This window comes from Helianthus annuus, chromosome 9, assembly GCF_002127325.2.
Source record: "Helianthus annuus cultivar XRQ/B chromosome 9, HanXRQr2.0-SUNRISE, whole genome shotgun sequence".
NCBI classification, from domain to species: Eukaryota; Viridiplantae; Streptophyta; class Magnoliopsida; order Asterales; family Asteraceae; genus Helianthus; species Helianthus annuus.
The window spans coordinates 156,735,455-156,857,350 of NC_035441.2; the positions used below are offsets into that span (position 1 = coordinate 156,735,455).

Here is a 121,896-nt window from a genome sequence, read left to right on the forward strand (position 1 = left end):
GGCATCCGCTTTGACGAAGGGTGACTTCTACCGAGTCAAACCAATGAAACAGAGCCGTAGGGCCATCTTCACCGGTAAACTCTTTTGGCCCACATGCCTTGAATTGTTTGAAGCTAAAAGTAGCTTTGTTGGAGTCTTTGGGCGTGAGGGTTCGGGATTCCTCAGATGACTTGCTTGCGTTCTCGAACACATCACTGACGGCTTTTGCCACAGACCTTGAGATGATCGCGGCGAGACGTCGATCTCTCTTTTCCTGACGGGTAAGAGGTTGGCGAGGCCTTGATGATGACGACATGGTCTGCAATAGACATCGCCATAGGGCTCAACACAACGAATTCGAATCTCACACGTCTTAGTTTACTAAAGCTTAGAGTCACGTCGCATCTCACGTCACGTAACACATATAATCACATAAGCACATAATCATAGAGGCACATAAGCACAGAAGCAATTAGAGCACGTAAGCAATTAAGCAAATAGAGCACTTAATTTCCTAAACACGTACGCAATTTTATCACAGAGGTAGTCAGAAAACAGAAACCTATAGCCACAAATCGTGTGTCGTTCGTTTTGCATATCGGATAGCATCACATTGTATCGTCTAACTTAGTCGTATAGCGTAGCATAGCACACTGGTTTCGCTTAGATCACATCAACAGGGATTTGAATCGAGATAAGATAGCAACAAAGGTCACGCAGATTGATAACAAATGGAGTAATCAGCAAATCTTAAAACACGTAAACAGGTAAATCATATAAAATCAACAAAGCAACACTCAAAATCGGGAAATGGATTGTCTGCGGCTACTAGACTTTGACTAACCATGGCAATTTAACTATTCACAGTTGACTTGTCGTCACTTTCGACTCTAGGGGACATGTTTCTGCCTCGATTCTTGGGCATTATGCATGCGCATTCTAGGCCATACTCGTGAGTTCAGGTCGTTGGAGTCCGTCAATTGCCTTGGCGAGATGAAATAAAGTTGGAATAACTGTCAAGGTTAGGGTTTCACCCCTAGCTCAGCAATTTCTTCCTTGTTTTAAGAAAATTTAGAGGAAAGTTTTCATCAAATTACGGGTTTCAGCCCTAATTTGGTATAATTCTCCCCCGTTTGTTGATAGAAATATCGCATAAATAGTGGGCAAATATTCGTAATTTAGGCAGGAATTTGCGGGTTTCACTCCTAATCCCGTCCAAATTACAAAATTTGGCTCGGAGTTCGGATGTAATGATAGAATAGAAGGAAACAACATAAAATAAACACATAAACTTGGTCTCTTGGTTCCTAACTATAGTCTAGGTCTCTAAGACAGCGATCCAGACTAGATCGTGTCTAACCTAATTCCCTATAGTTATGGCTCTGATACCAATCTGTCACACCCCAACCGATGGCGGAATCATCGGGGCGCGGCACTGAGCGAAACAGATTGTTCAGGAGTTTCCACAACAACTATCATACAATTCAGTTATATAACACGTCCCATACCGTGTCCCAAATAATAACAAGTTATCATAGAAATCAACTAAACAATATGGGAACTGTTCCGACAACTCAAATTCTTAATTATTACAGACCGAAAGTAAATATTGTTTTAAGACTTCTAGACGGCTAACTATAGATCTCACTGACTACAGGTGCCAGTACAAGATCTACAGATAATTATGGCCCTGGAGCAGGTATATGGACACTGTCCTAAGGTCACAGGCTCCTAGAAGCTTATTATTGCCTCGCTTCCCTAGCACGCTAGTAGCTTAAACACCTGTCACATACGTTAAAATAAAAGTCAATACATATAATGTAAAGGTGAGTACACAAGTTTGATATAGCATATAGAGTTCGAATAGTTTACGCATAACCAAGCACGTACACAAGGGCAAACGATGCATGTAAATTATCAACATGGGACCATCGATACCAATGACTTCGAGTTGACTGTCCGAGACAGTTCGCAATACATGATTACCACTGTAATCCATGCAGGTAATTGTCCTTGGCAACCTCCGTGTGAACGGGTGCTGAGTCCAAACTATAGTACTACGTTGCTAAAGCAGGTAGATAGCACTCCACGTGTAAACATAATAAACAGCAATCATTTAGACAAGTAATACATGCAGTAGGTTAGCGTTCAAATAGTTTGTGTTGTTTGTGAATTTGATAGATTACGTATGTAACACCCAAAAGTGCTGAAAGCAAAGAGGGATCGAGTATACTCACAGTGATTGATTGTGGATTGAAGGGAGCACTGAGAATAGGTTAGCCTGAATAGTTCGATAACACAACGATGAGTAACGCGGAAAAAGTAAACAATGTACTTGGATCGAGTAGGCCATTCGATCGGACAGCAGTTCGATCGAGTGGGCTGTTCGATTGGTTTGAAAGTCCGTTCGAACATCCATTCGATCGGCTGGCTGGCTCGATCGGCTGGTTCCTTCAAGTGGATTGTTTCTTCCTTTGATGAGAAGGATGTGTTTGTGTATGATGGTTTGTACTACCTTTCAAGTTGGCCGATCGAACAGCTGTTCGATCGGTTAGCCCAACCGATCGGCTAGCACTTCATTGTTCTCAAGTATGTCACTCGATCGGTTGGCATGTTCGATCGGGTGACATTCCAATGTTTCGAAAAGTCTAAGTGTTGAAGTATAGTATCTCATGATTCGAGCAGTAATGATTTCAATCGAGTGGCGTAGTCGATCGAACAGTACCTCGTCAATACTACACTTCATGAGTTTGTGGGACTAAGTGCCAGTCGATCGGTTAGCCTAGTCGATCGGCTGGCATAGTCGTTCGGTTGGGCTGTTCGATCGAACAGCCTAGCCGTTCGGCCAGCTTCTCGATTCGGTTAACCTATCACTTAACACTTGGTTATTCCCGTTAATTGTTGACGTTTTAGAGATATTTTGACTACGAGTTGAACCACAAGGCTGAAGTCCCTACTTAGTCTACTGACTCGAGCAGGAATCACCCAAATTCGGTCAGAGACGGTTTGGAACCCAAGTTTAACGTTTAACCCGAAATCGGTATATCTCTCGGTAGAACCCGAATCTTGAACCATGTGTTTGTTTAGAATGGTTTATAAATCGGTTCAAGTCTCGTTTTCACCTTTTTGAGTGTAAAAGAGTTGAAAGATAGATGAAAACCCATCTTCCAATCCTTTTCCACCGTGAAATGTTAAGATCTTTGGAAGATTTTAGGTTATTTATGTGGAAATCGGTTAGATCTAGCTTATTCATGGTTGAATGAAGCCAAGAACATGAAGTTCTTGATGAACACCAAGAACACCATGATGACATCACTCAAGAACACCTAGATCTTGGTGATTTCATGGTTGAAATTCAAGTTTTGAAAGATAGAAAGATGGAGAATCGATTAATGAACAAAAACGTACAAGGATTAGAGCGAAATACTTACCGGTTTGAGAGAAATCTGAGATTTAGTGAGAAGAAGAGGCTGGTCGGTCAGAGCTTTTCCAAAAGTGGAAAGTTTGACAAGGACAGCCCTATTTATAGGCTTCCAAAGAGGAAAGGGTCAGCTGATCGAACAGCATCCCTGATCGAGCAGCTGTCCGATCGAACAGCCTGTTCGATCGGCTAGCCTGTTCGATCAGGTTGCCCTGTTCGATCGGCTAGCCTGTTCGATCAGGTTGCCCTGTTCGATCGGCTTGCCTGGTTTTGAGTGTTTCGCGACGATTTTTGATATTTCGACTTAGAACGATGATTTGAGAATGATAGAATTCCTAATCAAATTACTTTTAGTAGTAGTCGAGACTATGTTTAACATACAAGCATCCTTACAACCATTTCGAGTTCGATTTCCATTGAGTTTGATTCACCTTTGAGTCTTGATTGATTTGATTGATTCACCACACACTTTAACATAAAAGTAAACATGCACAGGTAACACATAAGGCACACACACACGTATAAAAAGTACTAAAATCCCCACACTTGAGTTCGATGATTGATTTGATTAGCTTGATTATTGATTGATTAGCTTTATTGCATTGTTACTTCCTATCATTCACAGTCGATCGTTGATTCACAGTTCGATTATCGGTCGATTAGTTTGATTATACAACACTTACTCCAAATAACATGAAAATCAAAATGAAACTAAAATGAAATTAATCTTTATTAATCTTTAATTTCAATAACAGTCAACACTTGACTTTGACTTTGACTTTTGGAAAACACGGGGTGTTACAAGTACAAATTCAAACCCTTAGTTACAAAAATTAGTAAGAGATCCATTGAAAATTCCTTGCGAGTTTTGTTCATCAAAAGTCGATGTTAAAATTTGTAACTTGCAGTAGCAAAAACATGATCATAGTGGACGACAAATACATCATCCACTTCCAGGACGTCTATTTTCAAAGGATACGATTTCACAGAAATCTATAATACACCTTTCGGTAAGGACAAAATGTGGATTAGTCTAGACAAAAATATATAAAATTAATGTTAAGGGGGTGACAAAGAAACCTTTCGAGAAGGACAAAACATGGATTAGTCTAGACAAAAATATATAATCAATGTTAGGGTTTGACAAAGTGATAAACACAAGAGTTCCTCTTCAAATAGTTTTAAAAATCTGATGGAGTAAAATTCACGGATGCTCCCTGTAGTTTGGTAAAATTTCACCTTTAGTCCTCAACTTTTAAAAATTACACTCTTGCTTCCTGTGGTTTGCTCGATTGTTACTCGGATGACCGCTAGTTTATGGTGTTAAGTTCCATCCTTAATGTTTAAAACTTGCTAAAAACATCTTTTAAGTTTATTTTTGTTGCTGGTTTAATCCTTTACAACTAACCACGTTACTTAAATCAGTTAAATTACCTCACATGCATAACATGTGAGGGTAAACTCATCATTTTAGTTGATCTTCTTTTTTAAACCACAAAAAACACTCAGAATTAAAAACCCAAACACACCTGAACCCCCCCCCCCCAATCCCTTCATCTTTCATACATAACAAGGCTTTCCCCATACTGATCTAAGATAACTCATATCATTGACGAACCTGGCCACTATGTTTGCGGATCCATCGTCTCCACAAAACTAACTTCTTTTATCAATTCCGATTCACTAAGCAGTTGCTCACACAACTGCTTTTCCCCAAACAGAAGAACATTAACTACCTGAATCCATTTCTTATCTTCTCATCCAAAACCTTGTACTCAATCCTCTGCACTTCCTCAACGCTAACCTTCTCAACCCCAAGAATCGACAAACACTCGTCCAACACATCTCGCCGAACATTACAATACATTTGACAACACTCTTTCTCATAGCCAGACCTAATCATCCTATCAGCAATCCCTTTCAGCTCCTTAATCGCATCTGCATAAACCAAATCAACATAAACATTACTTCGAAGCTCATACTCTTTCATAACAATAACCACTACCTCCACAATCATCTTCTCCATAACTACTATCTAAATCATCTTCAATTTCAGTCTTGTTAACCGCAAGCAAACCCGAACCCTTACGGATCGATCCGTACAACCGATCTACATCTAACAGAACAGTATTAGCATGATAAAACTCATCTTCAAGCTCGATCTACTACCTCCCTGTTACAATTGGATTGAATATTTAAGTTTTCTATCAATTTGATAATTGTATCAACAACTTAAATGTGTGTTAGGGTTTTTAATTCAAGTTGATGAAAAGGAAAATGGTTTTGAGTGTTTTTTGTGGGTTTTATGAGAAGATCAACTAAAATGACGAGTTTACCCTCACATGTTAAGCATGTGAGGGAATTTAACTAATTCAATTAACATGGTTAGTTGTAAAGGATTGAACCAACAACAAAAATAAACTTAAAGGATGTTTTTAGCAAGTTTTAAACATTAAGGATGGAACCTGCAAGTTTGATGAAAGATAAAGGACGTTTTGTGCAATTTACTCATCAATTAAAACAAAACACTACCATACTTTTGCTAAAAAAAACTAGAACGATGAAAAAACTACCGCTTGACACGAATAAAAATTACATCAAGCCAACCAATTAAAACAAAACACTACTTTAGTTTTGTAAAAAAAAAACACTAAAACGAAATTTACACTGGGGCCAAATCGTAATTTGACAAGGAAAAAAAACACAAACAATGGCAAAGGTATAAATCTGAGCTGAGGGCAAAATCGCAATTTAGTTAGGAGAAGAAAAAAAACCAATATCAAAGTCAAAACTGTAAATTTAAACATGGCAAAATTGTAATTTGGCTGGACCAATAGGGAAGGATCAGGTAGCTGGCTGACACTAATCTCCTTCATCTGAAAAAAAAAAGAAAAAAAAAAAAAACTTTGTTTAGTGGTTGACATGTAACATACACCAATTGGACCGCCACCCAATTCCACCAATTATTTTCGTTCACTATTTCCGCCATCTTCATCATAGACATAGGCAATGAATGTGAGTTAAATGTAATGTTATTTTATTTTTGGTTTTCATCCAACTAAGAAGCGCCTCATATCATATGTGGTCCTAGTAATCTATAAAAATGCGAAACCTTTTTCGAACCCATCCTACAAACCTCAAATAGGTTCAAAGGTTATCCCATTTTTAACAAACCTGACCAAATTGACAACGATGGGAACTATTGGGATGAAATAGGTGAATATGATATGGGCTCAAACTAATAGTTTTCAGGCTAAGGAGGTCACAAGTTTAAAAATGTTGTCATCCAGTTCAACTAAAAAACATAATCGAGTTATCATTTGAAAATCGATAACCGAAACAGAAGGGTTATGATTCTCTAATACCCGAAATATTCAATGAAGGTACATTTAACTAAACCATCTTCACCTAAGGCCTTGGGGTGTACTCTAACTTAATTAGTGTTAAAGATGACATGGCAAGCCAACATGTCTTTCAAACCACTCCCTCCTCATGTTAAGGGGTGTTAAAACCTCCCTTGGTTAACATGTTAACATAGGCAAAAATGAATATGAAATTAATGTCATTTATTATAATTGTTTATTTTAGCTAAGAAGTTAATGAAATGGTATTATTATTATTTATTTTGTAGTTAATTTAAATATTTAATATTAAAATAGTTAACAAGGTTAAACCATTTCTTTCGGATGAGATGGAGTAAAAGGTGAACAAACTGGTGATATGACGCTTATATGGAGTTAAGAATGGTTAAAGTATACCTCATGGCCTAATATAAGTTGTGCATGCTTATTTCTTGGTTTAAATTATTATACCCACTAACTTAATGGTGGTGTATGCATAAATATATATGTAGTAAGTTAATAAATGACCTCTCTTGTATATAGTAAATAAACACTCGTATAATTTAAACAATCAAACAAAAAATAAAAGGTATCTATCATTATCTATATACTATATATAAGCATTTCCTATGTCTAAAAATGTAATTTTCATCTTTTTTTTAAGATGGCATACCAAAAGCTAGAACAAATTCCTATATTTTTACATTTTTCTTCCTTTTCTACCCTTATTTTACCACAAATACAAGTTTTAAAGCAACATTTACAAGACATTTGGCTTTATCATTATAGCCACCTCTTCATTTTCTCTCTTTATGGCAATAAGTGCGATGGTGGTGGTTACACAGTTCATTTCTCATCTTCCTACTCAATCTATCTTTTCTAATCCAAACTGAAATGATGCGGTTGCTTTGGCCAGGATTCAAACCACTACCCGAAACGTCGGATTCCAGGAATTGAAAATGTCGAAATGACTTGATCAAAGCAATGGCGGTCAGAGGTTCAGAGGTTCATATAGTTCAAAAGTTTCTAAACCGTTTAAATTATGCATACTTTATCTTCCTACTCAATCTATCTTTTCTAATCCAAACTGAAATGATGCGGTTGCTTTGGCCAGGATTCAAACCACTACCCGAAACGTCGGATTCCAGGAATTGAAAATGTCGAAATGACTTGATCAAAGCAATGGCGGTCAGAGGTTCAGAGGTTCATATAGTTCAAAAGTTTCTAAACCGTTTAAATTATGCATACTTTATGGGTGCCCAAATGGTAAAAGTGTTTCATATGTTTGCTTTTATTATTGCAGGTTGTTTTTATTCTTGCAAGAAAGGGGCGATGTGAGCGGGCGTCGATTGATGAGGTTGTTTCGTATAAACCGCCTGTCATTTCGACATTTCAATTCATGACCTGGGAACCAAAATCAAATGGGTGTTCAAAGGCTTCAATTTCATCTCACATATCTTTGGTACCTCTCTTGCTGTATCTATTTTTAAAGTCAAAAATTAGGGTTCTTTCTCTTCAAAATTTACAATTTTGATGTGTGTGGATTTTATCTATAATACAAGCGCTGGTTCTTTCTATTATGAACAGAGATGGTGGTTGTATGCCTTTAGGGTGTATAAACTGTTTGTTATTCTATAATACAAGCGCTGGTCTGAAGATCTCGATTTCAAAATTGAGGTATGTTCTTATGGATTTCTATTTTTTTATGGTTATGTTTCTTAAAGACAATGTTTAGATCATCTATTACCTTGCTGTATTTGGTTGATTTCCAGTGTATTGATCATGAGTAGTAACAACTGAACAGGGGTGTATAAAACAAGCATAGATCTTGAGTAAGTAAATGCCACAGACTCATACATAGTGTCCAGGCAATGCAGACCCAGCTGCACTTATAAAGAAGCTTAACAAGTTTGGTAAACATCCCGACCTATGGGGCCCACAAAAAGGCTTGGATGTTCTTACATAGATTGCTTTAGTTTCGTCAAAGTAGTGTCTGATTAAACGTTATATTAGAAATTATATGTACATACATATATAATTTTGTGAATTGCCGGTCTAATTTAGTAAACGGCGGTTGAGCGGGTGGGTAAAGATCGTACGATTGCACTTGATCAGGTGATTATTTTTGAATTTGGGTTGTCGAAGTTAATGCGGAGTTAAATTATCTGTGAGTTTTGACGTATGCGTATGCAAATTTGATCAATTACGAGTTCAATTATTTTATTCATGTGTTTTCTTAAGAGAATATTGTATAAGATCATATTGGAGAGACTTTGCTTCTCTTTGATTAGGATGATTATCAGAGAATTGGATGTTTATATTCGTGTAATGGCAGACTTAACCTGATTTACTAAATTGATGGTGATATGGTAGTCAAAAGTCAGGGTTTATAACTATAAACGTGATTTAGTTCCATTGGTTGGGATTGTTTTGGTGCTATTGTTGCAGTTATTCAGGTGTGCATAACTGATTTTTGGTGTATTTGTTTCTTCTGTAGAAGAGAGAGCTGTTTCCAGATTTGGCTCCATTGGTACTATTGCAGCCCTCTTACAGGTTTGTTTTTATGCTATTGAAACGGCACTTCACTTTTCCTTTATGTGCGGTGACAAGTTACAAAGAGATTGCCTACCAATGCCTACATCTTGAACGAGAAAAAAGACCGACAACAAGAGAAGTTTTGGTAGAACTTAAGAAGGCATTGGAATTTCAAGTAAGTTAATGATCATAGTTATTATGTAATCTGGCCATGTTTGTTTAATACATAATCCAAAGCTCTAACTTCTGTTCATTTAATACAATAGAAATTATGTCTGGTAACTTTTTATTCTTGTTGATTATTGTTTAACTACTGGATGCAAACACAATGTTAGTGAAGAATATTATTGTTTAACTACAGGTGATGCTCATTATGCTCATTAGCCTGTTAACTTTGATATTTTTTTTATTATTGCCGGTGATCCTCATTAGCTTGTTAACTTTGGTTTTTTTTATTGCAAAGCCTGTTAACTTTGATTTTTTTTTATTGCAACTGCTGCATTTGTGATCTTGTTTTCCAGCCCGTGTCAAGCTATAATACCTTGGTTTGGAAAGGCGAGCTTGAAGCATGAAGTGCCTGAGGCGTTAGGAAAAACGCTAATTTTTTCCCAGAATCGTTATTTAACGTGAAGCGTTTTGAGGAGACACTTTAAACCCGAAGCGCTAGGTAGGTGAAGCAACGCCTCGCGCTTCTCACATGCGTAAAGCGTTTGGAACCAAAATGCTTCGGAGTGACTCGCATTATATTAAACCAACCATCATACCAAACATAACACAAATGTATGATTGTTGTGCGTAACTACATGATCAGACGCCTGGACAACCTATGAAAGCCTTGGTGGTAAGTCGTTCAGACGCAATGGATGCATAACTCTTGTAAAATGAAGATATTATTATACTAGGTTTTTACATCGATTTTTGTTCCATCGTCTCGAATGATATATGATCTTCTGTTATATGATGTTAATATATTTTGTGATTTGATGGTGAGACATTAGGTATATCATATATGAAATTGTGGCATTCTTCTGGTCTGTTTATCTATGGGTAAACCATGCTATTTATAAAAGTGAGAATAAATATGGGTCATCTAAATTTTGAAAAAACTGACGATCACACATCAACCTCTTAATATTCACATGAAGATAACAGCCATACATATATATGTTTCCATTTCTGAATTACATAATGAATAATTGAATTGATATATTAATTAAAATATACAAGTACTTCTGTGCTATTATCTAATCTGCCTCAAGCACTATATCTATGTGCTATTACCCTTACCTTTATTTTAATAAATATACAAGTATTTTAATAAATCTTAGGATGAATATCAATTACGAATCTTTTGTAATTATACATGTAGCAACCATAATGTTTTGTAATTATGATATAAATCCATGTGTGTTGTTAACTAGGCTTGATCCGTCGCAACGTGTGCGGGTTATTATTACTAATAAACAAACGGAAAATCAGAATACCATTGCAAATTTATGACTCCGCCGCAACGCGCGGGTTCCCTACTAGTGTCATTATAAAACCTAACACTATGTAAGATTAAATTGCAAATTCTTCGGCAAAAGTCAGATGACATTAGATTAAACACAAATACTTAAGCATTAGAAGTTTGTATCATATTATGTAACTAAATTAAAACTCCCCGATGGTGAACAAATGAGCCTCGCTCACTTTTAAAACACCAAAATTGCAAGTCCTAAAATAACAGATATCAAGTAAAACACAGATGTTTGACTGAATCAAACAGTTATGCTATCAAGAACAAGATGAAATATGTTGAACTTGCATACGATTAATATGATATTTCACAGAAAATCGTCTGATACAAGAACTTGTTACTAAAACCACTAACAATGTCTAACTATATCTGAAACGACTCTCTATGAACGACTAGCCCTAGACAAATGACATAAACATGTTTATATAGCCTAGCTAAGCATACGACCCACATGGCTTGGCCCAATATCCCTATGACCCAAAACCCCTTTGCCATGAACTAGTTTCACGGTCACACAACACCCATAACGACTAAACATATTTGATACGTCAACTTATCAGATTTAGACCTCTAATCTCCCATTTAGGTATTTAAAAACATGTTACAATTTCCATTGATGGTAGGTTTAACAAAGGTTGTAGAAGAACCAGTTTTCAAATCATCACGTGTAGCATTAGAAGTCTTAAAAGACTTAACATTTTAAACTTTGAATTTTGTAAAGTTTTAGCACAATCAGTCACACAATGTTCTTTACTCTTACAAACAGGGTTCACTGATAAATCAGTTTTAACATCAGAAAATTCTTTTAAAGAAACATCAATAATTGTTTTTTATTTACAGTCAAAAGTTTTATCACTCATCATGTTCACTATTCCAATCCTCAATGTCTACTCTTTCTGCACGTGAAGTAGAAGCATCAGCATTGTTCACATATTCAAAAACAGGATCAATATCTTTTAGTGTCCCAGATCCAATATTTGTTTCAACCTTAGCTCGTTTTTCATAATTCATATAATCATCCTCTGAATCATAACGAGGCATACAAGTATAGTTGTCATTTAACGGTAGTAGCACATGTTTATACCCAACCCCTGGTTTATCATTACTAGTTATTTGTCTAGCTACTATATTTTTTGACCAATTGACTAGACACATAAAATTTATTGAAAGTAAAATCATCATTCTCAAATTTAGTTGTAGCTTGATCTAATTTATTAGTTAGTTCTTGAATATGTTCTATAACATCATCATAAACACAGTTTTTCAGACTTAAGTCATTTTGTAGCTTAGTGATTTCATCCTTTTGTGCTTCAATTTTCTCTTTAAAAATCATATTATTCTTAGAAAGTGTGTAGTTTGAAGTTTTCAAATTCACTATTTCCCTAATCAAGTCAGCATTGTGTTTTCGATATAATGTGACCTTATTATATCGAAATGATCATTTACCCCAGACAAAGAAGTCTCTGAAGATGAAGTTTCAAAAAGGTCAGCCATGAAGGCATGATTGAATTCAGAATCCGAAGCTTGTAGCTGATCCTCACAATCATATACTCAGTTGTCCTCTGACATGTGGATGTAGAAGACGATGTGATTGTATGATTTAGAGCCCTCTGTTTGTTATCCAGATCATATGAGTTAATGATTGAAATTAGATCTACCAGGGTTGTTTTGTATAGGCCCTCTTTCCTCTTGATGACATCAACATTCTTATCCTACTTGCGTGGCGGAGCATTCAAAAGACTCTTGTTTACTTCTCCATTAGACATCTCAATTCCAACATCTTTCATTTCAAAAATGGGCAAACCTGTTGATCTGTGTAACACTCCAGTGTTTCGAAGGTCAAAGTCAACGTCAAGATTGAAGTCAAAGGAGGAAAAGATCGCTAATTGCAATCTGTCTCTCCTTGCTCAATCCATGTTTGACTTCTTTGACTGTAATTAGTCTATTTTATGTTTTTACGTTAGTTGTACTATGTGGAGTAATTAATTACAATCGAAGTAATCGAAGTATATTTCTCAATACGAACCGCTTTACGACTTCGAATAATAGGAAGTAACAATGCGATAAAGTTAACTAAACGAAAATCGAACTAATCTAATCATCATCGCGCTCGCAAACTCGAATATACGCATTTTGGATTACTGTTATACGTGTGTGTGTGCCTTATGTGTTACTTGTGCGTGTTTATTTATGTTATATGTGGTAATCAATCGAATCGCAATCGAACTCAATCGAAATCGAATCATGATAATTAGTGGAGAAAGGATAGTGCTCGATATGAGTAGTTGGGATTAAAAGTAATTTGAATAGGAAACTCTATCACATTCGCAGCAATCGTAGTCGAAATCGAATTATTAAAAATCGTCACACCGAACACTCGAATCAGGCAACTGATCGATCAGGCTACCAGTCGATCGACCAGCCGGCCGATCGGACTGTTGTCCGATCGGACAGGCTGTCCGATCGAGCTGCCTGGCCGATCGGTCGGCAGTTTCCTATTTTGGAACTCTATAAATACCCCTGTCATTGTCATCATTTCCACTTTTGGAAACCTCTGTCCGACCAACACGCTCAGCTCACCTTTTCTTCGATTTCTCTCAATCTCTGTAAGATCTCGTCATAAATCTTGTACTTTCTTGATCTACACGCACTCCTACACCTTTCTATCTTTTAAATCTTAACTTTTAACCGTGAAATCATCAAGATTCAAGGTGTTCTAGGATGATGTCATCATGGTGTTCTTGAAGAACCTCATGTTTTGACCTCAATCCACCAAGAACAACTTAGATCTAACCGATTTCCACATAAACAAACAAAGATCTCTAGTAGATCTAAACATTTTCACCAAAGAAGGGATTGAAAGATGGTTTTCCAACTTTCTTTCAACTCTTTTACACTCAATGCACTCAAAACAGGTGGAATCGGACCTTGTGTCAACACACTACTCATTCTTGTGATTTTGTGGCTCAAGATCCGGATTCTAACCACGAGGTTCACCAATTTCGGGTTAGACATGAAACACCGTCCCGAACCGTTCACTAATCCGATTTGGGTGGTTCCTGTCCGATTAGGGGAACTAAGTAATGACGCGACTTCTGTTGCTTGACTCGTTATCAAAATACCTCGATAAAACGACAAACAATCAAAACAACCAAGTGTTAGACGAACAGGCCGACCAGGACAAGGCACTGTCCGATCGGACTACTGTCCGAACGGACAGCCAGCCGAACGGACAGACAGCCGAACGACTGACAAGCCGATCGGCTAGCACATGGGTCCCACACTTAACCAACCTATCTTGAAGATTGAGTATTGAACGAACTGCTGTCCGATCGGACTGCCATCCGATCGGATTACTCTTCGGATCATGAGATACTTGACTTTAAATACTTAATCGATTTTCAACATGTTCAATGCACGGAAATGCCACCCGATCGAACTACTGTCCGATCGAGTGACCGCTTGCTGAGGACATGTTCTTCACTGAAGTATCAACCGATCGGGTTGCCGACCGATCGAACGATCGTCCGATCGACCGACCTGAAAGGCAAAGATACTTCAAGGTTTTCAAATGCTACAACGAAAACTTCAAAAGACAACCATCATACACAAACACATCCTACTCAAAGGAAGAAACAATCCACTCGAACAGCCATCCGATCGGACTCCCGTCCGACCGGACAACTGTCCGAACGGACTGTCAACCGAACGGTCAGCCGTCAGATCGGACTATCGTCCGATCGACCAGTTGTCCGATCCATCGACACTTGTTTCCGTTTTACGCTTTGCTTATTGTTATACTATCGAACTGTTCAGGCTAACCTTACTCTCAAGCGCTCCCATCAATCCATCAACCACTGTGAGTATACTCGATCCCTTTTTGTTTTATGCACTTATGGGTGTCACATACGTTACTTATACTAAAACACATCGAACACACTACGCAATACTTTTAAACGCTAACCGTTACCGCATGTTATACGTGACTTAATGAATGCTTGTTTGTTATGTTTACACATGGAATGCTGTCTACCTGCCTTAACGACGATAATACTATAGTTTGGACTCAGCACCCGCTCATGCGGGGGTTGTTAAGGACAATTATTTGCATGGATTACAGTGGTGATCATGTATTACGAACTGCCTCGGGCAGTCAACCCGCAGTCATTGGTATCGATAGATCCGTGTCGATAATTAACATGCTTCGTTTTCCTCTGTGTACGTGCTAGTTATGCGTAAACGATTTCGAACTTTATATGCTATTATCAAACTTGTATACTCGCCTTTACACTATGTGTATTGACTTTAATTTTAACGTATGTGACAGGTGTTTAGGATGTTTATCTGCTAGGAAAGCGAGGCTAGAATAAAGCTCTAGAGTCCAATAAATAGTTTTCTGTAGTAATTAAATCAAGGGTCTCTAGAAGCAGATAAACAATTGCTACATTTAAATCTGAGTTGTCGGAACAGAATTAATTGCCTAGATTTTGTCTGTAATAACTTGATTATTGTTTGAGACATGGTATGGGACATGTTACTTTAAATTAAATAGTAATGATAATTGTTATGGAAACTTCTGGACAATCTGTTTCACTCAGTGTCGCGCCCCGATGATTCCACTATCGGTTGGGGTGTGACAGATTGCTATCAGAGCCATAACTATAGGGAATTAGGCAAGACTCGACCTAGTCCGGGTCGATGTTTTAGAGACCTAGACTATAGTAAGGACCCAATAGACCAACTCGTGCATGTCCATTAGGGACTATGTATTAGTGTATTACTATTCTTCGCTATTCTCGCCTACGCTACACTATCACTGCACTCGAGTTTCCAAATAAAGACAAGCGATTAAGTCAAGATTAGGTGGGAAAGCCGCAGATTCTCGACTAAATTGCTTGATCAACCCGTATTTTCACTATTCACCTTGCTCACATCATTGCTGTTTTTGAGAATCATGACATAGTATGACCAGTCGTCTTCACTTGGAACAGATTCTATCAACTTATCAATGATCTCTTCATTATTTTTGACACACCAACTCTCTCCATTTCAAGTTTGAGGTGGCAAAATCTTTCAATCATTTGTGGAACAGTTTCACCTTCATACAAGCAAGCAAATCAAATTCTTTTTCAATAACGAAAGCTTGTTTAACGGGGAGAATTATACCAAACCAGGAGTGAAATCCATATTTTGATGAATAATCTCCTCTATTTTACTACAATCAAGGGGAAGTTGTCAAGCCAGGGGTGAAACCCTAACCTTGACGGCTTGTCCATGGTTTTACCAAAACTCTCACCAAAGTCTCGACGTACTCTAACGACTTGAACTCACAGTAGGACAAGAGGGATGTGCGCCGGATGCCCAAGAATCGAGGCAGGGGCCCAATCCTGAAGGTCAAAATGTGCACGCCAAGTCCTTGAGAATAGTCGAATCGCTTTGGGTAGTCAATGTCTAAACAGCCGCAGACAATCTAATTCTCGATTTTTATGTGTTTCAATTCTGAGCCCGCAACCGCTGACTCTGATGACTCGTTGATTTTATTTGTTTATATGTGTTTAACTATTTATGTGTTTAAAATTTTGAGATTTACTCGATTTTTGCTCACACTTCGATCAACACACACAACCCGCGTTGCTTCTGTATCTCAAAACGCTAACAAATCGTTACTACCACAAGGAAACGCCGTACGCTAAGATGCTCGCTACATTATACGCTTATGCTATACTAATCACTACGCTAAACGCAACCGCTATATTCGAACAATCGCAGACTTTGAATGATAGGTTTCTGTATTCTGACTGCCTCTATGACTAAATACATACGTGCTTTTGTGTTTCTGTGTTTCTGTGCCCTATGTGCTTACGTGCTTATGTGCTTATGTGTTCCTCTGTGATTTCGTGCCTACGTGTTTATGCAATTATGCGACTGTATTCCTAAGCTTTAGTAAGTATTAGACGTGTGAGGTGAGATTCGATTATGATGTGTCTGAGACCTACGACGATGTCTATTGCAGACAATGTCGTCATCAGGACACCGTCACCCACTTTCTCGCCAAGAAAAGAGAGACAAACGTCTTGCTGCTATCATCGCCAAAAAAGTAGCAAAAGCTGTCAGTGATGTCTACGAGAACGTCAGCAAATCATCTGAGGAGTCGAGAACCGAAGCTCCTAAAGCTACTCCCAAAGCCGCCTTCAGTTTCAAGCAGTTTAAAGCTTGTGGGCCAAAAGAATTCACTGGCGAGGAAGGCCCTACAGCGTTGTTCCAATGGTTTGATTCCATTGAGGTTACTCTACGACAGAGCGGTTGCCCCGACAATGTTCGCACTCTCAACGCTACTGGCGTCTTCCAGTCCCGCGCACTAGACTGGTGGACGGCCGAGAGAAACAAGCGAGGAAACGATGCAACTTACGGTCTATCATGGGACGAACTCAAGGAGGTCATGCTGGAAGAATTTTGTCCTGCTCATGAACGCCAGAAGTTGGAAGATGAATTCTGGCACATTAAGCAGAAGGATGGTGAAAACGCTGCTTTAACTGCTCGATTCAAGCAGCTCAGTATCATCTGCCCTAATCAGGTGAAGACTTCTGACATGGCAATCAAGAAGTATATCTGAGCCCTGTCTGACTGTGTTGCAGATTTCGTGCAAGCGGCTAAGACTAAGACGATCAAGGAAACTTACCTACCGGCCGCTGAAATCAACGACAAGCGGGTCAAGGCTAGTGTCTGGGATAAAACCTCGAAGCACATGCATCAAACTACCGCCGCTCCAACTGCCGAAACCGCCGCTGCTCAACCGTCAAAGTGCTCACGCCGAAAGAAGAAGAAGAACAACAGCAACTTCAGCAACAAGAACTGCGTAGTCCCAACCACTGCTGCTCCTCTCCCGGCCGTACCGGCCCGGCAGCAACCCCATCACCGTCCAACTCCAACTACTTATGCACTACCAGCAAAGTGTGCATACACAGGTCCCCACCCGGTTTGCTCAACATGCTCGTATTACCATCCGGTGGGTCTTGCCTGTCGTTTCTGCGCTCACTGCAACATGTACGGCCACTTCACTGCCAACTGCCGTACTGGTCCTCGCAACACCACTGCTCATCAAGCTCTGCTCCCGGCTCCGCAAAGCCATCAAGCAACTCAGGCACCCGCGGTCAACGCTCGAATTTGCTTCGCATGTGGTGACCCCAGCCACTTTGCGAACATGTGCCCCAACAGGGTCGTGAAGCAGGAGCCCCAGCAACACCATCAGCAGCAGCCTCAGCAGCAGCAACAAGCCGCACGCGCCTGAACCTTCAACATCAACGCGCGTCAGGCTCAGACCGAAAACAACGTGGTCAATGGTACGTTCCTTGTGAATGGTATTTATGCATCGTGTTTATTTGATACTGGAGCCGATAATTGCTTTGTGTCGTTCGAATTTGAAAAGCTCCTTAGTCGTAAGCGCTCTTATCTGCCCTCGTCATTCGATGTTGAAGTCGCTACCGGAAGAACTGTCGCCGTCAATTCTGTTCTCCGTGATTGTACTCTTGAGCTCAACAATCACATCTTCCCAATCGACCTTATTCCAATGCAGATCGGAAGTTTCGACGTCATAATAGGCATGGATTTTTTTCGCGAAAATCATGCTGAAGTTGTGTGCTTCGACAAGATGATTCGATTCTCGCTCGCGAATGGTGATCTATTGTGTGTCTATGGTGAAACCCCTTCGAAGTGTCTCAAACTCATGTCATGTGTTCAAGCTAGCAAGTATCTCCGCAAGGAATACAGAGCTTTCTTGGCCAACATTGTAGTAGCGGAGAAGGAAAAGAAAAGGAAGACAGAAGTCAGAGACGTTCCAGTGGTCCGTGAATTTCCTCAACTATTCCCTGATGATCTTCCTGGATTACCGCCAAGTCGTGATATCGACTTCTGTATTGACCCCATTCACGGAGCCAACCCTGTTGCCAAAGCTCCTTACCGACTCGCGCCGTCCGAAATGCGTGAACTCTCGAATAAACTCCAAGAATTACTTGAGAAAGGCTTTATTCGCCCAAGCATCTCTCCTTGGGGCGTGCCAGTCCTCTTCGTTAAAAAGAAGGATGGGTCGTTCAGGATGTGCATCGACTACCGGGAATTGAATAAGCTAACCATCAAGAACCGCTATCCCCTACCTCGCATCGACGATTTGTTTGATCAGCTGCAAGGTGCTACGTGTTTCTTGAAGATCGATCTCCGTTCAGGTTATCACCAGCTACGTATTCAAGAGGAGGATATAGCCAAAACCGCTTTTCGCACCCGCTACGGCCACTACGAGTTCGTTGTTATGCCTTTTGGCTTAACCAACGCACCCGCGGTCTTCGTGGATCTGATGAATCGCGTGTGTAAACCATATCTTGACCGTTTCGTCATCGTGTTCATCGACGATGTCTTGATCTATTCCAAATCGAAAGCTGAACATGCGCAACATCTACGTTTGGTTCTCGAACTACTCCAGGGGAATCAACTCTATGCCAAGTTCTCAAAGTGTGAATTCTGGTTGGAGAAGGTTCAGTTTCTGGGTCACATAGTTAATAGTCAGGGGATCCATATCGATCCTGCGAAGATTGAAGCAGTTAAGAGTTGGATTACGCCAAAGAACCCGTCTGAAGTCCATTCTTTCCTCGGACTAGCGGGCTATTATCGACGATTTATCGAAGGATTCTCAAAGATCGTTGTGCCGCTAACCGCTCTTACGCATAAAGACAGGTCTTTTGTTTGGGGAACTAAACAAGAGTCTGCTTTCCAAACCCTCAAGCATATGCTTTGCAATGCTCCTGTTCTCACATTGCCTGATGGAAACGACGGTTTCATTGTCTATTGTGATGCTTCCAACCTTGGTCTTGGTTGTGTTCTCATGCAACGAGACAAGGTTATAGCTTACGCTTCTCGACAGCTCAAAATCCACGAGAAGAACTATACAACCCATGATCTCAAGCTAGGCGCAGTTGTTTTTGCTTTAAAGATTTGGCGACACTACCTGTATGGTACCAAGTGTACGATCTTCACCGATCATATGAGCCTGCAACATATCTTTGATCAGAAAGAACTTAATATGCGTCAACGCCGATGGGTAGAACTTCTCAATGATTACGACTGTGAGATTCGTTATCACCCAGGCAAAGCAAATGTCGTTGCCGACGTGCTCAGCAGAAGGAGTTATTTGCTCAGCATTCGTAATACCCAAGCCCAATACGATCTCAAAACTCTCATTCGCGAAGCCCAGCACGCCTGTTTTAATGAACGCACCTTGAAGAGGGAGAGAATCTATCACGATGGAGCTCAGCTTGTAAGTAAATCCAATGGGATTTTCCATTTTCTGGACCAAATTTGGATCCCTAAGCGGACCGAACTGCGAAAGATTTTGATGGAAGAAGCCCACAAATCCCGATATTCTATTCATCCTGGTGCCGATAAAATGTACCAGGATCTTCGTTACAAGTACTAGTGGCCGGGAATGAAAAGGGATATCGCTCTCTACATTGGGAAGTGCCTGACTTGTGCAAGGGTCAAGGCTGAATATCAAAGGCCCTCTAGATTACTCGAGAAACCCCCAATCCCTATGTGGAAATGGGAGAGTACAGCTATGGACTTCATAACAAAGCTTCCGCACACGTCATCAGGTCACGACAACATTTGGGTCGTTGTTGATCGTTTAACCAAATCAGCCCACTTTCTGCCAATACGAGAAGACTACAAGGTGGAACGATTAGCCCGAATCTACACCGACGAGATCATTTGTAATCATGGGACGCCTCATGACATCATCTCTGACCGTGATGCTCGGTTCACCTCGCGATTGTGGGAAATGTTTCAAGCTGTTCTTGGTACTACGCTTAACCTGAGTACCGCATTCCATCCTCAAACCGACGGCCAGACTGAGAGAACGATTCGAACTCTTGAAGATATGCTCCGTTCGTGTGTCATAGACTTTGGTGGTAATTGGGACAAATACCTGCCGTTAGTCGAATTCTCGTATAACAAAAGTTATCATACCAGCATCCAAATGGCACCATTCAAGGCTTTATTTGGAAGAAGATGTCGATCGCCTATTGTGTGGCACGAGATCGGTCACTCGCAATTAACCGGCCCTGAGCTATTGCAAGAAACGACTAACAAAGTCCTCCAAATTCGAGACAGCTTGTTGAAAGCTCGGAGTAGACAGAAAAGTTATGCCGATAGACGACGCAAGGCCCTTGAATTTGACGTTGGCGACTATATACTCCTAAAGGTATCACCTTGGAAGGGTGTGGTCAGATTCGGCAAGAAAGGGAAACTAGCGCCTCGATATGTTCGACCTTTTAAGATTCTGGAAAGGATCGGAAAAGTCGCCTACAGACTCGAACTACCGGAGGAACTTAGTAACATCCACCCACTTTCCATGTGTCAAACCTCCGAAAGTGCCTGGCTGAGCATGATTTGATTGTACCGCTCGATGACCTCCAAATAAACGAAACACTGCACTTCGTGGAAAAGCCTGTTGAAATCATGGATCACCAAACCAAGCAGCTCAGATGCTCGCGCATTCCTATTGTGAAAGTCCGATGGGAAGGCAAACGAGGCGCAAAGTTCACTTGGGAACTCGAAAGCGATATGAAGGCGAAGTACCCGCAGTTGTTTGATACGGCTTCTACCTAATTTCGGGACGAAATTCCCTAAACAAGGGGAGGCTGTAACACCCCAATGTTTCGAAGGTCAAAGTCAAAGTCAAGATTGAAGTCAAAGGAGGAAAAGATCGGTAATTGGAATCTGTCTCTCCTTGCTCAATCCCTGTTTGACTTCTTTGACTGTAATTAGTCTATTTTATGTTTTTACGTTAGTTGTATTATGTGGAGTAATTAATTACAATCGAAGTAATCGAAGTATATTTCTCAATACGAACCGCTTTACGACTGTGAATAATAGGAAGTAACAATGCGATAAAGTTAATTAAACGAAAATCGAACTAATCTAATCATCATCGCGCTCGCAAACTCGAATATACGCATTTTGGGTTACTGTTATACGTGTGTGTGTGCCTTATGTGTTACTTGTGTGTGTTTATTTATGTTATATGTGGTAATCAATCGAATCACAATCGAAACTCAATCGCAATCGAACTCAATCGAAATCGAATCATGATAATTAGTGGAGAAAGGATAGTGCCCGATATGAGTAGTTGGGATTAAAAGTAATTTGAATAGGAAACTCTATCGCATTCGCAGCAATCGCAATCGAAATCGAATTATCAAAAATTGTCGCACCGAATACTCGAATCAGGCAACGGATCGATCAGGCTACCAGCCGGCCGATCGAACTGCTGTCCAATCGGACAGGCTGTCCGATCGAGCTGCCTGGCCGATCGATCGGCACTTTCCTCTTTTGGAACTCTATAAATACCCCTGTCATTGTCATTATTTCCACTTTTGGAAACCTCTGTCCGACCAGCACGCTCAGCTCACCTTTTCTTCGATTTCTCTCAATCCCGGTAAGATCTCGTCCTAAATCTTATACTTTCTTGATCTACACGCACTCCTACACCTTTCTATCTTTTAAATCTTAACTTTTAACCGTGAAATCGTCAAGATTCAAGGTGTTCTAGGATGATGTCATCATGGTGTTCTTGAAGAACTTCATGTTTTGACCTCAATCCACCAAGAACAACTTAGATCTAACCGATTTCCACATAAAAAAACAAAGATCTCTAGTAGATCTAAACATTTTCACCAAAGAAGGGATTGAAAGATGGTTTTCCAACTTTCTTTCAACTCTTTTACACTCAATGCACTCAAAACCGGTGGAATCGGACCTTGTGTCAACACACTACTCATTATTGCGATTGTGTGGCTCAAGATCCGGATTCTAACCACGAGGTTCACCGATTTCGGGTTAGACATGAAACACCGTCCTGAACCATTCACTAATCCGATTTGGGTGATTCCTGTCCGATTAGGGGAACTAAGTAATGACGCGACTTCTGTTGCTTCACTCGTTATCAAAATACCTCTATAAAACGACAAACAATCAAAACAACCAAGTGTTAGACGAACATGCCAACCAGGACAAGGCACTGTCCGATCGGACTGCTGTCCAAACGGACAGCCAGCCGAACGGACAGACAGCCGAATGATTGGCCAGCCGATCGGCTAGAACATGGGTTCCACACTTAACCAACCTATCTTGAAGATTGAGAATTGAACGAACTGTTGTCCAATCGGACTGCCATCCGATCGGATTACTCTTCGGATCATGAGATACTTGACTTTAAATACTTAATCGATTTTCAACATGTTCGATGCACGGAAATGCCACCCGATCGAGCTACTGTCCGATCGCGTGACCGCTTGTTGAGGACATGTTCTTCACTGAAGTACCAACCAATCGGGTTGCCGACCGATCGAACGATCATCCGATCGACCGACCTGAAAGGCAAAGATACTTCAAGGTTTTCAAATGCTACAACGAAAACTTCAAAAGACAACCAGGAAGAAACAGTCCACTCGAACAACCATCCGATCGGACTCCCGTCCGACCTGACAACTGTCCGAACGGACTGTCAATCGAATGGTCAGCCGTCCGATCGGACTACCGTCCGATCGACCAGCTGTCCGATCCATCGACACTTGTTTCCGTTTTACGCATTGCTTATCGTTATACTATCGAACTGTTCAGGCTTACCTTACTCTCAAGCACTCCCTTCAATCCATCAACCACTGTGGGTATACTCGATCCCTTTTTGCTTTATGCACTTATGGGTGTCATATACGTTACTTATACTAAAACACATCGAACACACTACGCAATACTTTTAAACGCTAACTGTTACCGCATGTTATACGTGACTTAATGAATGCTTGTTTGTTATGTTTACACATGTAATGCTGTGTACCTGCCTTAACGACGATAGTACTATAGTTTGGACTCAGCACCCGCTCATGCGGGGGTTTTTAAGGACAATTATTTGCATGGATTACAGTGGTGATCATGTATTACGAACTGCCTCGGGCAGTCAACCCGCAGTCATTGGTATCGATAGATCCGTGTCGATAATTAACATGCTTCGTTTTCCTCTGTGTACGTGCTGGTTATACGTAAACTATTTCGAACTCTATATGCTATTATCAAACTTGTATACTCGCCTTTACACTATGTGTATTGACTTTTATTTTAACGTATGTGACAGGTGTTTAGGATGCTTATTTGCTAGGAAAGCGAGGCTAGAATAAAGCTCTAGAGTCCAACAAATAGTTGTCTGTAGTAATTAAATCAAGAGTCTCTAGAAGCAGATAAAAAATTGCTACATTTAAATCTGAGTTGTCGGAACAGAATTAATTGCCTAGATTTTGTCTGTAATAATTTGATTACTGTTTGAGACATGGTATGGGACATGTTACTTTAAATTAAATAGTAATGATAATTGTTATGGAAACTTCTGGACAATCTGTTTCGCTCAGTGCCGCGCCCCGATGATTCCGCCATCGGTTGGGGTGTGACAATCTGAGTTTCCAAGATTTCACCCCTAATGTGATGGAATCCATTGAATCTTTGTACAAGCAAATCACTTTAAGAATACATTTTAAACCAAAGATTGTGAATCATAAGCTATCATGAACTATACTTCTTTCTTTCTTACGCAAGTACCAGAATCTCATAACAATTCATTGATGACTAGTGTTGTGAACTTACACATTTGGGAGGATTGTCGAAAACTTGAAACTACAAATAAATTTGAAAATACTGAAATTCAATGACAAATAATGAGTGTAATTTAGTCCAATCAACGATATACGCTTTTTGGAAAGTTCAGAAGATTGTGAAATTTGGAGAAAGTTGTTGTTTGACAAAATTGGAGCCTTTAATGAAGGAATTTTGGGCCTAACAACTCGGACAAACCACTTGTGGTAGTTTGCCACGTGATCTGCCTCGTCAAGACCTTTCTGTCCCCTAGACGTGGACCTTGTAACTCCAAACATAGCTTAAGTTATGCTCGTTTTAAGTTCGAGCCTTTTCTGTCCTGTTTCCCGTAAACAATTTGAACAACCTGTAAAACTTCTAGAACATATTAGTAATCCGAAAACAGATAATACCCTGAAAACACCTAAAAAAACTCGAGAATAGATCATCCCAAAGATCATTTAAACCTCAAAAACACTAAAGAATTTGAAAACACAACTTTCCTACAAATAGTTTCCACCTTGAAAACTCTTTTAAACCCGAAATCTGTTGATCCTCACAAACAGGACTTGGACTTGAAAACACAAATGATCCAGCAAATACTATTTTCAAAACTTTGTGGTCAAAATCTCTTAACAATTGAGAATGTGAAACCCTTTATTGAAAAACTGATGCGTGTGTAGTGTAATATATTTTAGATGTATATTTAAGCCCCTTTTTACACTTTTAGTCAAGTTTTAAATTTATAAAACACGATATTTACAAACACTAAACACACATATGGGCAAGTGCACCCATCGTGGACGTAGTATAGTGTTGGTAAGATACCGAGGTCGTCCAAGGACACAAGAGCTTTTAATACCGGTTTATCTTCAACGTCTAACCAAATCAAAAAGTGAGAAAAATGTTTTAAACTAAGAAAAATAAAAACTAACTAAATGCTGAAAAATAAAATAAAATAAAAACAGATAGACAAGATGAATCACTTGGATCCGACACGTGTATTAGTATGACCTTTGATTATTTTCGCACTTTTGCACTTGTTTAAGAGATTATCTTAGTTATTGTAGTAGGCCCCTCTTTTGAAGGCGACGTTACCCTCAACCCAGTAGTTTGAGTCAGCAAGGATACAATCCTAAAGGGTCGGATTATTGAAAGATAATGAATTAAGTTATTAATGCAAATTGTGGTAGGCCCCGCTTTCGGCGGTGACGTTACCCTCGGCTAAGTAGTCTGAGTCAGCAGAGATACAGTCCTAAATAGCCGGGTTATAGTATTAATAGTAGTTAACTTATGAGGGGGTCAAAGAGTTTGGATCCCCGCCATCCAATACCTATGGGCATTGAAGGAGATCCTACTAAATTTGACCCAGGTCCCAAGCAGGACCTCTAAACGCTGAACAAGGGCAAGACCCTTCCTTAACCCCCGACCAGGTAGCCAACATACCTCCATATAGACCGTGGAGATATGAATGGTGAAAATCTTTTATTTTATATAGACAGTAAAATAACGCCAAGACACCACGGACAAACGATAAGGAAAGATCACCTTCAACATAAGTAACTAGTTATTAAAGTCATTAATACAAAACCAAATAAAAAGTGCAAAAGATTAAAAATAAAAAGTATTATACTAAACACTTGTCTTCACCAAGTGATGTAAGAGACTTAGGCAAACATGGCCTTGATTGTCAAGAACTCTTACGATCAATCTTGGATCCCGAGACGACTCACACACTCTACGATGGACAATGGATGATGGTGGTGGATGATGGTGTTATGGTGGTGGTGGGTGGTGGATGAAGTGTGAGAGAGGTGGTGTGCCAAGGGATGAAATGGAATGAAGCCAAGCACCCCTACTTATAGGCTGAACAGAAGGCTGGGCACGGCCCCGTGTCCGCTGGACACGCCCCCGTGCCCGTCTGACATTCTCTCTCTTCATTAATTGTAATTCGCAATTACAATTAATGCGCCTGCTGTACTTTCACCACGCCCCCGTGCCCGCTGGACACGGCCCCGTGGTGGGCAATGGAAGCTTCTACTGGTTTGTCTTTTCTGCTGCTTCCTGGGCACGCCCCCGTGTTCGCTGGACACGGGGCGTGTTCAGTCTCTGTTTTCTCTTCTTTGCCTTGGGAGGTGCCGTTGAGGGTCCGGGCAGTCTACTTTTGTTCCTTTTCTTGTATTTATGCTAGAATTAGTTGTCTTTTTGCTTCTTTTGTGATTTTGAGCTCATTTCATCCTGAAAATACAAAAGGAAGACAAAAACACTCTTTTTCCAACATTAGTACTTAAAAAGGGTTAGTTTTATGCCTTAATTGATGTGATTTATATGTTGCATTTTACACACATCAAAAACCATGACTTCGTAAACTCTTCCCTTTTAAAATCCTTAGAGATCAAACGGTATCCCAGAAAATTAGGAAACCCAATCTTTTGATAAATCAAAAGATTTTGATCCAAATCTTTTCTAACTAATTATTCGATAAACTTGAAGAATCCCCTAAGAACACGATGGTGATTTTGATGAACACCAAGCAGTTCTTCGATGAACACAAACAAACTTGTAATGTTTTTATTGATTTCTAGTAGATTTTCACACCAATGTAAGTATCTATCCTGCAAAAACAGTCCAAAAGACAAGAAAAACACCTTGAAAACTTTCAAAAAACCCTATCAACTCCCAAACAATCCGATTTTCACAGAGTAAAGATGAAAAATGTGAAATCCTACACTTTTGAACCACTAAAATACGATTAAACAACAAGAACACATCAAAACATCCAAGAACTGAGAACAACTTCACTTCCGAACACCTCAAAATAGTTCTAAACAGCTCAAAATCTTCTAAAACAGATACGAAAATCTGCGAATCCAAGCAATAATCTTGTATTGTTTGAATGATCTTGAATCTTAATATCAAAACTAAGCCCTTGAAAGACCTTAATGGCTCTGATACCAATTGTAAGTCTTAAAATAACATATATCAAATAACACAACTGATTGCCTGAATCATACAGTTATGCTATCAAGAACACGAAGAACTCTTTTGAACTTGCATACGATTAGTATGATATTTCAGAGAAAATCGTCTAATACAAGAACTTGTTACTAAAACCGCTAACAATGTCTAACTATTTTGAAATGACTCTCTGCGAGCGACTAACCCTAGACAAATGACATAAACATGCATATACAACCTAGCTTAGCATACGAACTACATGGCCTAGCCCAATATCCCTACAACCCAAAACCCCTATGTCGTGAACTAATTTCACGGTCACACAACACTCGTAACGACTAATGATATTTGATACATTAGCCTATCGGATATAGACCCTACAAAAATGAAACCAAATAAGAAACTCAAGACAATAGTTATAAGCGTATAGAAACTCTCGATGCGACCGAACACCCCACACCAAAAGCATGTAAACACGACGACGGAACATGTCTAGCTTCAATTGTACACCCCTTATAAAAGATCATAGCTAGTATTAAGCAATAGCTCCGACCATACATTTTTTGTGTGTTTCACTAAAACATGCCCTAAATGCCTTACCTCACACAAAAATCTCTGGTAAGAACCAAAGCGTAGAGAAGAACAAACAGTAACAAGTTCAAGTCCACCTATGTGATAGTAATCCCCCTATGTCTCGCAAACAAGTAGTAAGGGCATACACGTTAGCCAATGATTAATGCCCTAGACTATCAGAGAATACATCAAACCCATAGTAGGTCCCAACAGCGTAGCCTGTAACGCTGCATAACATGCATAGAGGAGATGTTCAATACTCGATCGGATTATGGTTACACGAAGTTTTCCCCCTCCTTGTGACGAGACTAACAGTTGTTAATTATACACTCCAAAAAGCAAAGATTCGATTGGCCAACTCCAAAACTACTATTAAGCTCCACGTCCAGTATAATAGTACCTGGATCTTTCTAGCGATACAACAACATGGAAACCAACTACGAAAATTTCAAACTTGATTAAAAGAAAACACGTAATCCATCTTGATTAAAAGACAACACATAATCCAGTTGGTCGACTTCTACACTATTGACTATACTGAAAGATAATTATTTCATATCTCTCATACTTGAAAAAAAAAAACAATGAATTGGATTTCCATTTATAAATCTGAAATATTCAAATTGGGTAGTTCTCTGAATGTTTAGTTAATGCCCAATCTTCCTATTCTTCCTATACTAATAAATAAAAATCCTTTTTGGACATGTGTCACTTCCTGCTTTCTCACCTTATTTTCCTATTTATCTCTCACCTTATTTTCCTATTTATCTCTTATATAAAATAATAAAGGATAATAATTTTAAACAAAAATTAGATAAGAATAAATATCCGTTTTTCTATAAATAATTTTAAATTTGATTTATTTTGTTTTAATTTCTACTCTTAAGCAAACGAACATTTCTTAATATGTTAATATTAAATTAATTCATTTATCCGAATATAACAAACTCAAAAGCTTTTTATTTGTTAGTTAATTATTAAAAAAGAATTATTATTTATCTCCAAGTTAATTGTTTATCCATCATTATAATAACTTTATAACTAATATAACACATCATTAAGAATTCATAGTACTTTGTTTTGGGTTTGGGAAGTAGACAAAATTCTAAAGAAAAATGTTATAAACATACCAGAGGATCTTCTCATTACTGACCCCTATGATCTTATTTTCTTCTCTTATTGACTTTGTCCATCCTAATATTCTTCAAAATTTCATACAATTTGAATATTATAAAGATAGAGCTATACATACACCTACAAATGATGTTGTACAGGAGTTAATGATCGTTTGCTTACACTATTTCTTGGCGAAGAAAATAAATATCTAAGTTTTAATAGTTTATCAGAGTTAGAGTATCTGCATAATAATTTTGATGCAAATTTATACTCGTCAGAAGTCCTTAATGGACTTAGACTTTTAGGCTTGCCAAAACATAAATCATTACTAAAAGTTGATGTTCCAATAACGTTGTTAAGAAATATTGATAAAAAGATATGGCTTATGCAATGGAACTCGATTACAGGTCCTATGAATGTCGATCATGTTATTGAGGCACAAATCTTATTTGGAAGTAAAATTGGCACTCGAAGGTTTATCCTTATATTTCGATTACTATCGTCTGACAAAATGACTCTGTTTATATGGAAAAGAAGACAACTTCCTCTCCCCGTATGTTTTGCCATTACGATTAGAGGTGTTCAGAATTCGTTTCGAATTCGAAAAATTCAAAATTCGTTTAAATTCGATTCATCAAGAATTCGTTTTGATTATAAGAATTCGAATTCGATTCAATTCGAGTTAGGTAAATCGAATACGAATTTACAATTTCAAATTCAATTCGATTCGAAATTCGAATAAAAATTATACATTTTTATTTATTATTTTTATATATAATACATATATGTCACGGCCCCCGACCCGGTTTTACCCGGTTCAGAAGCCGACAGAAACCCGTGGTATTGGTGTTTAATTAGGCAGCGGAAATTTTAACAGGATCGTTTAATTTGAAAATACCCATTTATTTTATTTCAAACTTCGGGACAAACCCCGTAATTTACAATAAAGGAATTTCACTGGGAAATCACTTGGTTATAAAAACATGTTTATTTATTTACTGAGCCACTTTATCCAAGCTGGTAGTGCTACACGACACTTTTCCTTGTTCACAGTAAATCACCTGAAACATGTTTAAAAAGATTTTTATCAGCGGGGACTTACTGGCGAGTCATTCAATTGGTACAAAACGACACATTGTTATAATTTACATTATTAAGAGCGATTACAATGTTTATATATCAATCAACTACCCAACGGTATTTGTCACTCGACCGTATCTGTGACTATGGTCATATCACCCATTGGCTAACCCGTTGTCCAATGGTGACGGCTATCAAGTAATGTATACAAAACCTCACATACCGACTGTAATTGAAGATTACAAAGACTTAATCCTGTTATTATAACTTTGAAAATAAATAGGTTTTTGGAAATAATTTGGTAAAAAGAGAACGACTCACATTGCAAGTTTACTGGACAAGGTTTGCCTACTGATTAAGCCTGGTAATCTAGTTAAATAATGCAAACGAAACTAAGTTAGTAACTTAATACAACATTTACGATAAATTCACGAAATCAAAACCCTCACGACGAATGACAAAGTATAGCCCGAATTCAGGCAGCACTTAAACATCCATCGGATCGGTTTCAATCGATCGGACATTGTACCGTAGCAGTGATCGAGTTATTACCCTGTAATCGTAGCAGTGTTTCACTACTTTAACTTGTGATTTCGACAGAAAGATGGCACTTTTGATCAAAATTTTCGAGCACAGAAGCCTGGCCATGCAACGTACTATTTATAGCAGAAATTTGGTTCTCTCGCGGCCCGCGTAACCCGAAGGAATATCCTTCGCGGCCTGCGAGGGCCACCCTAGCTACGGCTAGGGTTGCCGTGTCACGGTGTAGGTCTGCCACGTGTCTGACACGTGGCCCTAAAGCTTATCCAGAGATTCAATGGGCTGTCGCGCCCCGCGTAAGCTTTTCTTAATTCTTACGCGGCCCGCGACCCACTACTAAAACTTGATTTTCTTGTTTTATCATGAAATTTAGGGTTTTAGGGGTCTGGGTTTCTACTTAATGAGTGTTTTGGGACATTTTTGTGCAGGTCCTTAAAATATATAACTTTTATTAGGCTATAATACAAATTATTTTCAAAATTTATTCTAAGTATTAAAATTACCTATTACCAAACCAACTACATGGCCCATAACTAAAACCTAAGTAATAAATCTATCAATAGATTTTAACGCTAAAAATATTAACTTGTAATGTGGAGTGGTTACTCCCGACTTCTCGTTTTGAGTTTTAGATTTATGATACTTTATTTGGAACTGTTGATATCGTGCTTTATGGTTGCTTTAAAATTTATGTTTCATTTTGATCGTTTTTTACATGTTTTTAAAGAATCTAAATCAAATCGAATTCGATTCGAATTCGAATTTTTAATCGAATACGAATTGGGTTTTTTATTCGAATACGAATTCCAACCAAATTTGGTAGATTTTAATCAAATTTGAATCGAATACGAATTCAAGGAAAAATAAAAATTATTCGAATAATTCGAAAATTCGATATTCGATTCGATGAACTCCCCTAATTACGATAAAAAAATCAAGGACATTCACTATGTAAGGTTGGTTTGTTTCGAAAAGAGTCGGTCGTTACACATGACCAATTATATGTAGCATTGCCCAAAGTAAAAAAGATTCACTTATGTAAACTTGTGCAGGCATTATTAAAATAATATAATTTCTATCTTTAAACCCGTGTAATACACAGGTCTAATAATCTAGTTTGATTATATACTAAAATCTCAATTTTAAAAAGGTCATAATCACATCATATAAAAAGTCAATCATTGAATCATCCATACAAGATGAAAGAAATCACAGCATATAAAAAATCAATTATTGAATCATGGGGAAATGGATTGTATCACCCTAAACTATGCAAAATTGGCCAATACCACTCTCAACTTTCAAATTGGCTCCCACCACCCTCTACTCGACAACTTGGTGTCACTGTCACCCCTTCGTTAAAAAAACACCAACTGAGTTAGTTTTTTAAGCCTATGTGGCATGCAGATGATGACTTGGAAGCATACGTGGATAGAGCCTCATTAAATACCCCTTTCCCTCTTTAATCAGTTGCATTTCATCACCCACAAAGAGTGTTCACTGCGATGGTTGGCGATCAAACCCTAATACTTTGATCATCGACGATTGCAGTCAAAATTCAGACAACCAAGAGGTAAGGTTTATGTTAGGGTTGATTGCATTGTGATTTTACACACTGATTTAACTTATGGATCGTGTAGATGTTATGCTTTGGTACGGTGGTTCTTTAGATTTCTCTTTTGATCAACCTCAGTATATTGGAGGTAATTCTAAGTTGTTGGTAATGGATTTTGACCATCTCGCATACTTTGAGCTAGTTGATTATGCACTGGAAACTAACCAGTATGAAAGTAGGGATTTTTATATGTATGGGATGGATGCGGATAATGGTGATTTTAAACTGTTTCGTGATGATAAAGATGTGTTGGAACTTGCAATGAAGGCTAAAAATTGGACTGAACCGTTCCTTGAAGTGTTTGTTCAACATAGCCCAATTTTGTCTGAACATAAGACCCACTACTGTTCCCAACCCACTAAACCACAGGCCCAGTCCAGTTCCCAATCCAGTTCCCAACCCATTAAAACAAAACCTAAGTCTAGTTCCCAGCCCATTAAACGACAAGCCCAACCCAAAAAACTAGTACCCAAGCCCAGAAAAAAAAGTAGTACATGTGAAAGTGGGTAGGGCATCTGGTAAAAGTTTTATAACTCCTGAGGTCCCTAGATCTGGATGTACATCAGGTGTAGAACCAAGTGTTAAACAGGTTGAGGAAGAACCAGTATACGAGGCTTCATGGGCATTTGATATAGATAAGGAAGCAAATCTTAAAAAGGTTGTGAAAGAACTAGTAAAAGAGGTTGTACAGGAAGAAGTCTTTGGTCAAAATAGTGATACTGGTGAGAAAGAAGCTGATTTAAATAGACAGGACAGTGAAGACAGTGATTACAATGAAGAGATCAGTTCTGATGATGAGGATGGTTATTCTGATGAGGATGAGGTTCTGGAAGAATTGATTGGCTTAGAAGATACTTGAAGAGTGTATGAAACCTAATGAAAAAGAAGGTAATTTGCATGAATCTAATGATGCAGGTTGTGCACATGTAGAGGGATACAGTAGTTATGAAGAATCAGATGGTGATATTGCCACACCAGGTGATAGTGAAGAAGATGATGTTCGAGGTAAAAAGTTTAAAGAAACTGCTCCTAGTGTAAGTGCACACACTAACTGGAAGAAGTTTGTTTGGAAAGTTGGGACAAGGTTTGCTTCAAGGGATTCCTTTAAGGAGGCAGATAGTAGATATGTTGTGTCTAATGGCAGGAATCGTTTCATAGCAAAGAGTGATAGCAAACAAGAAGGCCGTGTAGTAGTCAAGTGTGTAGCAGGGTGTCCTTTCTATCTATTTTGTTCAATGCACACAGGGAAAGAGTGTTACATGATTAAAAGTGTGAAAAACAATCACACTTGCCAAAGAAACATGATAAAGAATAGGAAACTAACTGCTAAGTTTATAGGTGATGAGTTCCTACCTTTATTTAAGGCCAAACCACACTGGTCTGCTAAGGAAATCATATCTGCTGTCAAACAGAAGTACAAGGTGATTATAACTAAGTGGTTGGCTTATAAGGCTAAGACAAGTGCACATAAGAAGCTTCATGGATCAATGAGAGATAATTACAGTAAGTTCTTATAAGTGCATTTACAGTTTGGTACAAACTTTGTCCAATTTTGATTCAACTTACAGTTTGACAGCAGTTTGGTTTGGTGATTCTACTGTTTCTGCAAGTGTAGTTGCACTTTGGTTCAAACTTTGGCCAATTTTGCACCTAGTTACAGTTTGACAGTAGTTTGGTTTGGTGATTCAGCTGTTTCTGCAAGTGCAGTTGCACTTTAGTTCAAACTTTGGCCAATATTGCACCTAGTTACAGTTTAACAGGAGTTTGGTTAGGTTCAAACTTTTTTGGTACAAACTTTGGCCAATTTTGCTTTACACAATTTGTCAATTTTGGTTCAAACATTGGCCATTTTGGCTTCATATGCAGTTTGAGTCACTTGCAAGTATGGTCAATATGTACATAACTTAGATGTCTAGTTGAGTCAAAGTAACAAAAGCATAACTTAGATGTCCAGTTGCAAATTCCATTTCATAACAAGTGGGCACAAATGGTTACAAACACTAAATACGACAGCAGTTCAATAAATACTAATTCCACAAATACAACAATATTGCAATTGCAATTAAAATTTCTTCGACTTCGTCTTTGTGTCAAATCGCATTGCTTTCAAGTTCTTGTTCTCTTCTATTAATAACATATTGTGAAATTCAAGGTTCTTTATCTTCAGGTCTTTAAACGTCACTAGAGTTGAGGTGTCGTATGAACGTTCAACGAACATCTTATCAACATCTTCTTTCCACAAGAAGAATTTGCAATCCCCTCTCTACAAAACACAACAACTATAAGGAAATTGCAATGGACTATCTACAAAACACCAAATTGAACTGCAAATTGAACTTACAGGCCAGTGAGAACAGCCGTAAAATTCTTCACAATGTCTTTCACTTTTAAGTCCAGCTACTCGAAGAACCGCAACAATGTCGTGATGACAGTACACATTTACATCCAAATCGACCTTGAAGAATTTAGGTTTTCAAATTAGACCAGAGGTAGAAGAAGAGGACATGTTGACTCAATGTTTCAAGGGGCAATTAGGGCAAGAACGACTATGAGGAGGAATTAGGGCAAGAACGGCGATGGGGATTACTTGTGTGCGATTGATCTTCTTCTGCAATTTGGGAGAACATGAGTTTGTTTTGAAATTCGGGTTAAATTGATGTTACAGAGATGATATAACAAGGCTCTGTCCACGTATGCTTCCAAGTCATCATCTGCATGCCACATAGGCTCAAAAAACTAACTCAGTTAGTGTTTTTTTAACGAAGGGGTGACAGTGACACCAAGTTGTCGAGTAGAGGGTGGTGAGAGTCAATTTGAAAGTTGAGAGTGGTATTGACCAGTTTTGCATAATTTAGAGTGATACAGTCCATTTCCCCTTGAATCACCCGTACAAGATGAAAAGAATGTTCTAAAAGTTGAATACTCTAATCATCTATTTTTGGTTTACAATCTTAAAAGATACAACTAGGTTCAAACAAAATAAGTATACATCACCATGATTTTCGTCCATATATCATACTTTCCAAACATAAACTTTTAAAATCATTTTATATAAAAATATTTTTTCCCACATGAACCAAACAATATTATTATTTCTCTTAAATATGCATGATCCCTTAAAGAAAAATTGCATTATTTCCAATTCAAACCACATCACCCCACCCCTCTCTCCTATTTAATCCACCCTCATCACAAAAACAGGGCACCACCACCCACCCTACCCCCGGACCACCACTAAACCATGGCCAAATTACATAATTCTCCCTCATTTCTCATCCTCACCCTCTTGTTTCTTGCTTTTCAAGTCTCCAAAAGTGACAAAACTACCCCTCACAAACACCACCATCATCTTGAAGAGGAAGCTGACCGGATTATTGCACTTCCCGGTCAACCCAACGTCTCATTTAACCAGTTCTCCGGTTATGTCACTGTCAACCAGATGGCCGGCAGAGCCCTCTTTTACTGGCTTACTGAAACACCTAACCACCCTCTCTCTAAACCCCTGGTCATATGGCTCAATGGAGGTTAGCTAGCACTCACACTCATATGTTTTTGTATAATTGTGTGTATACATATACATAATACATGCATGTAGTATATGTTATATTTATTTTAAGTGTTTTTGTTGTTACAGAAAAAAGTTAATGTGGAACTGTTACATTGCTCCATTACATGATTTCAAAAGTACAAAATTTGGAAATTTTGTTTACAATTTTACTTAAATTATATATATCATAATTGTTAATAATGGGATTACAATTTCTTATGACGGACCTAAGATTTTTTTGCTTGTAATGTAGAGAATTAGAGTTACATTTCGTATATTACACGTAAAAACGAGTATCGGATACTAGATAATTACCAAGGGTATGTTTGGTATTGAGCTTTTAGAAGCTTTTATAAGCTTCTAGCTTTAAGCTTTTAAAAAAAACTCCTACTCAATAAAAAATCTTGTTTGGTTGAAGAAGCTTGAAGCTTTTAGATTAGGAACTTAAAGTTTTTGGTTGAACGCTCCTATTAGTAGCGTTTAGAAGAAGCTATAAACTTTTAGAGAAATAATGACTATTTTAACCTCTAAATGACTATTATGTTTTTTTAGGTATGTCTATTTTGGTCATTTTATACATTTTATTAAAAGCTACTACAGTTACTTTGCCAAACACCTAAATATATCTGAAAAGCTACAGCTACCAGCCAACAACTTTCAATCACCAGCCACCAGCTATTTTTGACAAACAGCCTAAATAAGGAGGAAGCATAAAGAGTGAAATTTACATAATTTATTTTTTGTTTTATACTATCATGAATTATTGATTTCAGGAAGTAGGGGTCTTCTTATCTTTTCTTTATTTTTTAAGTATCTTTAATTGATGGTATGCATAAAAGATGGTTAAATATGGTTGTATCTACCATATTAAATGGGTGGGTAGATGTAATAAATATACTTTCTTGAAAAAAGATGGAATCTTGAAAATATTTGGATATCTTTTTAGGGTTACAAATACTTCTCTGTTTGGGTACCTGATAAAACTGTGAAGGGAATTCAGCCCTGTTTTTATTTCTAAACAAGGTTATGACATCACAGGCAACATGCAGACTACCCTAAATACATTTAGATTTTTTTTTTTTTTTTAAATGATGTTTTCTCTTTAAATTCATTATTTTAGAATTAGTTTGTCCTCTTACTATGTTCTCTAATTAGGAAATTGCCATGAAGGGTAGTCTTATAAAATATTATTTAGATTTTTGATTAACAAATAAATACTTTTATTATACTGTATATTAGAATATTATACATAAATATAAGGATGAGGTTCGGTTACAAAGTCCAAGTTTCATAAAACACACCTAAAACCCACAAGTAAGAGAGTGAATATTACAAAAACACCATATTCAAACCATAATAATCCATAAAAACTTCAAATACACAATCGTAGAACTATAAATATAAAACACAAAATGCTAATCAACATAAAACACAATCATGTTTGTCATTCGATAATCAAAGTCTCATCATTCAAAACATAAAACACAACCCACATATATGATGTTTAAGTAATCTTCATTTTGTTATTTGTGTGTTTTATGGTTGATAATTTGGTGTTTTGTGACATTTTACTTTTATTAGAAAATTTGGATTTTGTACCCAATTCCTAGCCTACATATACATGTATTATATAGACTAAAACTATCCATACACTCACCCTTTGCCTCGTATATGCCTCGTATAGGCCTATACGAGGCGTATAGGGTTACATCAAACTCAGTGTCTGACTCATGTCAGTTCTTGTTTGACTGGTCCTATATGCCTCGTATAGGCCTATACGGGGCGTATAGGACCCCTGGTATAGGTCTCATATATGACCCATGCTCCATATATGCTCCATATATGCCACGTATAGGCCTATATGGGGCGTATATAAGGGTTTTTTTTTTAACAAACATTTTATACAATATTAATCGTTTTAGCAAACTTTTATACAAAAACAAGTTTTCTATTTTAAATAAATAAAAATAACAAGTACATGATATGATACAACACCTGTATAGGCCTATACAAGACCTAAACCACACCTATAGTCAAATAATATTACCCCAGTCTAGGCCTAACTCAGGGGTAAAATGGTCTTTTTCGTCTATACGCCCCATATAGGCCTATACGAGGCATATACTAGGCATATAAGACAATATACGACATAATAAGAGATTCTCTTGGAAATTGAAAAAGGTTATACGCGACATATAGACCTATACGAGGGTGTGTAAATATGGACTAGTGTGTGTGAATATCCCATTATATATTATATAGGCAAAAGATCAAATACAAATAATCTTAACATACTAAACATACAAATTGAAGAAAAACTCAAAAAGACAAGGTGACATTTTTTTTTTTTTTTGGGGGGGGGGGGGGGGGTTAGGTGTTTTTTAGGTATATTTGTAGAGTAACTTTGATAGTTATTGATAATTATAAAAATGTCACCTTGTCTTTTTGAGTTTTACTTCAATTTTTATGTTTAGTATGTTAAGATTATTTGTACAAGAACTTTACCCATATTATATATCATTATATTCAAGACTTAACTGTGTCCAATTTCCAAAATCAGTGCCGTAACTTTACAAAGCAACCATGACTACAGTCCATATTTATTGCTATTTCTGTATTGCTTGCCCTAGTCTACATTTTACGCTACTGTTTCTTGTACTCTCTACTATTTTACGCATGGTTTACTTGTACACTGTTCATAAGATTAAATATTATTCCTACTTTTATAATTCCATTCCATCGTAATCAATAGTGTTAACGTACCATTCAAAAAATATATAACTACTTATATTAAATTACTTTTGTAAAAAGCATATCAAATATTCGAAGTTTCAAGTATGGGTGTACAAAAAACCAAATTAACCAAACTATAACCGAATTAACCGATAAAATCGAACCGAAAAAACCGAACCAAATTAAAAACCATTGGGTCGGTTAATGGTTTTTTTAAAACCGAATGTAGCGGGTCGGTTATAGTTATCAATGTTTTTATACCCAACATAATCGAACCGAACCGACATGTAATAAATCTTTGTATGATTTAGGACTTTTCACCAGTTTTTTTTTAATATTTGATGTTTTTTATTAAAGTTTTTTAGTATTTATGCAATAACAATTTTTTCATGTTAAAAAATTAACATATTTTAAGCTAGGCTAAATACACGGTTAACCACCCACATCCGACCCGCTATAACCATCATAATCGATTAACCATAACCGCCATAACCGATCGGTTATGGTTATGGTTTTAGGACAAAACCAACCTATGCACACCCCTAATTTCAAGTCCCCCATTTTAATTTCTTTTAACAAATTGATTATTTGCTTGGTTAGCAGCAATAAAGAAAATAATACTAAAACGGTGATACTAACATCATTTCATGAGCATTTTGGGTGAGATGGTATTGGGCGTCGGTCCATAACACATAGTCTTAACAATTTTAGCTTAACAGGTCCCGGATGCTCATCGGTGGCCTATGGTGCATCTGAAGAAGTGGGTCCATTCAGAATAAACAAAGGGGCCACGGGGTTACACCTCAACAAATTCTCCTGGAACAACGTTGCTAACATTTTGTTTCTCGAAACTCCGGCCGGTGTCGGTTTTTCCTACACCAACCGCTCGTCGGACCTACTTGACACTGGTGATCGTCGCACCGGTAAGAGACACCACACCTCATCTGTACAATTATAAAGGCTAAAAACGGATTTTAACTAACCTTCTGTTTTCTTTGTTTTAGCTGAAGATTCACTTCACTTCGTGATACGATGGATGGAGAGATTTCCACGTTATAAACACCGTGACGTTTATATTGCAGGAGAAAGTTACGCTGGTCACTACGTCCCGCAACTCGCAAGACAGATTCTAAGACACAATTCAAATTCCGGTTCCAATCCCATTAAATTAAAAGGAATCATGGTATCTTGTTTCCTTCCATTAACAACTAACAGAGGACGCTTTTTTCATATCTAATAGAGTTAAATGCCATTTTAGTCCCTGTGGTTTGGGTAATTTTGGCAGTTTAGTCTAAATGTTTCATTTTTCGTCTGTGAGTCCAAAAAGGTTTCACCGTTGCTATTTTAGTCTACTAGGTTAACTTCATCCATTATTTCTGTTAACAAGAAAGGCAATTCGGTCATTTTATATGGCCGAATTGCCTTCTAGTTCACAAAATTACATATAAAATGACCGAGTTGCCCTTTTCGTTAACAGAAAAAAATGGATGAAGTTAACCTAGTAGACTAAAATGGCAACGGTGAAATATTTTTGGACACACAAGCGAAAAATGAAAACTTTGTACTAAACTGACAAAATCACCCAAATCAAACTGAAATAGCATTTAACTGTATCTAATAATACGCTGAGAACTGTGAAAACAATATAAATAGTAAAATAGACTGTTACGTAACCAGTTTACGTGTTACATTTAAACGTACCAATAATAAATATAAGTGTATTATGCGGTAGTTTTGAAAAAAATATTGTTGGGTGGTAGGTAGGAAATGCTGTGACGGATAACTACTACGACAACCTTGGAACGGTGACGTATTGGTGGAGTCATGCAATGATATCTGATAAGACGTATCACCAACTCATAAACACGTGTGATTTTCGGCGCCAAAAGAATTCAAACGAGTGTGAATCATTGTATAGCTATGCTATGGATCAAGAGTTCGGTAATATCGACCAGTACAATATTTATGCACCCCCTTGTAACAACTCTGATGATGGTAGCTATTTGAGTTCCACTCGTCAAACCATGCGGTTGCCCCATCGGCCCCGTCAGGTATTTTGTATGATACATTTTTTCAAATTTTTATATAGATTGTTTTGTTTTTTTTCTATTCATTTTGAGTTGTAAGGATTTTGGTTTTTTACAGACGACAAGACAGATGTCGGGATATGATCCGTGTACCGAAAGGTATGCCGAGGTTTATTACAACAGAGAAGATGTTCAAAAGGCGTTTCATGCTAATACGACCCGAATCCCATACAAATGGACTGCTTGCAGGTGTTTTTTCTATTTGTTTTGTTAATTTTAGCTTAAAAAGGGCAAATCCAGTGCACGAGGTTCCTGCATGCGTGGGGTCTATGTCTTGTTGGGCCAACTTGGGCCTAATGTTAACGTTTTTAATGCAAGAGACTGTTTCTACGACTAAGGATTAAAAAATAAAATTTATGCATTTGTGTTGATTAATGATGTTTTTCTTTTGCAGTGAGACTTTGAATCGGAATTGGAACGACAGTGAAGTGTCGATTCTTCCAATATATCGTGAACTTATTACTGCTGGATTGCGGATTTGGGTCTTCAGGTTTTCTAAATTTGGCTTATTTTTGTATTTTGTGCGTCCCATTTTTATTTAACGGGACCCACAAAATTGCGTAATTATTTATTTTTAACTAATCATTTTGTTTTGTAAAATGCAGTGGAGATGTTGATTCAGTGGTTCCAGTCACAGCTACTAGATATGCACTTGCACAACTCAAGTTGAAAACAAAGGTTCCATGGTACCCTTGGTATGTTAAAAAACAGGTTAGCAGTTTGACTCCCTTTAACCATAACTACAATTCGTTAACGTCAATAGACTTACAACTTGTTAATAATAAGTAACAGGATTAAAATGTACAAGTAAATAACGCGTGTTTTTGTGTGAAGGTGGGAGGATGGACAGAGGTATATGAAGGGCTAACATTTGCAACAGTGAGAGGGGCAGGTCATGAAGTACCACTTTTCAAGCCAAGGGCAGCATTGCAGTTATTGATGTCCTTTTTAAAAGGTCAACCACTTCCCAAAGCTTGACCAAAAAGTCAAAGTTTGACTAAGAGTCATAATTTTGACCTTGATGTTGAATGTAGGATCGGGTCAAAGGCAAAAGATTGCCTTTTGATTTTGATTATTTGGGTAGGAGGAATTAGGATTTCATCAAAGTTTGAGTGTGTGGGGGTTTTACTTGAAAAGAATACGGATTGGTATTAAAAGTTTGACTTCAAATTTTATGGAAATAATTGGAGAGGGGTAAAGGTATTTCATCAAAGATTGTGGCTGTTTGTTGTAACTTTTAACATATTGTCATGTGTCATGTGTGACTCACCAATATTTTATTTCTTTGGAGTTCCGTTTGCATCATTTTAACAAAATCAAAATTTGCAAGAGGAAAAATAGTACTGGATTTTACCTTGTTCACTCGATCGACCTAATCAGGCTATGCCTAGGGTTGATCAGGCTATGTCTACGACCAATTCAATTTTTTTTTAGCATTTGATACGAGTTTATAATTACACTATTCATGTGTATATATTGTATATATTAGAATAGAATAGAATGGATTAGGGTAAATACATACATAGTTGCTTCTTCTTAAAGTAACCCGCCCTCTACGATTGTGTTCTTAGTTTCATGTTATCATGGCGAATATCTTGTCCATCCCACAATCATTAGACTTCACAACTGAAGATGTTTTCACCACATATATGATTGTTGATTGTTTTGTAATTAAAAATTTGAAGTTGCATTTTATATAATGACTTGAAAATATTGTATATCTGGAATTATATACTGAATATTATTTCGGGCTTTAAGAACCAATGAACCATATAGTGAAGGGTGTTGAATTTTTGGGAATGCGTCATCTTTGAGTTGGGTCATGTTTATCTTATATACCTTTTTGTATGATTAATATATTCAAGAAAAAAGACATATTCGATCTACTTAACTCGTCATTTTATTATCATCCAAATTAACAAGACGTTCTATAAGTTTGTATTTAATATATTTCCTTGCACTTTGGCATTTGTCTCGTTTTTACTATAAAAGATTCTTTATTGAAACAAGGACTGATTAGTGATGTAAGGAAACGAGACTTCGTAAGCTACTTGAAATTTGTTCAATGCTTAAATCCAGTCAAGTATGAATTGAGCTCAAACCTAAAATATACCTTGTCTAATATACCAAGGTAATAAGTTGATTTAAATTAACCATGTTTGGATGATGATGTCTATAGTGTAAGATTAAATATATTTATTTTATATTTAATCTAGTAGCTAGAGGTGGCAATCTTGACCCAAAGGCTTTCAAGTGGGTTACTTTGGGTTGCTTTTAAAATTATATGGGTTAGTTTGGGTAAGATATTTTAACTAAACGGGTCACAACGGGTCAATTGAAATTCCATCTTGTCATTTTCGGGTCAAAGCGGGTCGACATCTTTAAAGAAATGGGTCGATGTGGGTTAGCACCTTAAAGAAACGGGTCGGATTTCGGATCAAAATGGGTTTCGGGCCGACACGGGTTTTCGCACGGGACGGGTTTCGGATCGCAACGGGTTTTATGCCGACACGAGTTTCCGCACGGGACGGGTTTTAGGCCGACACGAGTTTCGGGTCGGGACGAGTTTCGTACCATTTCAACCCGTACCGTTTCGACGCGAACCGTTTCGACGCGTACCGTTTCGACGCGAACCGTTTCGAGTAGTACCGTTTCGACCAGTACCGTTTCGAATCAAACCGTTTCGACCAGCCGTTTCGACCAGTACCGTTTCGACCCGTACCGTTTCGACCAGTACCGTTTCGAATCGAACCGTTTCGACCCGCACCGTTTCGACACAAACCGTTTCGACGCGAACCGTTTCGACCAGTACGGTTTCGACCCGTACCGTTTCGACCCGTGCCGTTTCAACGCGTACCGTTTCGACCCGGACCAAAACAACCCTTCTTCAATAATTTATGTTTGGAATTATGTTACGACATTAATTTCTGTTTGGAACCTGCATCAACGACAATGTTACGACACTAATATCTATTTGGAATTATGTTTTGCTAGTTAAGGTTGTTTAAAGGATTACAATCGTACATGGCTTGCTAACATGTATAGCATCAGATTATAACCGTTTCGACCAAGTACCGTTTCGAATTGAACCGTTTTAACACGTACCGTTTCGAATTAGAACCGAGTAATTGTTGCATTTCAATAGACGTTTATTTTCTTAATCTTACTCAATTTTCGACTGTTAATGGCAGCAATTGATCTCTAGTAATAACTGAATATTAATCCTAAATTCCTAATCATATTCTCTATTGATCGATTCAATTCGTACAATAATTGCATATTAATAGTAATCATTGACGAACCCATAGGAACGAGCATGGCGTTCAACATGGACGGTCACTTTTTAAAAAAAATAAAAAATTTTAACCAACCCGACCCGACCCAACCCGAAACCCGTTCTGACCCGAACCCATTCCGACTCGAACCCGTTCCAACCCGAACCCGTTTTGACCCGAACCCCTTTCGACCCGAACCAAAACAACCCTTTTTTTAATTGACCCGTTTCGACCCGAACCCGTTTTGACCCATGACCCGACCCGACCCGGCCCAACCCGTTTGCCAAGTCTAATTACTAGAGATCAATTGCTGCCATTAACAGTCGAAAATTGAGTAAGATTAAGAAAATAAACGTCTATTGAAATGCAACAATTACTCGGTTCTAATTCGAAATGGTACGTGTTAAAACGGTAAACGGTACTTGGTCGAAACGGTTATAATCTGATGCTATACATGTTAGCAAGCCATGTACGATTGTAATCCTTTAAACAACCTTAACTAGCAAAACATAATTCCAAATAGATATTAGTGTCGTAACATTGTCGTTGATGCAGGTTCCAAACAGAAATTAATGTCGTAACATAATTCCAAACATAAATTATTGAAGAAGGGTTGTTTTGGTCCGGGTCGAAACGGTACGCGTTGAAACGGCACGGGTCGAAACGGTTCGATTCGAAACGGTACGGGTCGAAACCGTACTGGTCGAAACGGTTCGCGTCGAAACGGTTTGCGTCGAAACGGTGCGGGTCGAAACGGTTCGATTCGAAACGGTACTGGTCGAAACGGTACGGGTCGAAACGGTACTGGTCGAAACGGCTGGTCGAAACGGTTTGATTCGAAACGGTACGGGTCGAAACGGTACGGGTCGAAACGGTACTACTCGAAACGGTTCGCGTCGAAACGGTACGCGTCGAAACGGTTCGCGTCGAAACGGTACGGGTTGAAATGGTACGAAACTCGTCCCGACCCGAAACTCGTGTCGGCCTAAAACCCGTCCCGTGCGGAAACTCGTGTCGGCATAAAACCCGTTGCGATCCGAAACCCGTCCCGTGCGAAAACCCGTGTCGGCCCGAAACCCATTTTGATCCGAAATCCGACCCGTTTCTTTAAGGTGCTAAACCCACATCGACCCATTTCTTTAAAGATGTCGACCCGCTTTGACCCGAAAATGACAAGATGGAATTTCAATTGACCCGTTGTGACCCGTTTAGTTAAAATATCTTACCCAAACTAACCCATATAATTTTAAAAGCAACCCAAAGTAACCCACTTGAAAGCCTTTGGGTCAAGATTGCCACCTCTACTAGTAATAACTGAATATTAATCCTAAATTCCTAATCATATTCTCTATTGATCGATTCAATTCGTACAATAACTGCATATTAATAGTAATCATTGACGAACCCATAGGAACGAGCATGGCGTTCAACATGGACGGTCACTTTTTAAAAAAAATAAAAAATTTTAACCAACCCGACCCGACCCAACCCGAAACCCGTTCTGACCCGAACCCATTCCGACTCGAACCCGTTCCAACCCGAACCCGTTTTGACCCGAACCCCTTTCGACCCGAACCAAAACAACCCTTTTTTTAATTGACCCGTTTCGACCCGAACCCGTTTTGACCCATGACCCGACCCGACCCGGCCCAACCCGTTTGCCAAGTCTACTAGTAGCCATTATAATCATTTACATTATATGGATCAAAATATATATAACAATCCTATTAAATAATTAGTTGGTAATTGTTGATGGGCCCAATTACCCTTATTAACTAATTAGGGTTTCCTCTTGGGCGCATATATAAGGAGACTTATGTGGAGGTTAAGGGGTTACACAGTTACACAACCAGACACCCTATTAGCCATAACATCATAATATTCGACCTCCCTCTCCTACGGCTGATACCCTTTTCGGTTTTCTTAGTCACCATCATTAGATTGCACCCTAAGGAGGAACCAGACCAAAACTGACAACTATGTCAAACACTATTGCTGCATCTACATCTGGATTCTCTGCTGGCCTGTACTGATGCAATCAAAGGTATGTCTTCCTTCATGTCTAAACAGAACTGAATCAACATGTGGTATCAGAGCATATGTTGATTAGTCAGTTCTGTTTTCGTATCCATAATTCTGGGATTGAAACTTGGAAAACGGATTTTTTTGTAACTTTAAAACGGTGACAACCGGTTTCGAGTCATGAAGATCGACTCGAGATCTCTGTTTTCGGGAAAAAGGATTAATTATATGTTCACTCGATTTCAACTGGGTTATGTTTTGACCGAAATCTGTTTAGAAAAACTATTAAAATTCAGGTTTCGGGTTCCAGAATTTATGTTTTATTTTTTTTTTTATTTTTTAGGGTTCATCATGTGTTCTTAGAAAATTCGAAAATTCCTTTATGTTTTGGAATGTAATTAGGATTATTGAGTGTTTTTCCTGTTTTGATCCAATTTTATCATCCAAGTTTATTCGAAAACTGTTAATTGATAATCAGATAAAATTTTCGAAATATTTTGACAAAATTAGATCATCATTAAAACAGGAAAACATATCTCAAAATCCCTTAGAATTCGATTTTTCAGTTATTATCACTAACAGCTGTAACAGGAAGTTTCGAGATCCCTTTAACGAGCCGAGACCAAGATCTCGACTCGAGACCATAAGGTCTCTACTCGAAATCATAAGTGTTCTCAAATCTTCATAACTCGAGACAACGATTTCGACTCGAGACCACTGAGGTTTCGACTAAGGGCTTAAATTTGTACAACTCGAGACAAAGGTCTCGACTCGAGACCATAAGGTCATAACTCGAGACCATAAGGTTGCGACTCGAGACCATAAAGGTCACAACTCGAGACCATGGTTGCGACTCGAAATCTCATCATGACTCGAGATCTCATAAGATATAGTAGTCGAGACCATGGTTTCGACTCGAGACAACAAGGTTACGACTCGAGACCTCATAACTGACTCGAGATCTCATAACTCAGTCGAGACTTGACTCGAAACCTCATTATTTTAGGCTGTTTAATGTGAACTAAGATTTAGCTCGGGGATCCGCGCTAACGGGTGGTTTGCTACTAAATGATTGGTTTTTGTAATTAATTAGTTAATTAATGAGGATCAAATAATGTTTTACAAAACCAAAATGGCTTAACTTGAATGAGTTTTTGATATATCATTTCTGGCCAAAGCCGACTTGATACATCTACTTATCGTTCAAGTATTACGAAAGCTATGTTAAGTGTGCATCATAAGCATGAATGTTTTAATATCTGGCCAAAGCTGATTTAATTCCTTCATAGATGGCATACTTAACAAGTGCATAACTAAAGTGATTGTCTCAATTTCTGGCCAAAGCTGATTTGTTACAAACACTTTGCACACATACTTAAATGATTGCACTTCTGGCCAAAGCTGTTTTATCTTCGTTTAAGTAGAACTTTAAGTAGTCTATTATTTTGATGTTAGTAATAGACATATCACAACCTCTTCACATAATGATCCTTATATTAATGATCCTCAATTAATTTTTGTGATCATTTTATCTGCCTTATTCTTAGTACCCATAATTTTTACTCACTATAATTTTCTTCTATAAATCTATATCTCATCCACTCTAATTCCTAAGCCTAAAATGTTTTGCTTTATTTAAAGTTTCTATAAGAATTAGCTCTTAAATTAAATCCTTGATTATCTCTTAAGACACGATAACCTTATTGCTCTCTTCTGATAAGGCACTACAGAAGAAAAGTAGAGCATGATGATTAGGATAAATCGAACATGATGTCTCTTATGATAATCAAGAACTCTCTAACATAATTGCTATCACTAAAGTTATTCCAGATTAAGTTTTTCCTAAGACTAATCTATAATTGTTGAATAATCACAAGAACTCCTAAGGCGCATGTCTTCATTTAAAATTATAAATTATAAAGCTAAGTGGTATATGTGAATACATAACAATGTACAATACCATGACCCATAAAGTTAAGGGCTTACACATGGAAATAAGTATATTTTTCCAGTACATTACATACTAAGATTTTCACTTGTACAATTTGATGCCTTATAAATCAACTATAACACTCAAAAATACCAAAGTATAACGAGTGTGTTGATAAGCAACATGTGTACATAGAAATAAATGTTTGAAACTGGAAAGTAAGATGTTATTCACCTTACAACCACTAAAACCTTAAGAGAGGATTGTTCTAAGGTCCATAGACAAATTACAAGTGCTAATCCAAACGTTAAGGTTCTTCAAGGGAAAAAAAAATCTCACTGCATAATTATGTCATTAGACTAGGCATAAGCAACGAGACTATCCATTATTCTAAAGAACAGTTGGATAAATTAATTAGATAGTAACTTACTAATGATATTTAAGTCTGATAATTTTAATATTCCAATTAACACATGATTAGTTGATTCTAGTTCCATACGTTTCCTTACCAGAACTCGACAAATAACTAACGTGAGAGTTAGTGACAAAATTAAATGTTAAGACTATAAGAACCATAATGAACAGTCTTCCAACAACGCTTTTCGATACCTTATATATTCTGAAGATTAATCAGAATATAGTATCATAATTAAGCAATGTTATGAAGGTTGTGAGGTTTGCATGGTCAACATAAAGTCACGCTTATCTTAAACTCTCCTCTTATTTGTTCTAAATATCTGGATAGAAACATTACTAAGATGAAACTAGATGATACCTTACTTTTTCACAACTTTTGTCATCATGCTAATGAGAATTTGACAAAAGGTAAATGAGACTTATAAATTTCATCCAGTAGAACCAAAATTCATGAGAAATCATGACATAGTTAATGAGGATGATTTTTTCATCTAATCTCATTTTAAGTGATTTTAAATCATGACGTTAAAGCCCTAAAATATGACTTGGCTTAAGGAATAAGCATGGGTCCATCATAAGTCATTTATTGACATTCGTGGAACTTATTCCAAATGGAATATTCAGACATAATTCATTTATCATTTAACAGACTATCAACTTGTATCTAAATTTTGTCACATATGGCCCACGGTCTTAGAAGAAATTTATTCATACATATACTTTATAAGATTTCTATTAAATATGTCCCTAAGTTTCTTATGACATCTGGACGTTAAAGAAATCAAATAAAGTCTAACGTATATGTGATAGGTTCCCACATTACGTAGCTCATTGAAACTTCTCTTGTAGCATTCTAGAGATATTAAAGATCAGTGGGAGCATTAAGTGTCTTAATAATAACTTGCAATAGTTGCAAGAGGTGGGGGAGTGAAAATTTTACATTACCTAAATTTGCACCTCTTGTACAAGACACCGCTCCATCATGACACTGTTCCATCAATATTTGTCTCCTTAAAATCTAATGCTACACTTACAAAAGTTTCATTGTTGCTTAATTGTGGGCACACTTAGATTTCTTACCTAAACTAACATAATCCTCAACAAGAGAAATCATGACTAACGTCATTAATTTGTTTTCTCTATTAGAATTTGTTGGTCGTTACACATTGACCCTACGCATGCTGAGTTCCTAAAGATTTCTAAGGTCGGTGGGAGCAGTCAAAGTCTTTATCATGATTTGCAAGGAATACAAGAGGCGGGGGGGAAGAGTGTCATTAAATTTCACTCCGAATTTAACTCCGATTACACCTCTTGTACACCATACTGCACCAACCCTTACAAACTTAGAATGAAACTGATAGCAACCTAACCAAGAGCTAATCCATAAAACTGAAACTTCTAATGAACCCAATAATCAACTCAGGAGGTCATCTAGGTTTAAAAGCCTACTAACTTTGATGATATACCCTCCCTAATTGAAGTTGAAATGGATTTTGGGAATGTTTAATGATCCTATCTCTTAAAATCAAGCCATTATCGTAAATCAATCCTCTGAATGGAATAAAACAGTTTTCTAGTAAAACTGATTTTATGTGTTCTTATAACGTTTGGGATTTGATTGAATTACCTAAGAGTATTCATAACTAAACCAAATCCTGATATAAGCGTTAAGACACTAAGAAGCATGATTGATTGTCAAAGGTTATACTTAGGAAGAGATAAATTATCAAAGATTTCTTTAAGGATCATCACTGTTCTAGTAGCTTATAATGGTTTAAAGCTACATTAGATGAACATTAAAAACAATTTTTCCTAACAAATGGCTGACACATTTACATGTTCATTAGATAACAACCTAAAGTTTCAAACTGAAGGTTAAAGAACACTTTATTTGTAAGCCAATAATATCCATGTATGGGTTAATGCAAACATCATAATGTGATGAAAAGCTAACGTAATTATTTTCATCAAGAATCAAGTGGATTAATGTACCTACCTCAAAATGAGTGGGAGCAACTAAGATAAACTTGTCTATATAGATGACATTCTTTTGACAAGTATAGGTTACATAAGTCAAAGCATTGTTAACACAAACTTTGATATAATAGATCTCAGAGATGTCTCTTATGTAATAGATATCATAACGTACCGAGATAGACCCAATGGGACAATAGTTTCGTTCTATAAGTTTAACGTTAAATGGGTCCTTACATATGTAACAAAATACTGCTCTCCTTTAGAGGATAATAGGATAAATGAGATTATTTCCTTACGCTTCATTAATTGGAAGCCTTATGTAAGTTTAAGTCTATACTCGTTTAGATATTACTCACATTGCAACACACTAGATATGTCTAGATTAATGTGTAGCATCTAATGGAATATTACAATATCTTTAAAAGAAACGAGAGACTATAATTTAAAGAAGAAGTGAGAATTAAAACCGGTTTATTACTCTAACTTTGAGATATTCAAAGATGATAAAATGTAATTTCGGGTATATCTTTATGTCAGCAGACAAAACCTATTTCATGGAGGAGTCGTAATGCACTGATATTAACAACCTGAGTTATAACGACATAATATAGTCACTAAATGTTGTTGGAAATTTATCAGTGGACTCATAAGTTTATTTAACTCCATATAATTAATGTTTTGAAGAATTAGTGTGATAAAGTCAGCTACCATAACTCCTTGAACAGTAACAGTTCAAGAGGTGCTGCATTAAGTTTCGATACACAATTAATTATTCGTTTATGAACGAATTGAGGAAACTAAGTTTTGTATCGAATACATTCATGATATGCTTAAGGATCCTATAACTGAAGGGCTATTACCCATAAGTCTTATTAAGAGAGCTCATAGACGGGTATTAATTAATAGTCGTGCGCAATTGCATATCGTACTATGAATGACTAAATATTAGTTAATTTTCCTCATCAGTTTGATTTTGTATGTCTCTAAGAATATGTCAAGCTAGCATAATGGCATATAGACAAATATAGTTACAAATCAAACAAAGGGCTTACGCGTATTTTGATCATAACGATTAGGTTTTAAATTAAGGCTATAGTGTGATTAATGGGGGTCCTGAGTCGCATAATGATTCAACGGCTGTATTTTTCTGCTATAGTACTTGTTTAAGGCTAAAATGAGTGTTAACTCCTGATCAGGCTTATCTAATACTCATAGTAAATGATTACTCGGCTAAGTGGGAGAATGTAAGATTAAATATATTTATTTTATATTTAATCTAGTAGCCATTATAATCATTTACATTATATGGATCAAAATATATATAACAATCCTATTAAATAATTAGTTGGTAATTGTTGATGGGCCCAATTACCCTTATTAACTAATTAGGGTTTCCTCTTGGGCGCATATATAAGGAGACTTATGTGGAGGTTAAGGGGTTACACAGTTACACAACCAGACACCCTATTAGCCATAACATCATAATGTTCGACCTCCCTCTCCTACGGCCGATACCCTTTTCGGTTTTCTTAGTCACCATCATTAGATTGCACCCTAAGGAGGAACCAGACCAAAACTGACAACTATGTCAAACACTATTGCTGCATCTACATCTGGATTCTCTGCTGGCCTGTACTGATGCAATCAAAGGTATGTCTTCCTTCATGTCTAAACAGAACTGAATCAACATATAGCAATGAGATATGTGAATCCTTGACCGTGTATCTACTTTGCTCGTGTATTATATTGTACTCGCTTCAATTCAAGATATAAAAAAAGGTCTTACATGATACTCCTGCATCATCAACAAATGTACTTTCCGCTTGTCAAAATCAATACACATGCGAGATGGGCTTGCGCGTATTATTCGTTTTTTTTTCACTACTAGAAAAAACACCTTTCTTGACATGCATTGCGTGTCATAAAAGGGTCTTTATGACACACAAATGTGAGTCGTTGATTGAGGAGTCACAATACTCTAGTTTGTTGTTTAAGACATGAAGTTTATATAGTATCCATGGCCGGCCCTGAAGCTTCTCATATTAATCAGGCACGAAATTACTAAGGCGAACACAACTTGCGAAGATTCTCTACTTAGCATAAGATGAAGATGTTTGATCTTCAACAACACGTTTGGCATAAATTTTGTGTCTGCTTGTAAAAGTAGTTAACTTGCAAGTGTAATGACAAGAAGGCTATCTTATGATGACAAGATGTTATGTAGTGTAGTTTCCATATACTTCTATATATGATGTATTATATAGAATCCGTGAAAATAATTATTAACCGATATCATCTCTATTTTACTTTAGCTGTTGCGATCATCAATGATTAAATATATGCCTCCATAACATATATAAATTATATGTATCATTATTGTTAATTTAGTTATCAAGCATGTCAATAAAGACAAACAATATTAGACAGACAACATTACAAAGCTATATTGGGATGGCAACACTATTTTAAGGTGCCCAACAATTCATTTCTATTCAATAATAAGTAATGGATTTTTGTGAGCAATAAATAAAACAAAAGATGCATAACATAATAACGAATATTAAACACAGAAGATAAAGATCTGGTACAAAATGTCCTTAACTTAGGAAGTGTAGGAAACCAGGTCAAACGAACTTCGATTGAGCTCATTCCAGCGGCGTTGACACCGGCTCGTCGAATTGTTTTGTTTTGATCCTACCCCACACAGAAGATATGCATTTCATACGTAGAAAGCATTATTAGATTCAACTATAATATAGAAATTTAGCAGACAAACATATATTTAATAAGATTAAATTAAATACTACTGTTCGTGTTTCTCACCACATGTTGTTATGAACTATGTCATAACACACTACTATTGTGATATTCTAGATTGTTGGAAAATTTAGGTTTGTTTTGTACCCTATTTTTCTATGTTATTCTAGAAACGTCGTTGTTACGAATTACGATCCTACTAAAAACAAACATATCCTACTAAAAACAAACATGTGGTATGCATGTTTGTTTTTATAATATCTTTTATTGATAGAAGCAAATAGTATTTTGATTTCATATATAAAACAGTAATTCCTTGACCATATGGTTTAAAGTTTAAACCTCGACATGTTGATTTTTTTTATGGCTATTTTCGAATTTAAACCAACTAATTTGTTATTTTCTATCAACTATACTATTTTTTATTACAAACTATGATAATATAATTAGTTTATTAATAACTGTACCATCATTTAACGATTTATAAATTAATGTAATTTATCGTTGTCTTTCGTTGTTTTAAATAAGGTAAGATTAATTTTTACTTTTTAAAATTCTACCAAAAATTATAAGACTGTGTGTTATGGGGGTAGCGCCCTATGCCACCTTACCCATAAATGGCATTAAACACCAAAAACGCGATGGTTAAAGTAGGTCGCCAAAGTAAGGAGCATCACCCCCTTAACGAGCGAGTGTAAGGCTGTGGGTTCACCCGCAACAAAATAATCACTTTTTTTTTTCTTTTTTTTAATTCTTAGTTAAACCATACCGTGATGATTAAAAAGATAGGTTAATCAAAGTACATTGTCTACATAACAGTCTTATGTGTTTTTTAGTTAAACCACAACTAGCGTTACAAACAAACCAAATGAACACAAACAAGGTCTTGTTCATGTGCGTTTGTTAAGGAAATAACGTTTTCACGAACGGTTCATAAACACTTACCGAACGAGATTTTATGTCCGTGTTTGTTCAATAAGAAAATGAACGTGTTCACGAACACAAACAGACACTTATAAAATTGGCAGAGGCTAGAGTTGGATTGCGGAGGGAACAACGCTGGTATTCGTCGATGTGAATAATGATAAGGAAAGAAGAATTGTGCATAAACAAGGTGAAAATTAGGTTTCCTAATTTATTCGAATGAAATTATTAAATTACAAAACAAAAAAAAACAAAAAAAAAAGAGTTAAAGAATATAAAGAGTTAGATAAGAACATTCACGAACACATTATCGAACGTTTACGAACACAATTAAATGAACGTGACATGTGTTCGTATTCGTTCATTTAACTAATCCAATAGAATTTCTTGTTTACGTAAACAAACAAACGTAAACAAATTTTTTATCAAACGATTCACGAACTATTCGTTGAATATTCGGTGCATTTGCAATTCTAACAATGATATAGATGGTAAACATGTCACGTGCAAAGATTTTATACCCAATATGAAATTGAAAACCGAAAAGATCGGGGAGTAATACGGTACGACCGACTTCCCGGTCCAACTATCCATTTCTGCAACAGCTGAACACCTTGACCAATAAAAGATCGCCACGTCGACAACCCTCCTGCAATCATTCACACCGGAAACGGCTGCTGTTTGTTCATTTGACTTGACGGTTTGAAAGGTCAAACTTCAAATCCATAGATACATTTCCAAATTATAAAGACATAATAAATTAATAATTTCAAGACAGCCGGCTACAAGAACCAACGAGAAATCGAGAAGGCTCCGATTATATAGAAATAACAACAGTCTTCTTAATCCTTTTCGTCTTCAATATGTCAGTTGTTTCTCTTTCTGTCAGATTATTAAACTCTGAAAAAAGATAATATTACTTTTCACAACAATCATTCAATCATTTCATCAAGTAATCGGTGTGATTGTGAGTTGGGTTTAGGGGAAAGATTTCATCAAGTAATCGGTGTGATTGCGAGTTGGGTTTAGGGAAAGATAGTAAATTTATAGTTTTGATTCTTTTTTTTTTCTCTTGATTTTGATTGTGGTATGATCTTTGTTTAGGGTTTTGCTCAAATCGTTTGGTTTTGACCTTGTTTTGGATTGCACACCAAGTGTTTGGTGAAATTCCTCTGTGAATTTGTATTTTTTGTTTGCATACCAGGTGTTCGATGAAATTCCTCTTTAAGCTGGTCTTGTTTATGGGTTGTGTGTTTTGAGGTGAATTTGTCTTTTTTGGTTTGCATACCAAGTGTTTGATGAAATTCCTCTTTTTGTTGGGGGTTTTCTTGGTGGTTAGTTAAGGAGTTATTGTGTCTTTGGTTGTGTTTTTTGTTTTTTTTTTTTTCTGTACTTTTATGGGAGGGTGTAATCTCATGATGGAAACAATGGAAGAAGAGAATTTGATTGAGGCTGCTAGGCTTATTCTGCGCGCATTGGATTCCAACAAGAAAATGAGTAATGAAGCAAGGAAAATCTTGGTGGAGTTAGGCACGCGATTGACGTCGATGATGAAGGTCAATACAACCGACGATGAAGGTGAAGGTGAAGATGAAGAAGAAGAAGATGGAGAACTTAATGATATTAGAGAACGGGTTAATTCGATTCAGGAAAAGATTATGAATTGGGAAGGTGATGAATCAATGATATGGGATTGTGATCCTGAAGAAGCTAGGGAGTATTTGAAGACGGTTGATGAAGCTCGAAAACTCGCAGAGAGTTTGGAGAGTTTGACTCCAAGTGAAGACGAAAACGAGCTTTTGAGAAAGATTAACGCTGGTATTCAGGCGTCTATGGCTAGGATTGAGGAGGAGTTCCGGCATATGCTTGTTCATAATAGGCAAAACTTCGAGCCGGAACCGTTATCTTTTCGTTCTAGTGAAGATGATGGTCTAGATGAGCACTCAATTGTTTCATTTGGGGATGATTCAGTTGATGATTCGGTTCAAAGAGATAGTGTAAGCCGTGGGTCTGAAGTTTTCATTATGGATTTGTTAAATCCGCAAGTGATTCCTGATCTGAGAAGCATTGCTAATTTGATGTTTGATTCGAATTACGGTAGGGAATGTTCTCAAGCGTTCATCAATGCCCGTAAAGACGCGTTAGATGATTGTCTTTTTATTCTTGAAATTGAGAAACTGAGCATTGAAGATGTTTTGAAAATGGAATGGGTTTCGTTAAACTCAAGAATCAGGAGATGGACAAAGGCGATGAAGGTGTTTGTGCGGATTTATCTCGCGAGTGAAAAGTTCTTATGTGAACAGATTTTCGGTCAAAGTCAAACTGAGCCTGTGAGCTCAATCTGTTTCTCCGAGTCGTCAAAAGCTTCAATGTTGCAGCTTTTAAACTTTGCAGAAGCGATTTCGATCGGTCCTCACCAGCCCGAGAAACTTCTAAGGATTCTCGACATGTATGAAGTATTATCGGATCTTATGCCGGATATCGAGGGTTTGTACTCTGACGAAAACGGGTCCTACATTAGAATCGAGTTCCAGGACGTTCTGACACGTGTCGCCGATTGTGTGAAAGCGACGTTTATCGAGTTTGAGAACGCCGTGGGGTCCAACACGTCAAGTAGCGCGTTCCCAGGTGGCGGGAACCACCATCTCACTCGATACGTTATGAATTACATCAAAACATTAACCGATTACAGCGATTCCTTAAACGCTTGTTTGAAAGACCATGAGCAAGTGGTCAATGATCAAGATTCTTCATCTTCACCCGACACAAGTCCGGGGAATGACAACGATGATACGGAGAACGCAAACTCGTCTTCATCTCCAATGGCATTGCATTTTCGATCGTTAATGTCGATTCTCGAATGCAACCTCGAAGAAAAGTCAAAGCTGTACAAAGACGAAGCTTTGGGTCATCTTTTCATGATGAATAATATTAATTACATGGCGGAAAAGGTTAAAAACTCCGAGCTAAGAGATGTTCTCGGTGACGATTGGATCAGAAAACGTAACTGGAAGTTTCAACAATACGCGATGAGCTATGAACGGGCCACATGGAGCTCGATCCTGAACTATCTTAGAGAAGACGGGATATCAAATTCAGGTAGTTCGGGCTCAACTTTGAGAAATCTGCTTAGGGATAGGCTGCAGGCATTCTACACCGCGTTTGAAGACATTTACAAAAGTCAAACTGGATGGTCAATACCAAATAGTCAACTCCGTGAGGATGTGAGGATCTCGATGTCGCTTAAGGTGATTCAAGCTTATAGAACTTTTGTTGGTAGACATACTAATAATATAAGTGAGAAGTATATCAAGTATACAGCTGATGATCTTGAGAATTATATATTGGATTTGTTTGAGGGAGCTCCAAAATCATTACACAGCTTCCATAGAAGGTGACATCACTAGGTTTTTCATGTGTTGATTGTCTTTGTGGTATGGTGTGTGTTGTGAGCACCTTGTATTTGTGGTTCTGGTTGATAGATCGAGCCCAGGGCTCACTGGTTAACCCGTGGAAGCGTGTCCTATGTCCCACGGGTTTGCATGTATTTTGTACCATATTTTTTTATATTAATATAAGATAAGATATGTTATGTATAACTCTTTATGTTCTTTTTTCCCTACTCTGGGGATTTACAACTTGGAATGGAACAACTTTCTTTTATGATTATGTTAACAGAACTAAAACAGTTGTATATGTAGCTGGAAGGTTATTCATGTCGTCATGTAGCTTTTACATACTAAGACTATGATAGACTCTTCGTTCGTAGTAGACATTGGAAAATTTGAATCGAACAACTATCTACGAAAATGTTCAAGATGAATAAGTGGAAGGATGATAAATAAATATGGTTCACTCGATCTATGTGATCGGGCTATGTCCACAGACTAAAAAGACCGTTTATTGATTTCGGTTTTGGTAAAGCTGTTTAGAATCACATGAAGGTTTTACAAAAGGAACGACTTAAGGGTGAAAATCATGCTCCGATAATACCAATTCTTTTTAACTGTTAGGAAATACAATAAAGATCGCATTTATCTAACTCAACATAACATTACATTACATTTAAAGCATGCTCCGATAAACAAAATTCAATTAATATAAGGTTTTGTGTTGATACAAATGATGTCTATAAAAACGGAAAAATCATTCATCGCATGTCTAACATTCAAAAATACTTGTATAACAGAAAACATAATCCAATAAATAGATTTTGCATTAGAACTTCCCTTTAAAACCTGCAAATACATCGACCAAGACGAAGACCCTCATTTCATCTATGTAACTTTTAGTAACCAGCACTCATCTTTCTGCATTAAATAGTAGAAACATGTATGTCAATTTAAAAGAAATGATGGCAACCATTATAGTTTACAATTATTCAGATGTCGAAAGTATACTATTGAACAGACGAGAGAAGCTGTACAAAATTACCTTCACAGTCATGAGATACAAACTTCAGAAGAAATTCGCAGCTTCGAATCCGCTCCTCCACTTACCACGCTATCTCCGTTCCACCAATCAGCACATAGTACCTGTGGATTTTGAGAAACACCACATTTTTACCGAACTTAACGTATATAAACGCCAACAACTTATGTTTTAAAAAAAGTAAATACCTTATCCTCATGTGAATCAATTATCGCCAATGGCCACTGCAACAGGTAACAGTGATCAGTGATTAAATTGTTGCATTTCACTTTGATTGAAGTCAAAATTATTTTATTGCAAAAATAAAAAAAATGAAAAAAGTAAACAAACTTTTCCCAACAGAACATGATTCTGAACAAAAAAGAATATATCTGATATTTTTGAGAGATTACATATATAGCCCTACAAAAAATATATATGATATTTTGACTTTGGTTTTGGTATATATTTAGCAAGTTTATAGAGATACATATGAAGTTCTCCCTTTGCATTTACATTTTAGCAAATTATTTAAACTAATGAAGTACACAAAAATTACCGCAGTTCTCAAGTCCCATAACATGACTTTCCCATCGTAAGATGAAGAAAGCAAATGAAACCATGACCTGCTATGCCACTTGCATGCTGTTATCCAAGACGTGTGGGATGAGAACTGGAAGCTCGGAGCCAGCGTTCCTGAAACACATTTGTTACAACTACTTTAAGGTTGACTGTGTAAACACATGTCTTAAGTGTGCACACTCGAGTGATATAAAGTACCAGGTTTTCGAGGATCCCAAATCCTAAGAATAGGATCAGAACCACCAGCAGCAATGAGCGCAGAGCTTTCACCACCAACATCTATGCAGTTAATCACTTTCCCACAAAACTGTGCACGTAATAAAACGTTTGCGATCAAAATTTAACTTGAAATATTCATGTAAACTTATGATATAAGCAACTTAATTACGATACTACGTACCATGTTTAGTGTGTCTTTTCCTGTCTCCACATCCCATCTTCTAATGGAGTGATCCCACGATCCAGAATAAATGGTTCCGTGTTCGGGCCAAACAACTGAAGATACGCATTGCGTATGCCCTACAAGCGTAGATACCGCTTCTCCCTGCACATTGTTTACGTTTAAACCACTGGCTGATTCAACGAAATGGTAAAAACAATGCACTTACAGAAGTGTATAAATCAGCAGAATACTTTAGTAATTAAAAAAAAGTAAAATACCATTTTCGTCCCTGAGATTTGGCCATTTTGCGACTTTCATCCAAAGGTTTATTTTTCCCATCTGAATCCAAAAGGTTTGAAATCTTGCTATTTTCATCCGACTTGATTATCCATTTTTCTCCGTTAAGCAGGGGTATTTTCGTCTTTTTGTTAATTTAAAGGGCAATTCCGTTTTTTTCACTTTATGTACAAGCATGTAGCATAATGTACAATTATTGCCCTTTAAGTTCACAAAAAAGACGGAAATAACCCTGACTTAACGGAGAAAAATAGACGGAGTTAACGAGCTGGATGAAAACGACGAAATTTCAAACCTTATGGATCCAGATGCGAAAAAACAAACCTTTGAAGGAAAGTCGCAAAACTGGCCAAACCTCAGGGACGAAAAAATGGCATTTTACTCTTAAAAAATTAACATAATTCCTTGATGCCATGTTAGACACTACTAACAACGTGAAGTTATAAGAATCAAATCTGACCATTTGTCTCCAAACGGTCAATAAAATACCTCTGATTGAGTCTCTTCTTCCTTGCTGCCTTTCTTCCTTTTCTTCGTTGACACAGTATCTTCTCCTTCATTAGACTCTGTCTGCCACAAGTTGATTCTACAATCCCAAGAACCAGAACACACCTGTAAATCAAATAAAAATAATACTTAGAATGTATGTAACGTAGAAATGAAAACTGAAATAGACGAAAAAAAGAGGACCATATTCGCAGTAGGCTGTGCTGCAACGCTTTGCACAGAAGCAGTATGTCCACGAAGAGTTCTATAAGCTGCAATCTTTAGGTTCTCTGCACGTGGCTCTGCGTAAACCTTTAAAGAGAACATTATCTTGAAGTTGTGAATTCCAAAAGTCTGTTATAAGTAAAAAAAAAAAATGTAAAATTAGTAAATTACCTTCCAGAGTTTCACAGTCTTGTCTTTTGAACCAGTGGCAACAACAGTGTTGTCCTCATCTTCTGCATATTCAGCATGCAATAACAAGAAAATAAAAAGCATGACTCATAAAAAAATAACCGTATGTATTCATCAAGTACATGATAACCAAGATGATTATTTTGATAAAAGTATCATACCTATTGTTTTCACAATACCAACTGATGTAACTGCATCATTGTGTCCCTCCAAAACATGCGTACAAACCCCAGCAGATTCCCATATCCTAAATTGTATATTAAAAAAACACATTTTTACGCAACGATAATATAGAGAAAGATAAAATAAAAGACATAAAATCTGTGAAAACATTTTTGGTCTTACCTTCCTAACCCGTCGTAGCAACCAGTCAAAATAAAGCTGTCAATTAAAACAAAAGTTCAGTGAAAACAAACTGACTGCAATGTCAATTTGGAAACTAAGCAGTTAAAGCGGTCCAAAATCGAATAGCGGTCAAGGTCCGCTAAATGATATATAGGTTATAGCGGTGGTATAGCGGTGATATAGCGGTAATTTTTATACCATGCATAATTTATGTATTTTTATATATATTATATACATATACCATTAATTTTATATTTTTTATATATAAATTCACAAGTATGAGGACTAAATATAAACTAATGAAGATGGAGGGGGGTTATATGTTAAAATACCCAAACTTAAATAACCCTAATCATCCCCACTTTCATCATACGCCGTTTTCCCGCTCCCCTTCTCTTCTTCATCAGGCATAGTACCCAGTTATCTCTACAATGGTTCAAAATCATGGAGCAATAACTGATTTTTGTTCGAGTTAAGGTAACAATTCGTTTCACTTAACCGATTTGGTCAAATTTTGACTAATATCTGATCCAGTTTTGACCGATTTGGTCCGATTATAGGCGACTTTTGACCGATTTTTTCAAACTTTGACCTAATTTGACTATGACCGCTATACCGGTTTCCAAATAGCGGCAAATAGCGGGCTATACCGCCGCTAATAGCGGAACCGCTATGAGCCACCGCTATTTGGACCGCTACAAACCCAGACGTCCGCTAACCGCTATAGCACCGCTATAGCGCCGCTATTAACTGCATAGTTTAGAAATACAGAAATAATAAACACCAAAAATAAGACGACTTACCGACTTGAACCATCAACTGCACTGACCCAATCATCATGTAATGAAGGATCTTCTTCCTTGCGTGGAGCTACAGCTCTTATGTATTCAATTTCTAGAGTTATCTCCTGTTGATGAGCACATGTTGCAATCAGGTATCGTTACAAACACACTTAACTTCTTAAAAAATGAATAGAAAATGAAGCCACGCGTTAAAGTAAGATCAGCTGTTTGACGAAAGGTCGAAGTATGTGGAGAAATAGTATACCACTGTGATACCCTTGGCCTTAAGAAAGTCTTCGAGTGACATCCTCACAAACTCACCACCAATAAGAAAATCAAACGGTTCATGTGTCCAGTCATCATTTCCTATAAAAGAAACAGTTAGGTTTCATACAAGCCCACACAAATACATTTTGCCTGTTTTATAACAAACTTGCAAAAAAAACATTATCTTTTTTAGAACTTTGATGCTACGTGAGTTAAGGCTACCCAGTTATGACAACGCGAAGGTTAACTCCATAGTTGTCGATAGCGAATAGTGACAAATAGCGACAAGGCACCTTAACTACGTGGCGAGTAGCGACAAATAGCGACGGCTATTTTATAACTAGCGATTACGCTAGAAAAAGAATTTTGAAAATTTTTATATGTATATTACATGTATATTTAACAAAAACCTATAAATCCAGCTATTTTATAGCTATATCTAATTGCTATTTACATCAAAAAAAAAAAAAAAACAATCGCTATCATCGCTATTTGTCGCTATGACCCATATAGCGACACTACGTCGCATGGCTACATAGCGCGCTATAGCGGTCACTTTAGCCGCTATTAACAACTATGGTTAACTCCAAACTTCACATAATCAGAACTTTTACAAAAACTATCACTATGTGATTTTGTGTTGTTTTCACAGACACGTGCTTCTAAATGTATTTTATTAGTTATATTAGGCTAAAAAAACTAGTAGCACCAACAGACCTAGTAAACATTGTTATGTGAATAGTTGTCTTGTAGATATATGTATGTATGTTAAGCTTGAATTTGTCAATGAAACTAGGCTAAGAAGATTTTTTGAATGACCCGTTCTGAGTCTTCTGAATCTGACCGACTGACCTGTCTCCCTGCCCTACCCAACCCACCTGATTTGCTAGGCATAATTTCCATATAGTTATTGCGAAGACCTTCTTTCAGGTTTGATATCTTTTAGTAATTATTAGTGTATATACTATTAGATATGGAAAGATGGGTGTGCAGAAAGGTTATAAATAAGAGATTAGTAAAAAAAAGTGAGACAGTTTTTAAGGATTTAAATAAATACAGTATGTCAATGTTCTTCTTTTCACCTTTTGTTATCTTTCTACAGGACTACAGGTTATATTAAATATGTTTGCAGGTGTAGTTTTTCAAAGGAAACAGTTACATACATACATACCTAAGACTTTTAGGTTCCAATATGTGTTTTAATTATTTTTTTTTTTTGTTATAATTATAAGAATTAGACTGGGTGTGAATAACTTCATATTAATGTATCAAATTGCGGTTAAAGTTCATACGTTTCTGTTTTTGTGAAAACTTTTTGAAGTTGTGATTTCTGTTGGGTTATTTAATTACGGTTAGTTCTGCTAACTTTTTAGTTTTGTCCCTGTAAAATCTGATCTTGCCAATTTTGTTCATGTTGGTAAAAGAATAAATGTTATTTTGAACATGTTACACAAGATTATCATATAAATTGGGCCCATATTCAATCTGGTGAACTTGGATACTGCACACGTATGTTAATATGCTTTGTACTTTTACTGTGTGTTTGTGTCTTGCCTGTATTGAAACGGAAACAAATGCTACAACTATGCAGAAGAATTCTAGCAAATTTTTAAAGGGTCCTAATAATCCCACACCCTAAAATCTTAATTTCACGCCATGAATACAGGCCGTATAACGTTATACAGCCTGTATAGAATAATTTAACATGACAAATATTTGGCCGTATAATGTTATGTGGCTCGTATAATGTTATACGGCTCGTATACATAGAGAAAATATTAGGCCGTATAACATTCTATACGGGTCGTATAACATTGTACGGGTCGTATAACATTATACGGGTCGTATAACATTATATGAGGTTTGGGTCGTATCACATTATATGAGTCGTATACATAGTTGTTAATGGAGAATAGCGACAAATAGCAATAAGGTACCTATACGCTACATAGCGAAATAGCGATAAATAGTGGGCGGCTATTTTACAAAGAGCGATACACTAGAAAAAAAAAATATATATATATATATATATATGTATATTATATCAAAATACCCTGGTATACATGCTATTTTACATGCATATTTAAAAATAAAATCCAGCTATTTTATAGCTATATTTAATTGCTATTATATTAAAAAAAATTGTCGATATTACCGCTATCTATTGCTACAACCCAAATAGCGAGCCTAGACCTATACGCTACGTAGCGCGCTATAGCGATCACTACGCTCGCTATTGACAACTATGGTCGTATAACATTCTATACGGTCGTATAATGTTATACGGCCCGTATACATGGACAAAAAAACATTCCCTGACATTTTTTTGTGCAACAATCAGTTATACGGCCCCTATAACTCTATACGGGCCGTATACACGTAGGGGTGTGAAAACAAGATTTTACGGGTGTGGGAAGAGTGAGACCCTTTTTAAATCAACCCGTTCTGACCCAAACCCGTCCTAACCGGCTAACCCAAACCAAAATAACCAATTATTATAAACTAGCGACCCTGACAAGAACCCGCCAGACCCAACCCTCTTGTTTAGCCAAGAATACTAGAAATCAATCAATAACCTAGAAAACGCACAAACATAGTGCATAAAAATAACCTGATTCAAGAAGATTATTAACGACAGCAGATAGACCCATCCTGGTGAGATTAGAAGGAAGAGCAATGGAGATTTCAGGAGCTTTGTACGGCGGTTTAAGCTTCGTGACAAACTTCACTTGCACCTTTTTCGACGTATCTTCATCGATATCCATCTTCACAGAAACTTGCACCTTCAAAAACTACTAAAAAATCGGTGCAAGAAAAAAAAAACTATAGTGCTAACACGACACAATTAAGTGATTAACACGGGTATTAAACCGACCCGATTAACACAGTTAACAAATAACAATGCTACACAGACATTATTAAAGAGCAAATTAATGAAACCCAATGAGCATAAAGTTTTCAAATGATCTTGTTTCCAGTTTTCAAGAAACATAAAGTCAATTTTGGTAGTTTTTTCACCTCTCTAAGAGATTGATTCCTAAAGCTTCAACATATATAAATAAATTTAGATGCATATCAAGAACCAAAATTAAGAAAATTGTTATAAAACAAAAATCGATTAAAACCAAATCGGTTAAAGCAAACAGATAGAAGTTACGAACTCGGAGAACAAGAAACAGACGACATACCTAGCTGAAACGGTCGGCGGTGGAGTCAGAAGCTGTCGCCGGAGTGGGCAGTTTGTAGGGTTTAAACAAGGAGGAGGAGATATGAGGGACGTTAGGGTTTTATTTTACGTTTTTAGCTTCTTCTTACCTAAAATTACATTAAACCCCAACCACCCTCGAACCTAAAACATAGAGTAAAATGCCAAAATCCGTATATATGAAGTTTGCACTCAAAATAAGGAATATTTGTAACTTAACATTTACCGGTCATTTTCGTTCAAATTACTAACTCGGTCATCTCCATTAAAATCACTAATTCAGTTAAAAATGTCGTTAACTCAGGGATGATTTTGACAATTTCATTAACTCAAAGACGATATTGACAATTTACCCATTTATTTTTTTCTTTTAAAATTTTTAATTTTCTTTGTTTATCTTTAAATAAAAAACAATGAAAATAATTATACATGTAATATATACATATACACACTTATTTTTTTTAAATTTTCCTTCTACCTTTAAATAATAATAATAAATTAATGATGTTTGGTACATCAAGAGAGACGGGTGATACTGATATTTGGTACGACGGGTCGACGAGAGGAGATGAGGTACGAGTGCCAAGATAGATAGGATGGTTGTGGTAATGGAGGTGAATAAGAGAGAAGGATAGAAAATAGGAAGTGTGTATGTAAAATTATAAATGTGTGTACATGTGTATATATATTATAATTAATTTTATTATTTTTTATTTAAAGGAAAAAAGAAAATTAAAAAAAATAAATGTGTGTATGTATATATATTATAATTATTTTTATTGTTTTTTATTTAAAGATAAAAATTAAAATTAAAAAAAATAAAAACAGAAAAATAAATAGCTTAATTGCCAGGGTTCAGTTACATAAACAATAAAAAAATTAATATAAAAATCTTACTTTGGATGTAACAGGCACAAATGTCCAAACCTCATAGACGATTTTGGTATTTTACTCCTAAAACATATTATTAATTTTCAAAGTTGTCTCTGAGCAGATTTGTCATTTTCATATAATTTTTATTTCTTTTATAACTGGACTTTTGAGGCTTGCTATCTCTTCTTAGTTTCATCCAATAGACTAACCCTGTTTATACTGAACGTTAACTCAAGGGTAGTTTGGTTATATGGTTTTGTTTTATAATTTTTTATTCATTTCTTTTTTTTTTTTTAATTATAGGAGTGATGAATAACAATGCATTACAACCACTTTTGTATATTTGAAACAAGTAAATGAAAAAATGAATGATTTATTTTTTTATAGTTCTCGCAAAAAAAAAAAAAAAAAAAAAAAAAAAAAAAAAAAAAAAAAAAAAAACTGTGGTTTGTTCACAACCCTCCCCAATGCTACAAAGCTGTTTCTCATTCAGGAGTACCTTTGAAAACCTTTGAAAAATGAAATGGTTCAGCTGTCAACAACCATGCCATCCATGGACCCTGCAAATTATGCATGGGCATGTACAGGCGACCCAGTCACTAACCAAATCATCTTCAAAATCATGATTCTTGAAGGTAAGGAAGCAGCAGAAGCATCAAACTACATAAGTTGCAACTCAAATATGGAGCCCGGGGCGTTTACTCTATATCCAAAGATGTTTCCCGTCCGCCCACTATTGTCAACCAACAGATCCACAAAGCAAGCAGGCCACTTTTGGAAGTCAGACTCGACTTGCCTTAAATGGCTCGATCAACAGTCAACGTGCTCGGTCATCTATGTGGCATTTGGGAGCCTTACAGTCTTTGACCAGCACCAGTTTAAAGAGCTGGCGGTTGGGCTCGAACTAACCAACAAGCCATTCTTGGATAGTGTCATTGTTTTTACTTGCAGACATAATTCACTTCTTCAAATTTCATATATTTATGTAAAATAAAGGTAAATAGGGTAATAAATATGTTTTAGAATTGTAGCCTTATTAAAATAAAGAAATATGTACCAATGATGTATACAGAAAGACATAGCGGCAAAAACAAGATGAACAAAAAAGTAAGTAGATTAGTCGAGCATGGTGTCAAAGTGACATTTGTTAATACCGATTTCACTCACAACCTGGTCACTAATGCAGCATCCAACGATGAGAGCGTGAATGATTTAGTAAGTCTTGTTTCACTTCCGGATGGCGTGGAAGCTGCAGAAGACAGGAATGATTTGGGCAAGTTAACAGATGCAATATTTCAAGTCATGCCTGCAAAGCTTGAAGAGCTTGTTGACAAAATTAATGGAAGTGATGGTGATAAAGTTACATGCATTGTTGCTGACCACTGTATGGGTTGGGCCTTTGGAGTCGCGGAGAAGATGAAAATAAGAAGAGCCGCCTTCTGGCCCGCAGCTGCTGTAGTTTTGGCCTCGTTGTTTAGCATCCCCAACTTGCTAGAAGATGGAATCATTAACAGCAACGGTGAGCTTCACTCGAAGGAAAAAATAACTCAAGAAAGTAAAAGATGATCTGAAGTGTATTCTAAGCGTGGCAAAACAGGTGGGTCGGATTGGGTAACAGGTCATACTTGGTTCGGGTCGGGTCAAACCTTCTCAGCAAAATGAGTTGGATCAAAATGGGGTCGCTTTAAAAAGTATTAAATTTGGCGGCGATGAGTAGGTGTGGAGACAATTCAGACAAACAATTTTCGTGAGTGGTGCTGACCCATTTGGACAAGTTTTAAGTTAACAAGTTTTTATAAGAGTGACCGTTTGACCCATGGTATAATTTGAGTTGACCCGAATGAACCCATATATAAGTTCTTGTTGCCTAAATCAACCCATTCTTAGAAGAATGGCTCATAATTGCAACTCCTTATTTATTATGAGCGAGGATTAGGATCAAGATTTTTCAGTATTATTTTATTCTTGAAAAATTAGATTTAAATAATCACAACTATAACATATTGGCGGGCAACAATCCCAACTAATGAAATGTTTTGCGACAATCCCAACTGTTAACCTAGTTTCTCGCAACGAGCTTTTTCTAACTGAGGTCTAACCCAATTAGTTTTTTACTGACGTTGACTGCTTATGTGGCAAAGTTTTGATGACGTGGACTGCTGTTGAAACAATGGTTAACACAAAGGATAACCAAGAGGGTCGTTTCACTTATGGGGTTCAACCTCTTCTCTTGCTCGTATCAAAGGCCCGAGATCTGCAAAACAGTAAACACCGTTAGTCTCGTTAAGAGGGGAAAAGGGGGTTTTCCCTCTTAACCAGGCTCCGGCGTGAGAATAAGTACTGCTCTGAGATGAATAAAACAGTGTGTGTATAAAGTGAGTAAAGAGAGCCAAGATCCTTAACCTGAATGATGAAGGGTTCTATTTATAGCCGGATGGTGAAGAAGGAGGGAGCAGCTGTGCCAGCTGTCCGACCAAGGGGAATATCCTCTTGGTCTGCTCTGTCGCGAAGGGTGTAGTGGTACACGTGGCGTCCTTCTATTTGCTTACGCTGGATACCTCGTACTGGTTGCGTCGGACTTGCTCCCTGGATCGTCGCAGGCCTATGTGGCCTTCTCTTAATGGTGACACGTGTTGTCCTTTATGTTGGGCAAAGCATCTTCGATGCCAGCTATGAACCGCCTAGATGTCTTCTGGAAGCTTCTAGAAGGTCCTGGTGACATGGGTGCCTTGTGTGCACAAAAGTGGTGTGGTCCCTGCCATGTAGGCAGGGAATTGGGACCATACCTCTTCAAGTCCCCCCAGTCCAGTGTGCCTTCTAGTTGAGTTGATCGTCTAGGAGGGATTCTGGACTTATGAGAGTTGTGGCTTCTGTGCATCGCGTTGAAGTTGGTGAATATAAAGTGAGCCAAGTGGACGCGCGCCGTTTGGTTATTGGCTCTTTGAAAAAAGTGAGTCAAATGGACTCATGCCGCATGGGTTTTTGCCTTTTGAAAAAAGTGAGCCAAATGGACGCATGCCGCATGGGTTTTGGCCTTTTGAAAAAAGTGAGCCAAATGGACGCATGCCGCATGGGTTTTGGCCCTTTGAAAAAAGTTAGCCAAATGGTCGCATGCCGCATGGGTTTTGGCCCTTTGAAAAAAGTGAGCCAAATGGACGCATGCCGCATGGGTTTTTGGCCCTTTGAAAAAAGTGAGCCAAATGGACGCATGCCGCATGGGTTTTTGGCCCTTTGAAAAAGGTGAGCCAAATGGACGCATGCCGCATGGGTTTTGGCCCTTTGAAAAAAGTGAGCCAAATGGACGCATGCCGCATGGGTTTTGGCCCTTTGAAAAAAGTGAGCCAAATGGACGCATGCCGCATGGGTTTTGGCCCTTTGAAAAAAGTGAGCCCAATGGACGCATGCCGCATGGGTTTTGGCCCTTTGAAAAAAGTGAGCCAAATGGACGCATGCCGCATGGGTTTTGGCCCTTTGAAAAAAGTGAGCCAAATGGACGCATGCCGCATGGGTTTTGGCCCTTTGAAAAAAGTGAGCCAAATGGACGCATGCCGCATGGGTTTTGGCCCTTTGAAAAAAGTGAGCCAAATGGACGCATGCCGCATGGGTTTTGGCCTTTTGAAAAAAGTGAGCCAAATGGACGCATGCCGCATGGGTTTTGGCCCTTTGAAAAAAGTGAGCCAAATGGACGCATGCCGCATGGGTTTTGGCCCTTTGAAAAAAGTGAGCCAAATGGACGCATGCCGCATGGGTTTTTGGCCCTTTGAAAAAAGTGAGCCAAATGGACGCATGCCGCATGGGTTTTTGGCCCTTTGAAAAAGGTGAGCCAAATGGACGCATGCCGCATGGGTTTTGGCCCTTTAAAAAAAGTGAGCCAAATGGACGCATGCCGCATGGGTTTTGGCCCTTTGAAAAAAGTGAGCCAAATGGACGCATGCCGCATGGGTTTTGGCCCTTTGAAAAAAGTGAGCCCAATGGACGCATGCCGCATGGGTTTTGGCCCTTTGAAAAAAGTGAGCCCAATGGACGCATGCCGCATGGGTTTTGGCCCTTTGAAAAAAGTGAGCCAAATGGACGCATGCCGCATGGGTTTTGGCTCTTTGAAAAAAGTGAGCCAAATGGACGCATGCCGCATGGGTTTTGGCCCTTTGAAAAAAGTGAGCCAAATGGACGCATGCCGCATGGGTTTTGGCTCTCTTGCTTTCTTCTGTTGGAAGTTTGGTGGTTATGGGGAAGCGTTTGGTGTGACCGTCTGACGTCCCTGTCTTTTCGGAGGCGAACAGTTGCTTTTGCAGTGACTTTCTGTCACATCAGCAGACCCTGTCGCCCATGCTTCCCGAAAAATGAGCCGACGTCTTCTCTTTCCTGTGACGTGTCAGTCATCTATTGGGCGCTTTTTCTGTTCCCTGACGGTCCACTACCCATCGCATTAAATGCGATGGGTATAAATATGGGGCGGTTATCTCTTTCTTCCTTCACTTTCAAATTCTACGTGCAATTTCTCTCTACCTTCTTCCCCTTTGTTCTATCTTTCACCTTTTCAAGTCGTCTTCTTCTTGATTTTTATCATGGCTGATAAGAATCCTACTCAAAAGAAAAGGAAAAATAGGAGTAGAGCGCCTCCTGGTCCTGACCAGGCTGTGATTAACTGGAAGGAGGATGAATTCCAGATGCTTGTGAGGGGACATAATTTTCGTCCTGAGTGGGGGGCTCGTTATCCTCCCTCTGGATCCACAGCATTGGACGCCCCTCGGGGTTTTATCACGCTGTATGCTGCTTATTTCCGGGAAGGCAATTTTAGGTTGCCGATTACGAAGTTCACTGCTGATGTTTTGAGGGGTTATGGGCTTCACATTTCTCAGATAAATGCGATTGGGCTCCCTCGGATTACTCATTTCGAGTTTGTCTGCAGGTCGTACCGTGTTGAGCCTACGTTTGAGATGTTCAACACTATCTACAGTGTTTCGTATTCCAGTGGGTTCTACTCTTTCCAGGCTAGGATGGGAGTTGCTCAGGTGTGTTCGGTGCCGATAAAGGGCATTCATGATTGGAAACAAAAGTTTTTTTACATTCGTCGTGGTGTGATTCCGACGGATATGTCGTATAGGCAGGTGGGACAAGGGGTCCCCAGGGTGGATGTTCCTCCCAACTATGGTGATCAAGACTGGTTTAAGAAGATAACTGCGAAGCCGACGGCTATTTCTCAACTGGATGAGATGGCTTTGGTTGGTGCAGGGATGAGTTTGTTGTGGGTTCCCAAACATCCGCTGGGTCAGCCTGCGTATAGCCATAAGGGCAAATGTATTGTTCTTTCATGTCTCATCACTTGATTATTTCCCTTTATGCTTATTATGTGTCCTTATTTTTGTTTCCACTTTGCAGTTGGTTATAGTTTGTTGAATGCCTTGGACCCGAAATCAGCGGGTGCCATGGTTGAAGCTATCCAGGCTGATGGGAATCCAACGTGGTTGGAGCAAATACATGACCGTTTTCTGCATCCTACCGATGCTAGTTTGAGTGGATACGCCAATGAAGTTCTTGGTGAGGATGATGAGGACGACTTGGTCGACTCTGGTCGAGAGGAAGTCGTTATCCTTTCTAGTGGAAGTTCCGACCAGGATGTTGAAGATCTAATATCTCATTCCGCGCGTGCAGGTACCGTGCCTGGTGGTGTTGCTGAGGCGGTACATGGGTTTGCTGAGGATGATTACGATGCGGAGGCATCTGTTGATCCGTCTGCCCAGTTGGAGACGAGGAAAAGGGCAAGGACGGAGAAATCTGTAAGAAGGGAAGAGAAGAAGGAGGGCGGAGCTGCTGGATCTTCTCGTAAGCAACCTTCTACTCTTCCTTATCTAGATTATGTGGTAGTGTCTGATACGTTGTCTGGCCTAGGCCCTGGGGAGGTGCGTCAAGGGTCAGATTCTGATGATAAAGCCACTTTAACTGAGCATATGAAGAAGAAGGCTCTTGATGATCATAAGCGTCATCTTGATGAACAAGCTGCTGCCCTTCTTGCGGCCAAGAGGGCCAAGCTTCAAAAGGATGCCCCCCCAGCCCCTTCTGAATCTGAGGTTGATTTGGGTGTGTTTAGTGGGGGTCGAGGGAATTTGTTGGAGGAGATATTTGATGCCTCTGCTTCCCGCCCTGGTACCTTAGTTTCCGTGTATGTTTCTGTCATCTTTCCTTTGGTCTTTTTTACTAATTGTAGTTTTATGGCAGCAACCAAGACTGGCAAGAAACCACGGCCGGTGGATATTTCTCAGATTACTCCACCTACTTCTCCTCCGTCGAGGACTGTTGGCTTGACTCCCCCTCAAGATGATGCTGATGCCTCTGTTAAGGGCGGTGAAGGGTTTTTTGAGGGTATGTTTGAGGGGGGTAACGCTGCTGGAGGTGATGTTGGTGGTGATGCTGGTGGTAGCCGCGGTGCCGGAGGTGATATTGCTGGAGCCGATAGGGGTAAAGGTATTGAAGTGGAGATGGAGTCTAGTGAGACTACTCCGCAACAAACCGTTTACACGAAGCGTCCGCCTGGTGGGGGTGGAGCTACTTCTGGTGCCGTGCGGGACTCGTACTTTGAACGTGTTCCTGATGATTCGTGGGGTAATCCGGCTTGTGATGATATGCCTCATGTTCCTCGTTGGAGCCTTACTCAGGGTTCCCGCATGAATGATTTACAGAATTGTCAGGAGTTCTTCTCTTTATCCCTTCCTCCTGCCGAGAGGATGTTTCAGAAAAACCGCAGCCGCTTTGCCCTTATAGATGACCATGTTACGGCTGGGGTTAACTTCTTTGCCACTTCTCAGGAGATTCTTCGCGAATGGCGATCTATGGGAGAAGAAACTATGGCGTTTGAGGAGGCCAAGAAGGCATTTGCTGAAGAGAAGGAAAAATTTAACGCAGAGCAGAAGGGTCTGCAATGGCGGGTTACTGAGGCTGAGCGGAAACTCGAAGAGCAAAAACAGTTGAATGAGCAAAAACAAAAGGATTGGGAATCCGCATGTGCTCGTACGAATACGGAGATGCAGTCGCAGCGTGATGCTATTGTGCGGCTGTCCGGTGAGAAGACGGCTCTTGCGGAAGAGGCTCATCAAGCGCGTCTTGCTGCGGAGAAGAAGGAGAAGGAGTATGTTGCGCGGATAGATAAGCTGGAGCTTCTTGTGCAAGAAAAGGCTTCGGAATGTGAGGCTGCTCAGCGTCTCCTTGATGAGAAGACGGCTGAGTGCCGTGCGTCTGAGCTCCTTGCTGAGGAAGCTTCAGCTGATAGTAGGTGGCTGCTATCCCGCGGTGTTCCATTGGTAATGCTCTTTGCCTGTTCTATTTCTGTCTTCCTTTATTTCTACTTTTGTGTAGTTATTTCTGCTATCTTATTCGACCTTGTTTTTCATGCAGCTTGCTGATCGTATCTTGAATTCTCCTGAGCTTGCCCGCTACATGTTTGAGTTGGGTGGGGCAGGCTATAATAGTGGCCGCAAGAATGGGTATGCTGAAGGCAGGTGTGCCGCTGTAAACAATGAGAAGGATTACCATTTTGAGTTGTTTAAAGAGGATTGCGAGGGTGCTTATGCTGCCAAGCGTCGAGAATTTCCGATGCTTGATTTTGCTGTCGTTCGAGCCGCTGGTAAGTTGGCTAATAAGGCGAATGGGGTGGCTTTGTTGAAAAAGGCCTTAGGAGATGACGGTGCTGGTAGTGCGGGTGGTGCTGGTCCCAGCCGTCCTTAAGTGGAAGTTTCCGGCCTGTGTGCCGCGTATAGCCTTGTATGGGCTTGTAATGGTGTTTTAAGACAATTTCATACTTCGTACCTGCGGTGTTATGTATTTTGACGAATGTTTGCTACTTTGATTATGTTTATGCAAATTTTGAAATCGTCATAATATGTGCATGTTTTAATTACTTTGATTAGGTGTCACGAATGAATGATGGCGCTGACAGGTGATGTTGTGTTACTACAACGTTTTTATTCTGTCGTTTAAGTATGCGCGCTTGCATGTGATATACGAAGTGATCGAGTTGCAGGTTATTGTGTGAGCTCGGCTGGGATTACAGCCTTGGGAGCATTACAATGTTTAGTTGCCTTGCTATCGATGTTTTCGTGTTTATGTGGGCACGAAGTTATGTTTTTTGGCGTTTTGTAGGCTTTGGTTGTGTTTTCGACCCGGCTGTGCACTTGGCTGTGACGAGCCTTGGAGGTCTACAACGTTTCCTATGGTCGAGCCATTGATGTTTTCGTGTACGCCCAAAGTGATAAATGCAGTTGTGACAAAAAATTTGCATGAAGTAAATATAGCCAAACACTTCTTGTATTAGGTAAATGTGTCGGCGATTCGCCCTATACGATTACATGTTTATATGTAGCATTTTCGTAACTGTTGGGCATTCCAGGTTCGTGGAACCTCTTTGTCGTTCATGGTGCGTAGCTTGTATGCTCCCTTGCCGAGGACCTCATCGATGATGTATGGGCCTTCCCATTTGGGAGCCAGTTTTCCCGGTTTTTCTGCGTTGGACGCTTCATTGTCCCTTAAGACATAATCGCCTGGGTTGAAGGTGCAGATGCGGACTCGGGAGTTGTAATATTTTTCAAGCTTTGTCTTGTATTTGGCTTCGTTGATTGCTGCCATCTCTCTCCGTTCTTCTAGGAGGTCCAGGTCGATCCTCCTTTCTTCTTCGTTATTGATCAGATTCATGGAGAGCATTCTCGGAGATGGAAGCCCGATTTCTGCTGGGATCACAGCCTCGGACCCATAGACCAAGCTGAACGGTGTTTCTCCATTGCTTGTCTTGGGCATTGTTCTATGGGCCCATAATATGCTTGGTAGCTCGTCGACCCATCCTCGTCTTTTTTCACCGAGTCTTGCTTTGATGCCATCAACGATGCTTTTATTGACTGCTTCAACTTGACCATTCCCTTGCGGATGTGCGACCGACGAGAAGGTGTGTTCAATGTTTAGTTCCTTGAACCATCGTTCGAGATCATCTACTGCAAAATTTGTACCATTGTCGGTGATGATTCGGAGTGGAAGGCCGAAACGACATATGATTTGTTCCCAGATAAATCGTTTAACGACTGCCGATGTGGTTGACGCAAGTGCTTTTGCTTCTACCCACTTGGTAAAGTAATCGACCGCGACGATGATGAACTTGACTGCCCCCGGTGCTTCTGGGAAGGGGCCCACCATGTCTATGCCCCATTGTTGAAAGGGCCATGCGGTTGTTACTGGCACCAACTCGTTTTTTGGACGCATGGTTTTTGGTGCATGCCGTTGGCAGCCGCTGCATTTCCTTAATTCTTTCACGGCATCGAGGTGCATTCCGGGCCAGTAGTAACCGGCGTTCATTACTTTAGCCACTACCATGCGCGGCCCTGCGTGGATGCCGCAGATGCCCTCATGTACTTCCCGGATCAGATAATTTGCGTCGTCTGCGTCAACACATCTCAGCAGGGGGCCGAGATATGACTTTCGGTACAATATCCCGTCCGCCATTTGATAATGTTCTGATTTATACTGGATTTTCCGCGCCTCAGCTTTATTTTCTGGGAGTATCCCGGACTGTAAGTACATGATGATGGGTGTCATCCATGACGTGGTTCCTGTTTGGATGACGCTGACTTCTCGGAGTGGAACAGACGGGTTGCTTAAAACTTCTATGCGTACGTCTTTGGCTAGGTGCTGAAAACTTGTTGACGCAAGCTTGCTTAAGGCGTCTGCCGGCTTGTTTTCGCTGCGGTTTATGTGGTGCACCTTGTAAGAATAGAAAGTTTGCAGCAACGTCTTTGCTTGGTTGAGATAGAGTGCCATTATGTCGCCCTTGGCTTCGTATTGACCGTTGATTTGGCCTGCCACTAGCATGGAGTCCACATGTGCCTCAATATGTCGGACTCCCATTTTGATTGCTAAGCGCAAGCCGGCCAGGAAGGCTTCATATTCTGCTTCGTTATTTGTGCTCTTGAAGTCTAGACGTATGGCGTAGGTGAACTCGTTTTTGTCAGGGCTCACTAGCCGTAGCCCCGCGCCTGCCCCATCTTCGTTGGACGCACCGTCAGTATACAGCATCCATGGTTCTTCGGTTTGTTTTTTCTCCGCTTTCTCCATCGCCTTACACTCTCTGTCTTTGTCATCGGGGACTTCTGTCATGAAGTCTGCCAAAACTTGGCCTTTTATCGACGGTCGTGGTCTGAAGACTACGTTGTGTCCCCCTAGCTCTATCGCCCATTTGGCCAACCTTCCTGATATTTCCGGCCTTGCTAGGATATTCCCAATATTGTAATTTGTTAACACGTGGATGACGTGATTGGCGAAATATCGGCGTAGCCTTCTTGACGCGTGAATCAGTGCAAGGACAAGCTTTTCCATGATTGCGTATCTTGTTTCTGGGTCGGTTAGGGTTCTGGACACATAATACACAGGTGTTTGGACACCTTGTCGATCAACCAGCAATACGGCACCTACGGCCCTGTCGGAAGCTGAGAGGTACAAAACCAAAGGTTCTTCTTTGTTTGGTGCGGTTAGAGTTGGCAGCTTGATGAGACAGTCTTTCATCTCGCGGAACACATTTTCTGCTTTCGGAGTCCATTGGAATTGGGTTTTCTTCATGCAGTTTCGCAAGGTCTTGATGAATGGGAAGGATTTTGCCGCGTGGTTTGCTAGGAATCGATTGAGGGCTGCCAATCGTCCTGCGAGCTTTTGCATATCTTTGATGCTTGCTGGTGAAGGCATCCTCTCTATGGCCTGGACCTTTTCTGGGTTCACCTTAAAACCATCTTTGGTGACTATGAAGCCCAGAAACTTTCCTTCCTCCATTCCAAATGAGCATTTTGCTGGATTCAGTTTGATGCTCACGCTGCGCAGCGTGTTGAAGGTTTTCTGAATATTTGCCAGCATCGCGCTCTCCTCCCTGCTCATGATTACCAGATCGTCCATGTATACCTCGATGTATTTACCGATGGCGTCACTAAATGTTTCGTTCATCAACCGTTGATACGTAGCACCTGCATTCTTTAAGCCGAACGGCATCTTGGTGTAGCAGTATAGCCCCGTTGGCGTGCGGAATGCGGTTTTATCCTCGTCTTGAACAGCCATCTGGACCTGGTGGTATCCCTTGTAGCAATCCAGAAAACATTTCCACCGAAACGTTGCCAAAGAATCTATTTTCTCGTCTATGTCTGGCAACGCATAGCAGTCACGGGGGCATGCTTTGTTCAGATCCTTGTAGTCGACGCACATTCGCCAACTACCATTCGGTTTCTTTACCATAACTGGGCTTGCCACCCACGTTTGGTACCGGACTTCCCTGATGATTCCTGCGTTTAGCAGTTCTAACACTTGTTCTTTCATTGCATCATGTTTAATGTCCCCCAGGTGTCGTTTGGCATGCACTACTGGCTTCGCATCCTCTGAGACGTTTAACCGGTGTTCCGCTATATGCCGTGGAACACCAACCATATCGGCCGGTGTCCAGGCGAACACGTCCATGTTGTCATGCAGTAATTTCTTTAGCGCCGCGCGCGTTAGGTCAGACATTGCGGGTCCCAGAGTGACCGTTTGTTCTGGGTATGCACTGTTTAATACCCATTTTTCTGCCTCTCTGCGCGGTGCGGGTTTGCTTGCTTTTGCCGGCCTGATTTCGTCTGTTGCTAGCACTTCCTTGCTTGCGTATATCAACGCAATGCCTGTTTCGGTTGGAAAACCTATGGCAGAATGTGGTGCGGAACAGATCATACTGAAATCTCCTTGGGATTCTCGTCCTAAGAGGATGTCGTGTCTTGAATGTGCCGGTAGCACCATGAATGTGACTTCTTCAGTTCTTGAATTTCTCCCATCAGAAAGTAATACTGGGAAAGATATTTGTCCTAGGGGAAAGACGGCCTCGTTGCAGAATCCAGTTAATGGGTAGTCAACTGGTTCCAGGCGCGCCTTATCCTCTTGGTCGAATTGATTGAAGCACTGTTCATATATGATGTCTGCGGTGCTTCCGGGATCAATAAAGATGTAATCTGTTTGGTAGTGGCCGATCACCCCTGGAATGACTATTGGCCGCTTTTCTCTTGGGCCTCCCCTGACAACTGGGAACACTACTTGCTTCTCGCGCCATGAATCATCCTGCGCGCGTTTGTTGTAGTTTTTTCTTGGTCGCCGTGGTCCTCCTTGCACCATATGAGTTTCTAGCTTTCTGAGCTTCTTGTTGTCTGGGCCTTCATCTCTTCGTTGTATCTGGCGGTAATCGCGCTTTCCTCCTTTGACTAAGTGACCGAGCTTTCCGTCTCTTAGAGCTCTTTCGATTTCTTGTTTTAAGCTGAAGCAATCGTCGGTCAAGTGGCCCGTGTCTTTGTGGAATTCACAGAAGAGATTTGGGTCCTGACCCCTTTTGTTGCGCATCTGCAAGGGTGGTTTGAATTGATGGTTCTCTGTAGCTAAGACTTCAGAAGGTGTTTTGGTTAGTGGAGTCCACTGCTTTTCTCTATTTTCGCGCTTTACTTCTTTTCGATGGGCTATCTGATTGATCGTATGGCGTGCGTCGTCCCGTGGGGGGCTTCTTTCTCTGTTCCCAGAAGCCCTCCAGGGTTGATTTCTGCCCCTTCTGTTGTTTCGATCATGATGGTTGTGTGCGCGCTGACGGTGATCGTCACCGGTCAGTTGCCTATCCGTCTGCGCAATGGTCTTGGCCGCTTCAATGAAGGTTTCCCAGTCTTTGGGTCCTCCATCTCGCCCTTTGATTCTTTTAACCAGATCATCGCACTTGACTGCTCGCATGAAGTGTGCACGCATCATTTTTTCTGGTATGTCTCCGATCTCTAGACATTCTTTGTTATACCTTGTAATGAAATCTTCTACGCTTTCATAATCTTTTCTCCATATGTTCAGACAATCACCTGGATCTCTTGCTTGTCTTCGTTGTTGAGAGAAGTGTGCCAAGAACTTCTCTCGGAAGTCGACCCACGATTTGATTTTGCCAGCCGGTAAGTTGTCGAACCAAATGCGCGCCGCGCCGACGAATATCTGAGCGAACAGGTGGCACCATGTTGGTAAGTTCCATCCGCCTGTTGCTCCCGCACCTTTAAACACCTGGAGGTGATCGTCTGGGTCCGTCAACCCATTGTATTTACCTACGTTGTGTGGTAACTTTGTTTTGTCGATGGCTGCGCATGCGATTTCTGGAATGAATTTTGAATTTTCAGCCATGTCCTCAGGACGATAGCTCAAGGTGAAGTCATGTTCTGCTTTGGGGTTGTACCCCGCGCGCTTGGTTGGTTTGTAAGCCTCGTGTTCTGGAGGAAGTCTGCTAAACACTGTGGATTCTGCCTTGTACGTTGGGTCGTCTTCCTCCTCTTCCCATTCTGTATTCATGTTGCGTGCGCCCAAACGGGTTTGGATCGGCCTTCGTTGTTGATTGGAAGTTTGGACGAAGTTGCTCTCTGTTTCCGCATAGGTATCGCGCGTGTCTTGCATGCTGGGTCTTCTGACCTGCTGCACTGGTTCTCTTTCTGGTCGTAAGTTCCACGTGTTTGTCTGCTGAGCCGTGTGTGTACTCAGAGACCTTGGTTGTGGAGTTACGAACGCTGATTGGTTAGCCTGTGCTTGGAGCAAGGCTTGTTGTGCGCTGAGCTGCGTATAAACGAGGTTTATAGACGCCATCTGTTCGGCATACCAGGAAGCTAGAGTTTTTCCTTCGGGTAGCCCTAAAAGTGCAGAATAGTTGAGTTGTGCTTGTTCCGATGGTACCGAAGGGCCTGGCCCATGGCTTACAGTCTGCATCGGCGGTGGGGTTTGATGTAACATCCCCGTTGGAGGCTGAAGAGCAGCCCCGTTTGTGGTTTGAGTAATGATTCTTGTTGGTGTTTGGAAAATGGGTCCAGTTGTGGTCTGGCTAGCAGCCCTGGACGCACTTCCAAAAATGGATGGAAACTCGTTGTTCAGCTGACCTTCTTGGATGGTCTCGTTCCTTTGACTGCGTTGGACGTGTGCCGTGTCCGAAACGAGTTCAAAAGAAGAGATTTCTCCGTCAGCTGGGTGTGAATGATTTTGGTCTGCCATTTTCACGAGTGTTTTCTAAAAGAGAAAAAGAGGTGAGAGTGGTCTTGCAAAAAAGCGGATGGCGCCAATGTTGAAACAATGGTTAACACAAAGGATAACCAAGAGGGTCGTTTCACTTATGGGGTTCAACCTCTTCTCTTGCTCGTATCAAAGGCCCGAGATCTGCAAAACAGTAAACACCGTTAGTCTCGTTAAGAGGGGAAAAGGGGGTTTTCCCTCTTAACCAGGCTCCGGCGTGAGAATAAGTACTGCTCTGAGATGAATAAAACAGTGTGTGTATAAAGTGAGTAAAGAGAGCCAAGATCCTTAACCTGAATGATGAAGGGTTCTATTTATAGCCGGATGGTGAAGAAGGAGGGAGCAGCTGTGCCAGCTGTGGGTGTGCGCCAGCTGTCCGACCAAGGGGAATATCCTCTTGGTCTGCTCTATCGCGAAGGGTGTAGTGGTACACGTGGCGTCCTTCTATTTGCTTACGCTGGATACCTCGTACTGGTTGCGTCGGACTTGCTCCCTGGATCGTCGCAGGCCTATGTGGCCTTCTCTTAATGGTGACACGTGTTGTCCTTTATGTTGGGCAAAGCATCTTCGATGCCAGCTATCCTAGATGTCTTCTGGAAGCTTCTAGAAGGTCCTGGTGACATGGGTGCCTTGTGTGCACAAAAGTGGTGTGGTCCCTGCCATGTAGGCAGGGAATTGGGACCATACCTCTTCAACTGCCTACTCTTGTGGCAGTCCACGTCAACAAAAACTAACTGGGTTAACCTCTAGTTAGAAAAAGCTCGTTGGGAGAAAATAGATTAAAAGTTGAGACTGTCACAAAACATTCGGTTAGTTGGGACTGTTGCCGGCCAATAAGTAATAATTGGGATTATTTAAATCTAATTTTCCTTTATTCTTTTTTGTCAAAACATTAATCACAGGTACTCCCATGAAGAAGGAGATGGTTAAACTAGCACCAACCATGCCTGCTATAAACCCTGCACACTTTTCATGGGTCTGCATTGGCGACTTGAAGACCCAAAATGCTCTTTTTGATTTGATAATAAAAGCAAATGGGTTTGTGAAACTGGCAGAGCGTATTATCTGCAATTCCGCTTATGAGCTGGATCTTACCAATAGGCCCCCTATTGGCAAGCAACAGACTAGCCAAGCAAACCGGCTACTTCTGGAAAGAGGACCCGACATGCCTGACGTGGCTCGACCAACAGCCAGCACACTCAGTCATCTACGTTGCATTTGGCAGCTTCACACTTATGGACCGTAACCAGTTTCATGAACTGGCAATAGGACTTGAACTAACCAACAGACCGTTCCTGTGGGTTGTACGCGCTGACATGGTTGACGAGATGAATAATAACTACCTAACAGGATATATGAATAGAATACATGAGCGTGGGCGGATAGTTGGTTGGGCGCCTCAACAACTGGTTTTGAATCATCCTTCTGTTGCTTGCTTTGTCAGTCACTGTGGTTGGAACTCGGTTTTGGAAGGCGTCAGCAGTGGCCTACCATTCATGTGCTGGCCTTACTTTGCCGATCAGTTTATTAACCAAGGATACGTTTCTGATGTTTGGAAGACCGGATTGGAGTTCGGTAAAGATGAAAGTGGTATCATTTCAAGATATGAAATCAAGAATAAAGTTGAACAGCTTCTAGAAGACAAGGAATGTAAGGTTAGAGCTGCTGAACTTAAAGAAAAGGTTAAAATTGCTGTCAGAAGAGGTGGCCATTCTGATATAAATCTCAACAGCTTCATTGACTGGATACAGGAATGAGATACATGGTTTGACTATCACTCTAATAACACATGGAGGACTTGAAATAGTAAGCATAATGTGTTAAAAAGTTGCTAAATGATCTCTCCAATTTAGCTATGTAGTGGCAGTGTGCAATGGGCACTGACTACCATCCATAAGTTTCAAGAAATGGTGTTGGACTAAAGAAAAGTGTGTTGGCTATTTTTGTTTCGTTAATCGTTTTATGTACTTAAATGTACATGAGAACGAAGGAACTTCATGCTGAACTTAGGAGGTGTGGAGTGTACACTTGTTTTAAGCTATACAACTAATTACGGGTTCCCACTTATCCTACACCTTTCAAGTCACATCACAACAAGAGGCCTGCCACCCATGGCCTTGTAACGTGCCCTCTAAGTGCACACTTCGTCAGTGCCCTATGTCATTCTGATTCGTCCCTCCCACCTTTATACGTCTCCCCTGAATAGATTTCATGTAAATCTCAACAATTATTAGGTCAAAGTATTACGTCCCAAAAGTTCATATAACACAATTTAGAGTTATACCCAAATGCTTATTGATCACTAACAATCCCATGCAAAAATCGTCATAGAAAGTAATATTTCTAGTAGTACATTAAAATTAACCAAATAGAGTCTATATATTTTGTTGATATTTTGTAAGAACAAAAATTATAATGGGCGAGTTTCAAATATCATATTTAATTCCAAACTAGGGTAACACCCCGCGTTACGCGCGGGAATTTAGTTGGTATTGTTACGTTATCGACACTCGTTATAGCAACGGGAAGAGAATACCCAAAAAAAAGTAAAGCCGATATGCCCAAAAGGATATGAACATGTCATTTACATCAATCTTAAACTATAAAAACGAATAGCGGTACCGGTTCGTAATACTAATATCGGTACCAATGTTGTTAGGTTGTAATCAATACGGTTCGTGACGGTACCGGTATGATACCAACACTCGTATAGATTATGATACCATAGTTGCGTATTCATCTTTTTTTTAAAATTAATATACGTTAATATAGAAAATTAAAGTACATGATATATTAAATATAACTAAAAAACATTTGCTTTTCTATCGTAAAGTTTTTTTTTTCAGTTCAAAAAGAAAAAAAAAAAAAACAAACTGTAATGGTGAAATTCAAAAGCTAGAAAGATGACTGGTGCAAAATTAAAAAGACAGAAACATGACTATTGCGTCGACATTTATGAATCAATAGATATATACAATGGGGGCGGTTCCCCTAAGAAGCCTATTTTGCCTAAGTTGCCTAAGAAGCAATCTACACCATTTGTTTAAACAACCAATGGACCAGATTAGATCCCTAATATTAAACTAGATAAATAAACAAAATACAACGCGCGGGGGTATTTTCGCCATAAACAAACAAATAGTACTGGCAGTTATCAACGATTCAAAAAAACTTCTTCTTCACTCTCTCTCAAAACTTCCCAATCGCTAACAAACTTCACCTAAAATCGACAATCAGAGAGACGAAAATCGAACAAACAACAACAAAAACAGCATCAACGATGGATTCAGAGAGTACGTTCCATTTTTTTTTTTTTTTTGCATTTTGGTGTATTCGTTTCAATTTTGTACGGTTTTTCTAAGTTTCTTCGAAATCAAATCGATTACACAGGTTCTAAGAGATCTACAAGAAGCCAGAAGCATAAAGAAACAAAACATGATGACGATTTCGAAGGTTTGTTAAGGATCTGTAAACGAACAGATTTCTAGGGTTTTAATATGTCTAAACTGATTCATGTTCTGCATTTTATTAAACAGATCGATCGTTGTGTTTTTTATGAAATAATGCTGGTTTATTTTTTGTGCTGGTTTATTTTCTGTGCTGGTTTAACCTATGTGCTAGTTTAGTGATTTAGAAATATCTAGCACAAAGTTGTGGTTGGTTTTCTGGTTTTGAAATCGGTGCTGGTTTAACTTCCGTGCTAGTTTAGTGTTTTTTAAGAAACTAGCACAAAGTTCTAGTTGGTTTACCGTCTGTGCTAGTTTATTGATTTAGAAGAAACCAGCACAAAGGGTTTAGTGTTTTCTAGTAAACTAGCACAAATTCTAGTTGGTTTACCGTCTGTGCTACTTTAGTGTTTTATAAGAAACTAGCACAAGTGCTACTTTAGTGTTCCAAATCTGTGCTGGTTTACCGACTGTGCTACTTTTAAATTCAGGAGATAAGTAATATAAGTTTCAGTTGTTTTTTGTGTGTGAAAACAGAGCTGTACAATCCCAAACCACTACAAATTGTACAACCAGGAGAACCAATCCCTACTTTTGATAATGAAACTTTGCATCCCATTCCACTAAAAGTTGTAAGACCAACAAAAAAGGAATATTATATGAGTCCGAAATTTTGGAATGAAGTAGCAATCTGGTGGCCAAGCTATACCAATCATCCTACTTCTGGTGGTGAACCTTCAGATCCCATAAAAGAAGAGATTGATGAGAAACCTGAAATCTCAGTTGTACAACCCAAAAAAGAAGAAGATGATGAAAAACAAAAGATCCCAATCCTACAACCTAAACATGAAGAAGATGAGGAAAAACCTATAATCTCAGTCAAGAATTTTGGAAGGAAGTAGCAATCTAGCCAGCTCCTGCTATGATCATCATGTTTATGTTGTTTGTTTTAGTTTTCTAATGTTATCAATGCTGTTATGTATTATGATCATGTTTTTCTGAACCTTATGTAACAATGATGTTTTGAATTATAAAAATCATGGTTTATTATGTATTAAATGATCAAAATGGTACTGGTTATTGTTTTTTTAATATATAGTACACTTTATAACTTGTGCTGGTTACTATGTTTCTTCTGAAATTACTTGCAGGCTCATCAGACAGTGACTTCGAACACCCGGAAAAGAAACAAAAAACAGCACTAAAAGCTGTTGCCACAAACCCTGAACCTATACGATCAACACTTTTCAAGGAATTTGATAAGAAAAAAAGAATTAGAATCAGGAACAGCCCAAAAAACCTTGCTGAATTCATGCAAGTGTTATCTGACGAACAGAAAGCAGAAGTAGATAACATGGGATTTGAAAGCATGAAGAACTTTGATATAACAAATATACCAACTGATCTGGGATACTGGCTCACTAACAATTATGAACCTACAATCAACACACTGAATCTAGGTACACATAATGTAGTGATAACACCTAACCTTGTACAAGAAGTTCTTGGCATACCAATGGGTAAAGTGAAGGTTACGGAGTTGAGTAAACCAAAAATGAGTGATCCAGTTGTTGCATAGTTTAGAAATCAATTTGAAATTGATGATGAACTGCCAAAAATGCATCATATTATTCATGTTGTGGAAGAACAGAAGGAGAGTGGAAGGCTATTTCAACTGAACTTTCTTGTAATGTTCAACTCAATAATGGCAGAGCTCACACACGGTGGCAACGTCAACATGAAATTCCTTACAACATTGCAACCTGATGTAGATATTAAGGATGTTGACTGGTGCAGCTACGTGATCGACTGCTTGAACAGAAAGACAACAAGCTGGTTCCAATCTAAAGCAGCACATTACATCGGGCCGATAACATTTCTAGTGGTATGTTGTAGTTATCTAAAAATGATCTATATTTATTGTTTTTTATCAAACATAATAACAAAAACTAACTTGTAAATCAATCAGTTGGTTTATGCTCATGATACATACCAAAGAACAAATCCAAAACAGAAGATGATACCAGCTGTAATGTATCATAAAAATGATACAATTAAAAAGCTTGGTCCGGTGGTGGAAAGCAATAAAAGAAAGAGAAGTGAAAATGTGGTGAAGAGTAAGAAGAAAACAAGTTTGAAACCAGCACAGAAACTCGCCTTGACAACACAAACACCTACTCAAATGGTGGTGAAGAGTAAGAAGAAAACAAGTTTGAAAGCAGCAACAACTGGTGAAACAGAAGAAAATGAAAAACGAAAGAATTTGAAGGTAAAACTGAAGATGAAGAAAAAAGCACCAGCTGAACAACCTCTATCCACATATCAAGAAATCTCGAAGGAAACTGATGAAGCTAGAAATCGTTACTTTAGTGACTTCCCAGAATCTCTAAACATTACACAAAGTTTGGACATTCCACAATCCCAGGAAAAACTCTCACAAATTCCACCTACAAATCCAACAAGTGGAGTGGTAAATTCTATTTTATTGTGTTTATCTGTAGTATTACTGAAAAAATGTGCTACTTTTATGACATTTGTTGAAAAATTATGCTGATTTATATGCTAAAGTGTGCTGGTTTAAATGGATTGTAAAACTGTGCTAGTTTGAAATGTGCTACTTTATAAAAAGAATGTGCTGGTTATCTTTTCAGGAATGGAATGTTAAATTGTGCTAGTTTAATGGAATGTTAAATTGTGCTAGTTTATATGCTAAAGTGTGCTGGTTTAAAAGGATTGTAAAACTGTGCTAGTTTGAAATGTGCTACTTTATAAAAAGAATGTGCTGGTTATCTTTTCAGGAATGGAATGTTAAATTGTGCTAGTTTAATGGAATGTTAAATTGTGCTAGTTTATATGCTAAAGTGTGCTGGTTTAAATGGATTGTAAAACTGTGCTAGTTTGAAATGTGCTACTTTTACAATTTGTGCTGGTTATCTTTTCAGGAATGGATTTGTCTGATAAAAACCAAAACAAAAGAGCTGGACATGCATGTCAAAGAAACACACGAAATGATTACAAAATGTTTAACAAAGTACAGAGGTGATGAGGTTGTGGATGCTGTGGATGAGTGGAGAAAAAGATTGGTAGTATATGGTGAAAAGTACAATTTCGAGAAGCAAGAATCAGAAGCAGGGAATGAAGAAAAGAAAAAAGGAGGAAGTGGAGAGAAGACAGAAGGAGGGAATGAAAAGGAAGAAGGAAATGAAGTTAAACTTACCCAATCACAAAAAAAAATGGTGGTCTCACAATTTGATTCAACTCCTTTCAGAATCACCAGTTCAATGTGGCCAGAGGTTATAAAAGAAATAGAAAAGGCAGAACAAGTAGCAAGCAGCAAAAAAGATGGTGCTGATCATGGAGTTGGTGGTGAAGAAGAAAAGGATGCAGGTGGAGAAAAGGCTAAAGATGGTAAACCTGATGGGGAAACAACAAAGAAAGGAGGTGAAGATGCTAATGAACCACCAAAGGGAGAAAGTGACACTGCTGGTCAACCAGCAAAGAAAGAAGGAAATGAGGCTGCTGGTCAACCAGCACGGCAAGGAGAGGTTTTTAAAACACCAGAAAAGGAACCCAAAAAAGACAGTGAAAAACAAGAATTCATAGGTGAAGACCTAAATGCCGGAGTCCAGAAGAAAAGCAAACGTACAACTCACCCTGCCGAACCTTTATGTTCACCATATATGCAGCGAGTTGTACAAATAAAAACAAAAACTGAAAAAATTGAAGTAAGGATAGCCGAATGGATGTTCTCGACAGTTGACGACCCCTGGTAAGTATAAAAACCAACAAAATCTTAATTGGATAAAAATAAGTATTTAAACTAATGTGTATTACAACAATGCAGGGTGTTTATATTTGAGACAGCATTTAACACAAACCTTTCAAGGGTATGTCTGGAGTCGCTTCACCCGAACTTATACATACATGTCCAAGTCCTAACAGCTTGGTCATTGGTACTAAACAGTGAAGAGGTCTACAGAAGCAAAGGTTCGCCGGCAAGAGTTTTCTGCCCATGCAACATGCTGGTATGTTTTCTAATATGTGCTGGTTTTAATAACAGATTAGAAAAAGCGCATTTAACAAAATGTGCTGGATTATTACACATTGTGCTGGTTTTGAAAAATTAATGTTTTATTAATATATGAAATGCTATTATTGTGCTGGTTCATAACACATTGTGCTGGTGCTGGTTTATAACACATTGTGCTGGTTTCTGTGCAGGGAGAAAACAACTTCAAACCAAAACTGAAGAAAGAGACCTGCGCACAAAATTTCAGCGAAAACATTGCCGCGACATTGATGACTACCGAGTTTGGAACTATTAGGAAAGTGGACATGTTGTTCATTCCAATACTACAACACAAGCACTACTACATTGTATGTTTTGATTTCAAGGGAGAAGCCATCAAGATTATAGACAACATGAAAGGGAAAGCAAAAGCACAAAAAATGGCACGTGCTAAAAGAGTGGTAATATATTGATGCCCATTAATTCTGTGCTGTTTATTTTAATTATATTTGTGATGCTTAGGGATTTTGATTTTGAAAAATTTTCAAATTACAGAAAGAAATTGTATGTGATTACCTTGAAGTTGAATACCCAACAATGCACAAAAAGATGTCGCCCTTGGAACCAGAAATAATGAACATGTCGTGGCAAACGGAAAAGAACTTTGTAGATTGTGGTGTCTTTGCAATGAGACACATGGAGACATACACAGGGAATCATGTGAGCAAGAAGGAATGGGATAGTGGGCTGTCGAAAGAGTCACCGGAACAAGACAAAGAGTTGGTTGAACTGAGATACAAGTATTTAAGCAAAATACTTTTATCCGACATCAACTTAGCGAAAGGTGAAATGATGGAACTGTTAGAGAAGTATGAGAAGATGGAGCCTGAAAAGAAAGAGGAATGCAAGAAAAATGCGGAAACGAAAATCAATGACAGACTGAACCAGAAATATTGATTGTGTTGGTTGAACAATATAACATTAGTTTGGTAGTTGTCTGTAGTATTTTGTGCTGGTTTAACAATTAATATGGTGCTGGTTTAACAATTACATTGTACTGCTTTAACAGTTATATTAGGAAAGTTAATTTTATGCTGGTTTTACAATTAATATTGTGCTGGTTTCACTATGACAATTTTGTGCTGGTTTAACAATTACATTGTACTGCTTTAACAGTTATATTAGGAAAGTTAATTTTATGCTGGTTTTACAATTAATATTTGTGCTGGTTTCACTATGACAATATGTGATGGTTTCATAGAAGAAGTTTAAAATTGTGCTGGTTTTATAATTGTGCTGGTTTTAAAGAACAGAGTTTAATTATAAAACCAGCACAATTTTATACTTCTTCTATGAAATTGTGCTGGTTTTATAATTCTTGACAAATGTATTTACAAAATCAACAAAAACTAATAATGTGCTGGTTGAATGTTGTAAACATAATAAGAATACAAGAAATCCAAACTGAAATGAAAAAAATAACAAATCCAAATATCATAGAAGAAGTTTAAAATTGTGCTGGTTTCATACAATTAATATTGTGCTGGTTTCCAACACACACATTTCAAACAACCTCATCTTAACTGCTCTTCTGGGAATCAGCAACAGTAGTCTTCATCTTACAAGTCCGACTATTATGTCCATGACCTCCACATTTCAAACAACCTCTAGTTTTAGTTTTCTTTGATATTCTTGAAGATGATACCTCACGAAAAGACTTTAAGCGTTTGTTTGAACCACACCCCTTGTTTCTAATACCACTAGGTGGAAGAATGGTAGCAGAAGACGATGAACATGGCTGATCAGCATGAAGAATATTAGCTAATCTTGCATTCTTGTCAAATGATTCTGCAGGAAGGTCAGCAGAATCAACCTTCAACTTCGACTCGATCACTTGGTCTCTATACGACGATAACAGGTCAATATTTGTAACAAGACGGTTAACAATATGTTCAGTTGCAGTCATTATCTCACGCACAATGTTGGAAGCACGTTCAACTTGATTACCAGCAGCATTTTGATCAAAACTCGAAACTTTTGTCTTTTTTGGAACAACATCTCTTGTCCAACGCCCCATAACATATTTTTTAGGGAACTCCTTTATACCACAAAGACGAAGAACACAAAAGGCATGCCTACATAGCAAACCATACTGCTCATATCGGTTGCAGCTGCATTTAATTACCATATCCTTAGGAGTAAAAAGAACCTACACAAATAACAAATGCTTATATTGTGCTAGTTTATAACAAAAGTGTGCTGGTTTATATATGTAAAATTCTAATTGTAAATATAAATCACTGTGCTACTTAAAAGGTATTGTAAAAAGCAGAACATGTTTGTGCTACTAAAGGTATAAATAAATACCTCATGAAGGCCAGGAAGATTGACCTGTAGAATATAAAACTTAATTGAATCACCAACTTCTTCTTCACGCCTGCACATACAATTCTTGCAAGCAAGTCGAATTTCTTCTTGAACATCAAAAAATATCCCCCGAGTATAAATCTTTGCAGCTTCCAGTTCCAATTCATAATTGGTTTTCATGCGAGGTTGTGTGTATCTGGTATCATGATCACGTTTGCTGCGCTTAAACCTCTGAGATTCCATTGCAGTATCAAAATGGCTCAAAAACTCAACTAATGACAATTTTGTGTTGGTTAATTGACCAAAAAAATGATTTTCACTCTCAGACCTAGATGTTGTACGCATAAGACCGGACATATGTTCATGACGATAGTATGCTGGAATCCAATCTGATCTCAAGTTGTACATATCAGACAGCCAGCTGTTACTAGTAAGGTTGTACTTAATCATTAAATCACACCATTGTGTCTCAAACTGTGCTGGTTCAAGAGCATCAGTCCATACAACATCACATATATCATCTTTAAAAACCTCATCTTGTGATAGCTCAGTACCAACCTATAACAAAAAAAAAAAAATTAGTATATTAAAACAGCAAACAAATCCTAAAATGTGCTGGTTTATATGTTAAAGTGTGCTAGTTGATGTATAAACTTAAACTATGATGCTTAAACTATGATGCTTAAACTATGGTTTAAAGAAAGTGTGCTGGTTTAATAGTGTGCTGAGTTATATGCCAAAGTGTGCTGGTTTAAAAGTGTGCTGGTTTATATGCTAAAGTGTGATGGTTTAAATGGATGTTTAAAGTGTGCTGGTTTATATGCTAAAAGTGTGCTGGTTTAAGAAAGTTACCTTTTCAGAAACTTTGATCATTATATGCCACATACACAAACGATGTCTGGTATCTGGGAAAACATCTCGGATGGCAATTTTCATTGCAGCGTCCTGATCAGTCACAACCACCTTAGGTGCAACACCAAAAGCCTTCAAAAAACTTTGAAGAAGCCATTTATATGATTCAGCAGTTTCAGATGCTAACAAAGAACCAGCAAACGTGACATTGTGATGATGATTATCGATTCCAGTGAACGGAACAAATACCAAGTCATACCTAAAAATTGAATTGATTATATTACAACTGCTTGCTGAATTGTGCTAGTTTAATAAAAATATGAATAAATGATCTACAAAAAGTGAATAAAATACCTGTTCGTACGGAACGTAGCATCAAAAGACATAACATCCCCAAAGACCTCATAATTCAGTTTCATTTCTTCATCAGCCCAAAATAATCCAGCAAGAGCACCTTTTTCATCACAATAAAATTCACAAGAAAAATTCGGCAAAAACTGCTTCTTCTTCATAAGACGTTGGACAGCCATATCCACATCAAACTCTCCAATGAACAAATTAATATCTCTTTTAAAATTTTTACAATCAGTAGACGTCACTCCAACCTTATCAAATCCACCACGAATCTTTCTCATAAGGTTGAATGCCCTAACTGGACCAATATTCATCTCAGAAAAATCAGAAAGCAGTTGCTCTTCAGTGAATGTCAACTTTCTAGACGAAGCTAAAAGATGATAATCCTCTTCATCAACAAAAGAATGATTATGCTCCTCAAATACATGAGAAATTCTATAAGTATTTTTTGGAGTTAAAGCCAAACGGATGTGTGCCTTACATCCGGTACGTTTAGAAGGTCTCCTCCTTCGGTCATTTAACTTTTTATCAGCACCAACACTGTCATTTACCGTGTCAACAGCACAGGATGTCGCTGAACCCTCTTTCGCACAAACAAAGTACTTTCTAATCACAACACCATTTTTTGAAGATTGAGTATGCTTTCGACCCTCAAACCCAGATAACTTAGCATACTTCTTATAGAAATTAAAGGCAGAATCAATTGACTGGAAATGCATACCAACGACAGGTTTGGAAGAATCTGGAACAATAGGAGTATAATACTGATTACCAGTAGTTGGACAGATACGAACTCCTGAACAAATAAAAAAACCAGAACAAAAAAAGATATCAGCACAAACTTTACAATAAACCAGCACAAAAAACAAGCACAACTTTACCAGATAAACTAGCACAAAATAAAGATATCAGCACAACCTTACAAACCTACACTTTAAAATATGATGTAATATAAAAAAACCAGCACAACTTCAAAAACCAGCACAACTTCAAAAAACAAGCACAACTTCAGAACTACACTTTTAAATAAAAACCAGCACAACTTAGATCAAAACTAAAAACCTAAAAAGTAGATGAAATTAAAACTAGAAGGTATTTTACCATCGACAGTAGTAGACATCATTAAAATAGAGGAGGATAAATCAGCAATTCAATGAATGAACAGAGGAGCTAGGGTTCCACCAAATCGATGAAAACGATGAACGATTCAGCAGGATTGATCTCAATCTCGCAGGTACCGGCAAATCGATGAAAACGATCAACGATTCAGCAGGATTGAGATTGAGATTTGCGATTGATTTAGATGAAAACGATCTCGATGAAGCTCAATGAATGGATGAAGGAATGAAAATCGTGTGATTAAACTAAGTACAGATCTGTTTGAAATTTGCATTTTCCAATATTACCCTTTCATCTAAATTAATGAGATTGCCACATGTAAGCTCAAGATTGCTTCTTAGGAAACTTAGGGAAGATTAAATTCTTAGTTGAACCTCTACCTATATACAATATACAAATTTATGTATCTACTCGTTGTTAGATACCATTTATATTTTTTTACAATAAATACCCGTTGTTGAAAGTTGTTTTGAAATGAAATACTTTTTGTTTTTGATTTTTCGTTAGTTCCATTGAATAAAATCAACGATCTTATCTTAATATAGTCACAGTTTTTCGGCTGCTTACGTTTTCTCATTATTTAATCAACAACAATTTAATAGTCGGCTTTTTGGCGTTTTCACGATTAACTCTCCTTCCCAATCATCAAAGGTGCCTCCTCCTTCTTTAATCTCGATTCCTTTTCATGAAATTGCTCTAACAATCTTTCAGATACAATTTAATTACAACAAATTATCGATTCCTTTCGTAATTAATGGTAAATGTTTCATAAATTAACATTTCTAGGGTTTTCTGTGCGCGATCGCGATATTTTACCAAATTTGATGCGGATCGTAACCTTATCTTCTCGTTGTTCATTTAATTTGCATCATTTTAGCTTTGTTAGAGTTGATTGTAGAATGATTTCTGTGAGTTATATGCACTTGTTGTTCTGTTCTCATCAATTTGCTTGATATTTGATTCGGTTCTGGTTATGAAAAGTTGCACAATTGATTTTAAAAGATTGTAGTTTAATTGTGGTAGTGGATCATTTCGCCTGATTTCGTAATTTATGAGAGCCTTTGATGTTATGAATGTTGATAGTGATCATGTTGCTTGTATCGTTCTGGTAGGCTTTTAATAGTTAATTACTGATACACGCAATGACAGAAGCGCTCGGTTCAGGCCATTTTTAGCTGTTTAAGGCTTGTTTTCGGCTGGTTTAGACAGGTTTTTAGGCAGTGCGCCTTTCTGTGCTCAAGGCGGCTTTCATCGTGCCTTAAACTACATAGGGTTGGTTGCACATAATCTTCAACGATGACATCCCTCTCTCCCAAGAAGATTAGACTTACGTGATCGCTTTTCGCAGTTTTTAGTATATGGTCTTTGTGATGGTTTATATCTAATTATCTATGATGTCTCTTGAAATTTATCTTCAAGTTCTTTCTATTATGTAGAGCATACCCTTTTTGTGCTTGATCTTTAAAGGAGTATCTATGGATTTGTGTCATTTTTTGAGATAGTTCTCACTTTTCTATTGTATTAGCATTTAGCAGTTGTTGCTCAAATATATTTGCACATATTATAACTCCTACAAATCCACACGTCTACCAACCAAATTCATGTGCAAGTATCATGCAATATCCTCTATCTGCACATTTTGCTGATTAGTGTATATATATTTGCAGGAATAACCATCAAGTCCATGATTTTTCACAATTTCTGCCGACATGCCATCTAACGAGATACTAAAGGCTGTTTTCCCGTTACTTGAAGGCACCGATTTAGCTGCTTGTACGGCAGTATGTAAACAATGGCAAAACATAGCTCAAGATGATTACTTCTGGAAATGTCTTTGCGCAAAAAAATGGCCTTCAACATGTAAGAACTCAGCACCTCCTATAACTTACCACAAACTGTTCAAAACGTTTTACAAACGTGAAATCAACCGAACGCTCCTTCCTCCAAGAATCTCGTTGCACGACCTCGAGTTCTACATCGACTTTTGGGCAGACGGGAATTCACTCTTCTCACAAGTTGTTCCCGGGCCCGCCCTCCAGAAGGGCAACTGGACCCCACCACCTGGAATCAGTCCGGTGATGAGGTATCATTTAGACAGTCCAGAATACAAACTTACACTGCCTGTGAAACCTCGGTTTTCGGTTCCGTATTCACAAACCGTTACTGCTTCTGTGCTCGTTGCACGAAAAGACACCAACAAAGTTGCTTGTGTAATCCATGACGCCACGTTTGATTATGTTGAGCGGTCATCGTGTAGAAAGCTAGCGTTTGATTACCTGGTGCTTTCTCCGGCTTACCCTTTTGTGTCCGGAATCCGTGCTTGGATTGCTTTGTTGTTTGTCGAGGATGGTGATGACGGTGACATTGATGTGTTTGGGATTGAAGTGGATTTCTGTGATGCTGCAAATTCGGAGGAAGAAGTGCTATGGCTGTTGGATATGCTTGATTGGAAGTAAACTAGGTTTTGGGTTTGAATCGGTATTTGTATCAGGGATGTGTAAATGTTGTTTGTCTTTCCAACATGTGTTATTTTCTTAAATGTTAATGTTTGGTTCTGTTGTTAATACGCGTTGGTGTGGAATAAAATGAACGGCCGACCAAAACCTTTTATTATGAAACCAAAAGCTAGCCAGTAACTAGCCCAAATACACCACACAGCAAACATAATAACAGATCCCCACAAACATAAAACAATTCAGTCCATACACACAATATCAAAGCTTCGCCACTGCTCCCACGTGAGAACCGAGAACCTGGACCGGTGTTTGACCCATAAAAAACTCATTACCTTCACCTCCTTGATCACTTTCGAAAAAATGCAGTTTATTACACGAATGGTTCCATAGGTTCGGTCATTTCTTTCAAAGACTACATCATGGGCTGTACAAAACGGTAACACATTTGGCTTTTTGACTATCTAGCCTTAGTTTTTATCCTTATTAAAAACATAAACAAGTTGAATACCCAACCAAAGGCATGTCCCTCTTTTCTTCTTCCGACCATGCAGCTAATGTAGCACAACCGCCACAACAGCTAGCTGCTTAAATTCCGCCCAGGCGCCCAGATATGGATGCGAGTGTCAGAGCATTCACATCCGAGTTCTTATCCATATCCTTATAATTTAACTAAAAAACACATTTATATTATCAATTTGAAGATTTTAAAAAACCTCCCACATCCGACTCCTTGCATCTATCTTTATTCAATTAAGCTCCTTTAATCAAATTTTACTATTCTCTCTCTTTCACTTAAATAAAATATACAGTGGCGTAGCCGTTGACGATGACACCCAAATCACCATTGAGGATCAATTGATCCCGCATACAACTAAATTTAAGTATTTGGGGTCGTTTGTACAAAGGGATGGTGACATAGATAGTGATGTAACCCATCGCATACAGGCTGGCTGGTGTACAGGCCCGCTATGCTATATGGAACAGACTGTTGGGCTATCAAGAAGACACAAGCGCGCAAGATGGAGGTAGCAGAGATGAGGATGCTGAGATGGATATGTGGACACACAAGGTTAGATCGGATAAGAAATGAGGTTTTTAGGGAAAAATTAGGAGTTGCTAGTATATCAGATAAGATTAAGAAGGAGAGATTGAGATGGTTTGGGCATGTGAAGCGGAGGCAAACGACGGCACCAGTTAGAGTAGTAGAAATTCTTATTGTGGAGGGGAGGAGAGGAAGAGGCAGACCCAAACTGACATGGGATGAGCAGAGTTGGATCTTTCTGAGGACATGTCCAAGATAGGACTTCGTGGAGGCGTAGGATTAGGGTTAAGGACTTCTAGAGGATATTGCAGTAAGGTCTTAGCCCTTAGGTGTATTTTAGGGATGTAGGTTTTTCTTATTCTTTAAGTGACTTTACCGGTAATTAACTTCTTGTGTTTATGCCCAAATGATGTTGTGTGCTATTATACATGATTTACATTATACTGTGTCACTCTGATCAATTTCTTGGTATAGGTGACTTCTTTTTTCTATATTCTTTGACTTGATGTCTTGGTATGATGTTCGTTTTGGAACCGAGGGTCTCTCTGGAAGCAGCCTTTCTATCCCTAGGGATAGAGGCAAGGTTTGTCTACATCCCACCCTTCTCAGACCCTATAAATAGCTTTGCTATTTGTGGGATTTATTGGGTTTGGTTGCTTGATTGATTGAAGGGATGAATAGTGAGTTGTAATTATATGGATTGATTGTAGTTTTTCTTAAAATTTTATGGATAAGGAATAAAGATAAGGAACCTAATGTAGAAGTAAAAAAGTTAATTTTCTTTTTGTTTTCCTTACAATTTTAAGGTAAAGATAAGAATAAAGACTCAAATGTCAATGCTCTTAAAGGTCCTTATGGGATGAAGTTCTAGGTAACTATTCAATTCCTTATCTTTTTCATTTCGCTTGGGAATTAAAGCCAAGTGAGGTGAGGCCTAGGGGACTGAATTCACTCGGGCCGAGTTGCTGAACAAAGAGACAGTGAAGGGAACACCTTGGTCTAGGTGCAGGTGTTGCTGGATGATCGCCACGGTCCAAGTCAGGCAACAATTTATGTTTGGAGTCGGTGGTTTCTTCTCATTTCTTCTTTTGCATGCGCTTTTGATGGGCGCTGTCGCGCTGATGACCTGGCCAAAAAAATATGGACTTTGATTGATCACTATCGTACTAGCTAGGGTAAGTAAGGCGTTGTATTCACAAGGCGTGTTTGGTTAGCAAACAATGCATGTTGATTAAAGAAGGTGATGGATTGCTCATTGAGTTGATGATTTAAATAGTTAAATCTACTTGCATAAACCACAAGTACCTGAAGAGTTAAGCGAGCACGTATATCTGGAAGTGCAATCACTTTCGGATTCATGTTTGATCCTTCAATTGTAAAAAAATTGACATGTGACAACATCTAGTCCAACTATATAGATATAGCATATCTCAGTTCCACGAATGCAAATGAGTGAACGACTACAATCATTGATGTTTAGACACAGGGGTCAACTCATCAAAGTTATCACAAACAAATGAGGCTGGTCGTTGTGGAATAACAAGCCATGCCACATCAACCCAATAACTAGCGAAACACCTTGCCGCCTAGTTATTGGGGGCGCCAAGGCCGCCCTACAGGCGCTAGGCGGATGAGAGTTGGGGTCAACACCCTTTTGACCATTCAAATCAACATCCTTTTTTTCTTTAATTTTATATTTATTGGGTGGTTATTCTACAACACCTAGTTATTGTGTTTTTAGTTATTGCTCAATGTCCTACATGGCAGTTACATGGCGGTGATATCGCAATAGTTTCGTTATTCCACAACACATAGTTTGGACAATGATACAAAACCCTACTCTCACTTGTGATCACAAATTCACAGGATATTTTTTTCAAAAACTGACATGACTGGAGGGTAAAGTCCTTGTCACTCAGGTATCTTGATCTTATCTTTCAAATTCTGTAGGTCCCCCCCCCCCCCCCCCTTCTCCTTTTGGATTCTTTCAAGTTATCACTTTGTAACCGGTTCTGCATAAATCGGTGTATGCTTGTGTTTCCATTGTGCGCTTATGTTACCCTACCATAAGTGTACGCTGTACACTACTTTAACGTAAGTGTATGCTAGGTGGTTTATTGGCCCATTGTCCTATTTAGCTACGGTGAGAATACGGTATAGAAGGCATAATAGAAGCACAATATACAAACGTTGATTCATCGTATGCATACACCAGACCATCTTCTTTTGATCTCTCTCTCTACGCATTTGCCCTACGGTAGCTCCATTTATCTTGACATTTCATCTTTTGATCTCTCTTTCTCTACGCATTCGCCCTATGGTCGCTCCATTTAACTTGGTATTTCAAATTTTCAGAATCTTTTATATTTCACGACTTTGTTACATGCAAATAGAATATTTAGAATCTTTTAACTACTTTGTTACAGGCAAATAGAAGCGCACAAAAACCGGTTTTGGACACGACCCGGTTCCTACCCCATCCGACCGGCAGGTACAGACCCGGGTTTCAAAAAGAGAACCAAACCAGACTCACCAAAACCGGTTCCACCTCTATCTGGTCAAAACCCAAACCCAAACAGACCATAACACAAAAAAAACCATGTCAAACTGGTCAAAGCCCGATCAAAAACCTGAACATACCAGGAACCGGTTGTTGACTTTGTTGGCAAAACTCAAACCAAGTTCCTCTCCGGTTCTACAAAATACCTGGTTTGTGCACCTCTATATACAAATGACTCAAAAGCACAATGCAAAATAAATATTTTGCAGCAATATATACATTATATGTTTTGGGAGTCGAAAGACTACATATAAACAAGTTCTACGGTTAAAAGTTTGGTTTGGCACTGCTTCTGAAATTAGTTCATTTTAAACTAAAAAAACTGATACTGAATGTAAACGAAACAACAGCAATCAGTTCAAACATGATTATAGATCAACTCAAATTACCAGTGCCGACATTTAAGAAGAGCAAACACAAACGATTCAAAACAAAAAGAACCAAAATTTGTTCATTCTTACTAAAAATATTAAGCTACATAGCATCAAAAATGATGACCAGAATCAAATGATTGAGCTATTCAAGGTGCAACAACGATTCTCCCAGCAACTTGGTCAAGGTCTCGACGGCCATTTGAAGTGATTCTTCTTCCACTAAAATACAACAAAAAAAACAAGTTAACATTTTTACATGAGTATTCAAATCGAAAAAACCTGTGATTTGTTAACCATCAGATTCTTAAACAAAAAAAAAACATGAATTACGGAAAAAACACTCACCCCTTGGGATCCATATCAATGATTTTCATTGTTTCCAATTGTTGAAGAATGTGGCGAATGATACCACCGCTGCTTTTGCAGAAATGTGGTGGAGCACTGCCATTCCTCTTACGTCCACCGTAGACTCTCTGGAAGCCGCCAACACCAAGACCGCCCCTCAAGTAGATTTTCCTAGCAATCGAAGCTGCAAACAAAAGTGCAATACTTATACAAGTATTCTAAAAAACCAATCCAACATGCCTTTAAAAGACAGAAACAAAACTCACCAGCTCTGATATAGTACCAGTCAGGATCATAGGGAGCAAGCTCCTTAAAGGTAGCAGTCTTCACTATATCAGTCCACTCAGGAAGCTCCATCTACAAAAAATACAATCATAAACAACATCAACATCTAGTAATATATAATACAAAACATAACATGTTTGGCAGCTATTAGATACCAACAGTGCAATTCAATAACTAATTTTCAACTTTCAAGTTCAATCAACATACTTAACCAATATTATCATTCAAAAGTCAAAACACTAATTACAATAGTAAAATGCAACTTAACCAATTTATCCAGTATAATCAACATGCTGAACCATAAATGAATGTTCAACAGGTAACAAGTAGCAGAAAGTTATACAAAATATAAAACACTCGTTTAACCATCTTATTGACGCAACTGAAATAAGATCGAGCAATCTAGCTTACAAAAACCCTAAACACTAAATTACAAAAATAAAATGTCAACTAGAGCCAGATTTCACCAAACACGATATCACAGTTATTATAAAACATATTCAGCACTTGATTCTAGGTTAAAACATTCAACAAAAACCTGCTAAACCACTCTAAATTATTTTAAAAAAAAAATGAAATAATGAGATCGATTTGTACCTTGCCAGATCGTTTGAGGTGAGCGGCGTAACCCTTGACAAATTCATGAGGAGAAACATCCTTCACAGTTCTCGCCGTCGCCATGGTAGCTGCTGCTGCTGCGCTTAAGCACTGCGCGAAGAAGATAAACTGGCTAGGGTTTCTTTGGGGGTTCAATGTTATGTATTTATGGTTGACGAGTTTGGGCCAAGGTGGAGTAAAATGAGGTCAAAGTTAATGAAGTAAACAGCCCAATATCTTTATGAATGTTCTGCTTATTGGGCCTCAGGTGGAACCAACTCTTTAGCCAAGTTTTGGGCTTAATGTAAAGTCGTGTTATATTTGTTTTTTTAACGAAAAACTAATGTTCTCCTAAATAATCTTATACTGTATATTCACTTCGGAGGATTTGAAATTTGAATCATCAACTTTGGAATAGGGAGGATATACTTTACCACCACATTATGTATCTTGAGAACAACATCTTATAAAGACGGTTAGTTTTAAAGCAAACATTTCTTACAAGAACGTTAGTGTATTATGTAACTTCTTATAAGCTAATGGACTCAATCTTTCAACGTCTAAGTCATATTGATCCCGCTTTTTCTTCTATTTATATTTTGTTCCCAGTAATTTTTATTACTTAAAACATGCAAGTTCATCCATGTAGATATTCATGTCGAAAACCGGTCAATTTTGAGCTGGAGAGGGATTTTGATTAAAAGCTATACTTAAATGCTATATTTTTACATTTAGATATGATTCACACTAGAATTATTGTATAAATAGCCTAGTGAGTGATGTTTTGGTTGATACTGAAAATTGATAACAAAAAAATAATGATTTATACCTTTGGAGCGAGCCCAAATTTGTTAAATGGTGATCTTGTATACCAAATTAATTGAACACGGTTTTAAAATACTTGATAAATTTCCTACCAGTAACAAGTTATCAACTAAAATAATAGTGCGAAAGTTTGTAACACCCAAAATGATTTATAAAGAGTCAGTTTGATTGGAAATGAAAATCATTATGAGATTGAAGTTAAAAGCCACACCATTACAGATTACATTGCCTAGAGGATATGCATATATATGAATTCGAGTAAAGTGGCCATGTTAAGGAGTCTTGGTCACAAGATCACTTTTGAAAATTAATGGGAGGGGTTGAATAGGTTTTTTTAAAAAAATCAATTAACCACTAATTTTGAATGACTGAAGCTTGTTTAAAACCCAACAATAATAATAGACAATGAATGTAAGAAAGTCAAAACCGATTTATATAGGTTCAAGTGAATGTTAACTAATTCACTTTGTGTCTTCTCCTCAATTCTCCAATCAAAAATTATTATTATTATTATTATTATTATTATTATTATTATTATTAATTATTATTATTTTATTATTATTGTTTTTGAATAAAAAATAAGGCTCGGGCTATTCACACACACCCTTGGTCTATTCACATACTCCAAAACGCCCCGCTTTGGCCAAATGGCGGTTCCCTCGTAACAATCTGAAACAACAAACTCCTCAGAGTATTCACCGAAAAGATAGTTGCTTAACCACGACATCGTAATCACTGAAAAACTGTTCTACTTAACAGAATTTTCACATTTCAAAACAAAAAACCCAACAGAACCTCAACTTCAATTTTTTGAAATGGATTAAAAAAAAATTTTGAATACGAAACAGAATGCATGTTCTGCCTATTAAATGCAATTGAAATGGGGGTCGAAGCGCCGCGCTTTGGCCAAAGCACGGCGCTTAAGGTTGAAACATGACACTTTCTGCAACATCGTACAGAATATAACATCGCATCAAGTCTCATCACCCTTTGTCTGCAGAAAGAACCCTAAACATCCCGCTTTGGTCAAAGCGGAACGCTTTGGGGTACAGAACAGAGAGATAAGGTTTGGGTGGAAAGCAAGCCTAAACGTCCCGCTTTGGTCAAAGCGACGCACTCTAGGGTTGGGTGTGTGAATATGAAGGTAAAAATCATGCTTTATTGAAAGTAAAAACGTGTACCGAGAGAGATGCATGATCCACGTCCACATGTCGTGTGACATATCAAAGTTTTTGATATTTCTAGACGCCGTCAATTAAATGGGCCCACATGTTTCTTTTTGACCGGCAAAAAGGAGCAATACATTAAATCATCATTACATTAAATCATCATTAAATTAAAAGGAAGTACAATACAAGCTTAACAAGGAAACTTAAAAGCGCACGAAGCATACTAAGGGTGAGAGGGGCACTCCCCTCTTAGGGAGTCCCCTCTCTTACGCAAACCTAATCAGTTTATGCCACGTCAACTCTCCTCTTAAACTCTCCTCGCACCCTAATTTGATGGCGGCACTCCCATCTTAGGAGAATTGTTTTTTTATTCAAAAAAAAAAAAAAGAAAAAGAAAAAATGTTGATCGGTTGAAAATGAGGATGGCCCACCATCTTCTCTCTCCTTCGTTGCGGTGAACCCTCCCCGATAAACACCCCCAATTTCCATCCCCGCTTTGTTGGCAGCACCCTTCCCGCTCGGCAACCCCCTCCCCGATTTCCCTTCCCGCATGCACCCCGCTCCCCCTAAGACTAGGGATGGCAATGGGTCGGGTTTGGGACGGGTTTAGGTAATCCCAAACCCAAACCCGATTAGATAAGCTTGTCCTAAACCCGTCCCAAAACCCGTCGGGTTTCTAGCGGGTAAATACCCATCGGGTATCAGGTATACCCGCGGGTTTCGGGTAAACCCTTTAATTTAAAAAGATTACTCGTTGGGTATACTCATCTCAAAACTCATTGGGTATCTATTAGGTAACTACTAACCGGTTACATTTTGTATTGTTACGAGTTGACGCCAACCCGCGCGTTGCGGCGTGACGTTGATTATACACAATGAAATACCATTTGATTTGATTGCTAATTTCGATTTTTTAAATATCGTTGAAGATGAAGAAGTTGCTTAATAGGTTTATTAATTTTGAAGTGATTTACAAAACTAACAACCCTTACCAATAATTTAACTATCAGCATTCAAATGGTTTTTTTCTATACAAAGTGTTATAACACTTGAGTTTGGATATATTGTTGAATATATAAAATTAAAGTTAACGGTTTACACCTAAAAATTAAAACTTCATATAAATGAACGAAAACAATACTTAAAGTGTGATAAAACAAGAGAGAAATAGAGAGAAACTGATTCAATCAATTCATTCATCTGACATATGCATCTTATATATAAACTAGTACAATAGAATCCCTAAAAGTCTAAAGCCCATAAACATTGGGTTGGGCCATAAAATGATTGCATTCATAACACTCCCCCTCAAACATTTTATATTATACACTATCAACATTATACATTGGAAGATATTGGCTCGGTTCTTCAGGACCGATATTAACTGACACTTCAGGATCAGGATCAGTTATACTGCCTCATTAAAACCTTACTAAGAAAACCCAGTGGGACAAAACTTAGTTAAGGAAAAAGAGTACATGTATATTACTCCCCCTCAATTTTACATATAGCTCTTAGTCTGTGGAATTCAATCTTACATACCAGTGGGACAAAACTTAGTTAAGGAAAAAGAGTACATGTATATTACTCCCCCTCAATTTTACATATAGCTCTTAGTCTGTGGAATTCAATCTTCAGTAATAATCGCTTGACTTGATCTTTGATGTACTTTTCTTTGCTTAGGCTTCTTTTGATTCAAGTTGCATTGCCTTTAAATAGTACAACTTAACTTCTTCTGATTCAGCTTTCACTCTCTTCAAATAGTACAATTCGGCTTCCTTTTATTGACTCTAGTCTTCACCTGTCTTAAATATGTTGAAATCATTGACTTCCATTAGTAACATATTTAGATTGAGATTGAGCTTTGTGGGTGTCTAATAAATATCCTTCATTTTCATAATCCGATAGTTGTGACTCCATATTTTCTCATGAAAAATATAATGTCTCGAATCCCATATCATTTAATACGCTTTGTAATTATGCCTCGTTAAAAACCTTGCTAGGAAAAACCCAATGGGACAAAACCGTAGCAAAGAGAAAAAGAGTGCATTGCGCATTATACATAATTAACAACATGCTCCAGGATGATGTTAAGTCGGTACTTCAGTGTCTATAAGATAAACTGATGCTATATGTTGCTTCATCAAAAACTTTACTAAGAAAATCTAATAGAAAAACTTAGTAAAGGGGAAAAAAGTGCAACATATTAAATTGGAACTGTAATCTTGCCAATACATCTATCAAGAACGCAATATCAGGTGTCGTCTTGTTTACAAGATACACCATTGTTCTGCTCGCAATTAAGTATGGTACTTTTGGACCAATTATTTATCCATCCTCTTCTTAGGGACAATAAAATCCTTTCCATATGTCAAGCAATTCGACAACCATTAGCGTACTCAACAAATGAATTTTATCCATATAACATCTTATGGATGTAGTTTGATGGATGAGCAAAAATAGTACATATATATTCGAACTGCGATATACTAGAACTGTGGGTCGAGAATAACTACATTGTATAAAGATCTTTTTAGAATTTTCACTTTATAGTTTGACAGTTCCTTTCGATAGTGTTTACAACATCACTGTAAACTCCAATTATACTGAACACTAAGAGTGAAATCTTGATAAGTATATATAGCTCATTTTATCAAAACTTATACCCCCTCTTTTCAAAGTATCAACCAAGTCAATTATACCACATAGGACCAGTCCCTTTAAGATTTATATAACGCATATGGGGTTATTGTTAAATAATGATTTGAGCATTTTTAATCCTTCAGGGATTTTATGCAGATGTCATTTGTAATTGTCTCTTACATGTATACAGTGATGACATCCATAAGTTTTATTTGAAGTCATTCTGAGATTGCGAGACCTCTTAAACATCTAAAGATTATCGCATCCACTACAGGGGTATACGTTTCCACATAATCAACTACTGGGATTTGGGAAAAAAAATCTTTATGTTAAAAATCATGCCTTACATCGCAAAACTCATTCTTTACATTTCTTTTTATTTAAAGACACCCATTTATAACCTACTGGTTTGACGTCTATGGGTGTTCGAACAGCTAGTTCGAAAACGTTTAGTTTATCGAGCGAATTTAATTTGCATTTAAGCCATCTAGCCATTTTGGCTATTTATGTGGTACACTCTTGCACAGTTTCCATATACGTAATCTTTTTCGTCGATTACATCTATTGCTATAGCATATTCAAATATATCATTTTACACGTGTTTCATTACGGTTCCATATTATACTTTTTTTTTTGTACATAAATCGTTGAGATCTCATACTTGTTTGGTAACCGAGTCTCTTCTGGAACTCCATTATCCTATATCAGAATTTCACTATCTCCTCTAGGATTTCAACAATAACCTCTTTTAAGGTTTTCGTATGCAACCCTTTCTTGGGTTTTGTATACAACCACTTATGGGGTATTGTATTCTACCACTTCTGGGGTATCCTATGCAACCTCTTCTGGTTACACCAACTGTGTTACTCTGCTCTTTTTGTATTTGTGGGTTTTGTCTTTTGGAACCGATTTGCCTCCCACATTTTCTTGATACGGTAATCATTTTGTGATTACTTTATTTCCAGCAGGTGAATTTAGTGCTGGTATACGTGACTTTTGCCAATCTATTTGTGTTTATGAATGCAGCTGGTATTTCATTTGATATTATTTGAAAAGTCATGCTCATTTGGACTTCAAATTAACATTGACCACTTCTGGGGTCGAGATTTAATATGATGCATTCTCTATTTAGTTGTATTACCAGTCTTTTATTTTCCTTGTCTTGTCTCCCCCTAAGACTGGAAATATTGATTTGTTAAATGGATAGTCAGTATAGATGTTGTAAACATGTCCATTTTGGTACTTACATATATTGCATAACCAAAATAACTTTTGGTTCTCTTCTAGAGACCAATTGTTGTGGGGAGTATTTATGATTAGCAGTTGGTGTTGAATTGATTAGATAGTCGGTAAATATGAAAATTTATCTCGACTATATATTTCATATTGTTCCCAACATTGGTCTCTACACTTGTTTGTCAAGGTTCAACATTAAACAATGTCAAAGATCAGCGTTTTATACTGTCGGGCAAAATCCCTTTTCAACTATATACACTTAAAAGCATGCTAAAATATGGATGCATCACTTAAGACCAATGAATATTTACATGGTCCACATATAAGTGGGATAGTTAGTAGGAATTTCTTTTTGGATGGCTGAAAGATTGATTCGCTAAGAAAATTCATTGCATACATAATATTAGGGCTGTTCAAAAAGCTCACGGCTTGGAGCTCGCTCGAAGCTCACTCGGATTTAGCTCGGAAAAAGCTCGCTCGATTTGGCTTGGTTTAAAAGTGAGCCGAGCCGGCTCGGCTCGGTTAGAAAGTGAGCCTAGCTCGGCTCGGCTCGTAACGAGCCGAGCTGGCTCGGTTCGGCTCGCTTTGTAGCTCGGCTCGGTTTAGCTCGAATTGTTTTACTTATAACAAGTTTTAATTTTATATACTTTATAATATATTGCAAAAAAAACTGATTATTATTTACATGTATATAGGTTTGTAATTTGATATTTATGGCATATTTGAAGATTGATTACCATACTAATGAACTAATATTGTATTTTATTGAAATTAAAACTTATTTTGCGTTGTTAAACTTGATTTTGGTTTGAATTGTATTAGGTTGAACTTATTTTGAATATCTTCGTTTAAATTATTGAATAATATTTTAGGCTATTAAATTTTAAGAGGTATATATTAGTTTTTTTTTTTTATAAAATCGAGCCAAACCAAGACGAGCCGAGCTAGCTCGGTTTAAAACCAAGCCGAGCCCGAGCTTAGATTTTCAGCTCGGTTTCAAATCCGAGCCGAGCCGAGCCAGCTCGGTTTATAATCGAGCCGAGCCCGAGCTTGGTCTGGCTCGGCTCGGCTCATGAACAGCCCTACATAATATGTGTTTTGGTAGCAAGGTTGTTAGATTACTTAGTAGTGTTAGTTAGCACTTTTAATTATTTGGCATATCGTGATGCTATGTTGATGACCTATTTAGTCATGTCATGTGGTAAACGTATAATTTTTCTAGTAACTTTTGGTTACTCACCATATTTGATTTAATGAAATATTGTGGATATTCATATTTGGTATCATTTTTCTTTGACATCATTCCAAAGTGATGACTTTTTATCCAAAATAGTTGAAACTTAATAAATTTCTTCAAAATCAATAGTATCTCTACCGAGATAACTACACCTGGTAAAAATATTTCTTATGTTTTGTGATAGTGTTAATTGTGTTGTTTTATATCGGACGTTTGCCATCTCAATTTGTGATTGCTCTACTGGAGCTTCTAGATACACATATGTATATTGCATGCATTCACATGAGTATGTTAAGGGTTTTTTTTTCTTTTTCTTTTTTTTTAATCCACATTTGAAGCGAATGTTTATATTTCCCCTTCTCGTACCCGCCTCTTAGTGACTGACTCATATTAAGTTTGATTGAGCCATTGATATCATTTTTTTTTATATTACCATGATCATCCACACGTGTGGCCTTTACTATGGCCAAATAATCTTTTTTCTCCTCCGACGACATTAACCAATTATAACATTTACCTCAGGGAATGAGCTAGCACGTGTTAGTCAGATTGAATTGAAAGGTATATAAATATTTGCTTGATATTTTGATTTGCAATTTCAAAGATGTGATATAACCTCTGAGTATTTTGTGAAGACACATTTTCGGTATTGCTGCATTAGGAGCATGTCTTTAATTCAAAGTGACCATCGTTATATCTTTATATCAGTTTTTTTTACATCAATCTACAAGGAACCTGAAATCCATCAATGTTACACAAACAAGTTTTGTTTGAAAATCTCACATGAACAAAGATCAACGTATGATTCGATTTCCTTTTCTTCTCCAATTTTCTATCAATGCTAACTTATTTGGTTTGGTATGAAAATATGAATATGAGATTGTGGAAGATTACCTCGAACCATATTTTTATTGAAAGTTGTTTTGTGGTACTAATGTTAATATATATCGTAGATGTTTCGACTCTTGAATTATAATTCATTTGGTATACTCTTTGAGGCACATTATCACTAGTCCACTTTCTTACTATTTTTCTTTTGGAATTTATTTGAATTTAGTAATAGTAATATAACTTAAATTCAATCAAATGTAACTTACGGAGGTGAATGGAATATTATTAATTTTAAAATATAATTGAAAAGTATTAATTGTGATATTATTTCTTATTAACCTCATTACAAAACGTTATTTATTTGAATTTATGTTTCTTTATTCTTTTTAATTATTACTTAATTAGTTGAATAAAGAAAAGTATTAATTGTGATATTATTTCTCATTAACCTCATTATAAAACGTTATTTATTTGAATTGGGATATTATTTCTCATTAACCTCGTTACAAAACGTTATTTATTTGAATTTATGTTTCTTTATTCTTCTTAATTATTACTTAACATGAGATAACTTCATAATAAAACCACTGTCGTTTCTATACTTCTATAATAATAATAATAATAATAATAATAATAATAATAATAATAATAATAATAATAATAATAATAATAATAATAAATGTATTTTAACATATATAACTTATTCCCGTGCTATAACAGAGAAAAACAATGACTTCAAAATATGGTTCATCATCTATCTATGTAGTTTGTTTAAGCTAAGATACCACTACCTACTTTTTATATATATATATATATATATATATATATTTGTGTGAACTATTGACTATATTAATATCTATCAATATTTGTTTTGCAGCTATACAAAAACGATAAGAATAATCATACAACTAGTATGTTGACAATGCATAGTAGTGTAACAAATTGAATGATCAAAAACTTACGATTCATTATAATTAACTAATATACTTAACTAGCTTAAGACCAATTTATTTGTGCTAAATGCCACAACCTATATCATTGCGCAGTAAAAAATAAAATAATCATAATGATCGATAACAGATCTTACAATGTAAAGAACCCAAAAAAAATTAACATTAGGATTTATTTACTTTAATGCGTTTATCAATTATATATAAAAATAGTTTATAAAACCCAGTTGACAAAACACCATACTTTTCATGGATATATCATTTATTATTATTTTAACACTTTTGATATGTATTAATTCCTTTTTAATCTAGAAGTTTAAGAACTTAATGATAAAAGTTTGAGCTTGAAACAACTTTTAAATTGATTGGGATAATTAATGACTTGGTTGAATTTTTGACCGAGTAAAACAGTTGCTGGGCTTTGACCATAACAACTCCTTGACCTACAATTCCACCAAATTCGGCCAACTAACAGATTCTAATGGGTTACGGTCATTTTCTCCGGAAACGATTTCCGGTTACCGGAAAAGATAATTCTTTTTTTTAAGACTACATCACATAATGTAAAAATAACACTTTCTACTTTATTTGTTCATCTACTACAAAAATTATATGTGGATTTTTGAGAGGGCTAATTTCTGGGTATATTAGCTTTGTATTCATCTTCTTTACTTTTAGTTTCTAATTTACATAATACTATTGGCCGGAAACTAAAAATCAATTTACAGAACCATACCGAATAATCTATATAATATATATCTATATATGTATGATATACGTATTGTGCAATAAATCACGGAAGTTGGTTCGATATGTTACCTCAATTGTTGTATACGGCTCTTGATCGATATCCGATTCTCAGTCGGATGTGTTTATACGCACATCAATCCAGCATTCATGAATTCTGCCACCATCGGGTTCTCAAACACGGCGATCATGTTTCTAAATGCGACCGGTGACGTGGTTCGGTGGCCATGGTCAAGATGGTTCGGGTTGGGTTATTGAAATCATGACAAATCAAAAGGGTGGAAAGATAAAGAAAATGAATGGAAATTCGGTTACAAAACTAAGGAATTTTGGAGAGCGTCGTGCTAAAACAAGAGAGAAATAGAGAGAAACTGGTTCAATCAATTCATTCATCTGACATATGCATCTTATATATAAACTAGTACAATAGAATCCCTAAAAGCCTAAAGCCCATAAACATTGGTTTGGGCCATAAAATGATTGCATTCATAACATAAAGCAATTTTATAAAACTAAGATAACTTATTTTCATATAGAATCTCTTAAATATTTAATTCTAACTACAGTTTTACATCCTAGTAAATTACGTAAATTTTTGAATTACAATACAACGATGTATGGTTATAAGTTATATTATAACCATGTATATATTTAGATGTTTTACCTCCTATTTTTAAATTATGTTAACATTTTACATCCAAGAAAAATATAAGTTAATTTTTTTAAAATTAATGTACTAATTTTTAAAAATACATCAAAATTAATCACTTAATAGACTAAACAATAAAAGACATTTCCCTTGGTTTTTATTTTGCCAAACAAAACCATCTTTCCCACTGAAAACTATCTTATGGTTCACCACCGTTTCACCTTCACCCATCCCTTCGTAAAGGCTATCGGGAATGAAAAGGACAATTGCAGAACCGCCCCTTCACGCCCCATCTATAGCAATATCCCGTGCCGATCTTCCACCAATTTCGCCCTCTTCAACATCTTCGCTTCGACGCAGCCCATGCCATTAGCAAGTCGATCCTTTTTTTTCTTCCGATTTGGATGATGTTGTGCGACTTTTTGATCTGATTCAGATCGTTAATACTTTGGATTTGATTACTGCTTTTTAAATGATTGAAATGTCGGAGTATTACAAAAGGAAAATTCCACCGGTTCTAAGAATTACGTCGGTTCGCATATGGTTCACAACGGAAAAAGCTTGGGCCACTTTGCAATTTGACGTGTTCGTTCCTATATATAAGTTAATTTTTGTATAGCAACATAATAAATATTATGTAATCTAATCCAATATGCAATAAATAGATTGGATACGATGTGTGTTATATTGAATGAGTTATATTCGGTTTTTAATAAACCAATCAGATCAGGAACGCAATATAATTTGCAGTTTTGCAGATTGTGTTTGGGGGTTAGCGACAACACAGAGGTACCGATCGGTTTTTCTTCCTTAATGATGGTGCAGGATACAGGGTCGTTGATGATTAAACAATGATTCAAACGTAAACTATCTATTGAGTGTATTGTAATTCCAAAGCGAATATATACGTGAATACAAAACTGACGCGTTCGTTGAAAGAAGCGGTGCAACCCTAGATTAAACAGACATGTTGATTAAACAACCATTGTGTTAGTGGTGCACCCTATTTTAAAGAGACATGTTGATCAAATAAACCATTGGGTCGGTGCCATTAATTATACGAAACGGTGGGAGGCTTAAATTGGAAACATATTGAAAAGGTATGTGTGTGCATGGCACCCCAAGTTGGTAATTGTATAAGAGTATAATTATAAAAATATATATCAAATAACTATAATGTATACGGAATAGAATACCTATATGTGTAAAAAATGGATGTATCATATATATACATATTAATAATATAAAAAAATTATACCGGGTATACAATCGGGTAAACGGGTAATTGGGTCGGGTAAACGGGTATATCACTAAATCCCAAACCCATCCCAAACCCGTGAAAAAATAAAAACTATTCTCAAACCCGTCCCAAACCCGATTAACCGACCCCAAACCCGTCCCAAATGTATCGGGTTTCGGGTTTACCCATCCGGTTCGGGTTTGATTGCCATCCATAACTAAGACTAAGCGGTATGGGGGCCGGCTTAGGCCCGGCGAGGCCCGGCGCCGGACCCCCACACCGCCCCCCTCGCCCCATCCCGGCTTGACCGGCAGCCCACACTCGAACTCGACGGGCCATGATCTCTCTCTCTCTTCTTTCTCTCTCCCCTCTCTCTCTTTCTCTCTCTAAATAATCAAATAAATTATATATTTTAATTGTTTTTATAAATTATGTGGGGTCCCATCCTCCGTCCCCCTCAAAAGTGAAGGAGGCCCATCCCTCATGAGCCGGTGATGTGGCGCCTACATGGCGACCCATCCTCATGGGGATGGGCCTCGCCATACCCTCTAGTCTAACAAACAACCTTCTACATTACACCAGAAAAGACTCCAACTCGAAATAGGCCCACATATCCCCCCCCCCCTTTCAACTTGTTCAACTCCTTAGAGCATTCACATCCAATCCACTAAAAATATACATACATTCCACTAAAAAACAACTCCTATATCAATATATTTTCATTAAAAACAAACACTTTTTCTCTCTCCTTTTCAATGTATATTACATTTTCTCTCTCATCCACTCACAACCACTTTCAATATATATTAAAAAAGTATAGGGGGTGAACAGTGTCCCCCCAAATATACAGATGAACAGTAATATTTTCTCTCTCCTCCACTCACAACCACTTTTTATAATTCTTATATTTTAAAAACCCCCCACACAGATTTTGATGGTTTAGATGAGAATGCTCTTATACTCTTTTTGTATTCACTCCTATACACTCTTTTTTGTAATTTTATTCCAAACTATTTTATAATCTTTGAAAACCTTTGCATCTAAAACAAAATACAATATCATCCTCGCAGTTATCTTAGTTTTAGCAGTCCACTAAATTTTATACTTGTTTTCAAAAACCACTTTGTAGTACATAGTTTTTTTGTATTGTATTTTTAATTAATTCTGAGTATACAATATATTATAGTATCTTTTCTGTAATTATATTATCTTACTTTAAATATTGTATTATGCTTATACAATCATATGTTTAAATTACGGCATAACCATTTAATGATTTCCACGTAACATGTTATTGTGTTTCGAATTACTATCATGAAGCGTGGAAGAATCCCACAAGTGTAAATTATTTTGTTTTGTTTTATAAGATTTTGAGTACTATAAGACTAATATTTTCTAAAAGATGAATGAATGACATGAATATTAGTAATAAAAAATGGTGTGACTTGATTCGAATATGACAACAATGTTTTGATGAGATTAGCTTCGGATATAATTATACTTATTGGCTTGAGCTATTCACTAAAACATTGGCACGAGTTGTCCATTTCCCAACATTAACCATTGTTTAATCTTCACGACGTGATGCATATCAAGAAACTTGTGGCTATCATAGTTTCGATTGCCTAATGGCGAGATATAGGAGCAACGTTGCTCCAGATAGGTTTATATTAACACCAATGCTTCGAATAAGTTTCTAAGGTTGTCGTCTCTTCAAAACGTTGTTTGCGCTCGGATATATTGTCGAAGATTTGATAAGTTGGTAACCACACCAAACATTGTAATAAGCTAAAATCTTGTGATAATAAAAGGTTGCTACTATTTTCATACCTCAAAAATACTATTTTTACACCCCTACGCCTATACGACCCGTATAGAGTTATACAAGTCGTATGGGAGAATGTTGCATAAAAAATGTCAGAGAATGTTTTTGTCTCCATCTATACGAGTCGTATAACATTGTACGACCAATATAATGTTATATGACCCGTGTAGAAAATTATATGACTCAATATTTTATCCATCTATATTAGCCATATAGCATTATAAGAGCCGTATAACATTATACGACCTAATATTTTTTCTGATTAAAATATTATATACGAGCTATATAACCTTATACAACTTGTATAAAGAGTATGAAAAAAGGATTTAAGAATCTCTTTTTAGAGCATTCAGATCCATTCCATCATATTGTGTGATTGGAGTTTTTATAATAGAAAAAGTGGTTTTGAATGGATGAGAGAGAAAATGTTACTGTTCATTTGTATATTTGAGGGGACACTGTTCATCCTAGAGGTGTACAAATCGGTTTTTTTTTTAAAACCGGTTTCGGTTTTTTCATCCAAAATAAAAACCGGTTTTTTTTATAACCGGTTCCGGTTACTAACCGGTTTTTGAGGTCCAAAACAATAACCGGCATAACTGGTTGGGACCGGTTTTTAACTGGTTGGGACCGGTTTTTAACCGGTTTTTCCCAAAAAAACCGTTTTTAACCGGTTTTTTAATAACCGGTTCGGTTAATAACCGGTTTTTGAAGTGAAGAATAGTAACCGGTATAAAAACCGGCGGTTAAAAAAAACCGGTTATAAAAAAACCGGTTAAAAAAAACCGGTTTCGGTTTTTTTTTCCGGTTTCGGTTCTAAAACCAGTTTTTTTTGTACACCTCTAGAACCCTATAATTTTTTAATATATTTTGATAGTGGTTGTGAGTGGAACAGAGAGAAAAGGTAATGATACATGTATAAAAAAATATTATTTAATTGAAAATATAGTGTATTATAGTATAATTTAGTATGAAAATTCCACTATTTCATGTACAAATTTGAATGGGATGGGATGAAAATGTTAGATTTTTATGTAATATTCGGTACAAATTTGGATTTGGATGGGATGAAAACGTTAGATTTTTATATAATATTCATTGTATCTCATATGGTTACAAATCATCAAACATTTAAAATATCTGGTCAGGAGTCCACTAAACTTAGCACCATATCTCTATCAAATAAAAACCGCTTATTTCTTTCTTCACAAGTGGTGGTAACTTCCCATTGGTCCTCGTACTCATCACAAATCAAACTATACACGTTGATGTCACCACCATGAATCCTATCAACTTCTCAGATTCCTTCTTCAACTTTAGATTTCTATCTCATAATGACGGTACATCGATGATGCAGCAGCTTCCCGTGATAGTATAAATAAAAGGCTTCCATTATTCCTTCCACTATTCACACGTCCTCTTTTCTACACTGTCAACTAGCGAGCCTAGCCTAGCTGTGGTAGTCAAGGAAGACAAAGTTTTATGGAGATGCAACAGCTTAAACTCATCGTCACTGCTGCCTCAAGCATAATTTCTCTACCAGAAAACAACAAATCAAAACCGCATGAAAACGAAGTACAACCAAGGTCGGCTACAACAACCGTAACTACATCAAAAAAGAGTTTTGGAGATGATGTTTTGGAGAAGGAGAGTTCCAGATTCGGTTTGAATATTGTGTGTGGAAGAATGAGGGATCTAGAAGATGTTGTTTCGGTAAAATCATCGTTTTGTAAAACGAATGCTTCGGTTTGCTCTGATCTACACTTTTACGGTGTATTCGACGGCCATGGCTGCTCTCATGTAACATCCAAAACCATTATATATAATAATATTTAGACTACTATTGTTTAGCTGCTATATGCTAAATTACTTACTTTTAATTTGTTAGGTGGCGACCAAGTGCAAAGACCGGATGCACGAGATAGTGAAAGAGGAAGTTGAGAACTGTGAGGAAGCAATTTTGTGGAAAGAGATGACGATGAAGAGTTTCGCACGGATGGATAAGGACGTAAGCGAATGGAGCAAGAGTGCATCATCGTGCTCAGATTGTAGATGCGAGCTTCAAACTCCACAATGTGATGCCGTTGGATCTACTGCGGTTGTTGCGGTTGTGACTCCGGATAAAATTGTTGTTTCTAACTGTGGCGATTCACGTGCTGTGCTTTGTCGGAATGGTGTTGTGATTTCGTTATCGACAGATCATAAGGTATTGTTATTCATATAGATTTTGATCTCGGATAACTTTCAGTTGGTTAGGAATCTGATTGAATAATTGATTGCAGCCTGATCGACCGGATGAACTTAAACGAATTAAAGATGCCGGTGGCCGTGTTATACATTGGGATGGAGTTAGGAGGGTTCTTGGTGTTTTAGCTATGTCTAGGGCAATTGGTATGTTCTTGTAATCATAAATTCATAATCATATCTTATATGAGTTTCACTAGATCCAGAATCAATTAAGGGAGGAAAATCACGAAAATAGACATGTACCACTTATCTTTTATAAAATAGACATTGACTTTCACAAATTTTTTTTAATAAACATTGAAAACCAAAGAATCAAGCAGTTCCAAATACTCATGACCTATTGGTCCGGTGGTACGGTGTCTCGCCTCATTATTTATGAGGTGCTGAGTTCAAATCCATTATAGCCCCAGACGCTTGTTTGCCGGCTCAATTTAAATGTCTATTATATTAATTTTTAAAGTCGAACGTGTCTAGTTTGGTGATTTTCCTTTAAATCCGGATTCAATGTGATTCAACGACTAACTAGTTGTTCATGTTAATCATCAGGCGATGATTATTTAAAACCCGTATGTGATACCAGAACCGGAAGTAACCATAACAGAACGGACGGATGACGACGAGTGCCTTATCATCGCAAGTGACGGCCTTTGGGATGTGGTATCAAACGACGTGGCATGCCGTGTGGCTCGCATGTGCCTGAGGTCTGAGGAGGTTCCATCGCGGCCTGATGGTAGTCCGTTTAATATGTCCCGTGGTCAATGGCGGATCTAGGATTCCGACCAAGCGGTAACGTTTTATAAATAGGCGGTAACGAAATCGAAAAAACGTCAATTTTTTTCCAAAATTTACACTAAAAACGTCAAAAATTTTCCGACCAAGCGGTAGCGGAGGCTACCCCTTGTTCCTATATACATCCGCCCCTGCCCGTGGTGAGAGCTCCGATAAGGCGTGTCCGGATGCGTCAATGCTGTTAACGAATTTAGCGTTGGCTAGACGGAGCTCGGATAACGTTAGTGTATTGGTGGTTGATCTTAGGAGGATATATAACCACCGTTACAATATTTTTAGTTCGTTTTAGAAGTCTCTAATCCGTTTTTTGTTGTTTTGGTACCATTGATGTATTGTTTTTTTAACTATCACCCGTAAATACTTACGGGGTCAGATATTTAAATTTTATTAAACAAGTGTATATATATATTTTAAAAAATGACTCAAACAATCACTACAACCCAACGCTACCACTCAGTCGCACCACCTCCACCTCCACCTCCACCTTCATCCCGCTTCCATCATGATCAGTTTGCCGGAACTAACTTTGTAATCGCCCTTGATTCTGCAACAAATTACTAAATACTGAACCCAAGAAATAGAAACAAAAACTGAAACTGATACTAAATTAGTAAATTATACTCAATTCATACACATAATGTATAAAATTATGAAAATATCAAGCGAACAACACATTAATTGTTGAGAAATCTAGTGATACGGATTACCGCACGTTGAGAGCAACGAACTGAGGTACGTTGAGAGTTCCAGTTCCAGATTCGGTTTGACTGTTATGTTTGGAAGAAGGAGGGATCTAGAAGATGTTGTTTCGGTAAAACCGTCGTTTTGTAAAACGAATGCTTCAACACCACACCGTCAACTAGCGAGCCTAGCCTAGCGGTGGTGGTCAAGGAAGACAAAGTCGTATGGAGTTACAACAGCTTAAACTCATCGCAACTGCTGCCTCAAGCATAATTTCTATACCGGAAAGTAAAAAAAAACCACACGAAAACGAAGTACAACCATGTTGTGCAAAGACAACCACAACTACATCAAAGAGTTTTGGAGATGATGTTTTGGTGAAGGAGAGTTCCAGATTCAGTTTGACCGTTGTGTTTGGAAGGAGAGATCTAGAAGATGCTGTTGCGGTGAGACCGTGGTTTTGTAAAACGATTTGCTCTGATCTACACTCTTACGGTGTAATCGATGGCCATGGCTGCTCTCATGTAACATCCAAAATCATCATATATAATAATATTTAGACTACTATTGTTTTACTCCTATATGCTGAATTACTACTTACTTTTAGGTGGTGACGAAGTGCAAAGACAGGATGCACGAGTAAAAGAGGAAGTTGAGAATTGTGAGGAGGAAGCAATTTCGTGGAAAGAGATAATGTTGAAGAGTTTTGCACGGATGGATAAGGACATAAGTGAAGTTATCCACGTATCAAAATAAAATTATGGTTTTCCCGGTTTAAAATTTTGTCTTCGCCCCAAATTCAAAATAAAATTATGCTTTTGCCCACAGCTTAAAATTACGATTTTCCACTAGGTTCAAAATTACGATTTCACCCTCATTTTAAAATTACTATTTTGCCCCTAGCTAAAAATAAAATTATGGTTTTCCCCTATCTCAAAATTACGATTTTACCCTCGTTTCAAAATTATGATTTTCCCCTGTTCAAAATAAAAATATGGCTTTAAACCCAGCTAAACCGAAAATACGATTTCGGCCTCGGTAAAAAAAATACGCTTTTACCCTCAGACAAAATTACGTTTTCGCCCCAGTTCAAAATAAAATTTTGCCCCCCCGCCCTCAAAATTACGATTTTAAACCAGTTTATTATTTTATACCGACTTTAAAATTACGGTTTTGCCCTCGTTTTAAAATTACGTCTTTGCCCCAGTTCAAAATAAAATTATGCTTTTTCCCCCAGCTAAAATTTACGGTTTTCCCCTCAGTTAAAAATTACGATATCACCCTCAATTCAAAATTATGTTTTTTGCCCCTAGTGCAAAATATAAATATGGTTTTCCCCTAGCTAAAAATTATGATTTTACCCTCTGGAAAAAAATTTGATTTTTCTCCTAAGTCCTAAGTAAAAATAAAAATATAACTTTGCCCGCAGCTAAAAATCGTGTCAAGGAGCTGTCTAACACGCTTTTTACTTTTTCTTTCTAGCAAAACTATAGTACTGTTTTTTTAATTGGTTGAGAATTATTCTGCTATCGCCCCTAGTTACTAACATAAAGCATGTAAGTATCCCTCTTCATGCCCTATAACACCCAGGGGCGGTGTTAGAGACATCAACCCCTTGACACCCCTATAGTGCTCATTTTATGGTCTCATTTTACTTCTATTTGTTGTTTCAATATTAAGCGTTTACCAAATTAATGGAACAAATAATGAAAGTATGTATTCCGTATTTGTATAAACAACTAAGGCTATTACGTAGTTGCCAATGAAACCTATGGTAATTAACTGAGTGTATAATATATGTTTTCGTTGATTTACGTAAGTATATAATCCAATACGGCAATACTTTAATCTATTCTATATAGTGTTATGTCATTTGAACATATCGAATATAATTCCATCCCTTCCTATTCTTACCACAAAATCATATTCCAAGTTAAAATTCTTTCTCGATGAAAGGGGACATGTACTTTTGCAACGTCAAATACAATGATATCCTTTCAAAGTTTTATTGTCTAGGACGGTATAGTAAACCATGGGTTAGGTTAGAAGTGCTTCTTCTTTTACTTGTCACACCCATCCGTGAAAGAATAATATCACAACATTTCATATTGTCCCCATATGAAAATCAATATTATCAAAAGCTTTTTATTAAAAAAAGAACTTCATGTTAGTAATAATACATGAAGCCACCTCAGCTTCACGAAGCCATATCCTTTGGCCTTGGTGTGAAAATGGCTGATCTCGATGGAAATATTTATACGAAAATGCATCCATGTGGACACATTGGGGACTCAGTAGTGTAACCATAGTGCAAACCGCCGACAACACGCATATATTAAAAATAAATACAATAACTTATTCTTTAGTTATAAAATTTTTAACCCTTTATTCTAGAGTAAATTGTCATTTTAGTTCCTGATGTTTGGTCAAAAATGTCAATTTAGTCCAAATATTTTTTTTTCTTCTTTGGGTCCTTGACTTTTCTTACTTTTTGTCATTTTCGTCTATTTTATTAACTCGGTTAAAAAATCTCAGTTAGTTTTATTAAATAGTTTGGTATTTTTCATTTTCATCCATATATATAACTAACTCTTTAATTAAAAAATAAAAACACATATTAATATAAAAAACATTAATCTATCTCTCTAATCTCTGTACTCTCTTCTTCTCCATACAACCCTCACAACAACCTCCACCGTCCACATCCGCCACACACCACTGCCCACCTCCGCCACACACCACCACCCACCATCACCCTCCTTCACCTCCACCGCAACCTTCACTTAACCCCCTTCCGTCACCAGAAACCACCGTCACCTTCAGTCACCATAGGAATCAACAGAACCACTGTCTCCATAACACCTGTGTCACTATCCTCATCTCCTTTGCTTTACTCTCTCTATATATCTCTCTCTCTCTAGATCTATTACTGGAAACAAGAATTTTAGGCTTCTGCTACTTGAACAAGAGAATTGTACAATGAATCATATGATTTTTGCTTGAAGGTTAAACCTTTGGGGCTTTTGGGCTTACTTATTCTTATAGTGAAATTTGAGTGATTTTAGGCTGGGGGGACTGTTGATTGAAAAATTATTAGGTGATTGAAGGTTCTTTGATTGAAAGAAATGGAAGATGAAGAGTAGAAGCCGTGTGTGTATGCCATTGTTGGATTATTGCAAACCTTATCGAGTTTTTGGTTGATAGTGATTTTGTTTTTTTTTTTTTTGTTATGAAGGGGGTGAACAATAACGTTTTGGTTTTTGACCCGGTTTTTTCAAGTTGCTCGTTCGCAATTGCAGAAGTCTCAGTCGCTGCCTCGCTGCCTGAAATGCCGGAAGCCAGCATCACAAACTACGTGTTGTTGGTATATCAGCCCCGCCATTTTGGTTGTAGAGGTGAGTGCCGGAAGTAGGTCAGGGCGGTGGAAGCGGGCGACACTGGTGGTGGACCTGGTGGTTGTGAACTTGTGATGGGAGGTTGTAGAGAGAAAGTAGAGTCAAGAAGAACTAGAAAAAGTAGGGGATCAGATTTTAAATATATATAAATGATTGAAAAAAAGTAGAGTCAAGAAGACCAATTTCTTTGCTGAGTTATTCAGGCAGAGTTTCATGAGAAGGCGTTCATAAACAAGGGGTGTAATTCTTCGTTTGTAGCTCTCCTTCCGAAGGTGGCTGACCCACAAGAGTTAAACGATTTTAGACCAATTTCTCTTATCGGGGTTGTTTACAAAGTGATTGCAAAGGTTCTTGCCAACCGAATCAATCCGACGTTACCTTCTATTGTCTCCCCGATGCAATCTGCTTTTGTGGAAGGCAGGTACATTCTGGATGGGCCTCTAATGGTGAGCGAAATAATATCTTGGGCGAAGAGTGTAAAAAAAGAGATTTTTATTTTCAAAGTGGATTTCCAAAAGGCTTATGACTCGGTTAGTTGGAATTTTTTGATTTCAAATCTCCGATCTATGGGGTTTCCAAAAAATGGAGGAAATGGATAGGAGCTTGTCTTAAGTCAAGTAGAGCTTCGGTTTTGTTAAATGGGTCCCCCACAAAGGAATTTGGCATGACTAAAGGACTTCGTCAAGGTGACCCTTTATCGCCTTTTCTTTTTGTTTTAGTACTTGAAGCTTTGAGCATTGTTATGAACCGTGCGGTTGAAGTGGGAATTTTCCATGGGATAAAACTCCCAAACGAGGGACCGATTATTTCACATTTTTGTTACGCGGATGACGTGATTTTTATGGGGGAATGGGATGAAGAAAATATCAAGAATCTCAACCGGATTCTTAGATGTTTTTCTCTTAGTTCTGGGCTAAAAATAAACCTGTCCAAAAGTTGCATGTTTGGGATTGGGGTCGATGAAAATAGAGTAAAGCAAATGGCGGAGGTGGTGAGATGTAAACCGGGCAAACTTCCTTTTACGTACCTTGGGGTCCCCATTGGCGAAAACATGAAGAAAATCAAGGCGTGGAAAGCGATTATTGAAAGATTCAATTCGAGACTTTCGGGTTGGAAAGCGAATAGCTTGTCGTTTGCCGGGAGAATCACGCTAGCAAAAGCGGTCTTGGGAGCCCTTCCAAATTATTACCTTTCGTTGTTTAAGGCTCCAATTAAAGTTGTGAACATGCTTGAGGGTATAAGGAGGGATTTTGTGTGGGGAAAAAGGTCGGGCAAATACAAAATAAGATGGGTTGCGTGGAAGAAAATTGTGGCTCCAAAGAATATGGGTAGCATTGGCGTAGGTGACATTCGTGGGTCTAATTTGGCTCTTTTGGCTAAATGGTGGTGGAAACTTAAAGAGAACCCTTCGACTCTTTGGGTGCGGGTAATTCGGTCCATTCACACAAACAATAGAAATGTCCTTTTATTTCCAAACAAGAAAAAGATAGTGGGGGTTTGGAAAGATGTGAGCTCCATTGGCA

General features: G+C 37.8%; 8 protein-coding genes and 2 pseudogenes across 13 annotated transcripts; 7 read left to right on the top strand and 3 right to left on the bottom strand.

Moving 5' to 3' along the window:
* The first annotated feature begins 35,476 nt into the window (after positions 1-35,476).
* LOC110921948 (serine carboxypeptidase-like 25) lies at positions 35,477-42,002 on the top strand. 2 transcript variants are annotated; one of them, XM_022166275.2, is made up of 8 exons: positions 35,477-35,869; positions 39,345-39,548; positions 39,630-39,808; positions 40,386-40,676; positions 40,771-40,901; positions 41,107-41,202; positions 41,318-41,423; positions 41,547-42,002. In XM_022166275.2, exons 1-8 carry the CDS (start codon positions 35,587-35,589, stop codon positions 41,688-41,690), a joined length of 1,434 nt encoding a protein of 477 aa, XP_022021967.1. In that variant the 5' UTR covers positions 35,477-35,586; the 3' UTR covers positions 41,691-42,002. The 2 variants fall into 2 exon arrangements, with proteins under 2 accessions (XP_022021967.1, XP_035833645.1); XM_035977752.1 differs by having other exon boundaries at positions 41,318-41,407; positions 41,547-41,934.
* A 12,534-nt stretch (positions 42,003-54,536) lies between these two features.
* LOC110920654 (exocyst complex component EXO70E2) lies at positions 54,537-57,667 on the top strand. Its single transcript, XM_022164836.2, has one exon. It carries the CDS (start codon positions 55,412-55,414, stop codon positions 57,410-57,412), a length of 2,001 nt encoding a protein of 666 aa, XP_022020528.1. The 5' UTR covers positions 54,537-55,411; the 3' UTR covers positions 57,413-57,667.
* A 406-nt stretch (positions 57,668-58,073) lies between these two features.
* On the bottom strand, positions 58,074-65,325 carry LOC110920937 (ribosome biogenesis protein WDR12 homolog). Of its 4 annotated transcripts, none has more exons than XM_022165179.2 (15): positions 65,168-65,325; positions 64,591-64,771; positions 61,978-62,078; positions 61,734-61,837; positions 60,931-60,966; positions 60,747-60,832; positions 60,568-60,629; positions 60,376-60,483; positions 60,175-60,297; positions 59,407-59,550; positions 59,205-59,313; positions 58,984-59,120; positions 58,634-58,669; positions 58,449-58,549; positions 58,074-58,324 (listed from the first exon to the last, which is right to left on the bottom strand). In XM_022165179.2, exons 2-14 carry the CDS (start codon positions 64,742-64,744, stop codon positions 58,457-58,459), a joined length of 1,293 nt encoding a protein of 430 aa, XP_022020871.1. In that variant the 5' UTR covers positions 64,745-64,771; positions 65,168-65,325; the 3' UTR covers positions 58,074-58,324; positions 58,449-58,456. The 4 variants fall into 4 exon arrangements, with proteins under 4 accessions (XP_022020871.1, XP_022020869.1, XP_022020873.1 ...); XM_022165177.2 differs by having other exon boundaries at positions 64,591-64,762; positions 65,168-65,323; XM_022165181.2 differs by having other exon boundaries at positions 64,591-64,744; positions 65,168-65,318.
* A 1,794-nt stretch (positions 65,326-67,119) lies between these two features.
* LOC110921040 lies at positions 67,120-82,045 on the top strand (annotated as a pseudogene).
* A 1,048-nt stretch (positions 82,046-83,093) lies between these two features.
* LOC110926004 lies at positions 83,094-84,599 on the top strand. The gene is made up of 3 exons (XM_035977754.1): positions 83,094-83,396; positions 83,494-83,556; positions 84,087-84,599. The coding sequence occupies exons 1-3, from the start codon at positions 83,384-83,386 to the stop codon at positions 84,449-84,451; spliced, it is 441 nt and encodes a 146-aa protein (XP_035833647.1). The 5' UTR covers positions 83,094-83,383; the 3' UTR covers positions 84,452-84,599.
* Positions 84,600-88,955: 4,356 nt separating this feature from the next.
* On the bottom strand, positions 88,956-92,444 carry LOC110925648 (protein FAR1-RELATED SEQUENCE 5-like). Its single transcript, XM_022169544.2, has 5 exons — positions 92,233-92,444; positions 91,132-91,927; positions 90,778-91,036; positions 89,926-90,483; positions 88,956-89,767 (listed from the first exon to the last, which is right to left on the bottom strand). The coding sequence occupies exons 1-5, from the start codon at positions 92,252-92,254 to the stop codon at positions 89,138-89,140; spliced, it is 2,265 nt and encodes a 754-aa protein (XP_022025236.2). The 5' UTR covers positions 92,255-92,444; the 3' UTR covers positions 88,956-89,137.
* A 302-nt stretch (positions 92,445-92,746) lies between these two features.
* LOC110920833 (F-box protein At5g39250) lies at positions 92,747-94,868 on the top strand. Of its 2 annotated transcripts, none has more exons than XM_022165032.2 (2): positions 92,747-92,901; positions 93,918-94,868. In XM_022165032.2, the coding sequence occupies exon 2, from the start codon at positions 93,960-93,962 to the stop codon at positions 94,704-94,706; it is 747 nt and encodes a 248-aa protein (XP_022020724.1). In that variant the 5' UTR covers positions 92,747-92,901; positions 93,918-93,959; the 3' UTR covers positions 94,707-94,868. The 2 variants fall into 2 exon arrangements, with proteins under 2 accessions (XP_022020724.1, XP_022020725.1); XM_022165033.2 differs by having other exon boundaries at positions 92,823-93,007.
* A 3,781-nt stretch (positions 94,869-98,649) lies between these two features.
* LOC110921178 (40S ribosomal protein S19-1) lies at positions 98,650-100,068 on the bottom strand. Its single transcript, XM_022165457.2, has 4 exons — positions 99,910-100,068; positions 99,294-99,384; positions 99,028-99,211; positions 98,650-98,901 (listed from the first exon to the last, which is right to left on the bottom strand). The coding sequence occupies exons 1-4, from the start codon at positions 99,991-99,993 to the stop codon at positions 98,829-98,831; spliced, it is 432 nt and encodes a 143-aa protein (XP_022021149.1). The 5' UTR covers positions 99,994-100,068; the 3' UTR covers positions 98,650-98,828.
* Positions 100,069-114,743: 14,675 nt separating this feature from the next.
* Positions 114,744-116,586, top strand: LOC110924300 (annotated as a pseudogene).
* Positions 116,587-117,202: 616 nt separating this feature from the next.
* On the top strand, positions 117,203-120,972 carry LOC110924301. Its single transcript, XM_022168324.1, has 4 exons — positions 117,203-117,440; positions 117,586-117,722; positions 120,214-120,342; positions 120,577-120,972. The coding sequence occupies exons 1-4, from the start codon at positions 117,203-117,205 to the stop codon at positions 120,970-120,972; spliced, it is 900 nt and encodes a 299-aa protein (XP_022024016.1).
* Positions 120,973-121,896: the final 924 nt, after the last annotated feature.

What these genes read in the sequence shown, in the direction of transcription:
- LOC110921948 (XM_022166275.2), top strand. Translation starts at nt 35,587, where the DNA reads ATGGCCAAATTACATAATTCTCCCTCATTTCTCATCCTCACCCTCTTG. An exon ending in TTGCGGATTTGGGTCTTCAG is followed by an intron (nt 41,203 to 41,317) that starts GTTTTCTAAATT and finishes TGTAAAATGCAG; the next exon opens with TGGAGATGTTGATTCAGTGG. An exon ending in CTTGGTATGTTAAAAAACAG is followed by an intron (nt 41,424 to 41,546) that starts GTTAGCAGTTTG and finishes TTTTGTGTGAAG; the next exon opens with GTGGGAGGATGGACAGAGGT.
- LOC110920654 (XM_022164836.2), top strand. Translation starts at nt 55,412, where the DNA reads ATGGGAGGGTGTAATCTCATGATGGAAACAATGGAAGAAGAGAATTTG.
- LOC110920937 (XM_022165179.2), bottom strand. Translation starts at nt 64,744, where the DNA reads ATGGATATCGATGAAGATACGTCGAAAAAGGTGCAAGTGAAGTTTGTC. An exon ending in TAATAATCTTCTTGAATCAG is followed by an intron (nt 62,079 to 64,590) that starts GTTATTTTTATG and finishes TTTCTTTTATAG; the next exon opens with GAAATGATGACTGGACACAT. An exon ending in AAGAAGAGACTCAATCAGAG is followed by an intron (nt 59,551 to 60,174) that starts GTATTTTATTGA and finishes AACAATGTGCAG; the next exon opens with GGAGAAGCGGTATCTACGCT.
- LOC110926004 (XM_035977754.1), top strand. An exon ending in ACATGATGACGATTTCGAAG is followed by an intron (nt 83,557 to 84,086) that starts GTTTGTTAAGGA and finishes GTGTGAAAACAG; the next exon opens with AGCTGTACAATCCCAAACCA.
- LOC110925648 (XM_022169544.2), bottom strand. Translation starts at nt 92,254, where the DNA reads ATGATGTCTACTACTGTCGATG. An exon ending in GATGTCTACTACTGTCGATG is followed by an intron (nt 91,928 to 92,232) that starts GTAAAATACCTT and finishes TTATTTGTTCAG; the next exon opens with GAGTTCGTATCTGTCCAACT. An exon ending in GCTACGTTCCGTACGAACAG is followed by an intron (nt 91,037 to 91,131) that starts GTATTTTATTCA and finishes TTCAATTTTTAG; the next exon opens with GTATGACTTGGTATTTGTTC.
- LOC110920833 (XM_022165032.2), top strand. Translation starts at nt 93,960, where the DNA reads ATGCCATCTAACGAGATACTAAAGGCTGTTTTCCCGTTACTTGAAGGC.
- LOC110921178 (XM_022165457.2), bottom strand. Translation starts at nt 99,993, where the DNA reads ATGGCGACGGCGAGAACTGTGAAGGATGTTTCTCCTCATGAATTTGTC. An exon ending in ACCTCAAACGATCTGGCAAG is followed by an intron (nt 99,385 to 99,909) that starts GTACAAATCGAT and finishes TATTTTTTGTAG; the next exon opens with ATGGAGCTTCCTGAGTGGAC. An exon ending in ATTGATATGGATCCCAAGGG is followed by an intron (nt 98,902 to 99,027) that starts GTGAGTGTTTTT and finishes GTTGTATTTTAG; the next exon opens with TGGAAGAAGAATCACTTCAA.
- LOC110924301 (XM_022168324.1), top strand. Translation starts at nt 117,203, where the DNA reads ATGGAGTTACAACAGCTTAAACTCATCGCAACTGCTGCCTCAAGCATA. An exon ending in ACATAAGTGAAGTTATCCAC is followed by an intron (nt 117,723 to 120,213) that starts GTATCAAAATAA and finishes TTTGTTATGAAG; the next exon opens with GGGGTGAACAATAACGTTTT. An exon ending in TCACAAACTACGTGTTGTTG is followed by an intron (nt 120,343 to 120,576) that starts GTATATCAGCCC and finishes TGAGTTATTCAG; the next exon opens with GCAGAGTTTCATGAGAAGGC.